The sequence below is a fragment of the Cyprinus carpio genome, chromosome B7, assembly GCF_018340385.1.
Source record: "Cyprinus carpio isolate SPL01 chromosome B7, ASM1834038v1, whole genome shotgun sequence".
NCBI lineage: Eukaryota > Metazoa > Chordata > Actinopteri > Cypriniformes > Cyprinidae > Cyprinus > Cyprinus carpio.
In genome coordinates, this window is record NC_056603.1 from 5,993,561 (window position 1) to 6,102,057 (window position 108,497).

Here is a 108,497-nt window from a genome sequence, read left to right on the forward strand (position 1 = left end):
TCAAAACATTTTCAGTGTCCAAGTTGATACTGAGAACTTTTTTAAAGGGATAGTTCACCCAGAAATGAAAGCTCTGTCATTAATTACTCACCCTCGTGTCGTTCCAAACACGTAAGACCTTACAAATTAAGATATTTTTGATGAAATCCAAGAGCTCTCTGACGCTCTCATAGACAGCTGGGGTGTATTCCAGAAAGCAGGGTTAACTTATCATCAGCTAAACCCTGAACTCTCGGTTGATTAACCCAAACCTTGCTAACTCGAGGTATGCATGGTCCAAAAGCACCTCCAGGAGTAAGTTCAGTTCAGAGTATGTTCCTGGTTAAGACTCAAGACATTCTCAATACGGAAACGGACGCTAAGAAAAAGCACGCCATGTTGCTTCTTTCTTCTTCTTCTGTTCAATCCTCATTTACATGCTTAGCGCATATCGCCACCTAATTGATGGTTGTGCAATCATTCGTCATATTTTTTTATCGTTTATTCTTTTAATCACTGAGAATAAGAACTGTATTGTTTGTTTGATGCTCATTATATAATAAGAAATATCACATATGCATTTTTATTATAGAAATATTTTATAGAAAATGCAGATCCATGACAATAAAATATAAGTACATTAGAATAAAATAAACATTACCTTGTTATAATAATGTTTCATAATTAATATATATTGATAACTGTTATATATGACAATAGAATAAATATGATAACATATTAGAATAAATATAATGTATATAGTAAATGTAATAGCGCTTATAATTAGCACATCATACAACTATATATATATATATATATAATATATATATATATATATATATATATATAATATATATATATATATATATATATATATATATATATATAATATACGACCTCACACTGTGTCAATCACGTTTACACACTGCCTCCAAAACTTTCATCCATCAAAAAAGAAATTCGGACCAGGTTTGATTTTCTGTGTATTTGCAACATTTTGATAGGAAAGGATGATGAATACGAAAAAACGCATACAAAAAAAGACCTTAACCCTGAAACATAACCTACTCCGGAGCAGGCTGTGCTCTGAGAATAAGTTGCTATGGTTACTTACATACACTGAATGTTACCTCTGTTTTTGGGAAGCTGAGTTTATGTATATTTCTGGAATACACCCCCCACATGTTCCCAGGTCCAGAAACATAGCAAGGAAGTCATTATACAGTATTTGTCTTAATTGCACACAAAGGGTATTCTCGTAGCTTTGTTAAAGTACGCTTGAACCACTGATGTCACATGGACTGTTTTACCGATGTCCTTACTATGTTTCTGGATCTGGGAACATTTCAGTTGTGTTGCTGTCTGTAGAGGGTCAGAGAGCTCTCAGATTTCATCAAACATATCTTAATTTGTGTTCCGAAGGTGTTATGGGTTTGGAACGACCCGAGGGTGAGTAATTAATGACAGAGTTTTCATGAACTATTCCTTTAAAGGTGCAGTACGCGACTTCTGAGAAACACTGTTGATATTTGAAATTACCAAAACAAACACGCCCCTATCTTGAGAGCTCCGCCCCCAAACTCATGAACATGCAACAAGCCCCTCCCCCATCAAGAGTGGACACCCCCCTTTCTGGTATTTGGCTGGAAGTGTGTTTTTTTGGTGTTTTTTCAGCGTTTTTTATAAGAAGCTTATTATTTGTTTTTTGTGTTTTGTGATGTGTGAGAGAGATATATTTTTTTTTTCTCTGTGTTTCTCTTCAGACTGTAAGTACAACTGTCATCGCAGGTGTATGACTCTTGTTCCTCCCGAGTGTAATGGTGAGAAAGCAAACGGAGAAGGTCAGTTTGATTGTGTATGCATGGGAGAAAAATCTTTCTAGCTCACATTTCACCCCAAATCAAAAGAGGAAAATCAAACTTTCCATAAAGATACTTCAGCCTACTTTTAAGACTTTTTGCATAGTGATTAAATTATTTGACATTTAAATAAAATGTTTTTGTTTTAGTTTATGTCCACCACTATAGAGACATATTTTAATGTAAATTGGCATAAATTAAAGGCAGTTAAACATTTTTTTTTTGCTTAATTGCTTATTTATTTCTTTATGTAATATTTATATTTATTATATTCATATTTAGATATTTTATTTCTTTAAAATGTATTTTCATTACTATTTTTATATACACAGAGTATTTACATTTTATTTTTTTTTGCCTATTTGCTTGTTAATTTGTTTGTTTATCATTTAATATTTATATTATATAAAATATTTATGTTTATATTATATATACAAAATTTTCACCATACTGATAAAATACTGGAATAATGTTTTTGTTTTGTTGATTTTTGATTACTTCCACAATGATTAAAAAGTTAATGATGTATTTAAGATCATTTTCAATTTAATTCTTTTATTCATCAAGGATGGATTAAATTGACCAAAAGTTATACATAAAACATTACGAATGTTTTACTATCAAAGAATCCTGACAAATATATTTGTATCATGGTTTTCCACAAAAATATTAATAAGCAAAATAATCAGAAATGTTTCTTGAGCAGCAAACCAGCATATTAGAATGATTTCTGAAGATCATGTGACACTGAAGACTGGAGTAATGATGCTGAAAATACAGCTTTGATCACAGGAATAAATTATATTTTATAATATATTCAAATAGAAAACAGCTTTTTTTAACAGTAATAATATTTCACAATTAATCACAATTCTGATCAAATAAATCCAGCCTTGGTGAGCAGAATATAGAAGTTCAGAATAGTTTGAAATGCATATATATATATATATGTGTGTGTGTAAATGTATTAAAAAAGAGGTAAACGGTTTTAAACAGTTTTAGTATGTTAAATGTCCAGAGTCATGTTGTGTACTTCTACAGTTACTGTAAAACGTTGATATTTAGTCATTTAGCAGATGCTTTTATCCAAAGCGACTTACAAATGAGGAAGCAATCAAGATCAATAAAAGAGCAATGGAATGCAAGTGCTATATATAAAACATTGTATGATGTCATTTTACATTATATAATGTTATTATTTTGAAGACACGGTTGTGTGTTGTGCTGTATTTTCAGAGCCTGAGGAGAACACGAAAGTGGTCACATTAAATGATCTTTATGAAGAGCTGCGATATAAAGACCCGCCGACCATAGATATAACGCCGCTGCAGCCGTCCGTCGCGTAAGGATCCACATCACACCTGATCCTGATCATTGCAGCGCTGCAGACTGTGCTCAGGTGTTCACCTCTCTGTGTGTGTGTGTGTGTGTGTGTCAGGCCGTGTTTCAGCAATAATATTCCTCTGATGCGAGTGGTGCAATCAGTCAAACACCGCAAGAGAAGAAACAGTGGAGTGCTGAAGAAAGGCTGGTTGATCCATCATACCAACACTGACACACATGTGAGTGACTCTTATTCATATGTAGGATTAATATTATGTATTTTTATTTACATATTATATCTATTTTATCATTTTTATTTATATAGACTACAGGTAAAATGTTTGGGGTTTGGTAAAAAAAAAATATTTTTAATGTTTTAGTGTCAATAAGATACTATAATAGTTTTTATTAATAGTTTTGATTTGTTTTTATTTTGACTGTTTTTTTATTTAAATTTTTAAGTTTTACATTTTTATTTATTATTATTATTATTTTAATATGTCTATATATTGTCTATATATTTGTTTTTATTTTTATTTTGACTGTTTTTTTATTTAAATTTTTGGCCAAGTTTTTTGTCATCTTTATTATTATATTATTATTATTATCATATTATATTATTATTATTTATATTATTTTAATGTTTGTATATTAGTGCTGTAAAACGATTAATTGCATCCAAAATCAAAGTTTTTGTTTACATAATATATCTGTGTGTTCTGTGTATATTTATTATGTATAATATATATATATATATATATAATATATAATAAAAGCACACACATATAGTATATATTCTGAAAAGTATTTACATGTATATATTTATATTCATATAACTTATACATAAAATATATTTAATATATAACATTACATGTTTTCTTAAATATATACATGCATGTGTTTGTATTTTTATATACATATATATATATATATATATATATTATATATATATTATATATATATATAATAAATATACACAGTACACATATAATGTGAAAAAAACTTTTATTTTGGATGCGATTAATCATTTGACAACACTACTAGATTTGTTTTAGTACTAATTTTTTTTTTTTTTCATTAATTCTAATAACCCTACTCACAGAGGCTTTATTCATTTGGTCTAAAGCACAGTCAAATCTTCTGATATATTATTATAATTTAAATTAACTGTTTACTGTTTGAATATACTGTAAAATGTAATTTATTTCTGTGATGTGCAGCTGAATTTTCAGCATCCTTACTCCAGTCTTCAGTGTCACATGATCTTCAGATCTTTCTTGTTTATTTTTTTTTTTTATTTTTTCAGGATTCTTTGAATTGAAAGTTCAGAAGTAAATCATCTGTTTAAAATAGAAATATTTTGTAAAATAAAAAAACATTTTTATATTTTGTATTATTTATATACATTTATATTATGATTTTTGTCTTTGCAGAGGAAACGTCACTACTGGGTATTAGATGGGAAAAGTATCACCCTGTACCCGAATGAAACCAGCAATAAGTACTTTAAGGTTTGCAAGTCTTTAGAATGCATTGTGTCACCTTTACCACTCCACAATGCAAAATACAGCAACATTTGACACATGATTCGTCTTTGGGCTTTCATGAAGATATTAATATAGTTGCGTGTGCTTCATTTCAGGAGATTTCTCTCTCAGAGGTGCTGCAGGTTCGAGGTCCGGCTCAGCTCACTGTTCCAGTGTTGCCAGGCAACAGCGCACACTCGTTCGAGCTGGTGACCGTGTCTCTGGTGTACTGTGTGTTTGCGGATCAGGACGGCGCGTCGTGGGAGTCGGCTCTCGATCAGGCCCTCAGACCGGTGCAGGGCACTGTATGCCCCACAACAAACAACACCGGTTAGTAAAATATAAAATATCCTCGAGTTCAACCAAAACTGAAAATGTACTCCAAGATGTACATGAGTTTGTTTATTAATGGGAACAGATAAGAAATGTAGCATTATGTCACTTGCTCACTAATAGATGCTCTGCAGTGAATGGGTGCCGTCAGAATGAGAATCCAAACAGCTGATAAAAGCATCACAATAATCCACAGCACTCCAGTCCATCAGTTAATGTCTTGTGAAGCCAAAAACTACATGTTTGTATGAAACAAATCCATCTTTAAGATGTTTTTAATTCGAACTGCTGCTAAAATATGAGTCCGTAATCCATAATAACACTACCTCCAGTGAAAAACTCATCTCGTCTGAATCAGGAGAGAAATCTGCACAAATCGAACACCGTTTTCAAGCCCAAACAATCAACAACAGGACACACGAGATGGACTTTTTCACTGAAAGAAGCATTATTATGGATTATGGACTCATTATTTTAACAGAAGCGATTATTCAAAGTTAAAACGTTGTAATGATTGATTTGTTTCTTATACAAACATGCAGCTTTTGTCTTCACAAGGCGTTAAATGATGGATTGGAGTTAATTGTGGATTATTGTGATGTTTTTATCAGCTGTTTGGACTCTCATTCTGACGGCACCCATTCACTGCAGAGCAAGTGACGTAATGCTACATTTCTCCAAAAGAAACAAACTTCCACATCTTCATGTTGTCTGTAATGTCAAATGAAATGACGCCCCCTCTCTCGCCAGGTGATGGAAAGAACGGTGACGAGACCCAGGTGAGACTCGATTTTTGATCATAAAAATATTTCTGAAATAACCACAGTGTTTCAAAGAGGGAACGAAGCGTCGGTGTGTGTTCGTGTGTGTCGCAGGACATCAGTGAGCTCTATCAGATCTTCTCTGATGAGGTGTTGGGTTCGGGTCAGTTCGGGGTGGTTTACGGAGGCACTCACAGACACACGGGACGTCCGGTCGCCATCAAAGTCATCAATAAAACAAGATTTCCCACTAAACAGGAGGAACAGACCAAAAACGAGGTCTCGATATTGCAGGTATGAGTTCAAGATGCCATTGTCCCCACAATTCAGACACTTGTGTTGTTATTATGTGCTCCATATGTGTGTGTTTCAGAGTCTGTCTCATCCAGGAGTCATTCATTTAGAAGGGATGTTTAAGACAGTGGAATATACTTACGTTGTGATGGAGAAGCTCCACAGCGACATGCTAGAGATGATTTTATCCCAGGAGAATGGACGTCTGACTGAACGCACCACTCGCTTTCTAGTCACTCAGGTAAAGAAGCTCCTTCGCTCTTAAAACACAGAACGCTCCTCTAATGTTAGTCCCATTTTTGGGAGGAACCAATAAAGCTCTCTCAGTTTTAATAATCATAGCTAATGTTCCAAGAAAGTTGCCATAAGGATCATGTTATGCTAAAATTAAAAATAGAGTAAAAACTGTGAAATGTTATTACAATTCCAAAAACTGTTTTCTATGTGAATATATTTTAAAATGTAAGTTATTTCTGTGATCGAAGCTGAATTTTCAGCATCATTACTCCAGTCTTCAGTGTCACATGATCTTCAGAAATCATTCTGATGTGATGATAACATGATGAAACATTTCTGATTATTATCAATGTTGAAAACGTGAATTGCGTATTAATCTATTTCATAAAATCATACACTCTGTGGTTTCATGAAGAACTCTTAAAAATAAAGATTTCAAAGGGGGTTTTGTAGCAGTGCCACTGAAGAGCCATGTTTGGTTCCTCAAAGAGTCCTTCAGTGACCTGTTCTTTAACAAACCATTGTTTTTTTTAGTGTGAAGAACATTTCAATAATTTAAAGAATCTTTTTCCACTATGAAGAACCTTTTGTGGAATGGAAAGATTCCAAGGCTTTTCGTGGATTTTTTATTTTTTTTTTAAAGAGTGTAAAAACTTTCCATTTCACAAAAGGTTCTTTAGATTATTGAAATGTTCTTCACACTAAGAACTGTTTTTCTAGGAACTGATCACTGAAATATTCAGAACATAAACAGTTCTTCTATGGCTTTTGTGATCTTTATATTTAAGAGTGTAAATCAGTTTGAGTCTGTTGCTGATCTGTGGTTGGTGTTGAAGTTTTGGAGGCTCTGCGGTACCTGCACATGAGGGACGTTGCACACTGTGACCTGAAACCAGAAAATGTGCTGCTGGCTTCACCTGAACCATTTCCTCAGGTCCGACACTCTCATATATGGCTCTTTACTCAAGATTTTAAATGATTTCAACACTTAAAGGGATAGTTCACCCAAAAATGAAAATTCTCTCATTAATTACTCACCCTTGTGTCATTCCAAACCCATAAGACCTTCGTTCATCTTCAGAACACAAGTGAAGATCATTTTTGATGAAATCCGAGAGCTTTCTGATCCTCAATAGACAGAAACACAACTGAAATGTTCCCAGGACATCGATAAACTTGCTAGGTTTCTGGACCTGGGAACATTTCAGTTGTGTTTCTGTGTATGCAGGGTCAGAGAGCTCTCGGATTTCATCAAAAATATCTTAATCTGTGTTCTGAAGATGAACGAAGGTCATACGGGTTTGTAACGACACGAGGGTGAGTAATTAATGAGAGAGTTTTCATTTTTGGGTGAACTATCTCTTTAAAGTCAGGTCTTGAATTGCATGTGTCCAATGGAGATAGTTAAACTCTTGAGCACGATACTAGAATCATGATACATACACAAAACTGAATGCATGAAAAATGTCTGCATCGAATGCAATGTCTGTGTTTCAGGTCAAACTGTGTGACTTTGGTTTCGCTCGCATCATCGGACAGAAGTCGTTCCGGCACACTCTCGTCGGGACGCCGGCGTATCTGGCACCGGAGGTCATCTGTAGCAAGCGTTACAATCGCTCTCTGGACATGTGGGCCGTGGGCGTGATTCTATACGTCAGTTTGAGTGGGACGTTCCCTTTCAACGAGGACGAGGACATTAATCAGCAGATCACCAATGCTTCGTTCATGTATCCTCGCCAGCCGTGGTCCCTCATCTCACTGGAGGGTAAGAGACTCGGTGTGTGTGTGTGTGATGCTTCGTTCATGTATCCTCGCCAAAACACACACATAGCATACATAAATGCATATATAAAATAGTGGCCTTTGACATTTTTTAGACCTTTTAGACTTAGAAAAGTTCATTTTGAATTTTTCACACTTATTTTTACTGAGCATGATTAGAAAAGGCTAAATGGTTTAAAAAGAAAAAATACATTTTATAAATCAGCCACAATGAGGTAGTCTTCAATGATGAAAAAACATAGCTAAATTCAAAATTTTAATACTGTATTATTTCAAAATAATATGAAATATTTTTTTCTAATATTTCAGTTTTTTATATAGAAATAAATGGTACATTATTTAGAGGTGAATATTATATAATGCCATAAATTCCCCTTTAAAATATGAAATATTAAAGAGTATATAATATTGAGATAAAATATAGTATATAAATCACTCTTTTTTCTGTATAGAACTCCTTTATAAAAGGTATTTGTGACTTCTTCTCAGATTTTTTTTTCCTGAATTGCAAGATGCAGAAGAGAGTTTGAGAAGTATTAGAGAGAAAGTGATTCTAAAAGCTGTAAATGTTTTGTTTTTTAATTCCATTGCCAGAAATGGGCAAAGCTTCCATAGTTTTGTACCCTAAGTGAGGAATCGCAGATGGTTTCCTAACTTTCTTTCTGTTAACTCGTTTCTCTCTGTCTGTCAGCGGTGAATCTGATCAATAACCTGCTGCAGGTGGTGGTGAGACGCAGGTTCAGTGTCGGCAAAGCCATGGGTCATCCTTGGTTTCAGGTCTGTTCACGTACTCCAAAAATCAAGCCAACCCAAAACACATGTAAAATGCACTGACTGGATGTACAGTGTGATATATGATTATCCCGTCTGTTTGTCCCGGTGCAGAACATGCAGATGTGGTGTGACCTGCGTGAGTTTGAGCAGCGGATGGGATACCGCTATCTCACGCATGAGGCGGATGACGAGCGCTGGAGAGCCTACGCTCTGGAGAAAGACCTCAGTTTCCCTGAACATTTAGCAGCAGCAGAAGAGCAGAAACAGCAGCCATCAGACACTTAGATTTTACACAAATAGAACTGTGAATACTGTATTATATCAGCAACTTTGTGAATCTGCTGTGTTGTAAATCTAATTATTTTAGTGTGCTTTAATATTTGACATATTTTTCAATAAAATAAGCAAAAGGCTAATTTTGAGTTTGTTTTTCTCAGAAACTGTAAGTAATGTCAAATTAATAGAATTATATTATATTATGTTATATTCTTTTTATATATATTATTTATTATTGTGTTTTTTTATATTATATTTTATTGTGTTTTATTAAATTATGTTAAATTACATTACATTACATTATATTATATTATATTATATTATATTATATTATATTATATTTTCTGGCTAACCATGTTTTTCAGCTAAAGTTGTTGCTGTCAGTTATAGAGTATATATTTGTTGACATTATATTTTATTACATTTAATGTTTAAATCAAACATAATCTAGTTATAATAAATGAACCCGTTTTCCGGGACTTTTATTTTGCTAATGTAATTTTCTAGGACTTTTATTTTATATTATTTTCTGAGCAGGGAACTTCCGCTTACGTAAGTATCAGCGTGTGATCGAGTGATGCACACAAACAGAACAGCCTAGGGTTGAATATGACTTTATTATAATGATTATTTTAAAAGTACGGCAATAAATACTAAATAACAATTTAAATAATGAGCTTTAATTACGTTTTATTTATTTATTTATATGAGAGTGTTAAAATGATTTGTTTAAGAAGGATACCAGTAGGTCAGCTTGTAAAAGCGTCATTCCCACAAGTCTTATTTAAGGTCGTATTATTGATTTTATCATAATGACCAGCAAAATCTCCAAAATGTGTAAACATTGATGACTTGCACAGTTATTTACCTCCTCAATTTTTACATGCTGTTTTAGTCTTGAAAAAAAAAAAAAAAAAAAAAAAAAAAAATATATATATATATATATATATATATATATATATATATATATATATATATATATATATATATATATATCTATCATTATAGTATTTAATGTCTGCATTTAGGAAGCTGGCATGAAATGATTATTATGCATGCAGTTTATTATGAGCTAATTAATACATATATACTTAATTAGAGAAACACAAGTGTGTGTGTGTGAGATAAGTATTTTAGGTTCTTTTCAGTGTTACATATTGTTATTATATAGTGTATTATAACATACATATATATTTAATTATTAGAGACTACATTCAATATAAGCAAAAAGGCATTTATCACACTGCAGATTTAAGTGAACTGCAAAAGGATGATTAAAATGGTATCTAATAAATACTTACATTGCTCCATGTCACTGGTGTGATGTCATGTGTTAATGCAGTAATGGGCGTCCTGGAGAAAGAACGGGCGAGTCAAGCACTGCTCTGAGCTCTTACTGCCTCCTGCTTGTTCATTTTGGGTGTTGATTCCAAAAAATAGTGTCTGTTTTGCTTGAGCATGTCAATTTCTCACAAAAAAATAACTGATTTGCTTTTGACAACCATTTGTGCGGTGAAGACGTTTTGTAAACACCAGAAAATCTACCACAGAGTGTCTTCCTCTGAGCCAGATTATAACTTCTTGTTCAATTCATAGCCCCATTTCTCAGGTATGGCATTATTCCACGCCTAACCGTGATTACAAGGTTAGAATTACGGCCAGTGACGGAAGAAAATGCAAACGTGAGCCAGATGTTTTTGTTTTACTGCTTTATCTGTGGGTGTTTTACTACATACCTGTACAGACAGAATTTGTGTTTTTTGACATTAAATGTAGTATTTGGACATATTTTCCTACTTCTTTGCAAACTGTAAGTTAAATGATTCATTTTGAATGTATCATTTAACACTGGCTTTAAGAAATCTATTGTTATTTAACTAGTAAATAGATGACACATTCTGACCTTGTGTAGTTTGCTGGGGTTTGAGATCAGTGTACAGTACAAAACCACTGATGGAGTGAAAACATATTTGTTTTATTTTTTAAGTAATTTACTCTGGTTGTATTAGCAATACATTAAATTATTTTCTATCATATACATTTCATTAATTAATTTATATTATTAAATAATTTGTATTTATTAATAACGAGTTCATTCTTCATTAATGTTTATAATTATATTTACATTACATTTATTTATTATTCAACAGAATTTTGTCATTTTTTTATTCCTTTTTTGCTTTATTTTGTTTGGGTACGTTTTAGGCTTTTTGACTAACCTTGACATTGAAAATAAAGTGTTGTGGGTGATTGAAGATGATTGGCGTGATGCTGTGTCTCGGTCGGGTCTCGGATCAAGGTGATGAAGCTGTGCTCGTCATTAGGAAGTCCAAATCCAGTCTCATTGCTCAGAGGAATAAACTGCTAGTAAGAGCAGTCGGGTGTGTGTCTATAAACCCTACAGTAGAGTGTTTGGATGTACAGTAATTATGTAAAGCCTCTGTTATTAAGTTAATTACACTTTGACTAAGCTCTCTGTCACTACATTCACAGTCACACCTCTCTTTTTAACTCTTGTAAGTTACATTCTGTATCATTGCAAATAATCATGCACAGATCTGAGCAGGGTTATTATTATTATTATTATTATTATGCAAGCTTGTTTCCTCCACTGAATTAAAAAAAAAAGGTAATTGCAACTCATCTCACAACTCTGACTTTTTGTCTTTGAAATGTGTGATATAAACTTATAAAGTCAAAATGACAAGATGGAATCTAGCAATTGTAAGAAAATAACAGAATTGTGAGCTGACTTGATTTTCTTTAAAAATTGACTTTATAACTCACAATCGGGAGTTTAGTTCTCGCAAGTCAGATTTGTGTGATGAAAAGTCACAATTATGTATTTTATTTTTTTAGGCCGTGGCAGAAATGGTCTTTCATATATTGTAGTTATATACAGCTATAACTAAACCATACAAAAACATTACTTTTCATACTTAAAATCTAAACATTTTTGACTTATTTTATTTAAGGTAGATGCACATTTATCATTTTCATTTAGTTTAACTTGAAGTACTAAAATAACTAATTACTGAGATAAAATTTATAAAAACTACATGGGTATTAAAAAATAGTAATATAAAAAAAATACAAAATATTTTAACATTTTAAACTAAAAATAAAGTGAAAACAGAAAATATTATATATATATATATATATATATATATAGTAAAGTCAAGTCTGCTTTATTGTCAATTCTTCCACATGTACAGTACATACATACAGAGAATCGAAATTGCGTTACTCTCAGACCCCCGGTGCATACAGATAACACTAACAGTAGAGCCTAAAAATCTAGATCAAATATAAAATACAAGATAAAACTATACAATAAGGGAATGTAAAAAAGACATAATAGAAAAAATAAAATAAAAATAAGGTTAAATAAAAGCAGCGCAAGGCACATGGCAGATAGAGTGCAAACCAGTGAACAGTGCAGATAAAAAGATTTTTAGTGCATAAAAATAGCTTATTCAGTCTGATTAAAGTGACAAAGGGCTCAAGAGCAGTTATTTTATTTAAACTGACTGATGAGGTGGTAGAATGAGGTCAGTTCCATGGTGAATGAGGTAGTGAGCAGACCAATGCTGCACAAAGTGACTGGTGCATGTCATCGTATGTTAGTGGGAGGGGGAGTGGAAGGACCTGGGGATGTGGGACCTGGGGGGGGGTTCATAGTTAAGTGGTGCCTGGGGCAGAAGAGGGATGGGGGGGGCAAGTTCGGGAGCGAGTTCAGCTTCCTGACAGCCTGATGGATGAAGCTGTCCTTCAGTCTGCTGGTCCTGGCCTGGAAACTCCGCAGTCTCCTCCCTGATGGCAGCAGACTGAAGAAGCTGTGTGACGGGTGTGTGGGATCACCTGCAATGCAGAGGGCTTTGCGAGTGAGACGGGTATATAGTGTATATATATATATATATATATATATATATATATATATATATACATACATATATATATATATATATATATATATATATATATATATATATATATATATATATATATATATATATATAGAAAAAAATAAAATGGATTAAAAATATTAACTAAAACTACAACAGTCATACTGAAACAACACTTGATCTGAGTTACATGCTGGATTTAATTCTTCACCAAAGCCAGTTTTAACGGTGATTCCGTCTCTGGTTGTGATATGCAATGTTATGACGTCACGTGTTTCCCGGCAGGTGTGGGATGTGATTGGTGGGTCTCTGGAGGTGGATTCTGGGGAGGATGATTTGGGGCGTGGGAATCACCGCTCCAAAATAACAGGAAACTCTGGAGAGAGGTGAAGGACATTCTTATCCAGACCACAACATTAGATAGATAGATAGGCTTCTTCTTGTAGAGTGTTTGTGTGTGTAATGCTGTTTGAAATCACTCAGTGCTCTTGGTATTTATTCTTACAGAAATCCCAGTCCGTCCAGAGCTGTCTCCCTGCTGTTTGATGTCCTTCAGTGGACCGTGTGTGTGTTTGCTTAATGTGCGCTGTCTCTCTCGCTGCTTTCTCAGGCTGGCCTGTGGAGCCATCACCCGCTCCGCCGGCTTGCTTCAAAACCCCAAACAGATCTGTGCCTGTGATGGTGTGACTCTGTGGGAGGAGAGACATCGACCCGTCGCTGGGAAAGGACGTAAAGTCCCTGACGCACAGACTGCTAATCTGTAATGGGGTGAGGATGAGACCTTCCCACGCGTCAGGGACCCCAGATGGACACGAATAAGAGACCCAAACCGTGCGTTTCGTGAATGTACGCTCAGGTTGTACTGAATGAGATTCTGAGCCACGTTTTTGATGTATCCACAGAAATCAAACCATGTGTAAATATGTAAATGGATGGTGTGAAATCTATCTCCAATTATCACAGTGATTCTGTCATACTTTAGTATGTCTGATTTTACATACTGCTGCTTTAAGGTCAAAATTGGATAAAAACTGATATGACTAAAAAAAAAAAAAAATGTTTCTTGAAAGGGTCGTTTTTAAATAGATAATATGAAAGAAAAGAAAAACAATAAATACGATATTATAAATTATTCACTAAGTGCTTATGCTATTACAAAAAATTATAATAATCAATAAAAAGTAGCACATTTCAACCTGCCATTAATCTGAATTTCCCATTCTTATAAACAAGCCCTTCAGCAGTAACCTAATGTGACTCAATTAAAGTGTCTTTTTTTGTAGCATTTGTAACGATTATTGTTGTACAAATATTTTATATAAAAAAAAAAAAAAAACTAAGTTAGCACCTGTTTATTTGCATTCCCACTAATAAAAAGTTGTTGTTTTTTGGACATCGAATAATGTCATGATGTGTTGTATTTCTATGGTGTACCATGTAAATCATATGATACCAGTGTTGCCAGATCCTACAAAAAAGTATCTATTTTGACCAAAATAAGCCCTAATTAATAATTTTTGTGCTATGTATAAAAAAACCTAGTAGTACTCTTAAAAAGGCTCTAAATAAACATATGCAACTGTCTATATGTGCCCCTGGAGCACAAGAGAAGTCATGAGTAGCTCAGGTATATTTGTAGCGATAGCCAAAAATACATTGTATGGGTCAAAATGATCCATGTTCCTTTTATGCCAAAAATACTAAGGATATTAAGTAAAGATCATGTTCCTTGAAGCAGGGCCGGAGCGGGGAGGTGGCTTCTGGGGCTCCAACCCCAAATGTTTTTTCAAAAGCCAGAATCTTTTGGGTTTGTTAATAGTTTTGTCAAAAATATTGTTTTTCAACACATATTATACAGTAATATTTTAAACGGTTCATTACTGCTTTCCCGATAAATCTATCTGTCTATCTATCAGAATAAAATATGCATTTTGCATTTTAAGTTTAGGAACAGAAATCTTTATACTTGTCTTTCTTCCTTTTTTATTCATTTATTTTGTATTTTCTTTCTGTTGATAGCATTCCCGGAGAAAAATGAGTGGAGCTAAGAGAATGAGAGATGGTATAAAAGAAATAGAGAGAAAAGAGAATATTGCTATCATATAAAGTTCTTTTGTAACATGCTGTATGCCAGTGTGTCATCTATTTATGCCACTCCCTTCAGAAATCTAAAATAATGACAGTAAATCCTGATGTATTCACTTCAAGATACTGAAGCCCATATTTAAATGGCAATGTTGGAGATCCTTGATTTACAGTTAGAGCACCCCATTATTGCATGATTCAACTGTAGCACATTTGTCAGCTTAACATTAAAGGGTTCACCCAAAATTAAAATTGTCATCACTACTCATGTTGTTCAAAACCTGTATGATTTTCTTAATTCTAATGATCTAAAAAGAAGATATTTTGAAGAAGGTTGGTAATCAGTATTTGACTTCCACAGTAGGAAAAGTCCAATGGAAGACAGCGGCTACTTTCACCCGTTCGGTTACCAACATTCTTCAAAATAAACTCACCCTCATGTCTGGAACAACATGACAAAATTTTCAATTTTGGGTAAATTCTATGAACTGTACTGCAGCATGGTATAACAAAATTGGATTTAATACAAGTAAAGTTGTTCATGCCAAATTTCTACCTTTTATGCATAGTTTTTCACCTTTTTGAAATTTGACATCTGTTCTTGAAATAGGTTAGTCCATAAACTGTCATATATATTTGGGGGGGCAACTACATTTGGACTAAGCCCCGAATGTTTATAATGTCTCTGGCTCTGCCCTTGCCATGAAGATATTTTGTTAATTTCCTACTGTAAATATATCAAAACTTAATTTTTGTTTATTAATATGCATTGCTAAGAACTTCATTTGGACAACTTTAAAGGCGTTTTTTTTTCAATATTTAGATTTTTTGCACCCTCAGATTCCAGATTTTCATATAGTTGTATCTCAGCCAAATATTGTCCGATCCCAACAAACCATACAGCAATGGAAAGATTATTTATTCAGCTTTCAGATGATGCATAAATCTCAAAAATGACCCTTAAGACTGGTTTTGTGGTCTACGGTCACATATTTATATCTTTATATCTTTATATATATATAAAGTTGCTTGCAATTGCATACATAGCAAATTTAAAATAAAATGAACTGAAATGAATTGAAGATCTGAGGCGCATTTTTAAGATTTTTTTTGTTTGTTTGTTTGTTTGTTTTTTTGCAAGGTCTCTCTTTGCTTTCAGTTAAGTTTTGTTAGATTCCAGTTTAACAAGAAAAAAACTAAATGATGCATTGTGTGCTAGCAATGCAGATGCACACACTGTGTGTGTGTGTGTGTGTGTGTTAGTGGATGCATCAGCACGCGTTCAGTCCCCACTGCTGAAGAATGAGAGCGATTCTAAAGAACGGAAGTGAACCGACCATTTTGAAACCCCGCACCGCTTAGGTAAGATGGAAGATTATTTTCCTCTCTGTATATGTTTATGTTTTAAGTAATTCCTTATTCATCATATAGGATCAGTAGTTAACGACGGCCGATGAAAAGCGGGATGATATAGACGAGCCCGCGGTGTGATTTATAGAGAAACGCAAAGGGTTTGGGGCGCGAGCTCGGGGACACCCAAAAAAATCCTAACAAAATGAGTCATCTAGAGATTTCGGCTGGAAAGAATGAATAGCAAATACGCACGTGTATATAATGAATATATAAAACTACATAGCGGACATTGGTTGTGTCGATGACGCAAGCGTTCCGGGGTGTTTTATGTAAACATCTGGTGTCAGAAATGTTACATTCAGTGAATCACTCGACACGCGCTACTCTTGTTGTTGAAGCCGAAGCGCTATAAAGAGAACTGCGAGTCAGCGTTTCTCACACATTTCGCCCGAGCGGTCGTTTAAATGGGGTTTACGCCGTTTTCAGGGTTGCAATTAAACACTAATCATCTAAAGAGACGTTTGTGTGTGTGTGTTCGTTCCGTGAGCTCTACATTGAGGAAGTGAACGTGTTTACTCTGCGTGCACTGCGTCACCAGATTGCTATGGCTTTGTAACTGCAGCTAATTCATGTATGTTTCCTTGATGTTTACGTAGTTTTTCGTCTGCTGTAATTTGCTTTTACCTTGTTAATGTGACAGGACTAAGTTTAATGAAGTGTGATATGCAGGTTTGAGATACAGTTATGAAAAAACATGGTGTCCTCAAGACTTTTGTTGGTCACACATAAAACAACTTCTAATTAAGACAATATTTAGTTTTTACTATAAGGACCAATTTTTTTAATTTTTAATAACTATATATATTTTTTAATAACTGTTATTACGTCTTCCTGCATGTGTAAATGTATTTCTCTTCCCAATTAATGAGAGGTAAAACTAACAAGGAAGTACAAAACAATGGTACTGTTGTTATTTTGGGCAGGCACATGTCTGTAAACCATGGTAATACCATGGTGCCATGTACCTTGGTAGTGCATGAATCACCGTAGTATGATAAATATCAGTATTCACTATGCATCAAAGTACTATAGTACAGTGATAGAATAATATTTAATATCTGATGCTATAACTGTACCATGGTACAGCCACATTTTTGTAAAAGAATTGTATAATGATAGCATTTCACAAAAACCTAGGGTTAAATTCCCTGTGGGGGGACATACATGGACAACGTTTCTGAATGAAAAACCCATATTACCTAAACAGAGTGCATGATGCACTATTAATTCAATAAAACACATAGTATGTCTTACCTTACTGCATAAGTCAAATCTAGTGAAGTCACTATTATTTATATAGCAATAATAGACAATAATAGCAACAAACTGCAACAGTGCACACTCCACTCCAGAGAAAATAATTAAGAATTACTTTTGCAATAATGCATACATTATATGATTTTTAAAAATCTGTCATTGTGATTTCTACGTTGTTAAAATAATAAGAGATAAAAGAATGACCAAAACACAGGTAAAAACTGCGCTAACAACAATCTTGAAGCAGGATCCAATCAGAGCCGTTATCCTAAAAGCAGTTCTTATCGTGACAGACCCCGCTACGATAATTAGGAACCTTGACCTGGCAATGTTCAGGTCTGTTCTCCTAAAAATATGTTGATTATTTTTTAATGAGCATAATCACAATACTTTGTCTGAACTCTTAATGCTAAGTGTATGACAACTGCTATATTCTCATAAAGTAAAATACTTGGAGAAGTCTGAATACTCTCAAAAAAAAAAAAAAAGAAAGATTGTTAGCTTGTCATTGAAAATGGTCAACATATGACTGAAACATTTACCTTGTTGCCTTGTTTTTTTTTTTTTTTCAGTAAATTGCTTAAACTGCTTTCATCTTGCTTGTGATTTTTTTGTTTTTTTTGAGAGTGTGCAGACATTTTTCAAGTATTTTACTTTTTGGGAAACTTTTTTGGCCTATGCACCTCGGTTTGATTGGTTTGGAGGCATGATGAATCTCTGGCTGATTAACTGCTTAATTCTGCCATATGCAAACATGACATACGCCCCTGGAGTTGTGTACCCTTCACTTTTCAAATTGTATGTACACATTTTATGTCCTTGTCTGATATGTCAGTTAATTAAAATAACATCTTTCACTCATTTCAGCACTATGGATAAGGGCCACACGGTTAAGCTCTTCGTAGGGAATCTGGCCCTGGACACCACGCAAGAAGAACTGTCAGCCATCTTTGAGGCGTATGGCCAGGTGGTTAGCTGCAGCGTCTTGAGACAATTTGCTTTTGTACACTTGCAAGGAGAGGGCGCTGCTGAGCGCGCCATCCGGGAGCTCAATGGCAGAGAGTTCAAAGGACGTAACCTTGTGGTCGAGGAGTCCCGAGGACGCCCGCTCCACTCGACAAAGGTGTTTGTGGGTAATCTGAGTAGTATGTGCACCACAGAAGATCTTCGGGAGCTCTTTCAGACCTTTGGCAAAGTTTTGGAGTGCGATAAGGTGAAAGGTAAGAGGGTATTAAGTTGCTGCCGAAACTTAACACGAAAGTAGCCAGCCCTGCTCCTGGAGGGCTACCATCCTGTAGTGTTTATGTTTAACTCTAATCAAACTAGGAGTTTTCTCAGAAACAGCTCGATCCGATACAAAAATTCTGAATATCTACAGATCCGACATGAGCTTAGTTTTTTGTTTTTAATCAATGTAGAATTTCTATACTTCTTTGTGTTGATCTGATCATCACTCTTTTGTGTGTTAAACACAATTTGCTAAATATACACAACTTCATTTTAATGAAAAATAACAAATGGAAAAATATATAATTACAATATATGACAAAAATACTATTATAAACTAGGTTAGTGGATAATTCAGATGCAAAAGATACTCTAGAAAAATCTTAAACATTTAGTGAAACAACATTATTGGGGAACAAACAAAAGTTAGTAAGTGTAGGACTGAATCTGGAAAAGTGTTACACATTGCTCTTTGTATTGTTGTAAAATGCATTCATGAAAAACAAGTAAATATATATATATATATATATAAACGTATACAATAAAAATTAAAAGACATTTCTTTTAAATGCATTGCACAGTAATGAAGGCAGCAACATATAATAGATAGGACAGAACAAGAAAGACTATTAATAATCTTTCATTGCGCAAAAGTATTATAATACGAAAGGCTCCAATACAGGGCGGCACAAATATATATACTGAGTATCGGATCGATGCATCCCTAAATCAAACATATCTGAACCAGCTATTTAAAGGTGTTCAGGGTTACTGGAAAACAACAAGCAGATGTGTTGGAACAAGTTAGCTCTCCAGGGCGAGGTTGGCCACTCTTTATTTAAACTGGGTGTTAGAGCTCATGCAGGGTACCACACGGTTCTGCACTATTCTAACATTTATTAGCGGGACCGCATAATAATAAAGTTGTGTTCTTGTGGGTTATGCCTTTGTACACATGGAGAACAAGGAGGATGCGCTGCAGGCAATTGAGGCTTTGCATGGGACCTCCTTCAAAGGACGACCACTCTCCGTGGAGCTGTCCAAAGTTCAGCCAAGTAAGCAGACTCCAACTGGGAAAATCCCATGTGTCAGCTGTGGAAAACAGGGCCATTATGCAGGTGAATGCCCAGCTGGTAAACCCACCCTAGAGCAGTACCAGAGCCAAGCAGCCGTGTTAGCCGCCGCCGCTGCTGCAGCTGCCGGCCTTCCACTGCAGGTTCAACAGAGTGTCCATAATTCCGTGTACAACACCTCAACGTTTGACCCCACGTATGCTGCTTTGACTGGACTTACAGCTGCTGGTGCGAGGGCAGAAGGAGGAACTGCGATGGCGCCAGCACTGTACGGTGCACTAGCTAGTCAATTGTACGGGACGGTTTCCAATCAGCTCTACAGTGGGACAGTTGCAAATCAAGCACTCAACTCTGGTGCCGCTGCAGCTGCTGCACAGATGTACGGCTCCGTTAATCCAGCTCTCTATGGGCAGGTGACAAACGGAGCAGTCGCAGCTGCCGCTGCTGCATACGGTCCACAAGTTTACACATCTGCTGTAGCGAATCCAGTGTTCCTAGCTGCAGCGCACAGCATGGAGGCTGCGGTCAACCCAGCTTATACAGTAGCACCAGCTCTCTACACCACTTCCCCAGTTTACGGGGGTTTTGGGGCAGCTGACCCCGCAGCTATCTTTGAGGCAGCAAGAGCGCACTACTTTGCACAAGGACAGCAAGTTCTAGCTGAACAGCAACAGGCTAGCTCAAAGTCTGGAGAGAGGGACCGGAGTCCGCTAAGAAGATCTGCTCCCCTGCTGCCAGACCCTGTTATGAAACCATTTATGTACCAGAGGGCCAAGCGCAGAGCCTTGTTGCCTACACCTGCGGGTCGAGAGGAAGCTGCTGCACAGGAGGATGACGCTGTAGCCAGGTGAGTTGATTGCAGTACAATACATGATTACAGCAGAAGTTTGTCAATATTCAAATGTTGGCTGTTTTAGTACCAATTTACAGTGGTGGTGATGTGTGTATGTGTGTTTGCGTGTAAATGTGTTTCTGTGTTTCTCTCCCTGTCCAATGGTGTGTGTGTGTGTGTGTGTATATATATATATATATATATATATATATATATATATATATATATATATATATATATATATATATATATATGCATGTCTGTGTGATTTCTGTCTCCCTTTACCTGTCTGCGTGGATGTGCATGTGTTTCTTCTCCTCCATTTCTCCCAGATACTACGCGGAATACTACCAGCAGTACCAGCAGCTGCAGCAGTATCCACAGTACCAGTACGCATATCCGCATACCAACCACCTCGCAGCGGTGTCTGCATTGCAGACTCTGCCTGGTGTGCCTACTCAGGCGACGCTCGACTCCCTCAGGCCAGTGCTGCCCGCCACCCCCGTGCCTGCCGCTGCTGCCATCGCCATGGCAACACCCCGCGTGTATGAGCCACCGCCGATTCCGCCGTCGCACAAGGATCCCCTCCTCCGCCGACCCGAACTCGCCCTACACACCCCTGAAACCCCCTTCCGATAGTGTGCTCCACGTCCTCTCTGCCTCTCCTTTCCTTGTGCTGTGTGTGTGTGCGTGTCAGAAAGAAGCCACAAGTGTATGTTTATGACATGTGTGTGCTTGGGTTTAAGACGGTGGCTGTGTCGTTTTAACTACAGACTGGAGCCTCTAACCTTGGTTCTGACCTCACACACACCCAGTGTAGTCAGGGCTGAAAAGGGAAACTGCATGCTCTCATTCCAGCACACGTAACCAATATAACACATTGTCTGTTTAAATAAACCTTCAATCTATGGCCAATTAGTTTTGAAGGGTAGATTAGGCACTAGCCACGATGCTTTTTAACTTTTATATTCCTAAGTGTTTGTAGTCTATGAATGAATACTGGACTTGATATTTTTAAATACTGATGATTATAGTTATATGAACTTAACCAGTTTACGTATTCATATAGTTATTAAGACATTAGATTTCGATTGCATTTCAAAAATTTTGAATGTATGTTTACTCCAAAGGTGTGTGAAGTATAGGACCAGGGTTGGACAGTATTTTACATGTCTTTGTGTGTGTGTTTCTTGTTTTTCTCTGGGACTGTGGTGTAGCGTGTATGCTTTCCATTGGTTGTCATGACAGGAACGCACACGTGTACACGTGCACAGGGAAGCGACCTCGATCCACATGCACATACATACGCATCCCTTACACCTCAGATGGGAGAAACGTTAGTGATTACCTTTAACCCCACCCTTCCATCCCTGTCCACCCATCCTGAAAGCTGAAAGACACTGTGACTTCTCTCCCCTCCAACTTTAATGTAGCTACTTCCATAGATATGGTGATGTATGGGAAACAACCAATCAGAGGAAGGTGTAGCTAGTCAGCTTTTGCTGGGATCTGTCTTACTGGAGCGTCTCTGAGCTCGCCAACTTAACTGCCAGGATGCATTGTAGAATCTGTTTTTGTAAAGTGTCTTTTATTAATGCTATCATGTTTTTATAAACAGTGACAAGGGACTCAATTATCCATTTAAAGAGACACACTTCTTTTAATTTTTTAATTTTGTTTACAGCTGCAAGAGAGTGAACATGTTCTTTCTTGTGGCTTTTTCGCAGTGATTGTTTATAGCCAAAATTCTCATTTTTTTCTAGAAAAACAGCCAAAATTATGAGTGGCCTACGATTCTTATGCCTAAGTAGTGAAATGTATTAAAGTTTTGCTATTTTTTTTTTTTTTTATCTGTAGTCTTATAAAGTGAAACTGGATTAAGGCTACACGAAAGTGCTGTATATTCTTGTGGTGCTGTGATTTGGGATTAAATGAATTGGGAGATTCCTATCAGTTTCTTTCAGTCTTCCTGCTCATTTCGCTGCTGCAACTCCATAGATGACCCTCACTGCATCTCTCTCCATCTCTCTTTGCATCTACCTCTCATTTAGTGACAATATTTCATTCATTTGCCCCTGTTCGCACCTATGTGCTGAGGATGCTAGTGTGTGAATGTGAATGTGATCTTAGAAAGCGTTTTGCATCGACATTCATGTTTGTAGTTTCTATCATGGTAACTATTCTTGCCACAAGTGTTCTCAGAAGAGAAGACTTTAAAGATCTGTACATGATCTTTACGACTATAACAAGCCTTCAAATAAAGAGCCTGCCTGAACATTTAAAGAGGGAACTCAAGAGCTTTTGCTTGGAGCTTTAGCTGTTCTTGCCTTTTGATGTTTCATGATTGTTTTTCCTTTGTGAAACGCCCAGACTCGTATGAATGGGAGCCATGAAAAGAAGCTAAAGGACTAGAGACTGATCCCAATCTCACCCCTCTCTATGGATGGGGTAAGTCTAGGGGCAACCCCACTCTATACCCCCCAGCTGCACACACCATACCAAACCCCTTCCCCTGGAGCAGCAAAATCTTCAACCCAGCTTTTGGTACTTTTTAACCACCCATAGTCCCCATGCAGCTTCTTTAACTGGGGTGTGCTACAATGATGACTATCCTTGACATGCTTTTCTGATGCAAGCATATTGTAAAACATGTTTATGTGTGAGTGTCAGGAGGCCCCCACACTGTAAAACCTTTTTTGCATTTCCTTTATTTGTACATGATTGGGCTGCAATTGTAAATTCAAGATCTCTCCCACAAGGCTTCGCTCACTTCTGCTTCCATTGTGCATGCTTCTTTTTTTTTTTTTTTTACCCCCAAAAACAAACGCCTTCTGATGTGACTGTTCCAACTGAACTAGGTCCCTATGGAACTGTGGACACCAAACGCAGAGCTGGTTTGGGGGAAAGAAAGTTAGCGTCGCGCAGTGTACGGGAAACTCTCTCACTCCATACAGGTAAACGCACTGTGCCTCGCCCCCTTTCTACCTGTCGTCCTCCCTGATAGCATTTGCGCCTGACCGTGTATCCGCTCTATTTCTCCTCACCACCACCCCACCCCTCTTGTAGATTCCTCACTTCTCGTCACCACTGCCATAGCCAATTGGTTCTCTAAACACCAGTGTTATGCTACTCTCTGTCACTGCCAAAAGGGGGGCGGCGGGGGTGACCGTTTACTGCTTCTGTGGTTAGTGTGTCTCAGTAATGGGTGGGTGCTTGGTGCTCTAATAACTGATGTGTTGGTTTAGCTTCAGAGAGAGTGTGGTGATAATGTGTCTGTAAGCAATTGAATGAGTGAGACTGCTGGTCAATGATTGAAAGACTGCATAAAATGATTGTTAAAACAAGTTCACAAGGGTGGCTGATAAAGGTGTGTGACAAAGGTGAGTGATTGTGAGTCAGCATCGTCGACCTCACCTGGCCCACCTTCCATGTGCCTTTTTTTTGTTGTTTATTTGATTTAACCCTTGCCCCCAGGCTTCCTCGAGTCTACTCGCCGTTAACGCCCAGCTCACCGCCGCCCTCGTCGCATCCCCAGTGCTAGTTGTTACGTTTGTTCAGTGTTAGCCACTGCTTGAACGCATCCCCAAAAGCTCTGTGACTGGACCTGAGACACTGGCCAAAATTTTATTCGCAAGACTCTCATTTGGGCTCAGTGACACTGGAAACCCTTATCGAGCAGTGCTTGACTGTGATACACTGCTCCGCCGTAAACCAACAAGGCATTCTTATCATAAATGTAGATTTTGGTTCCTAGATTGACAAAAATTCTTAAGAAGTTTAGTTATAGTCGTACCAAACAGTTACCAAATTTGTTTTTTGTTTGTCAGATGAAAAGACATTCTATTTTAGGAGTTAATCTAAAATCTACCTTGTGTTACCTGTTCAAATGAGAGTCTGTAATGTTTGTTTGAAATAGCTGAATTCATAATAAGTAGGTGGCACAGATTTAGATCGCCTACCTGGTTAAATTACATAGCCAATAAAGGAATGTCCTAGAAAACAAGAAGCTTCAGCTGGGGAAAAAAAGACTGCTGAACCTGAGCTGCCGGAGGTATACTTACAGGACCTTTCCTCCAGAGGGAGCATGGTAGTGAAGTGTGGCTTATTTCACTAGAAGGTTCTGTTGTTCTTGATTTAACTTGATGATGATGTAGCATCTTCTATACATTGTCACACACATCTGCATTGCTTCTTGTCCATAGTGTCTGTTTAACTTTGCCTGTAGGAATGAGGGGGAAAGGACAAGATGACCTCAGTTTTAGATCTTATTCTGGAGGAAAAGGAACTGTCTGTTACCTGAAATAAGATGTCTCTTATGCTAGAGACACAGTAGTAGCTGGTACTCCCAATGTTAGCGAAATTAAGATCTTTGGCTTGCAGATATTTGTGGATGACAGATTTCCATGATGTCCGTAGCATCCGTTAATGATGACAGGTGTCTGCGGCAGATAGTTATCACAGGTTTTTGAGAAGAACTTTCTATACAGAATTTTGGTTCTTAAACATGGTTCTTGGTTCGTAAGCAAATGACTTGCCTCCTTCTCAAACTTGCTCTTCCAGCTTAAGTCTCTTCTAAGAATCTAAATGATACGCTCCAAAATTTTCATTGGATAACAGAATGCTCTTTCTGTCCACTTCCTCTCTAGAAATTGTCAACCTTCTTGTTTAAACTGGACAATAACAATAACACAATTTCTCTTGTTTGTATCCTATTATATTTAGAAAACTCCTTGTTTTCATTTTTTTTTTTAATTTGATTCTTTATAAGGATATCCCCTACTGAGTGAAAAGCCTACTCCAGTACTTTTGAAAGTCAAAGTACATAATTTTTATAATTCATGTATGAAACGAGAATAATTTCTGTTGCAGGAGATAGGATGTGAGCTGGTCGTAATGTTTTTACCACCTTCTAATGAATATATGCATGCTTTGTTAATGTGTGTATATTGCAAAAACCTTGCGACTGGTAAAGTGTACTCTCCTACACCAGCTTCTGCATGAACACTGTTTGGCATCGCATGCTTACTGCAATAAACTAGAACTATGACAGCATACACTGTTGTGCTCATTTACTTGTCATCAATTTAAAGTAAGAATGATTTCATTTTCTTTTTTTATTATTAGTAAATGATTGCATACTTAATCTCTTAATGTTGTATTCTTAAATAATATTTTAAATTTTTCCATAAGACTTTTTTTTCTTGAAATGGGTCTTCTATCTTCCTTGTAACAGAGTTGTCTCTATTTGTTTTAAATATAAAAGAAGCACTATTGTGTGTAGTAAGAATTGCATGTATAGAGATAATACAGGCATTACTATTTATTAAAAGGGAGACAGTCTGGGATTTTAACAGGCCTGGGATCTGCTTGTACGCCTATTTTCAATCCATAGCAGTGAGCTGGTTGTCGTTTCAACAGGCCCCAGAACTGCTGCTTGGGTAAGTTGATATAGACTACTGCCAAGGACAACAGGTGTTAGCTAAGTGGAGGGCACCAGGAGGCGTGTATGAGATCATTCCCTGCCCTACACTAAAAGAGCCACCAATTATTGGCCCCAGTGCACAGTTAGACCCACCTCTCACACCTTTTAGGTAGCATAACCCAACACCCACACAACCAGATCTCTTATTTATTGGGGTGCAGTCACGTGTGCTACTTTTGACCAGGACAGGAGCACTGGGCAGCAGAAGTTCTGCTCGCACCTCCACACAGGCACCTCGGACGAGTGGAGTCTGGCCTCTTCCTCCACGGGTGTTCTCCTCTAAGACACGGACAGGATTTAGAGTTCACGATCTAGAGTGCAAGGCACGTAACTTCTAATATTAAGAGTTAGACGGATAAGTGTAAAAGATGACGACTGTTATTGAGACGCAGGTGCAGTATAACAACACCTATATGATGTCTGCTACGGAAAGCTACATGACTCAGGAGGACGACTGGGACAGGGACCTTCTGCTGGACCCTGCCTGGGAGAAACAGCAGAGAAAGGTATGTTCATATGACTATGATGAACATCACTGCTACACAAACAAGTCACTTTGAGGGGGCAAGAACTTTTTTTATTTATTTTTTTGTAGTATTTGTTATATTACTTGGCAACTACAGATTCCACCAAAATTCAATGGTTACCAGTTATTTTGATAACTAAAAATTTTTTTTTAAAGTTTCATATATATATATATATATATATATATATATATATATATATATATATATATATACACACACACACACACACACACACAACTCACACACACACACACACACACACACACACACACACAGTTTGTATTGCTGTATGAAAATAGTAGTTGTAAGTGCTGTAGTTCTGGAGTAAATGATGGATACCATGTTAAATGTTTTTAATTACACACAATTACATTTACTGTGGTAACCTTTAGCTGAACTTCTATAGTCACTATAGTATGTATTACAATATGGTCACAAAAAAACTAAACTAAAACTACTCAAACTGCTTTAAAAATATATATGTATATTTTCATTTACCATAGTAAGGATAGCGCTTTCACTATAGTAATACTGGCTGTAGCGACTGGTATTGCAACGAAATTTATGATTATCCTAGCAAATCTGAAGAAAGCAAATCGTACTGAACATGTTATACAACGCTTGGATACAATTTAAAAATATTTTTACTATCGTTTCGAGCTGTCCAGCGAGTTTACATGTTGTACAGCTGTTGGTTCCAGTCGCAGTTTTCCTCCGTGTTGTCTTACCACATCCCCGCCCTCATTAAGTGTGTGGCTAATTTTAATCAGTCTTTATGTGTTATATGAGTCTATAAAACCATATTACTAATCGCTTTACCGAACACGGATACTGTTTTAGACAAACGTTCCATTTCCAGAGTTTGAAATTACCTCAGAAAAGCGCGCGTAATTTTAATACGTTGTGAAAACACGTAGCCTACTCTTTAAACTTACCTGTGCTTTAAACGGACAAATAGTCGCTCTTAAGAGTCAAAACTCGGGCTTTTCTGTGTGAAGGCAGGGAGGTTAGGTTAACAAGACGTTTTTGAAGATCATCTGGTTGACAGAAATGACAGGTGACGTTTAATAGCCGTCAGTGGAGCTCGTGCCACGGTCTGAGGTGACGTCAGCCGAGAACAACTGATTGATCTCAGCAAACCACAGATTCGAGGTGTCAAGCTCAGATACGTTCGTCAAGACTGAAAAATACTCTTTGACTTCTTAAGTTGCCTTTATCAGATGCTAATATTTTAAGAAAATGGTCACATGGTCACTTCTGGTTTAGGAAGCTATATTATATGTTTGGACATGGTTTAATATCTATTGATATCGGTGCATATATATTTTAAGAAGAACATAACCATTATTTTTTTTTAAATGTCTTGAATGTTTTATTGGGAGAGAAATGTGTTTTTGCAAGACATGGCCTTAAGCATAATTTAGAAAAAGCATTGCAAGTGCATGGATTCTTCTTTAAGGTGTCTCGCAAACACTTGTGGGATGTTGGCTAGACCTGACAAAGCTGAAAGACTTCAACAGATGGTGTGAGAGCAAGAGAAGTGCAAGGAGGGCTCATTTCAGTCTGTGAATAAACATGCCCTAAAAATAGTCCTGGACCTTGCTGCCCCATCTCCTGTGCTGCTCCCTCGTTCCCTCCATTCTTAAGACCTTTTCTGAGCTCCTTTGCCTGTGCAGTTGCTCCCTCTGTATTTGATAGCTAGCAAAAAACAGCACCATGTCAATTGCCACTATTTTAATGGCGCACATTTTTAAGGTGCACACGGTGGTGTTCCATAGCCAGCACCCCCTCTGATGTAAACCAAAGACTTTACATGTCAATACCTCTTGCCTCTCAACTAAAAAAGAAAAGGTGAAGTTTAAGAGCCTTGTCAGTTTTTCCATTTGGTTAAGCATAAGGGTATGGAGCGATATTACTCATGTGGAAGTAATAACATGCCCACTAGCGCCACCTGGATGATATTTTTTACCCAATTTTTAAATTAAAGACAATTGAGCTCATGCCAACTGATTACATGAAGCTAAGCTAATGTAAGTTCTTAACTTGATCTTGTTGCAGTGATAAAAGGCTTCAAATCAGGCTGTTAGATGGGTTTCAGACTTGAGTGCATGGCAGAGGGTCTTTAAACATCCTAAGGCATGTAAGATCAGCATAAGGAGCTGATATCACAGCGTAAATATAGAAAGTGCATCATTTTGCAATGAAACGAATATGGGGGTTGCTTGGGGGTGGAGGTTCTGCACCTGTTCTAGCTCCACTGTGCTCATATACTGGTGTACCAGTAATAAAGTGATTGTCAACATGCTGTTTCATCTGATATCTGTCAAAAGGCAGCAGAAAATAGACAAATCGTTTCTGAGCATCGCTGTGCTGTTGACTAGTAAATTCTGAGTTTAAATTCTCTCACAATCTGGCTTAAAATAACTGATATCATGCTGCCCACTAGCCTAATGGCTGCTTTTAAACAGTATCTATGACAGAAAGAATAAATCAGTGCAAAGAGTCTTAGTGCTGCCTCCTAGAGGAGTATAGAGATATTGGAAATCTCAAATATCAAATTTTTTTTATTTTATTACAAATAGTGAAACATTTCAATGAAATCCTCTGCGTTTTAAGACATCAGTTTGCTGTTGTTGCTGCAGCTAAGCTATTGCTAATGTAGCTAAACTGTCAACTTCACTGTTAAGTTTTATACCCATTTTGCTATGTTTACCTCTTGAAAGATTGAAATTCTGACTTTAAGGATAAGAAGGTGCATCTGATGTTGTGGCAACTTGTGCATTTGCATTGTTTTTTGCTTTTTGCCTATAGGACAGGACAATATAGTAAAAGTTTATATTTGCGATTGTTTTGTTGGAAATATAGCAACATTTTGAGTGTCATGGCTTGAGTTTCATTTGTCAGGTTAAATTTATATGGAATGATTAGCAACTATAGATTTATTAACTTGAAGTCCTCCCTTGGCATTTTACATTTTAAGACACTTCCGTGCAACAAAAATGGCATTAATGTTGATAATGACTTTTTATTGATATTGGTACATAAATTAATGCCATTGTATGTTCTTGTTTTTATTTAGTGGAAAATACAAATTAGTTCCACTGAATGAAAAGAAACTTTGTAACAAATTTCAGAGCAAACATATGAAGTGATTGATTAATATCCTCAAAAAGTGTAAACGTGTGTCAATTTTAAGACTCTAAGAAAAATATTTTGCTGCTGTTTGGAGGGGAGACATTTCTATATATACACACACATTACTGTGACCTTGAAATGATCTTTGACATGCGTCAAGATGTAAACAATACCCACACATTCAACACAGCGAGACCAGATTCTAGTCACACTATAAAACAGAGAGATATAAATACCCTTTACACAAGTCTGCTCAAGATCCTTATTTGCTAACAAACGGTTATTCATGTGGGGAAAAGTCATCGCTGATCAAATTAAGTTGACGTCTGTTCTCTGTGGTGTGAAGTCGCCTCTTTCTGCCAGTCATTTTTTGTGAGGGCCGCTTCTACTTCTGTCGCTGAGTTGAGTTACAATGTTTCCGTTGCTTCTGAGTGTGAACTGATCTATTGGTCAGGGCTTAGATATCAAGAGGACATGGCAGTCGTTCTCAGTGCCAAAATTCATTGGCACACTTTGCGTTTAGATCAGATTTAGATTGTCGACATTTGCGTGGAAATCTGTTTGACTCGACTTTGCACAATTAGTCTCTTTCTTCATGACTCACTTTATGATTTACAGGACATTTAGCCAAACTTTTTATTTTTAAATAGGTTTTCAGGGAAATATGAGACAATTTGCATATCCCTATTTGTTGCTACTACATTTTAATGCATTTTATATCATTTATATCATTTTTAATCATTATTTTTAATGACTTTTGCCTAAATTGGATGTATGTTGAAATGAAAATATCATGCTTTCACTGTCTGCGCTTAAACAGATTTAGTGTGAAAACAATTTTCATCCAGAAAGCATAAGCTATACATAAGAAATTGTAATTTCTTTAAATAAAAGAAATGGCAAGTAATGCATTCAATTAAACATGAAATTTTGAAGTAGAAAGACTTAAATAGTGTTTTTTTTTTTCTTTTTTCTTTTATTTATCTATAACTTCATATATATGCACACCTCCTATGAATACTTAAATATCATTTCTAAAATATTGTATGCATTTTCTGAAAATGACCCCTATATTTAATATAATATTTTAGATTTTCAGTATTGTGAGATTTTGTGAAGTGGGGATGTGTTTTGTGCTGTGTTATGTAACGACCTCTCATATAACTGGATTTATTTACGGTATAAGAGTCAAACATATAAAACATATAAAAGGAACAATTTTACTAATACAATTACTTGTATTACTCTGACATTGTGTATGCTATTTTTTTAATCATTTTCATTGTTTCTTAAATTGTGTTTCAAAAAGTTGCAATCAATTTGCTTTACATTTACCTTATATAATATTTTAAAATGTCTATAAAAGTCTCATCTGTGTGTGGCTAGAAAATATAAATCACATATATCGGTTTTTAAAACTTTGATCTTAATTTGCATTTTTCAAAGGCTAAGCACTTATTTAATAATTTTTGAAAAGGAAACAGATTTAGACTCATTTTTGACAGTCATTTTTTATGAGTTTCGAGTCCTATTGTGTATTAGTCTCATTTCTTATTTTTGCATTATTCTCACAGAGAGAAAGTGTTTCAGAGGGCGATTGAACAAGCGGGAGAGATTGTGTGGTCAGATCAGATGGCAGTTGCTATTCCAGAAGCTGTGGCCATGTAGGGCAGCGACTATAAACTACCAGAGGGACACACAGGCCTCACGACGGCTTTATGTGTGTGTGTGTTCAAGTGTTCGGAAATTTGTGTGTTTAGGTTTATGTATATGCAGTTTTATATCAACATTTGCTTCACTTACGAAAATGGTAACACTATGGGTTTTTACAGACATGTTCATACATGCATTACCAGGGTGTTGTTTAAAATGCCTTTCATGACCTTGTAGATTCTGGGGAATATGAATAGGTTAATCATATGGTACCATAGTATAGCCATCTAATACCATTACGCACCATGATACCCCTACTGTGCTTTTTGTAAGGCTTGAGTGTGATGTTAAGGTGATATTTTAAGAATAAGCTGTAATGTGGTCTCTGGTCTTTACAGGGACTGTGTGTGTGTGTGTGTGTGTGTGTCCATCTGCCCAACTCATTACTGAGGAGTCAGTTTAAGTGTGATGCTCTTTCAGCTTTCTGTAATGCAGGAGATTTGTTATATTTATTATTCACGTTCTGCTATCATGTTAATTCCTTACAATTAGTATAAATTCATATATACCTGTATAACAAGTAAATGTACCCTTCAAAAATGACAGCTAAAAAAACAGAATTAATTGTTTATTCAGAAATGTAAATAAAAAGAAATAATAATTTACACACATGATTTGCCTGTTATGGGCGCATTCACTGTTATTGACATAATGCTTTTTCACTTGAAAAATCTGAGTTTTTTTTTTCTCTGAGCTGCAATCTTAACTATGAACAACATTCTCTGCTCTAATTACACCTTTAGAAGCAGGAGAAGGCAGATTTTTGACTGTAGATGAGGTTGCCATAGTAACTCACAAAGACAAACTTAGTTTTAAGGAAACTCATTCAGTAACACACACACACACACACACACACACACACACACACACACACACAGAGTCTTCCTCACGTTGAATCCTCAGCCGTCGTCAGTCACATTTCTGTGAACCCATTAATGAGTGCTGCCGCAGTCGATAAATGTCGAAATGTGAGATGTCAGGTCCTAGCATGCCTCAAGTGTGTGTGCTGGGTGACTGAATGTTGCTGCCTTGTCATTCCTTTTAGATGATTTCAGATTTTCCATTCCCATTAACATAATTTAGCATAGAGTCGCAAGAACACATTGACCATGAGACATCATAGACACTCGGTTAGTCGATGTTTTGAAGGGTTGCCAGATCTGAGTGACAAAACTAGGTATACTTTATTTATTATTTAATTATTATTATTATTATTAATTCCACTCCCATACCAAAAATGCATATTTTACAATCACCATTATGCATTAGACAAAATCATAACTTGAAAATCACTATATATGTTAATAATAATCATAAAAACAGTCCTACTAGTGTGTTCCCTCACAAAACCAATAGCACAGTTTTATCATTGGAAGAATATAAAATAAAAATATTGTATAAGCTTTAGTGCTTCATTTGCATGACTCTAGTTTATCATGAACGCTTCATGACTTTCATTGTGAGTAATAGTATATTCACATGAAGCGTTGGACACTTGACGGAGGGCATGTCTGAAGCTTGGTAGTGACACGATCGTCATATTGACCACAGCCAAACACATTACTTTTCTGGTGTTGCATGAACACGATTGGCTAGTATCTGTGCTAAGAAATTTGCATAAGGTGAGCTGATTGGCTGACGCCTGCGTTGGTGATTGAAAAGTTGACAATTTATCAAATTTTGCTCCGAGCAATGGCAGTGGCACGACACAACAGACCCACAATACTTTTTTGTGTCTAACAACATGAGATGCAGAGCTCAGGTATGGGTTTTAAAAATTCAAAGCACAGAATGCCTCCACTATGTTGCTGTAAAATAAAACCGTTGCCATGCCAGCTTGCTTACTATAAACAAAAGCTCACAACGCTTGCCCCGCCTCCGGGGTCTTCTGATTGGTCCACTGTTTTGGAACTGACATTGATCAGCGGCACTTCTTGTAAAACTTTAACGGTCATACACTTCTGTCTAGCGCATGTTTAATGCTGTGACATATGTGAGATGTGAAAGAAGAGAGATGCTAATCCAGCATTCAAACACTAGGTGTTTACAAGTCCGTAGTTTTCCTGCATAATTGGGCTGTTTTTATACTGCTGCTACACATTTATATTTATTTATTTTTTAAACTGTGGGTTGAAGCGAAGCCCCCGTTAATTTGGAGCAATTTTGATAGTCATTTAACCCAGAATGCAATTGGGTGGGTTTATTTTGTAGACCTGGCAACCCTGCTGCCTAGCGCACATTTAGTTAAAACAACAATGGAAAAGTAGTGCAGTAGAATACAAAAAAACACCTTAATTATGATGCCATTCACACATAACGTGTTTGCCCATTAGCTGCGCAAACCTACGCTGCATGAACTGCTTATGACAAAAAAACAAAAAGAGCAGCTGAAACCTATATTTAATTCTGTCTCCAAGTGTGAATAAAAATAAATGACTCTAATAACAGCTTAGTGTACTTATTTAAAGTATTATATAATATATACACTTGCACTGTTGTCTTAGCAACTGGCTAATGGCAAATTCATTTGCAATTGATTTAAAATCTGTGCAAAATGTAGAGGAAAGTCAGCTGAATTTTGCTGAGTGGGATTTAAATGAATTAAGAGCAGTTTTGTCATCAGCATTTGTGAGAACTAGTCCTTGAAGAACGTAGATTACCTTTTGTTTTTTATTTGCTCATCAGTTCAGTGTGTTTTCTGATGCAGTGGGTGAAATAAAATGTCAGAAATCAGTGGTTGTGTATGTGAAAGGTTAGCATCAGGGAACTGTTTCTTTGTCCCCTGTGGCCTCGTCATCACGATCTCGTCATTGTTTTCCCTCCTCTGACAATTACCTCCATCGAGCGAGTGAACGAGAGAAAGAACGAGCTGGAGAATGAATGGCAGCCGTCCAGACAAATGACAAGCTATTAATACAATCCTAGCTGCTTTATTTACTCACAATTACCAGGAGCTTTTTTCCAGCTCGCTGATCGGCTTTGATAAGGTGATAATTCCTCCCCACTAGAGGCATTAGATGAGCATATCTGCCTGTGTCTGTGTGTGTGTGTCTGTGTGTGTGTGTTTGGCCTGACCTGTCCACTACATTCATACAGACTTAATGAATGTGTTGCTCTGTATTTACACTGAGCACAGTGTGGCACATGAGCGCATTATAAGGATATTTAAAAGAACAGTTTGATCAAATGAACAGGTGAACCTCATTCATAACCTCACAGCTGAGCTCTAATAAACAAGTGCCCTTTAGATCTCTCTCGCATATATTTTATTGCTTTTTAATGTGTTACCAAACACCTCACTGGCGTACATGATTCTGATTGGTCAGTCAGATTCAAATATTCAAACATCTATAAAATCAGCATTTATTTATTTTTACACACATAATACATGTAAAACATGTCCATGTATTTGTTTATTTGGTTAGTAGCAATCTATTTTTTTTTTCCCTAAATTGTTGAAGTTTATTTTATGCTAATCAGGCTTAACATTATGCGGTTGCCATCTGATCATGCATTATGATTTTATATATATATATATATATATATATATATATATATATATATATATATATATATATATATATATATATACACACACATATGTACTTAAACAAGCCTTGATTTAATCTGACAACATATATATTCCAACATTATACTTCTACACCTCAAATAAGCAGTGATGCAATAGGACACAACAAATTACAATGTTCCTGTTATAATGTGTTTTCACATTAATTCTCAATGTGAATTGAAGATTTATGGTGATTTGTTGGTGATGGGACAGAACTGAACAGGGTTTTTCTTTAAACACAACCTAACTAAAATACCAGTACAGTTCTGACCCTAGAGGTCAGTCATAATTTGGTTTGAAAGGTCACCTATTAAAGGGCTTCCCCAGCCATCCGTTGGGGTTTGGAGAAGACAGACATCTCCTCTCATGCTGATAGCGCATTACCTCACGTTTAAAGATCGACCCCCCACACAAACACTCATGCTGGTAACAGGTGGACGCTGGGAAATGAATTTACTTAACAGAGTGGAAGTGGCAGCTGCGTGCACTCACTGAGGGCTGTTATTTAAAGGCTCAGGGTTACATTATTGGCTGCTTATTTGTGTTTCGGTTCATTTTAGGGATGGTTTTTATACATGTGTGGAGGTTATGGCTGTTTGTGAGGTGTGTATGTTGTATCAGAAAGCTCATGAGGGGATGACCGAGCCTGTTGGAGTTGAAGCTCTCTTACTTTGCTCCTCAGGAATCCCTCTCTCTCAGCTGTGTCTCGGGTGTCCTGTGACATCCACATTTAGACTTGTCACCCCTCCTCCATCAGTGCTTCCTTCCAGCCTTTCTGCTCTGCCTCTTTTCGACCTTTCCATTTCCCCGTCATGTCTCTGTCCATCCATCTCCTCTCCGTTTTGTCTTAATGTTCCTTAAAGGCTCCCGGCGGTTCCACTTAAAGCCAAAGAGGCTTTCGCAGCCTGAACTTTTTTCAGTTTTTAGTCTCTAGTTCAGGGATTCACAAATGTTTTTGTCAGCTGAACCCCTTTAAACTAAAATAATACCTTGAATTCCCCCTGGGATATCACGGAGACCCTACAGATAATATTTATTTAAATATACTGTACCTAATATAGTTCTCACCACAGAACTGGTTCATGCATTTGAAATATATATTGTATTAATTGAAAATGATAGTTTTTTTTGTTGTTATTAAGGATAAGCATTCACTTAATAATCTGTTTTTGTCTCTCAGACGTTCACGGCATGGTGTAACTCTCATCTGCGTAAAGCAGGAACTCAGATCGAGAACATTGAAGAGGATTTCAGGAATGGCCTCAAACTCATGCTGCTGCTGGAGGTCATCTCAGGTATCGACGGGAGGGACACAGATCTATTATACTGATATGTTAGGATGCACTGAGCTAGTGGAGCAAATGTAAGGACAGAGACTGATATTTTAACATTGTAATTTCTGTTATTTTATGCCACAAGTATGAAGTTGTGTTGCTGCAACTAATTCAGCTGTGGTCTTGTACAGTCATATTTAAAAGGAGTTTGTGACTAGAGACTGAAGCAGTGAATGGAGCTCATGACTCATGTAAAGCTTATTTTATCCTCAGAGGACAGACGGCGAGTCATGCTCTACATTTGTGGTTCGTTTTCAGTACATTAGTCAGAATCAGAACTAGAACTAAAAAAAAAATGTGCTGCTGTCTGAACGTAAAATCAGAATGCACTCTTTTTACTTTCTTAATGCACATTTTTGGTCTTTTTAGGAGTGATTCATCAGTGCATTTTATTCCAAAGCAAACAAAATATGAGGGGTTGTAAAAAATCGGTTGCATCATTGACTTAAAGGTGCTGTATGTAAGTTTTTGACTCTACTAAAGCATAAAAATACCATAATATGTTTGCAGATATTTAAGAAACATGATAAGTTAACATTCTTGTTTATCTGAAAAACAATGCTACAGTCAGTTATTCTCTTTTGATAATGTGCGTTCAGGGCCTGAATGTCGGTCTTTGTTTTGGTTTGTGAAACCCGCCCACTGCCAGTTTACTCAAACGTATTTCAGCACCCAGGGTTGCCATTTGGCGGAAAACACAGCGTATTTAATTTCGTTCATCATCAAGTGCGCTCATTCCTGTTTGTGTCATCAATCTGGCAACCTTCATGTGTGTCAAGTCTGAGGAGGAGGTGCCGGCTGAAAAAACCCTCTCCAATATTTTGAATTTGGACTGCAATACCTAGTTCAACCACTCGGTGTCAATCCTACATACAGCACCTTTAAGTTGACTTAAAAGATAAGGCGTGCAATGTTCGAAAATGTTAAAATGCTGTCTTCTAAATGTGTGAATCTATTTTTAAAAATATTAAGCTGTTTTTTTTGACATGTCAAATATACACCAAAAGGTGTGCGATGGGGTGTTTGGGAAACCTGTTTGGAAACAGTCATTATGTGTGCAATTCCACTAGAGTTGCACACTTCACCGTCAAAATAATGATCAGTTTACCTCAATAACTGACATTGTTTGGTCTGACTGATCGGCAGGTGAGAGACTGCCCAAGCCTGACAAAGGAAAGATGCGTTTCCACAAGATCGCCAATGTCAACAAGGCCCTGGATTATATCTCTAGCAAAGGAGTCAAACTGGTGTCCATCGGTGCTGAAGGTGAGAAACTTAAACTATTACTACATTATTGAGACGTTTATATACTAACTAGGGCTGACAGTTTTGCAGTTAATTTAGTGCAATCAATTATGTTCAGTGAAAGAGAAATAAAGCAAATAGTATATTAATAACGTAATCTCTTTTCTCTGCAAATACATGATCATTTCAAAGTTTAGGGTTGGTAAGACTTTTTTTGCTTGCCAAGGCTGCATTTATTTGATGAACAATGCAGTAAAAACTGTAATATTGTGAAATATTATTACAATTTAAAATACATGTTTTATATGTGAATATATTTTTAATATATTTGAATACATTTGAAATGGTTTATTCCTGTGATCGAAGCTTAATTGTCAGCATGATCCTTCTGAAATCATTCTAATATGCTGATTTGCTGCTCAAAAACATGTATTATCATCAATGTTGAAAACAGTTGTGCTCCTTTTTTCAGGATTCTTTGGTGAATAGAAAGTTCAAAAGAAATATACCATTGTTTTACTGACCTTAAACTTTTAAACAGTAGTGTATATGTGACTAATCTGTGATTAAGTTTTATTTTATACCATTTAATTAATTAGAATAAATTTCAATATTTCAAATCGACAGCCCACTATAAACTAAATATGTAAACTGTAACAATATTAACCAATTCGTCCAAACTTCTCTCTCCTGCTCTGCAGAGATTGTTGATGGCAATGTGAAGATGACTCTGGGAATGATCTGGACCATCATTCTCCGTTTCGCTATCCAGGACATTTCTGTGGAGGGTACAAACACACATCTTTGTTGTGTCAGAGATACTGATGGACGTGACTGGTCATGTTACTAATTAAACACTCATTATGGCTTCATATGGATGGTTTTCTGTTGTGTGACTCCACAGAGACGTCTGCTAAAGAGGGTCTGCTGCTGTGGTGTCAGAGGAAGACGGCCCCCTACAGGAACGTCAACGTACAGAACTTCCACATCAGGTCAGAGTCATGATAGGACGACTGTTCAAATAGAACGTTCAGGACAGCATTTATTTGAAATAGAATCTTTTGTAACATCATTAATGTATTTGCTTTCACTTTTGGAGAAGTGAATGCATCCTTAATTAGATTAGATGTAAATATTTAAAACCAACTTCCTAATTGTACTTATACATGTAAACATAAAAAAACTTTTTTTTTTTTTTTTTTTTAAATGATCAAAATTAATTTACTTACAACTAATTTTTCATTTTTGAACCGTTTTTAATTTGTTTAATTTAAATTAATAACAATTTTACAAAAATAATTTCAATTCAAAATTTTTATTCAAATCTTGCATTAGTTTACATGCAAAAAAAAAAAAAACTTGACTAGTTAAAAACATTGATTTATTAAATGATGATTTAATAAAATTATTAATTAGGATTAATTTGGTTGATTTGTATAATAGTGACACTTTTACAATAAGGTCCCATTAGTTAATGCATGATCTAAAATGAACATGATTAATACAAATACAACTGTTTACTGTCAGCTCAGGTGTATTAAGTAATATTAACAGAAACAACTTTTCATTTTAGTAATGCATTAGTAAATGTTGAAATTAACATTAACCATTTTTATTAAATGCTTTTTGAAGTATGTCCCATTGTTAGTTCTTTTTAACTAATGTTAACATTTTTTTATTGTTGATTTATTTTATTCTGATGGTCAGGTTTCCTAATATGTTGTGTGTGTTGTTGTCAGCTGGAAGGATGGCCTCGCTCTGTGTGCCCTCATCCATAGACACAGACCAGACCTCATCGACTACTCTAAACTCAGAAAGGTGCTGCTTCTGTCTTTTCTACCAATCGCTCGCTCTTTATCCGCCAGTTTCTCTTCAGATATTTTACATGTATTCCCTGTGTAGAGTTTTATGCAAACTCAACACACAATGTTTTTTTATTTAATCCTTCAAACTCAAAAGGTTTATCCTTGAGTCCAAAGCTCTTGTTTAATCCAATCAGGTTATGATTTGCAGGCTCAAATGATTGATTCAGAAATCTCAAATTAGTATAAAACTGATAGTTTCTAAACATCTAAGATTGTTCTACAGTCATGTAATGTTATTTATAACATTAAGAAAATTATTAAAGGGTAAATATCAGACACTGTGCACAAACAGAGTACAATATAAGGCCTGAATCTCTTAAAAATGACAGTATGTGCCTGTAATGCCTTTTTTTTGTAAAAGTCACAGAACAGCTAAATGTGCGGTATTTATGGGAAGTGCAATAGAGTGAATGATTCTGTCGGTTCTCTGAAGGACGACCCAATTGGAAACCTGAACACTGCGTTTGAGGTGGCAGAGAAGTACCTGGACATCCCGAAGATGCTGGACGCTGAAGGTGAGTCAAATCAATCCTGTTCATCAGGAGGAGATCCTGTAACACACAATATAGGAGATTAACGTCACCTTTCATCTTTCTGAGTTTAATGCACATGTGCAGTAGCTGGACTAGAGGTTTTATATAATCTGGAAGTAAAACTTGAGCTTGCCTTTGACCTGCTTAGTTGGGCTTTAAAAGACAATTAATTAGTGCAGCCAAACGATTAATCGTGATTAATCGCATCCAAAATAATAGTTTTTGTTTGCATAATTTATGTGTGTGTGCTGTGTATATTTATTATGTATAAATAAATACACACACATACAGTATATGTTATGTCTATATTTATATTCATACAATTTATATTATAAATAAATATATTTAATTTATAAACATAAAATTTTTCTTAAGTTTATACATGCATGTGTGAGTGCTTATACATAATAAATATACACAGCACACACACATATATTATGCAAACAAAAACTTTTATTTTGGATGCGATTAATCGCGATTAATTGTTTGACAGCATTACAATTAATATTCAGTAATATTATCATTTCAGCTGCACTGATAATATTGGATGAGAGCAAAATATGAACTGAATTGAGTTGGATAATGATGTTATTCAACTGAACTAAATTAACACTGAACCGAATTAAGTTGAATAACAATATGCTTGCGTTCTGTTGAGCTGCTTTGGAGTTTAAATTGAATTTGTTTGGAAATTGATAAACTTTGTAACATTGTTATTGAACTGAATTGAATCAACACTAAACTATATAGAGCTGAACAATGACAACATTATGTTCTGTAGAGCTGCTATACAGTTGAATTTGATTCACGATTGATTAACTTTGCGACACTGTTATTTTAATGAACTGAATCAACATTGAACTATACTGAGCTTAATATCAATACTATTTTAGAGCTGAAATTCAATTTGTTTAATAATTGATGAATTCTACAACATTAACACTGTTATTGAACTGAATTGAATCAATATTGAACTTAACTGAGTTGAATAACCCTGGTGTCTTCTTCAGAGTAATTTATTAAATTTGTTTCATAATTGATTAACTGAATCAGCATTGAACTACATTGAGCTGAATGTTGACACTATTATCTTCTGTAGAGCTGAAACTGAACTTGTTTCATACATGATAAATGATTTTACAACATTAACACTGTTATTTTCCTGTTTCTGACTGTGTGAAACTGCTTTGTCACATTCTGTACTGTATTATAAATATGGTCATGATGACCGCAGACCTGCTGGAAAGGGCCTCTGGTTGAACTCAACTCGATTCTGTGTTTCTTTTTGTCCTCAGACATCGTCAACACCCCTAAACCTGATGAGAAAGCCATCATGACCTACGTGTCCTGCTTTTACCATGCTTTCGCTGGTGCCGAGCAGGTAAAAGTCACCACTAATACAATCAGATTTGGATTTAATTTCATTATTACAGTGTAAGATGTATAAACTGGGACCAGTTTGTGTAAATGATTGAAGAAAATTGATTTGAGTAATGCACTGAGCTTCCAGATGCTCTCCAGTGTAACGCAGAGTAAATGAAGTGAGGAGACTTGGATACAGGCGCATTAACTCTAAAATGAATTTGTTATGGCACTTAGTGAGCTGCTTGTTTTCTCCGTATCTCCAGGCCGAGACCGCGGCTAACAGGATCTGTAAGGTTCTGGCTGTGAACCAGGAGAACGAACGGCTGATGGAGGAGTATGAGAAACTGGCCAGTGAGGTGAGAGTCTTTCAGACGTTAATAACAAAAGCCAGTGGGATTGATTGGGACCAACAGAAGTTTATGATTGTTAGATGCGTTGTTCATCATGATTAACTTTACAAATGAACAGAACTTGAATTTTGAAGCATAAATACAACTGGCAGAAGTAAAAAGCTAAACATTAAAAACATAGATAAAATACACATTACATGCAAATATTGGTTGAAATAGTCAATTTCTATTAATTGTATCTGTTTTATATTAATAATTTTCAATACTCTGTTAAGAAACAACTTGAACCAGCTTAACCAGTCAGCAAACTGTTTTCTACAGGTCAAAATGTTAAAAAAACAGCTCACCACTAGGATGGTTGTTTTCAGTCAGATACTGAGTAAAATATAGGTTCCTGGAGTTTTTCTGGTGGTTTAACCAGTGCTAGCATTGCTAAATGGCTGTAGACTGTTGAAATGAACAGCATGAATGCACTTTAATAATTAGTTAATAATAAAAATAATTAGTTAATAATAAAAAACTTTTTTTGCCAAATGCATAAATGTAAAATATATCTACAGTTCCCATACAAAAAAAACGAATATATTTAAAAAATATACAAAAATTGCCAAATGTTTGATAAAATCGTTAAAAATATATTCATGTAAATATTTTTTCTACATATATATTTTTTGCATTTTTAAAAATGTATTTAAATTTACAACGAATATTTTAAAGCAGTTAAAAATTAAATCTGCCCTATATTTTTCATCTAAATAAAAAATACATTCACATTTCACATTTGAAGAAAAACTTTATTTGTCGTCTAAAAAATTTTAACATACACATTAAAAAAACAATGCATTGAAAAATTAAACATTAATGTAGCATTTTGATCTCTAGCTATTCCATCCACATTTGCATTTAGACTAAGTGTGGGCTATAAGATTTGAAATGTATTTTCTTGCCACTGAAATACATTTTAAAGTATTTTTTGGTATATGAAGTTTGAAACTAAATACATTTTACATTTTTCAAAAATATATTTTATATTAACTTTTATTTCCCAGCTGTTTACCTTCACAGACATAACCGACTGTTTTTGTAACTCGTGCGTTTTTAACGCAAACTTGTGTGTAAATAAGAACTTAGTTTAGTAGCTTTACTCACATGCTGTGACAGCCGCTTTCTGTCCATGTGCTTTGGATGTGTGCGCTCAGAAAACCGAAGATTAAACTCAAATGGTTTAAAACGCATGATTTCAGCGTGATAAACATGATAATCAGAACCAAAACAGATGTTTTTTAGCAGGTCCGAGCTGTAATGGCGCAGCTTTATTCTGGAAAAGGGGGCAGGGAGCAGCAGCTCATTTGCATTTAAAGAGACAGGCCTGAAAAACTGTGTTTCTGCTTCCACTCAAAATTTTCTAAATGATATAATAAATTATCTGTGGGGTATTTTGATCTGAAACTTCACAGACACATTCTGGGGACACCTGAGACTTATATAACATATTGTAAAAAGGGGCATAATAATCATCCTGAATGAAAATGTCAGTGTTTTTGTGCTACTGATGCAGACAGTACTGCATAATCACAGTATAAGCCAGCAAAATTAATGCCATCTAGGTGTATTCTCACTAGAGTTTGGTAACAGCCCTAATTTTGTTCCCTCTAAGTCCTACATCATGCCCATCAGTCCATCTCTCCGTCTCTAACTCCTCCATCTCTATGTAGTTGTTGGAGTGGATCCGTCGCACCATCCCGTGGCTGGAGAACCGCGTGGCAGAGCAGACCATGCGTGCCATGCAGCAGAAGCTGGAGGATTTCCGTGACTACAGGCGCGTCCACAAGCCTCCACGTGTTCAGGAGAAGTGCCAGCTGGAGATCAACTTCAACACCCTGCAGACCAAACTCCGCCTGAGCAACCGCCCGGCCTTCATGCCCTCTGAGGGCAAGATGGTGTCGGTAAGTCGTGCAAAACATCTGAAAAGTTGGGTTTCCCCCTCCGGTTGGTTTTTGACCCTTTTGAAGCATCTTCTGCACTTTGGTCCTAAGCATAGTTCTCAAATTGCACAACTTGTAACTTGACTTTATGAACAGCCAACTGCACTCCTTAGAAATTCAGCCAATCAGATTAATTGATTGCGAATTGGTTGCATTGAAGCTGATACAGAAACTGTCTGTTTGTCTGTCTGCAGGATATTGCTAACGCATGGAAAGGTCTAGAGCAGGTAGAGAAGGGTTATGAGGAATGGCTCCTTACCGAGATCCGTCGTCTGGAGAGACTCGATCATCTGGCGGAGAAGTTCAAGCAGAAATGCGGCCTGCATGAGTCCTGGACCACAGGTAACCATACTTAGTTTACACAAGAGCTTAAACATAACACATTAGCATTCCCATTCCCAAAAAATACATGATCATATTACACTTTTAAGAGCTTTACAAAAAAGAACCAGTTGCTAGTAAAACATCTACCATTGAACAATAAAATATGTGTGATTTTATGTTGCATACACTGCTATTTTCATATGGCCATAAAAACTGACACCAATCTGCCTAAATATGCTGTCAGATGAACACAACGTTTATGAATTTTGAAGCCTAAATACAATTGCCAAAAGTAAAAAGTTATATACTATAAAGAAACCACACCAAGGACACGCAACTCTTTTTCTCACCACCACGAAGTATCCAGCAACTCTTTACTTAAAATTAAAAAAAGTTAAGTTTGAGTTAGAATAGAATATGTATAAACACAACAAGGCTGTAAACGTGGATTAGTGAGTAGACTAATTTTACTATTACTATTTCCCCAAACAGATTTCACTGCTTTAAACATAACCCATACCAAGGATGTCAACAAAACGAAAGCAATTTTTTTAGCATTCCCGTTGCCAAAAATAATTGTTCATTTCACACATTCAAAAGCTTTACAAAAATAATCAGTTGCTATTGAAACATCTACCAATGTACAGTAAAATAAAGTGTGATTTATATGTTGTGAAAACAGTTCTTTTTATATGGCCATCAAACTCTGAGCTCGACACTAATCTGCTTTAATATGTGGTGATGATTACTGTTGTTCTGCAAATTTTTGTGGAAATCCAAAGTTAGGCTGTCAACATCAACACTAAGCATCCATCAGCTCTTTAAATCTTTACTTGAAATCTATAATTTGGAAAATGTGAGTCAGAATAGACTGCAAGAGCCTGAGTATAAACACAATGAGGCTGAAAAAAGTGAATGATGCGTTTTACTGAAAATGTATAAAATTTTGCCACATTGACCAGCAGAAAGCAAACGTTTTGAAATGCGCAGCCATTGTTGGGTTTTCTGATTTGACATGTCTGTTTGCAGGAAAGGAGCACCTGCTGTCTCAGAAGGACTATGAGACGGCCTCTCTGATGGAGATCAGGGCTCTGATGAGGAAGCACGAGGCGTTTGAGAGTGACCTGGCTGCCCACCAGGACCGAGTGGAGCAGATCGCAGCCATCGCTCAAGAGCTGAAGTAAGTTTCACTGGGTGCACCTCACAAAACCTTCCAAAAACATGTCCGGGATAATATTTCACTGCAAAATGTTGTATTTTGTATAAAAACAAAAAAGCCTATTTATTTATTTATTCAATTTTGATTTGCATGATGTTTATGTTAATTAACTTTGTTAATAAATTAATTCTTAACATTGCTTTTTAGTATAAAAACCTAAAAACGCATCTCTTCCGTCTTTATTTGACCCTCTAACTCTAGTACTCTCTACTCTAAATCTATTTTATCTATTTGTTTTTTATTTGTTTTATATAAAAAAAAAACACCTGACCCTCTAACACTTGCACTCTCTATTCATTTTCTGCTTGATTTCTTTAACCAAAAATTTAGCCTATGTATGTATATGTATTTGTATGTTGTGTGATTTGAAATAGAGCAGTAGAAATCAGCACTGAGAGTAACTGTCATTACCCAAAAAAGAAACTCTAAAGTAAAATGTTGCATTGCGGTACAGTAGCTGAGAATTCATATATATATAAAATAATTTAAAATATATATATAATTAAGTATTCTAAGTACACTTGGCTTGTGTTTACGTACCAGTATAATAAAACAACTATTATAGGGCTAGATGTTTATAACTAGTAAACTAACAGTAAATGTTTAAGTTCCCTTGTAGTATAGTTCACGGAGCAGTTTCAACACTAAAGAAAAACTTAAACGTTAAAGTTCACTACTGGAACACTTTAAAGTATATTTTTAAAAAGTAGGCCAATTTAGCCTGAAGAAGTATAGAAATAGTGCACTTATAAGTTTGCTACTAGTACATTCATATTAGTATACTTACTACATACACTTCAGATACTAATATGCAACATTTAGGCTTAAACAAGGTACAAGGGGTACCTTTTGAAAGGGTACCAGCTCAGTGACAACTTTTGTACCTTTTTTTTGAGAGTTTATGGAATACTACTTTCATTTTGGAGTGAAAACCTGGACCTTTCCATGAGGTTCAACATTTGAAACAGCAGGACTTATGCAGGAACTCCATACGGCTTTCAGAGGTGCTCAGATGTGTTTGTCTCTCTGTCTAGCGAGTTAGACTATCATGATGCTGCTTCAGTGAACACCCGCTGCCAGGGCATCTGTGACCAGTGGGACAACCTGGGAACCTTGACCCAGAAGAGAAGAGATGCTCTAGAGGTGCACAAGCACTTTACACACTCCAAACAAACTCATGCTGCACTGTGAAGCCAAATATTAGCTCCACATAATAAACATGCAACTGGAACACCAGTCATATATGTGAAAAAGGAAATTATTTGTAACTGTTTTTTACATATGACTCAAGCTGATTATTTTCTTTCATCCTCCAGCGTGTAGAAAAACTCTGGGAGACGATTGATCAGCTGTACCTGGAGTTCGCCAAGAGGGCGGCGCCATTCAACAACTGGATGGATGGAGCCATGGAGGATCTGCAGGACATGTTCATTGTGCACAGTATCGAGGAGATCCAGGTCAGCTGCATGAAGATTTATGCAAAAATTATTTACTGACTCTAGCTTCAGTCCACTACTTGTGAAGCTCTCCTAAGTGTTTGAATCAGCTTTGCTTGACAGTATTCTCAAGCAAGTGGTCATCCCTGTTGCTTGTTCACCTTTTCCTACCCAATTTCTTCATTCTGGTCAACTTTGAATCTAATATGCTTTGATACAGCACTCTGTGAACAGCCACCCCTTTCAGTAATGACCTTCTGTGACTTACCCTATTGGGTGTCAATAATCTTCTTCTGGACCATTGCCAAGTCAGCAGTCTTCCCCATTATTGTGGTTTCAAAGAACAAGAAATACCTGGAATTTATACTGTAGAGATGGTCATTTAATTAAACTCAAATGTAAATATTCTAATATTTAGAGGTACTGGATTTTTGACTCTCATGAGCTGTAAGCGCTAATCATCAAAATTAAAACAAACAAACAAACAAACAAAAAAAAAACTTCTGAAATGTTTTACTTTACATGTAATGAATCTAGAATATATGAAAGTTTCACTTTTGATAAATAGGAAAATATTTTTTTCACGATATTCAGATTTTTTTTAAGAAGCACATGTATGTATGTATGTGTGTATATATATATATATATATATATTTATAATTACACTAATTATAGTGTGTGTATATTACACTAGAATTAAAAAAATACAATTATTATTAAAAAAATACAATTATTTTATATTGTGTGTGTGTGTGTGTGTGTGTGTGTATATATATATATAAACAAAAAAATAAACTTGATTGAGATACACTGAAGAAAAGTACAATTGAAAATTTCTAAATAGATTTGGCTTATAGTTGTGATTACTATTATAATAATATAATATAAAAGTATAACAAAGTACAATATAAATTAGTTTACTAGTAGTTTACTATTAGTTTAATTCAAAATGTACTCTCATAAGCTAATAAATAGTTTGAAAGTATATAATTAGTAAACTAACAGTAAATGTACAACTTTACTTGTAGTATAGTTCACAGTGTTTTTGTTACTAGTGATGGTTCACTTCGCTTAAAAGTATACTTTTATTAACTAAAAAGTGGCCCTGTTTAGTTCCATGTACTTAAATCGTGCACTTACAATTGTTCTTTTGGTTAATTCATATTAGTATACTTACTACATAAAGTATACTTGAGAAATATACTTTACCTTCAAGTTTACTAAAATTACATTGATTGATTTTAGAGTAAATTGTGACCTGAACAATTTCATGAGGTTCAAAAATGAAACTATGCATGCAACATAAATTAAGATTTTGTTCCCTAGTTTTAGTAAATTGTGGCCAGATTGTATTAATCATTTTCTTTTTTTTAATATTAAATCAAAACGAGGGAATGAAATGGTACAACATGACTACGATTAACTAAAATGATGGAACAAAATCTTCAATCATGGCCACAATTAATTAATATACTGTTCATAGCGAACACAAAACTGCATTAGAACTATTAAATTTCAAATATTAAAATAAAATATTTTTCTCCAGCCATAATTTCTTCAGCAGAAAAGAAATGTCATTTCAGAGGTGGAGAATGCTTTTACATTTGATGAAAAGGCTTATAAAAGCTTGTTTTGAATGGCGTGCACTGAAAAATTCAGAACATAGCAGCGTGTATTTATTTCAGTTCCCACATTTACAGACTGCATTATTCACACCAACTGCGTATGTAAGCTTCGCATTTGCAGGTGCGAGTAGAACTTTAGTGTCTATTTTTGTTGCATGTAACTGAAGCAGAAAAAACTATAATGCACTGCGAACCTATTTATCAACACAGGCTTGTGCAGCACAGGCTTTTATGAAGCAGCGTGACATTACTCACCCATTATTAGATAAGAGACCTGCACACAGCTCATGTACAGACGTTCTTTGTGGCAAAGTGTTTTACTGCTAAGTGAATCACGCCAGCAACTAAACAGTCAACTTCACACTGTTCCTGTTAGTAGCATGAAAACCATCTGTTATCTATATTTTCTATATATCTATAAATCTATATATCTATCTATAAATCTATCTATCTATATATATAAAGCAATCAAAGAACAGTGTGAGTCTATCAGTGATTTGATTTCTGCATTTTCCCCAAGACTTCTGTTATAATCGATGACACAGTTTGTAAACTGCTCAACGAGTCTCTTATATACATTGTGTTTTACCTGTGTTAGTTATGATGAATGTATTGGTCAGATTGCATTGCATTAAGGGAGATCATTAGCTATGTTTCCATCCATCTATTTTTATGCACATTTGAGGATATCACGTAAAAACACTAAATGTAAACGCAAAATGCGCATAATAAAGTTAGCGCTGAGCTGAGTCGAATAATTAGTTTTTCGATAAGAAAACATGCGTATAAGCTACAATGAAAATACATTTAACAAATAAATTCCTTGAAGTGCATCAAAAAAGTCATGGGACATATTGTTTTGGTCATTTTGAAGCCAAAATCTGTCATCAAAGTGGTTCGGTATAGTTATTTTTCATGACTATGTTCCCAAACAGCAGTCATCTGCCTCTAAAAGCAAGATAACATGACCGTGTTTATTGCATTCCATCTGCGCGCTCTGAGGAGCAAGTCATTTATTATATAGGCCTACAAAAATTATTCGCAAATGTTTTATATGATATTCCAATTTTGCATATAAATCACTTTAGATGGAAACAGCTTCTGTGATCATGGCATGCCCAGTAAACATGACAGTGTTTAGCTGCAACCTTTCAATGCGATGGAAGCAGTTCTAAATATATAACGATATAATCAGTACTTTTCACCATTAGTTCGGCTTGGCAGCTGTTAATGTAAAAATGCAATAAAAGTTTTAAAAGAGTTTTCCACATGTAATGCTCATTTCATATGCACAGATGTTAGCCAATCATAACAGTGGGCATTTTCATCAAGTCCCACAGCAGACACGCCTCCTCTAGCGGATCATTCAAATCAGAGGCTAAAATCGGGGTAGAAAATGACTATTTATACTTAAATTGTGACTGTTTTTGATAAAAATAAAAATGGTAAGATTCTAAATGCACCTCAGGAAACTTTCCAAAATCATTTAAAAAATGCATTTGGTGACCCCTGGGGTGTACTAGAATAGGTTTTCATGCTTAATTGTTACAAATATGCATTATTGGATCTCATATTTTACATAACTGAGTTACTGAGTTACTTGAAGTTCAAATAAAATTTGAAATTCAAACAATAAATACCGGGCTCTTTAATGTGACGTGATAGATCTCTGTAGCACCCCAGTTCAAGAGGCACATGAACCGAACATCTCTTCCTCTTTGCTAGTTATAGCATGAAATAAACATGAATGAACATCAGAAGGTATCTAACTGTGGAGAGACCTTTATACACGCTATTTTTCAAGTTCAAGTCCACGGATGTTAATCTACTTTCCTCTTTGGTTTGTTTGTCGGATAAAATGGTAGATTATGATGGGTTAGATCGCCTGTCAATCAAATTCAATGCAAAGGTTGAATTGCAGGACCACTTTTCCCAATCTGTCTCAAACACCCTGTATAGTTCCTGTTTAAATGAAGCCCCTCCTTCCGAAACACGAAATGCGCTCTGATTGGTTAGCTGGCCCAGTACGTTGTGATTGGAGAACCGCTTTGAGCGAGTTCCAGAAATGACACGCCCCTTACCATACCATGAGTCTTTGAGCTTTGCAGAATTTTTTTTTTTATGCTCGAACAGCAACACTACACACTAACTACTGTTGAAAAAGTAAAAAAGGATAACAGGACACCATTAACTACACCTTTAATCTCCATTTGTCTTTCAGAGTCTGATCACAGCTCACGATCAGTTCAAGGCCACCCTGCCAGAAGCCGATAAGGAGCGCATCGCCATCATGGGCATCCAGAACGAGATCACCAAGATCGCCCAGACCTACGGCATCAAGCTGGTCGGAGTCAATCCCTACACGGTCCTCAGCCCACAGGACATCACCAACAAATGGGAGGCAGTGAGTACAGACACACAAAGCTCACAGCTGGTCATTTACCTGACTTCCGATTGCATGAAGAGACTCAGATGTGTGTTTCTGATCTGTCGCCCCCTGCAGGTGAAGCAGCTGGTTCCCCTCAGAGATCAGATGCTGCAGGAGGAGGTTGCCAGGCAACAGGCCAATGAGAGGCTGAGGCGCTCCTTCGCTGCTCAGGCCAACATCATCGGACCCTGGATTCAGACCAAGATGGAGGTGAGCTTATTCAACCTGAAACCATGAGGTGTTGGGAGTAAACGACAAGATTTAATGAGGTTGTGAGGGTATCAGTGTTGGGAAGTTACTAAAAGCAATAATCAAACACTTTCTTTCTAAGTCCAAGTCAAATTTGCTTTATTAATGAACTGATTCATTCAGACAGCTCATATAACTGATGTGAATGAACACTTTTCGTTCATTTTTTCCCCCATTTAACTTTAACCTGTACAGCCATAATAGATTTAATTTAGATTTAATTTTAATTAATTTTCTTCCATTTTCATTGTAATTTTAGTTGGTAATTTTGCTCTGTGTTTTTGTCATTTTTATTCGTTTTGTTTTTTTTGCCCTTTATTTTGAATGATTTTGATATTTTTGGTTTCATTAAAATTTTACGTAAAAGTTTTGGTAATTTTGTGTTGTGTTTTTGTCATTTGTATTATTATTTATTTCACTTTAATCTTGACACCCATAATGGGTTTAGTTTCGTTGTTCTGGGGCATTTGCTCCTATATCTTGAATTTGGGGGCATTTTTGTTCATTTTAGTGGCATTTTTTTCTCAAGCCTCCAATTTCTGAAAACTTTAACTTTTAAAGGTATCAGTTTTGAGAAGTAACTAGAAGTAAAGCATCAATTTAAACTAAATTAAAATGCTTCCTTGTCAGGTAGCTTAAATAGAATAAGTTAATTTGTTGTTTTTTTGTTGTTGTTGTTGTTGTTTTTTTTTTACTTTTTTTTATTTTAGGTAACATTTATTTTAAGAACAAACTTTTTTTTTTAATGATTTAGTTACTTGCTTCTTTTAGTGTAATTCCTTTTTAAGTAGAGTAGCTTTTAGTTTTTAGCTTAAAGCTTCTTGACTTTGTTTGCTGATTACTTTTTTTATTTACAGACTTCTGTTCTAATGCACATTTGTTCACCATCTCTCTCTCTTTCTCTGTTGGTTTGCTGTTATTAGGAGATTGGTCACGTGTCGGTGGATATCGCCGGCTCTCTGGAGGAACAGATGAATAATCTGAAGCAGTACGAGCAGAACATCATTAACTACAAATCCAACATTGACAAGCTGGAGGGAGATCACCAGCTCATTCAGGAGGCACTCATCTTTGATAACAAACACACCAACTACACCATGGAGGTATTCTGTTACAAACACAGGCTTCATTTTCAGAACAATCACAATTATTTATTTTTTTTGTGTTATACAGGGGACTGTGACTAGTTTCATGCTACCTATGAATATTTCACAGGCTGGGTTTATTTATTTTTTTCAATCAGTTTTTTACACATACATAACTTAGTCTTCACAAAGCAGAGTTTTTACAAAGATCATTTAAAAGACATTGAATTTTAGTTAAAAGGCTTAAATGTTTACTAATCTAACGTTTTTTAGACTTTATTTTATTTTATTAAAAATGTTATGGTTTTAATTTTAGTTAACTATAGTAACCCTGATAATAGCACTTTTAGAGTTAATTTAAGACACACTGACCCTATATTTTATATAAAATATAAAAACGAAGGTAGAAAAGTAAAAACATATGTATTTAATTTTCTGTTTATTTTTTAAAATACAGTTTATCAAATTTTAAATAATGAATCACAAATTTTTTTTTTTAAATAAATCTGGAAACAGCAAACCAGCGAAAGATTGTTTTATTTTTTTATAATTCATTAATGATTAATCTGTTATCTCCTTTATATTTTAGTGATGTGTTCATAATAATATTTAGTTTAATAATAATCTAAAGTTTTTTTTTTGTATAATGCCTTACCCAAAAATAAACCCATTAAACAGAGCTTGCATAACAAATACACATTACACACAGAACAGTAAGCATAATGAGAGGAATGATGAATGTTCAAAAGCCAGCAACAATTCACGATGGCTCTGTTTCTGGCATCATCCGTCATTCCCTCCTCCAGCACATCCGTGTGGGCTGGGAGCAGCTGCTCACCACCATCGCTCGCACCATCAACGAGGTGGAGAACCAGATCCTGACCCGCGACGCCAAGGGCATCAGCCAGGAGCAGCTCAATGAGTTCAGAGCCTCCTTCAACCACTTCGACAGGGTCAGTGAGATGCACATCCACATTCACATCTGACCGTATGCAAGGAGATTCACTATTGTTTTTAACTTGCAGAAGAGAAACGGCATGATGGACCCCGACGATTTCCGTGCATGCCTGATCTCCATGGGTTACGATCTGGTGAGTGACAAGAAAACTCCTCCCACTCACATAAAACACCTTCTGTAACGATATTACTAATGCACTGTGACAAAACCATTTATCCTCACCAAATGACATGCACATACAATTCAAATGTTTGGAGTCGGTAGGATTGTTTCAGGTTTTTGAAAGAAGTCTCTTCTGCTCAACAAGGCTGCATTTTTTTAATAAAACAGTAAAATCTGTAAAATATTACAATATCAAATAACTGCTATCTATGTGAATATAATGTCAAATGTAATTATTCCTGTGATCAAAGCTGTATTTTCAGCATCATTACTCTAGTCTTCAGTGTCACGTGATCTTCAGAAATCATTCTAATATGCTGATTTACTGCTCAAGAAACATTTCTGATTATTATCAATGTTGAAAACAGTTGTGCTGCTTCACATATTTGTGGAAACTGTAGGTATTTTTTTAAGGATTTTTTGATGAATAGAAAGTTCACAAGAACAGCAGTTATTTAAATTTTAACATTAATGTCTTTTTTTTCTGTTACTGAATATAAGTATTCATTCCTTTTACAACACCCCAAACATTTGAGCAGTAGTTTCAAAATAAGGTTTTTTAAATAATCAAATATTTTGGCAACAGCATAAATACACTGTGTCATCTTTTTTTGGAACTATAATTAAATAAATGTAAATAAATAAACAAAACATAACTAAATCATTAATTACTGTATAAACAAATAATTAATGTCTAAAAATGTAGGTCTATCACACATTTGACAAATTATATATATATATTTTCATCATTTTAAATGCTTATTTCTTTAAGTTAAGCATGCCTTTGCAGAACACCTCTCTTTCATACTGAATCATTTATGTTTTGCTTAAGCCTTATCTCAACCAGGAATAATTTCAATCTCAGTAGGTGCTTTGCTGGACACCAATAAACACAAAAATAAATGTGATATCTTGAATCTCACTGGCTGGTTCTGTCAGGGTGAGGTGGAGTTTGCCCGCATCATGACCCTGGTGGACCCCAACAACACAGGCGTGGTGACCTTCCAGGCCTTTATCGACTTTATGACACGCGAGACCGCTGAAACCGACACTGCCGAACAGGTCATGGCCTCCTTCAAGATCCTGGCCTCCGACAAGGTGAGATCAACATCAATTGTGCCTGCTCTTTAATCCATTTGTGTCTGTTTGGCAAGCCAATTTAACATTTATTCCTTTAAATGTACTAGTATCTATTTTTTAAAAAAATTAGCTACTAGTATCTATTCCATTAGGTACTAGTACTTATTCTTAAGCTACTAGTTTTTATTCTTTAGTTTCTAGTAACTTAAAGATACTAGTTGCTATTTATTATTTTTTATATCTATTTTGAACGCATTGTTGTAACAGGTTACAGTGTAATTATAAATTATAAGTACTGAGTAGTATTAATCAACTACATGTACTTATTACATGGTTAGGGTTAAGATTAGGGTTTGGCTTAGGGTTATTTACATGTAATTATACATAGTTTATTGTTATTATAATAGTAGGTACATGTAATGTGTAAAAATGACACCTTAAAATAAAGTGTTACGAAAATAGATACTAGTATGTTTTAAGTATCAAATGTTAAAATGGCTTGCCATGTAAGTATTAGTATTTAATAAATAAGATCTAGTACCTAATGAGTGAGTATTAATAGATACTAGTAGGAATAGATACTAGTAGCTAAAAAATATAATAGATACAAGTATGTTTTAATTATTAAATGTTAAAACAACTTGCCATATTGTCTGGGTGAATTCAGAATTAATTACGCTCAATGTTTATTTGCACACATTTTAGTATCAGTTTTAGTACAAAAACACAGTGAGAGTTGGTGTTAAAGTGTCTCTTCTTGTCGTTCAGCCCTACATCACCATGGAGGAGCTCCGTCGTGAACTCCCACCCGAGCAGGCCGAGTACTGCATCAGCCGCATGACCAAGTACGTCGGCCCCGAGGCAGCCCCTGGAGCCCTGGATTACATCTCCTTCTCCAGCGCCCTCTATGGAGAGAGCGATTTATAAACGCTCTGAATGTCTGTCTTTTTCTCTCTTTCCTCTCATCTTTCTCTCTCCTCTCATATTCTCCAAGCCCCCAAATGTAGCTTTCGATCTATGAGGGAGTTGGTAATATCCCTCGTTTCCCCTCTGTTTTTCTGTCTGCTAGCTTTAACATCATATTTGTACTACATCCACCCTGTAAAGGACGTGTAATGGGGGGTTTTAATCTCACCGTCACTCAAATTGTGTCCAATTTGGATGCCAAACCCTCCTATATGCATCTTATATGATGAATCTAAAGTCAGCATGGAATTAAACCAACCCTATTTACGTTCCTAATTCGCATTTTTGTGAATAATTCTTCAGTGCAGTTTAGGATCTGTCATTGAAATATAACTTGCTCCGCCTCTTAAACGACTTTTGTTTTCAGATGATGTCATCTAGGCCGGAAACAATCAAAAAGCCGCAATCACAATATAAAAGTAAAATGGGTTATAAACACTGTTTCATGTTGACTTTTGCACGCTTAGCCAAATTGTCCCTCTCTGTGCCAAATAAAACCTTCCAACATGATAAAAGATATTTTAAAAAGTGTGTTTGTTGATGCTAAAGAGCGCTTGTGAAGATGCATGCTGCGTTTATTCTGCAGACATTATTATACGAGAGAGCCCCCCTCTTCGTTAAGTCTGTACTTTTATTTTAAGACCCCAAAAAGCACTACTGCTGTCCAGTGTCCTCTTAATATGATAATGTGACAAAAACTGAATAGTCTCTACACAGAACATGATGTCTCTGTATGTTGTGTTGTCATGTTAACCCCTTAATATCGTTTATGATGTACGTCTTCACTGTTCGGAGGCAAATTCTTTATTTGTTTTCCTTTTATTTGGAGAGTTTGTGCTAAAATTATCAACAAAAGCCAGTAAATGAACTTAAAGATGTAATGGCAGAGTGTAAGTGTTGTACTAACGGGAAAAGTTTCTGCTAGTCAAAGAGCTAAACGAAAACCAGGTTTGCCTTAAAACCGACTGAAAGCACCAGGTACGTACAAGACAGTATTTTAAGAGTTTTGTTATCCACACTCCTGTAATTTAAAGCGTAATAGTTCACTCAAAATAATAAAGTTCTGTTAATATTTACTCACCCTCGTGTCATTGCAAGCCTTTATGATATTCTGTAAGTCTAAATCAGCTGACCAGGGTCTGTCAAGAAGTGTATATGACTCCATATTCTGTTTTGAAGATATGTAAAAGCTTGCGGAAAAACAGACGCTAATAAGGCCCGTTAACAAAAACCACGACTATATTAGCGTCCACACCAACGGACAATAACGTTCAGTTTGTTATAAGCGCATGCTTCCTTTAAATCTTCGCGCGCTTTAACACTGGGTGGATTCTGATTGGCTGTCAGTGCTTTTTAACGTTCTAAAAAAAAAAGTTATGAAAAAGTTAACAAATTGTTCCTCTGTGTGTTATCCTTATAGTTGTGGTGGGTCCTGATTTTTCACAGAAGGCTTACATAAGACTTTATAGTTATCTGTGAATACAAGACGCGAGTGAATGATGACGGTTTTTATTTTAGGGGAACTATTCCTTTAAGAGCAGTGTCGTGAGGAGATCGAGGTAACGTTATCTGGTTCTTTTAAAGGGAAGTTTGAATGTTCTGGAAGTTTTGGAAGGAGGCAGAAGGTTCTGATACCTTCATCCTCAGGCAGGCCTTGACGTTTAGGATATGGTCTAGTATCTATTGGCGATATTTAAATAATTTCAATTACAGATGTTGTTTGTTGATTGCTGTACATCATGATGTGATTTCTGGGTAAAAGTATTTCACTGACCTTTCAGATCGCCTCATTTGTGATCACCTCTCTGTCTCCATTTCCTCGAACGCTTTTCAAACACAGAGTATTAAAAGTTAAACCGAAAAACCCAGAATAAAACGTCTCAATCGGCTCATCTCTGTATGTGTCGTTTGTTGTCTGTTGAGTGTGTTTTAATCTATGTTGCCTCCAGTAGGGGGAGCGTTAGGATGAATTTACAGTAGATGAAGGCCAGCTTCTCATCGGTCAGCTGTGGGTTTCAGGGATTTAAGCCTTGAATATTGTTCTCAAAGCTCTCAAATATATATACACACATACATATATAAACATACATATATAGACATACATATGCATATATACAAATATATATACACACATACATATATATACATATACATACATACATATATATATACATACATATATATACTTTTATTTTTACATACATAGATGCTTAATGAATTACTTTAACACATACATACACACACACACACACACACACACACACATATATATATATATATATATATATATATATACACACACATATACATATATACAGTACAGGTCAAAAGTTTGGAAACATTACTATTTTTAATGTTTTTGAAAGAAATCTCTTCTGCTCATCAAGCCTGCATTTATTTGATCAAAAAATACAGAAAAACAGTAATATTGTGAATATTATTACAACTTAAAATAATAGTTTTCTATTTGAATATACTTAAAAAAAAAAAATTTATTCCTGTGATGCATAGCTGAATTTTCAGCATCATTACTCCAGCCTTCAGTGTCGCATGTAACATCCAGTCTATCACATGATCATTTAGAAATCATTCTAATATTCTGATTTATTATGAGTGTTGGAAACAGTTCTGCTGTCTAATATATTTGATGAATAAAAGGTTAAAAAGAACTGCATTTATTCAAAATAAAAAAAAATTATAATAATATATTTTCTTTACTATCACTTTTTATCAATTTAACACATCCTTGCTGAATAAAAGTATTGATTTTATTTAAAAAAAGAAAGAAAAATTACTGACCCCAAATTACTGACCAGTAGTGTATATTATATACAGTAGTGTATATTATTTTAAAAACATAGTTTCTTTTCTTTTCTTTTTTTTTTTACTTTTTATTCATCAAAGTATCCTAAAAAAGTATCACATGTTCTGAAAAAATATTAAGCAGCAGAACTGTTTCCAACTTTGATAATGAACTCATCATATTAGAATGATTTCTAAAGGATCATGTGATAATGATCCTAAAAATTCAGCTTTGCATCACAGAAATAAATGATAATTTAAAGTATAATAAATTTAAAAACAATTATTTTAAATTGTAATAATATATCACAATATTAATTTTTTTTCTGTAGTTTTTGATCAAATAAATGCAGGCTTGATGAGCAGAAGAAACTTCTTTCAAAAACATTACAAAATAGTAATGTTTCCAAACTTTTTGACCTGTACTGTATGTATATGTATGTATATATATATATGTATATATATATATATAGATATTATATATATATATATATATATACACACACACACACACACACACACACATATATATACACACACACACACACACACACACACACACACATATATATATATACACACACATATACACACACGCACACACATACACACACACACACACAAAAGGATTTGGTATGGAAGGCTCAACACAATGGAACCATGTTAATTCCAGACTAAACATGTAACATTCCAAGAACCATAATAAAACATATAAAGAAAACATAATTACAATAGTTATGTAATACAAACAAACAGTTTTAATGCCTTTTGATTTTTCTAAAGGCATCTGAGAAGTATTTTAGATCATTAAATACAATATGATGATAAACAAAGAAGGAGATTTAAAATATCTACATGTATTAAGTATTTTGCTAATAATATAATATTATAAATCTAATTGTACAAAACAGAGCACTTTTTGATTACATCTTGTAAGGTGAGAGTGAAACCATCAGCAACCACACATCTCTCTGCCATCCAGTCTGGCAATGCTTTCTAAAAAGACTGAGACAAATTACATGTAAAACATGTATCTGTATCTTGAGTTTTCATAAATATTCACGGGTCCTGCCATTTCTTTGACGTCACAGGTGCGCATGCGCACTCCTACTTCAGATCTTTTTTTCCAGCCCAGGTGTTTTCTGTTAATTGTACCTGATAAAAGATGTGTACTATTTATTGCATTTAACCTATGAACACCTTGATCTGATTTATGCACATACCAGCATGCTCTGATTGTTGATAAGGTTATATACTAATGAGAGGCTGACACTGAATCTTGATGTGCTTTATTCGGTAGATTAACATCCATCAAAGTCCATCTCATTCAGTGGTCTAATTGAATCGGGAGGATCCTCGTAGAGAAAGGTCAATAAAAACAAGGTCGGAGTTAATTATACCTCGCAGAAAATAATTTCCTTATCGGCAGAGCAAAATCCCGACTCCAGCGATTTGTTTTCATGTCATGAACTGCTCCATTGTGTCAAAGAGCCCCCAATCCATTCATCGCAGCTTTATGGTACTTCAAGACCCATTGCTGAAATCAACCTGAGTTGAGAGGATTATTTCCAGAGATGTGTGTGCGGCCGATCTGAAGAGGATGATGTGTGGGGTGTTTTCATAGATAAGCTGGTTTGAATGGCCCCGGCTGGGTGCGAGTTGTGGCAGACACCAGACTGGCCTTCATTATGAAGATTGGCTGCTGGTCTTAATCTAGATTTCCTTTTTCATCTCCAATCCATCTCATTTGGGAGCGACGTAAAGGTTTTATTAATGCAATGGGAAGGCTAAGCTGCTCTGTATGTAAGCGAGTGTGTCTGGTACAGACTGTGCTGTGACAGTGAAGGCGGACTGATATTACGCTGCATAATACTGGTGTGTGGCTGCATTCGTAATAACTTACTATCACCCTACTCATACGTATTTTTGTATGCATTGAATACCCAGATGATCTAATGTTTTAGCTGAAATGTGCATTATGTAGCCAGTGCACAATGCATAAAATAAGGATATGTTTTTTTTTCATAAACAGATCGTTATGATCCCTCTGTCCTCAAATATCATCACTACATCATTTCCTTGAGGAAAGGAAATGAGATGCACTTTTGGAATACATTATTACTAGTCTTACTATTGCTGCCATGCATATTGTGTCCCACAATGCAATGCACTCAATATGACTCCAGGGTGAGGAATGAAGATGAAGAAATATGATAATCTCTTCTTTGACTTATTTGATTAGACTTAAAATGTATTTTCAGACAAAATTGGATCAAAAAAGGACCATTTTTATTTCTGTGATGACAAATAGATGAATAGAATTAAACACGTAATATGTGACGTCAGTGTTTGAAATATTTGTAATTGCATACTGTTGCACATACTATTTAAATGAAAGCAAGTTTTCTAAAATATTAAATATGCAAATACTGCATTATCTAATTGAATATGCACCAATTTGCATACATTTCCAGAAGATAGCTTTGAACATTGGAAAAAGCCACTTTCAAAAAAACAGTTTCACTTTAACATTTTAGATGTAGCTTTTTGCAGAAGGATTTTAAATTTCCCTTTTATCTGTCCATAAAGTCTAAAAAAAAATGAATCAATCACAATAAGATCTATAATATTCATTTGCAAATTGGTGATTTTTTTTATTTTTATGTCACGCCAACTTTTAAGCTCAACATACAGTGCAGCATCAACTCTGGATTAAAGCCTGAGACTGTATTATCCTCTCTTTTTTTCTCTCATTTCAATCCCCTAAAAATGCTATCATTAGACAAATCACAATCAAGTATTTTGGGAGCAGTGTAATATTGAATTATACCATTTTTCCCATGGTTTATTTGATCAATCCTGTGAGAAGCAGTGGCAGATGTGGCTGGGTGGAGTCTGAAATGGGACAGAGATACCGATTCATTGAAGTGACTCACACACCTGTCCAATCGCTTGTGAGAGCGGCATTTCAGGAGGTTCACAGAAATCTATCAGCAAAGTTCTGCTCATCTTTAACTACTTTTCAGTCTCACCATCCACATTCATTCTCACCCAGGACTCATACACAAGATCTTTTCTTCTGACACCACGCACTTAAACACACACACACAGAGTCCCAGCCAGCCCTCATTGTTGTTAACAGTGCTCTGTGTGTGCTGAGATACTTGATCCCACATGGACTAAGTCACTACACAGAAATAGAGGGAGAGAAAATGAGCAGTAGGGGGAGGATAAGAAATACAGCTGTAATCATAGGAGAGGTGAGGAGACATATTTGAGAATTTTTTTTTTTTTTTTTTTTTTTTTTTTGACTACAGTATTTGTGCAACAGATTAAGATCTGGTGGACAGTCAAATATATATATATATATATATATATATATATATATATATATATATATATATATATATATATATATATATATATATATATAGAAAAAAGGAAAAAGAAAGAAAGAAAATGAGCCAAAACACATAGACCAGAATATCCAAGAGGCAGAAAACACAAAACAGCAATGCTCTAAATCCACCTTAACAGCAATGCAACACAATGGCAATTACAAATCAATGTGCTAGAACCCACAATTTAGGCCCCGTTTACACTAGTGTGTTTTCCTTTTAAAACGCATAACTTTTGCTACGGTTACGCCTATCGTTTACACCACTCCGGCGTATACTTTTGAAAACGCTGCAGTCCCCTTTTAGTTTGAAAACTCCGGGTTGCGTTTCAGTGTAAACAGACCAAAACGGAGACTTTTAAGAACGCTGGCGTGGCTGCCTACATTCGCTCTGCGTATCCTTGATGACCGTGTAAACGATAACATCATGCGCATTGTTGTACACATAGATGTATAGGTAGATTCCCGTTCGAGCACGTAGACGCGTCCGCGATCTAAATAATAGGGCATTTATCTTTTCATATCTATGGCTGTACCTGCATGAATGGTCACGTGACATGCGTTTTATGTTGTGTAGTGTAGACGAGGATCGTTTTCATGCTAAGACGCCGTTTTAAAACGAAAACGCACTAGTGTAAACGGGGCCTTAGACACAGCACATACTGTAGCAACACTCAGTGCAGACACTAGAAACAATTTCGAAAATTTAGCAACCATTGAAGCAAATTTTATCATCATTTAGTATCTTAAGGTTTGAGAAAGCCAACCTTCTGATCTGCTATTTAGCTATTAGCTTTAAGATATTTAGCCTATATAGCTTTCAAGCTAGAACCACCAAACTCAGCCCAGGTTTTCAGACTGTTCTGACTTAGTGTGCTTTGTCTTTTCAGACTGATCCGACGTATAGTTTTCATAAAACGGAATTTTAAAAATCATAAAATTCCCATAGACTTACATTGAAAGAAGGTTCAGATGAGCCAAGATTATTCAAACTACTGTCAAAATTTAAATCTAAACTCCCAGAATCCCTTGAGGCTCAATCAAGCTTCCCTTCTATGTACTACTTCTTATCCATTCAAACTCATCTATCTAATATTTCTGATCTATCTACTAGCTACTTGCTAAATTGCTAATCATGCAAGCAACATGCTAATAATGCCAGAAACATGCTAATCATCTAATCTATAGGGTGAACAAACGAAATAACTTTTATAAAAATGCCTTAAGAACTTTACTGGTGTAGGCTACATCTTGACACACAACAATGGCACTGACATATTTTAAGTTGTTTCAGTACAAGATATTTTCAGTTAAGACATGCATTTTAGTCTGAAACTTGACTGTGAAACCGGGGGATAATGTTTATATAACGTCAGCTGTGCTCTCTTTTCACAGTTATGAGGGCCATACTTACACTTCCAAAGCAGCTCTTCCATTTCTTCTAACTGAGCGAGGTCAATTAGATATTAGCGCGCTGTGGATGAGGCTGTCTGTGTGCGTGACTTTTGGATGTGTGCGCGTCACTGCATGCTGAAAACTTCTCTCACAAGCGCGCGCGACAATTCCGTCACTTTTTACGCTCGCCCTCGTCCCGACATATGAGTTCGAACGCAATGCATAGACGGACATTGATGAAAATGTGGACAGTGTCAAAATAAGCTGCCTATTTATACCACAAGATATCGATATACGTGTGGCATCGATACATCTTATCATTAAACATTTAATCGATGTATTGATCCAGATCGATGGATCGGTACACCCCTAATATATTTGTAACAATAGCCAACAATACATTGTATGGGTCAAAAATTATTGATTTTTCTTTTATGCCAAAATCATTAGGATATTAATTAAAAATCATGTTCCACAAAGAAATTTTGTAAATTTCCTAACATAAATATATCAAAAGTTAATATTTTATTAGTAATATACATTCCTAAGGACTTCATTTAGACAACTTAAAGGTGCTTTTTGTTAATATTTTGATCTGTACCCTCAGTTGTATCTCCTAATATTGTGCTATCCTAACAAACCATACATCAATGGAAAACTTATATATTCAGCTTTCAAAAGATTCAAAATGAAAATGGACCCTTATGACTGGTTTGTGGTTCAGGGTCAAAAATATCCAGAAATACGCAAGGGAAAACGTCTAAATAGGCTAAATATTTTGTCACTGAAATAAATTGCGAGATATATCCATCTTCGTGACTGGTAAAATCGGATTTATTTTCTCAGTTCACCAGCCAAAAGTTAACTGCAGACCCCGGTCTGCTCTCCTCTTTTTTATTCGTGCGCGTGCGTAGTGAATACACGGGCGCGCGAGAGAGGCGGCGCGCGGGTGCAGCCAGCCAGTCGCGTGAAAACGCCGATGACAGACAGCGGCAACCGACGCGCCGGTATTTATCAATGCTGAGATGACCTACCGAGCACCGAAGCGTCTCGCGTCCGCGGTTTCTGAGCGCAAATAACCGCGGAGGAGCGAATCCAAAGCGGCTCGGATCTTTGTTTCACTGCGCGGGTCGAAAACTACATCCATCCATCAGCCCGCGGAGCGTGAGATGACAAAGGTGGGTGAGCACACAACCGGCTACCGTATTGCTTCATCACCGTCACTGGCCTGGATTGACAGCACACCTGTCTCCTAACACATCCTAATGTTAATACGCAGGCTGTTTAAGATGTATTTACATTGTTCGGTTCTCTGGTGCGTTTTGCAGCAGAAAGCATGATGACCAGCTGATTTATAGATATTGATTTCATTGATATGCATGCTATAAATAAGGTTTTAAGTGACATATTTACCTGTGAGGACGTGTTGGTTTCATTCAGGATCTACATCTGACATCAGCTAGTTGATTTGAATGAATATAATGATGTTTATTCATTTAAAATGTTAGTTTAGCATTGAAATATATTTCTAAAGCTTATTTGGTATAATGGTTTACAAGAGTTCAGTTGTGCTGAAAATGAAAAATGGAAAGCTGTTCCATCCTCGAATGCTTTTTATCAGTTTAACATTAGCACAAATCTCTTAAGTGTGAAACAGAGTTGTCACTTTGTGATTTGCCATTTCAAATGGCTTTGAATAGTCACGCCAGTCTTTAGCACATCAGGCTTGCGTGGCATGAGCTGATCTGATCTGCTTTCTGTTGTTTATCTTTTTCTGTTTGTCCTGCTGTTGCTTATTTCCCCCTTCAGAAAATTATGAATCAGTTTTAGCACAGCGGATAATCGCTTGATTTAGAGGCTCAACATCGTCTGGTGGAACAAATGCAAGAAATACAGAGAGGTAATAGTTATAAAATCTGAACTGAGAGGAACTGGAATTTGAATCTTAATTGTGGATACGATATTGATGAAACAACAAGGCTTTTTAAGAGTTTATAAAAAGAGTTTGAAAGAATCTTATCTAACCAGTGAAGAAAGAGTTTATATTTAACTTATGATTTGAATCTGGTAATCAATACACAGCGGACAGTGAGACGGCAGTAGACTAACCTGCTCTCCAGAGGTCTTGCTTAAGCTGGATCATAATCCAAGTGTCTTTCAGCAGACTTAGTTTACCAGCATGTTAGATGAACACCAGTTTGTTTTCAGCAGCAGAGAGTTTCTGATTATTAAAGAAACAGTTCACCCAAAAATGAAAATTTGCTGAAAATGTACTCGCCCTCAGGCCATCCAAGATGTAGATCTGATTTGGAGAAATGTAGCATTGCATCACTTGCTCACCAGTGGATGCTCCGCAGTGAATGGGTGCCGTCAGAATGAGAGTCCAAACAGCAGATAAAAACATCACCATAATCCACAAGTAATCCACACCACTCCAGTCCATCAGTTAATGTCTTGTGAATCTAGAAGCTGCGTGTTTTTAAAGAAACAAATGTGTAATTAAGAGGTTTTTAACCTAAAACCATTGCTTCTGGACAAAATACAAGTCTGTAATCCATAAAATTGTAAGAGGACAATGGGGATGGATTTAAAGGAAAATCAATTATGGACTCATATTTTAGCCAGATGCAACTGTTTAAAGTTAAAACACCTTAATGATGGATTTGTTTCTTAGAAACATACAGCTTTTCACTTCACAAGACATTAATTGATGGACTGGATTATTGTGATGTTTTTATCAGCTCTCATTCTGACGGCACCCATTCACTGCAGAGGATCCATTGGTGAGCAAGTGATGCAATGATACATTTCTCGAAATAATTCCCATGAATAAAATTCATCTATGTCTTGGATGGACAAAACTCTGGTTAATAAACACTCTTCGTTTTGGTTGGTGAATGAAATTGTGCAGCTTTCAGTTTGTTTTGACCAGTTGGAGCCACTTTATAAACAACTCTTCCCAAGTAGATTGAACAACGGCAACGTGTTACTTGCCATTCCTTTGTAATTGTGAATTTCACCAGCAACTTCTAAGTGAAAATTGTTTTTACACCAGGTTTTTTTTTTTTTTTCAATGCATTGGTTTATGAACATTTTAATTTACCAAATTGTTTGTTGCTGCTTGACTTGATTAGAACCAAACATAATTACAATCTTTGGTGCTTTAATATCGCATTTACTACAGTAATATATCTTGAAGCAGCTTTGTTTTGTGAGAGTCTGATCTGCCACTCTCCCTGAAAGTCAATAGGAGAATGTGTGTTCAGCCGGGATCAATTACATGATTCTCATACACTTATTAATAGACCCTTCAATTTAGGCTAATCTAGTCTGACGAGGCAACTCTAAAATGACATTTACAGGATAGATCTTTATCAGTTGTTAAACATTAGGCCAATAATAATTATCAATTGCAATGATGCCAATCAATGTAATATCAAGGATGTGTTGCTTCTGATTATTCATGCATGTATTCTGGGCACTTGAGAAGGTGAGGTGTGATGCTAGACGTTCTACGGTGCGTCTGGTTGCTCGTCTGCTCTCGTTCTTCTACTGTGCTGGAATGTGTTGGCTTTTAAAGTGGGAATCTGATTAGATCGCCTGTGATTAAATATTTACGGTGGCTTTCTCCGTTGCTTCACAGAAAAGTGAAAGCAGGAAAGTGTGTTATTTGCTTGCATGCATCTGTCTGCCTGCTTGTGTGTGTGTTTGTGGGATTAATTTACTGCACTCATTAAACTCGGCATGTTTTCTCTGCATCCCCTCTGGTTTCCCTGGTCGCAACCTTTTCTGTGACCCTTGCGTTAATTTTCCTCTGAGGATGCTCGCTGCTTTTCTTGTGTGTCTTTTCATCTGTGCCTCGCGCTCTTGTCCTCTTGACTTTAAATGTCCGTTTTGCTTTATCAGGGAGCTGCATGTATATTATTATGAATCATTGTCCCCTGGAGCGTAACTTGTATTCTCAGTGCAAATCAATCATGTGCATGTTGTTCAAAATGAAGGGGAAAAGATATGAATTATAAACCGGACAATAAATGTGCTGTTTTTTTCCAAGCCACAGTACGGGAAAGAAAAGACTTAAGACTTATGTGGCTTTACTATATAATTCACTATTGTATAGATGGACTGAATACAAAATAAAAAAAAAATCTATTATTCTGATTTCTAAGAATTCTGAGATTTCGTACTTTTATAAAACTTTTATTCAGCAAAGACCCCATTACATTGATTAAAAGTAATAGTAAAGACATTTTAAAATGTTCCAAATGATTTCTGAACTTTCTATTCATAGAATCCTGAATAAATGAACTACGGGTTTGCCACAAAAATATGAAGCAGCACAACTGTTTTGAACACTGATAATAAACAGAAATGTTTCCTGAGCAGCAGATCAGAATGATTTCTAAAGGATCATGTGACACAAGACTGGAATGGCTGATGGGAATTCAGTTTTGCATCACAGAAATAAATTACATTTTACTATATTTTCACATAGAAAAAAGTTATTTAAAATTGTAGTAATATATCATATTTGTACTGTATTCTTGATCAAATAAATGCAGCCTTTATCAGCACAAGACTTCTTTCAAAAACATGTTTTGAACAGTAGTGTAGTATATTTATCAGTTTGTCCACTACTAAATACATTACTCTGGAACATGCATGTCAGTGTGTCTAATTCTTATTGTTTGTTAGTCACTGTCAACATGCAGAGTAAATACACTGTCAGTCAGTCGGTAATAAGTGATTGATTTAAAACACCTCACATTAGCAGAAACTCACAATTGATTCCAGCACAGCTTGACATTTAGCTAATGATCACCCTGATACACATGATTTAGTAAACACCATTAATGAGTTAATTACGGAGAGTCAATAGCTTTCCCATGAACCTTTTCAACACTTTCTGGTTCTTTGGTGAAGGGCAGACAAACTTGTTTTGGATAGACCGATTAAAGAAAAAATGGCCGTCAGTCTTTAGAAGGTTTAATATTTTCCCTCTTTCTGCCATCGGCAAACTTCAGCTGTTGTATCAGACGGCTCCACTTTGACCTCAGTGTTACAGCGGACCGAAATTAGCCGCTGTTGTGGTCTCGGAGATATTGCGTTTCAAAGCAGCGTTTTTCATCCTGTCATCTCTGTGAATGGAGAAGGGAATCTGTACAGTCACTCCTTGTTTTCTCAGAAACTTCATATGTGCTCGTATGAAAACATCGGAGGCTGAGCTGTTGGTTTGACAGGAAAATTTCAGCCAGGGCTTTTTCCGGCTTTCATGCATAGGATTTCTTACATGACTTACTAAAAAAAAAAAAAAATCATATTTTGATATATATATATATATATATATATATATATATATATATATAATATATATATATATATATATATATATATATATATATATATAAAAATATCAAAATATTGATTTTTATTATATTTATTTAAATTCCTAAAATCAGAAAACATTATTGTTTTTATTATTATTATAATTATTTTATTATTATTATTAAATCCAATTATGTTTCCAGTCAGGGCTTTTTTTCGGTCATTCATAGGATTTCTTACATGACTTACTATGTTTGACGTTTAATTTATTGGGAGTCGGATTTATCTTAAAAAAATAATAATAATTATTTATTATTTATTTATATTGTTTTATTTTTAAAATATCAATATATGATTTTTAATATTTATTTAAATTGTTATTGTTTTTACCACTATTATTGTTTTTACCATCATCATTATTATTATTATTATTATTATTATTATTATTAAATCCAATTATGTGTAAAAAAAAAAAAATTTCGGTCATACATTGGATTTCTTACATGACTTACTATGTTTGATGTTAGAGTTAAGTTAGTCAGACTGATCTCAGAAATGAGAATTTTACTAATTTTATTTTATTATTATTTTATTTTTTCAAATCTTTAATTATATTTTTAAATATTTAAGTAATTATTGTTATTATTATTATTATTAGTAGTAGTAGTAGTAGTATTATACTTCAGGACTTCAGCCAGGGCTTTTTCGGTCATGCACTGGATTGGATGACTTTACTATGTTTGATGTTTATAGTGAGTCAGAATTATTATACCAGAAATTAGAATTTTCTTGATTATTTTTTTTATTTTTATTTATAAATTCTAAAATATATAATATTTAATTAAATATATTTGATTATATTATATTTATTATTGTTATATAAAAAATAAATTGTGTAAAAAAAGGCCTTATTATTGGTGGTCTGAGTACATAAGGAGTCAGATAAAATTTTCAAATCTGGTTTTAAAGTCATTTGTAACACTGAAAGGTTAAAAGGTTGAGCACTTTGCATTGTGGGATGTTCATTTGTATACTGCAGATTTTTTTTGCATATAAAACAGTTGAATGCTGTGCAGAACTAGTGTGTAGTACATCATTGCATAAACACTATTGTATTGTTGAATTTTATCCTCAGATTTTGCGGCGGATGGCTGGTTGCTCAGGGGCCACTGAAGGATTAATGAAATGCTCTTTAGGAAGGGTCTTGACTATCGGTCTGTTACAGATGCTCCATAACCGCACGGGTGCAGACACAAAGCGGTGCGCTGAACCCCCGCGGGTCTCTCGCTGCTCAGACAGCAGGAGTGTAAGTGGATATCAGTGACGGCGCAGCGACAGCTCGCGTTAAACCCCGCAGACGCTCTTTCATCACTGATGCTGCCACCAGTGCTGCTTTTTCCTCTTTTTGTCTTCTGTATGCTGTATACAGAAATTTGAACTGACTTTAATGTTAGTATTAGTGTAAACTAGGGGTTCCCAAACTATTTTGTCAGCCGAACCCCTTAGACATAAAATATTTACATGCAATCCTCTTAATATTTTATGTTAATATGTCAATAATTTTTTGGTAAGTGCTTTTATTTTGACTTAGTAGCTGGATTTTAAAGTCGACTCTATCCTCTTTTCAGTTGTGATAGGTTCTGGTGTTTTAGGAACCCAATCAAGTTGAATATTATTATTATTATTATTATTATTATTATTATTATAATTATTATTTATTACTACTAGGACTACTATTATTTAATTTGGTTGGGTTCCTAAAACACAAGTGTTAACAATAATAAAAACACAATAAATAAATAAACACAATACATTTATTATTATTATTATTATTATTATTATGTTTTGGGAACCCAAATTTAATAAATCAAATGTAATAATAATAGTAATCATGATGATTAATAATAATAATAGTAATTTTAACTCTAATTATAAAAAATGAAGACAGAAATGCATTACTGTTTAAGTTACAATTGTACTATAAAATAAAAAACAAAAAAATTTATAATCATTTTATGTTAAAATATATAATACTAATATTTATGTTTTAAATTCTTTACTTTTAAATGTTCTAACCCTTGAGCTTTTAGCATTTCAAACCTCATGCTTTTATTTTGGTGAGCTACTGGTGAAATGCTGAAAATGTCTGGAACAGAAATGTTGTAGATTATGCAAAGATGTAATAAAAATGACGTTGTGTTCAGTGAAAGACGGATCGTGAGCTGCTTGATCACATGTAAATGAACACAATGCTGCGCTTCACTCTGAAACGACAACAAGCTTTATCACAAATAGCTCTTCATCAGCTTACAAACCTCTGTTTATGAAACCCTTGAAGTGCACTTGAGCAGAACAGTACTACTTTCTATTTAGTTTCTTTTAACCTAAACAAGGCATGTTTGTGAAGGCAAACACTTACTGCACATGTGACATTTGAAGGAAGCTCTGTCTCCCTCTCAAGCCCTCAACTTTTCTGAAATAATGCATGACCGTGAGCTTATAATGCGTTGTCAAGCAGCACCGTCTGCACTCATGTGCATGTTTCTGGACGTAATGTTCCCATCTTTCACTCATTGTTCCTCACACACACACACACACACACACACACACACCTCCTGATCGCTTTCATTTATCTCCCCTCAGCATTACACCAGAGGTTGTGCCATCTGCTCGTGTCCATAAACACGACCGGCGCTAACGAGGGCCGAACAGATCTGCACTGATTGTTACATCTCGCACAATAATTCAATCTCGCGCTTGGCTCGTCTGGAGCTGGAGGAGCGGATCTGTCTGCCTCTCGGGATGTTTTGGTCTGCGGGGATTTAGTTAGACGAGAGCCAGGGGATTTGAACCCGTGACCCGTCGGGATGCTCTTGCCGCCTCGGTCGCTCTGCGCAGGATGCATCAAATCCTGTAGCGGACGCTGGAAATTAATTTGGAAAGGCGCACCTCTCTGAAATCTTTCTAAAGTTCAAGCGTGCAATCTGAAGGAGTACTTAATCACGCACTTCATGAATAATTATCCTCGTTCTCTATTCATTGTCACTGATGCAAGACAACAGACTGTTCCCTTATTAACCAGAGGAACATTTTTCACTGTTTTGTGCTGCATAATTAGAAGCGACCCGAGATATTTAGTAGCAAGTCAATGAAATGTCTTTGTGCAAACAATTAAAATCTGCTGTTTTCATAATTATATTCAGTTTCAGAGATGCACCTAAACATGAAGTAGGTCAGAATGAGGTGATTTCTGATTTTCATATATATATATATATATATAATATATATATATATACTATATATATATATATATATATATATATATATATATATATATATATATATATATATGTACAGTTACAAAGACACATTCTCATGTTTGCAGTTCTCTAATGTCAGGTAGTGGTTGCATGACATGAAGTAAATAGATAGAATATTTAATCTTTTTTATATAATCTTGCATAATGTTAAGAGTTTTATTTGGACTTTGTAGCTGGACTTTAAAGTAGACTATTTTTTTTATTATTTTACACTTTGATTGGGTTCTTAAAACATCAGTGTAAATGTATTAATAATGTTTTAATCGTAATCTAATTATATTAATCCAATTAGAAAAAATGAAGACAAATATATTACTGTTTTTAATTACAGTTGTATTTTGAAATAACAAATCATGATTATTATTAGCTACAAGTTACAATACTAATTTGTTTTGAAAAATGTAAATCCTCATGAACGCATAATAAATTATATTTATTGTTTTATTGTGTGATTGTATTATTGTTTTAAATCATTGTTAAAATGAAGACAGAATATATATTACCTTTGAAAATTTTATAATAACCATAAAATTAATTAATAATTAATAAAATAGGAAAAATAAAATATAATAAAATGAATTCATAATAAATTGCAACTAATAGGTATTATGTTTTAACTAAAAAATGTAGACAAATACATTACTGTTGAAAATTACAATAATAAATAATAAACAATGTTATGTAAACATTTTATGATCTAAAATGAATGAATTATTATTGTAAACATTTTGTTTTGCGGCACAAGTTACAGTACTAATATTTATTTTTAATTTCTTCACATTCAAACTTTCAAACCCTTGAGTGTTTACTATTTAAAATCTTCAAACGTTTATTTTGGTGGAATACTGGTGAAGTGCTGTAAACTCCTGTCCACAAAAGGTTGGAAATTATGTTAATGTGTAAATAAAGTGAACACAGTGAATTTTGCATTCACAAATCCGTGTTTAATCTGCAGAGATGGAGTTTGCTGCGTTGTCTAACTGTATATTTGCTGCATAAATTAGGTTTATGCTATAAAATATAGTATAGAACCACAAACACGCGATGTGAAGAGGACATGGACAGAGCTGCTGTAGATGCTCCTTAAACAAGTAAGGAGTTGTGTTCTTAAGGTCTGTGCTTCAGGTAACCTTTAAAGATGGGTTTAAGCAGCCAGTTGTGAGTGTAACAATAGTCTCCATCTCAGATGACACGCCTATATATATAATATATATATATATAGATATATATATATATATATATATATATATATATATATATATATATATATATATATATATATATGTATGTATATGTATATGTGTATATATACTGTATATATATATTTGCATAATACTATCAGGAGTCCAAACACTGATAAAAATAATTCTGTGGTGTAGTAAACAAAAATGTTATTTCAGACAATAAAAAAACAGCAAATTCTATATTCGTACTCAAGTTTGTGGAAGTTATAGCATAAATATAAACATTATAAAAGTAAGTAAAACCTACTCAACTTTTCTGATGCTGGTGACATGCACTTGGGCATAAATAATTAATAAGGTTGATACAATTTTTCTACTCAAAATGACACATTCATACTCAGAAATGACTCAGAATGTTACCTTCATTGTGTATTGTGTACCAAGTATTGCATTCTCTGTGTTTGAATGCATGCCGCATTACTAATTATGTAGATGCCTACATGATATCTATTGTATTATTTACTTTGATGTTTCTAAGTAACATACCAAGCCAAAAGTCAAAATATTGCAAAGTAAGCTTTGACTAAGTAAAAATTACTCAAACTTACTGGCCAAGCTAAAGCTCCTTATTTTCTTTGTTAAATGTACTTAACTTTGGTAAGTAGATTTTATTTTATATGTGAAGTTATATGTAATAATACAATATTTACTTAATTTCTTTATGAAAGTTAAGTTCAATAGTAAGTAGACTGTACAGATAAGTAGCAGTAAAGTGTACTTAAAATGTGTTAGTGCAAATAGTTATAAAGGTTTTTTTTTCTTTAAGTAAATCCTACAACTTATTTTTTTTTCAGTGTAGAATCTAAACATTTTAATCTTTCAAAATCTAATCAAATGGAAGTTTACTAATTTCATTTATTTTTTGGCAAGGTAAAACATGAATATGGAACATGGAAAAAAAAATGTAGTATACTGTACCTTCAAATTAGTGTTTTAAGAAATGTATTTTAATTATTGATTAATAAATTATTTAATTAATAATAATAATACTTTAAGTATTGTGCTGTAGTGAACTTTTATTTTGGCGGTTGCATCGAAGAACTTAGAGTTTCTATGTGTTTTAATTGTTTATTATTGTTGTTGTTGTTGTTATGTGTTTATATAATGTCCTTCAGAAATCACTCTTATATGCTGATTTGCTGCTCAAAAAAATTCTTATCAATGTTAAAAGCTGCTGTTGTGATTTTTATTTTATTTTTTTGTGAAAATTAATTCTTTGAAAGTTCAAAACAACTGCATGTATTTGAAATGGAATGGGAACATTATAAATGTCTTTACTGTGACTTGATCAATTGGCAGCAGTTCTTTTGTATTATTTACACATCAGTCAACAATTACCCTCACCCTGTAGGTGATCGATAGGTGCGTAGGATAAATGACCAAAAGCAAGCCAAGCATCTAAGCAAAAATGATAATATTTCCACATGATGGAGGGATATGGAGTGATGTGGGCTGTTGTGGTTTATAATGGCCAAGCATTATTGCAAATATTGATCATATCTGCTTCAACTGTGGCTCATACATTCAGAGTGGGAGCTGTTTTATAATATTATTAATTCTTTGAGGGTGGCTCTACTTTCAAAAAAAGAGAGAAATTCTATAACTTTTAGTTTGTGTGAGAGAGAGAGAGAGAGAGAGAGAGAGAGAGAGAGAGAGAGAGAGAGAGAGAGAGAGAGAGAGAGAGAGAGAGAGAGAGAGAGAGAGAGAGAGAGAGAGAGAGAGAGAGAGAAGAGAGAGAGACGAGGGGAGGGGAGATAGTGAGAGAGAGAGAGAGAGAGAGAGAGAGAGAGAGTGAATGAGAGAGAGAGAGAGAGAGGAGTAGAGACGCGGCGAAGAGTGAGAGCGTGAGAGGGAGGAGAGGGAGAGGAGAGAATGGGATGAGTTTGAGGGTGCCGTTGCTTATTTTCAAGCTTCATTTCCCAGATTGATTTTTATGGGATTTAGACAATAATGCCGCATCAGATGTGCAGAGGGAGAGAGAGGGGATGTTTCATGGTTTACTGAACTGTGATTACAATAAAGTACACTAGAAGTGCTTTGTGCTGTGATATAGGAAGAAAAACTCAAATGTAAACCTAATATCTGAGTTTAGAGCCGCATGGTTAGTTTAATTAGTGGCTTCTGTTTCTATTCTCACAGATGTTCTTCACAGTTATTTATTAAATTCTGTTCAATACTCAAAACAGCTTTCTTTTCCAGGGACACTTTTGGAGAGGTTTAACGTATTGTTAATGGTCCTTTAACAGATTTGGTCACACCTTTAAAAAACAAAAATAAACCTAAATGTAAACGAACCAAGCCTTTATTAATGTGTTTGTGGAATACATCTCAACAGGAGGGTGTATGTTGAAAGAGTGTTTTGGGTTTAATAAACTTTAAGCTCTATCGACCGCCAGGTTGAGCATCAATTGAATGGTCAAATGGCATTCAAACTCCATTTCAGGACCTTTAGATGATTTCAATAATCAATGACACCAGCCAAATTAGAGTGTGTTAAAGAGATAGTTCAGCAGAACTTAAAATATGTTAGTAACATTCTATGTTTTGCAGATTTAAACAAACATGCAAGGCTCACCTGGTTAGTGGCATTAATAGCTTGCATTTAAACTTATCTATGTCCAAGTCCAGGCACTACTGTTACTATTAGAGGTTTTATTTGCCAAATACCAGCAGTTAAATCAACATCATAAAGAATACTGCATGCTAATCACATGCCGCAGAAAATATCACATTTACATTCTCCACATGCTGCAAATTGCAGTCAGAACAAACAGATAGTAACAGTAGGCCCACCGAGACAGGTGAATGTAAACTGTTTAAGCAAGTGTAAAGACTCGTGACAGTAGCAGCTCTTGCTGTTTCCAGACCTTTTCAGCATGGTGCAATAAAAAGTGAGAAATACACTTGCTTTCTGTTCAACTCTACATTCCTGTTACTGTAAGCTTGTGAGAATGTTGTGTAGGGCGTCTCTCAGGACTTGACCCTATATTTGGGATTGAACTTTTAACCATTGTCCTAGAATCCCAGATTTTTAAAATGGAATATTCTGTGTTAAATACAAGCTCGATTTAAAAAGTATAAATATGTAAATATTATACAGTGTGTGTGTATATTTATATATATACACACATATATATACACATATATATGAATGAATGTGCAGGCCTAGCCTTAAACAAATTTAACAATGTTGAACATTTTGGCTAATTAATCTAAACAGTATAACACGCTGACAGACTTAATTAATTAAGAATTTTGGCATAAATATGTAAATTACATACAGTGAAATGACTGTCAATGAAAAATGACAGAATAATGACTAAAATTTAAATGAATAAATATGTTAATTCTGATCTTATTCATCAGGTCTCGCACACAATGCAGCATCACAGTCACTATTTAAACGAGCACTGACACAGTGTGGTGAAATCGGTATTGTTACGTTGGATTAAAACTACAAGTACCGTTGAGTTTGGAAAATTCATGTACACCGTAATCATCAGACTATCTCTTCGCCTGTCTCAAAAAATGCCTAGATTTTGAAATCATCCTGCAGATGTCCATTATGCTTAATTAAAAAAAAAATATTTTTTTTATTTTTTTTTGATGTTTTATTCATAATATTGTTTTTTTTTTGCTACAAGGGTTTTTTTTGTGTTGCTCTGTATGTTCATATCTATAAAAGGAAAGACTCCTCTATAGAAGAGTCCATCTTGACCCATGCTTAGAAAAGTGTCCATGCAGTCACTTTACAAAAGGCCTGGAAAACAATTTTGACCTGAATAATGACCTGGAGAGATGTTCATATCGTTTAAACTGAAAAAACTTCGCTATTCTTTGTAAGCTGCTTTTGGAAAAATATGTGTTGAGAAAATGCTATGAAAATCATTGAATGAGTAAGGGAATTATTATTTATATCCTTTGTACCTGCTAAATACAATAAACCTTTTTCAGGATTGATGTTGCATTGACTTTTACGCAGACAAAAATGAGGCCGTGAGAGTAGACTTACAGTCTTTACAAAGACATATATTGTATACAGGTTTCACAACTCACAACTTTCAAAACTGTTTATGGAGTCTTGAACGTTTTGTAAAAGCTTTTTGTCAGCTGAACAACTGACATGCTCAATCCATTGAACGCACTGTACTCCTCTATCCTCACAGCCTCGCTCCTGTCAGAATGATGTATGGTTATAGGTCTTTTCTGCCCACTTTGTTTTTGTGGTCAACCCTAAGAGCAAAACTGATTAAGCAGCAAAGATTCTGTGATTCCTCGAGTTCCTTCTGCCGTACAGACATCATCACATGAAGAAAAGCAAGTAGAAAGAGAAAAGTCAATTCAGTAGCCACATGCGTAAATGTCACTATTCCTACACTCTAAAACTAAATTCAGGGGACCTTTTACCATAGCTTAAATTACTGCATGGGTGCAAGTTAAAACTTCTAATATATTAATTTAATTGCACCTTTTAAGCTGTAAACATTATTTAGAACTTTTGGCATAATGTTACTTGGAATTGTGTGTAAATTTAATAAAAATGCTTGCATAAATTAAAAAAAAAGTTGCAGAACTTAATGAAATTGTTTTGATAACGCTGGTTACTGGAGTAACTGTTGTTCTATGAATGGTGGAAGAGCTCCAGAGATGGTCAGTACATGGTGGAAGACGAATACAGCCAAGTCACGAGGATATAAGCCGAAGCATCTTCTGTAAGTATTCCAGAACTGATCAAGGGAGAAGGGGCCATGTTGAGTCGATAGAACCTTATGAATGAGCAAGGTGATGCCCATGTAGCTGCCGTACATATCCCGTGAAAGAGGTACACCATGTAATGCTGCATAAGAAGTGGCCACTGCCCGAGTGGAATGACATTTAACAGTTGCAGGCAATACACAGCCTGTTGCATGACATGCTTCAACAATAGACTCCACCACCAGGTGAGCGAGCTTTTGTTTCAACAAAGGTGCACCTTACTTGCCTGGTCCAAAACAGACCAAAAGCTGGTCCATGACACGCCAAGAGGCAGTCCTCAATACACACAACCTGGGTGCTTACTAGATGTCTGTGACAGAACCGAAGGCAATATCCTTTCTCAAGAGTATCGAGAAGCCACTTGTTGTCTGTAATGCCCCTCCAAGAATGTAATTGAGAGGTCGAAAACTGTCCCGTCACAGACCCTGAACCCCTAACGACGCCAGGGAACATTTCCATTATCCTTGGAGGGGCGCCGGTGAGGAGGTTCAGGGTGAGTTGATGGCCTGAACCAAGAACGGGGCACCTCTCGTCTTAAAGATAATCCAAGTCGAGAATCCTGCTGCGGCGGCCTGTAAGACTGCCCTTGTCTATGCTGTTGCAAAGTTGAATGACGAGCAGGTAACCGTTGTGCAGCTAGTGCAGGGTAGCTCACGTTATGCCCAATAGGCTGGGAACGAGACTCAGCTGCCCTTACCCTGCACTCAAGGGCCTCCTGAGCAGCTGGACAGAAGATTTGACCAAATTTGAGAGTGTGCAGAAGTCTCCTCCAAGGCTATGTAACAGTCCTGTTCATCCGTAACTAGCAAATCTGAAGCCACCAAAGACAATGTGTCCAGGTCCTCCCTAGGACATTTGGCCATTGGTACAACCTTGGGCAATATGGGGTTAAATACTGATGCTCTCACATCCTCATTTGCGCTCTGAGAAGCAGACAGAAATGATCTAGCCAACAAAGCCTTCACAGCATTAGCTAATTCAACTACCTGGTGAGAAAGAGCTGCAGTCAGAGTCCGTTTCTTTTTTGGAGGACCCTCAGTTTTGCTAGCTGAGCGCTTGCTACCTGTCTTAGTCCTAATCTTGACTGGTGTTAAGAAATCTTCACTTCCCGGTTCAAATTTTGCCAATCTCTGTTGCCTAATTTCCAAAGGCATTAGACTACATTCTGGGCAAGGTTCAGTTATAACCTCATTAAGATGGTCGATGCCCAGACAGTCAGTGAGGTGGTTGTTTGTATTTGTAAGGTTAGTAGGGGGTGGTGATGTAGAACATGAGGCAGCCATAGTGCCTATCCCTTTAGGAAAAATAACTCTGGTCAACCAATGGGTTAATAACAGTACTGCAATAATAACGCATTACGTGGTTGCCACAGTAACCGCACGCAATAAAAGATTCCCTGGTTTACCAGTGAGTGCAACAGTAGTCTCAATGCACAGGTATGCACACACGGTGAACACAGAACCCTGGTAAAGCAATAAGTTCTAACAGTACTTACCACAGCGACTGGAAGACTGCTTGTAAAGACCCTGGATAACCAATGGTTATCTTGAGACATAGCTATAGCAGGGAGTGAACAACAACCCAAAAGCTGTGCACACTCAACGAGATCTCTCCACGAGAATGACAAAGAGACCGACCATGACATAGTCAGGAGCTGATAAAGAACGATAAAAAACGATTTGTATTGTGAAAAGCGCTATGCAAATAAACTCGAACTGAATTGAACTGATACAAGAATCTCGATGTGATGAGCGAGAGGCGACTTCTTCCACCATGTATTGACTGTCTCTGGCGGTCTGAAACAGTGAAATTGAACTGAAAATTGGCCAGCCAACCAACCAACAATGACCGCAAATGCTAGTGACAAGTAATATCATCATTAATTAAATTCATGTGAAGTTGCATTTAGTATGTGGTTCGGTAGCTATTAATTTAAAATGGAATTGCTCAAATTAATTGGTTCCAGAGCCACCACTCAATTACACTGAAATGTGTTACTTTTTTTTGAGTAATGAACTAATTTTTTATGCTACAAATTAAGTTCCTCTAAACCAGTGTAGTTTGTTGGTTGAACATGATTTCATTTAGAAGTCATCATAACTTCAAAACACTTGTTTTTAGAGTGTATATCTGACCCACCGTGTCCTCTTGACCACCATCTGTACCAGACATCTATAACGTTGCCTGCCTGGCTGGACGTTCCTCACGTCACTGCTGGATTGGTCACACAAGCTTGGCTATATTACAGTAACTCAACGCTTTCTCCTGAGAGCGTCTTTCCACAATTCCACAATAGCACCACTCAGCACCGTAGGATCACAGCTTGACTCTCGGTGTTTTCCCCCAAAAGCCACATTTTGATTCCAGAAAAACAGCACAGATCGGATTCTAATCTCCTTGCTTTCACCTCGACTCTGGCTTTGTGTGGCTTGAATGACAGGGAATTATGGAGAATCTGTTGCAGTATTGCTGGTCTTAATGTACCACTAAAGAGATTAGCTGTTACTTCCAAGGAAGATGACAATTTTAATATGTATTTCATGGATATAAGTGTCTTTTCCTTGCTTCTAATACAGCTTCCACTCTTTTGTTCCTACCCTAGTCTGGGGTCAATGCACATAACATGTTTTTAAAATTCATGATCAAATCTGAAACTACTGTAGTATCGAAAATACCAAGATACATACCGTATATCACAAATCGGCCAAAACATACAGATCGCCCAGCCCTAATGTCCACACTACAGAGTGTTAAAAGTAACACTGAAGTGGTGTTGAAGTAATTTAATGATTTAATCAGATAATTTGATGAATTTTAGAAACACTTTTCACACCAGACATTTCGAACATCTCTATAACTAAAATGCAAACATTCATCAAGAATCAGACTATGGATCTCAACAATGGTGACAATAAACAAAAAGCTTCATGCTGCGGTGCATTCTGGGTGCACCAATCAAAACTCATCCATGGCTCCCAGAATGCATTGCAACACAAATAAAATATGCATCTGAATTGTATTAGTATTTTCTCTTATTCCTACTATTTGCTTTAAATTTAGCAATTTTTTTTTTATTGTGACAATTTAGTAGCGTGTCTTGTAATGCTCATCTGAATATTTTGTTGATTGTCACAGTTCTTGAAATTCATGTGCAGATACTTCGTCTATGTGTGTCTTAAATAAAAACTACTTCTTGTGTACAAAGTCTTAATAACATTGTTCATATGGTCAAAAACACGATCTGTAGAAACAAAGGGCTACTGTAGTCAACAGTGTAAAATGTAACAATCAGTGAATCAAGCCACTACATGAATTTGTCAGCATCAAGCAGCCAACATCACCTGATCACGGTCTCTCTCTCTTTTTTTTTTTTTCTTTTCTATAATAATGTGTTTTGTAAGCACAGAAGCGGGGCTTGTTGATCCTGCTCTCGCTGAATTTCTGACCATAACTGCATGCCCCCATCCGCTCCCACGATTTTTGTGTCCGCTCCCGCAAACATTCTAATATTGTATAGAATTTTCGCGCATTAGGGCGCTACTATCAATATGTGAGGTATTTAAATCCTTTTGAATGAGCGCTCGCAGTTCACTTTGGGTTTCTTGTTCAGGCGCGCACTGTGTGAAGGGAGCACATCTTACGATAAAAGATATTTGTCAATTCTAACTGTAATAAAACTGTGCTAAATGTTTTGGACCACACTAGTAGTATGAGCTGTGTTTATGATAAATGTGCAAAACAGTGACTGTAAAATATGTATTTTAGGGATGGAAATTACATTTTTATATTTGGGACATGGTAATTGCACTACTTTGGGTGTTTTTTTTTTGTTTGTTTTTTTTTTTTACTGGCATTGAAGTGTTTCATAAAAAAGCTATGGTCTGCAGACAGTTATAAGAGTTGAAGAGACAAATACATCTTCAGAATATACTGTGTGAACTCATCCCTTTAGCTCAGAGAGTATTATTTTACATCCTTAATAAGTTTTGTCAGTTGTTTTGATTATTGGTCTAATTCTTGTTTCTTGGGTTGCATTGGTTAGTCTCTCAATTCCCGTGTGCTTCGTTCACCTCTTCTGAATTATGTTGTATTGATAAGGAGTTATCACAAAGTCTGTTTAGTTGTGCTATCATACAATCAATATAAAGTAAATGTAAGTTAAAGTGTCGCCGATGTAACCGGTTAAAACATGGAGTGGCAATGAGGTCTTAAAATGTATGGAAAAAGACTTAAAAAAGGTCTTAAAAGGTATTAAATTTAACTCTGTGATTCCTGTATATACCCTGTATAAAGTCAAGGGTGAAGAGCCCAAATAAAGCAAACACTGATCACAATTATGGCAACCTTTGAATTAAATTCAATAAAGTATGAAAATAAACCTCTCTTAATTCTCAATTAGAACTTTTGTATGACAGAAATAAAGTCAAACTGGTTAGTAATGAGTGAAGGTGGTAAAGCTGTTTCTGGAATTCATTTCCCACTGATTTATTGATGAGCATTACCAGCTTCCAGTGCTGTTTGCTTGTGTTCTCTCTTCCATGATCACTGCTCTGACTCAGAGGTAATAACATATTTAATTTCAGAACATTGCTTGGCCAGAACACACATTAGACGGCAATCGGAAGTTATTACAAACACTCGATGGTGGTTTAAAGTGAGTTTTGAGTAAAAGCGGAATATAAATTTTATTTATTGTCTTATGCTACAGTGTGCATGAATGGTCACGTAACACGTGCTTTCGGTCATGTAGTATGAACGGACATCTGCATGTGATCGGAACTCCATGCATCGCTACTCTCCATTGGAAATGAAGTCATTTGAAAAACCGTTTCTGGCTTATCTGAAGGACATCACTGGACCCTTACTGGACCCCCTGCAGTTTGCTTAATGAGCAAACAGGTCCATGGATGATGCAAAAAAACATGGGTTTGCACTTCATCCTGCAACATCTGGACAAAACAGGAACTTATGTAAGGATCCTGTTTGTGGACTTTAGTTCGGCTTTCAATACCATCATCCCAACAGCCCTCCAGACCAAACTGACCCATCTCTCTTCCTAGCTCTTTCTGTCAGTGGATCACCAACTTTCTGACAGATAGGCAACAGCTAGTGAGACTGGGGAAATTCATGTCAAACAGCCGCTCCACCAACACTGGTGCCCCTCAGGGATGTGTTCTCTCCCCACTGCTCTTCTCCCTGTACATCAATGACTGGACCTCTAAAGACCTCTCTGTCAAGCTTCTGAAGTTTGCAGACGACACTACAGTCATCGGCCTCATTCAGGACGGTGACGAGTCTGCTTACAGACAAGAGGTTGAGGTGCAGTCTTAACAACCTGGAGCTGTACACTCTTAAAACAGTGGAGATGATAGTGGACTTCAGGAGAAACCCCCCTGCACTACAGAGAATGGTTCGGATTGCCGAAAGGATTATTGGTGCTCCCCTGCCCACCCTTCAAGAACTATATACACCCAGAGTGAGGAAAAGGGCTCAGAAAATCACTCTGTATCCCTCACATCCAAGTTACCCCATCTTTGAACTTTTGCCATCTGGCCGGCGTTTCAGGGCCGCAAATACCAGGACAGTCAGGCACAAGAACAGTTTCTTTCAGTTTCTTACTGGAAGCTTATGTCACTAAAACAAATTCCTTGTATGCGCAAGCATACTTGGCAATAAAGCTCCTTCTGATTCTGATTCTGATTCTGAATGACTTCCGGTCTGTTGTTTGTCAGAGATAGTGGAAAGCTGGCTTGAAACGCAGCGGAAATGCCAGTGTGACAAGGATAATTTTCATCTCTGAGTGTAACCGGTGACATGGACTGACTGTGCAGACTGATCGGTGTATTACAGTGCCACGAGAGCTATAGAAGGCAGACTGCTCTGTACGCCTTCGAATCGCTCTCGCGGATGTCAAACACTTATTGATCTGCACTGCTTCGAGTCGAACACACCTAGTGCTGCAGGCTTATAGGCTCACTGACATTGATGAGATTAACTCCTTCTGTATCGAAATTTGTTACCAAACGACGAGAGGTTTCTCGATACTTGATGGTATCAAGACAATTCGGTCGGTGCCTAAAAAGTATCGAACTTGATGCCCAGCTCTACCTACCAGATGTTTCTGGATCATTAGAAACTAAATTAATGAATTTAATTTAATTAAATATTTATAATTTAATTTAATTAAACTAACAGTTTAATTAAAGAGCGGGAAATGAGCTGAATGTAACTGTGAGACTCACTAGCCAAAATAAGAGCTTTTTCAAAGCACTCAAGTAATTTGACACTTTAATAGCACATCTCTTCTCAAGCTGCATGGCTTGAAGTATCATTTGTTCCCCTAGCACCAAAACAGGTTTAAAGGATTGGTACAAATCCCTAATTTAAAGTATGAGGTATATTAATTATGCATTAAACCTCACTATTAATTACTTGATGTATCTTTAGAGCCTTTTCTTATGAGCTTTTTCATGTGCTGATACATGACACTGATTGGTCCAGTACCAGACCTTTAAGGGACCATGCACTCATGCTGTAGGTAATGGTTTATATTACAATTGGAAAAAGAAACCCAGACAGTCAGTCGGTGTTGAATTCTGACCTGCAGTATTCATTTGCATCTGCATTATAAACTTGAATTTGCCTTCAGGAAAACTAATTTCCTTATATTGGTTATAGAAAACAGTTACTGTAATGCATTCTCTTTTTTGCTCAGTGTACACTGCTTTACCATCCAAACTATGATTTTTGTGTAGCAACCATTTAAATGTCAGTTGCACTGCTGTAAAATCTGCAAACAGTCCAGACTGCTATAAAACAATAAAACCAGAAGCTGTTTTTCCATGATATTTGTCAGTGGTTTGTATTGCTAATCTTGCGCTTCTGCTTAAAATGGAAGTCATGTCATTTAATTGTCGTGGCTCTTTTTGAATGGCATCAGGAGCGAAATGGCTAACCCTTTTTGTAATGCTAATGCTAATTAAACTACAGTAGTATCAGGGCTTGATCAGGGGAAATAAAGGCAGGTTGTGTAGAAGTGGCATTCGATACGGTGAGAGAGAAAGGGAAAGCGAGATGAGATAACTGTAATTAGAAGCCGAGGGAAGAGGTGGCCCTGACTCGTATGGAAGATATCCAAGACTTTGTTAGCATTAGACAGGCAATACTGTCTGAATGCTAATACGTCACACCTGTCCTATCCTTGTTCTAGGTTTGCTTGTTGTCTTTGTCTCTGAACATGTGTTTGAATTACCCAACACTTTAAAAATGCACTTTGCAGTTTGAGATCCAGCTTGAAAGAAAACACTGTCAACCAAACCAATGGTTTGCATGATCAGTGCATTTTTGTGCTCATGAATTTGTTTATGTTGCTGCAGAGGTTATACTTGGTGTTCTGGATACATGGTAAATGTATGAGTAATGTACACCTTTGTAAAGTCCCATTCTTCTCTTTTGCAGTGAAAGAACCTGGAGATGTCTCAGAAGAAGATATTCCTAGTATTGATTGCAATCAGTACGGTCAGCTTGCTTCTGCACCATGGGGGTCACTTGAACTTGTAAGAGCCTTTGAAGAATGATCCCATCATTTATCCCTACCTTGTTCCTAGTGATGCACCGAAACCTTTTTTTTTTTACCAAAACATATTTCAGCCTAACAAATTTTACATATTGCAACTGTAGCTCATGTAGCTTATCTACTGTATATTGTGTGCATGAAGACACTGACATTGTCAAAGTGTCAATTAAACACATTGTTTTGGTCATGTTTTTGGACCCCCAAAACTAGATTGGCCAAATATTTGTGGTTGCCAAAATTTCAGAGCATCACTACTATTCCTCTTTTCTGCCACCATTTGTTTTTAGTCTATTCCATTTGATTCTTGCCTTACCTTGCCGAAAAGATGACCTTTAACCAGACTAATGTAATTTGTTGGTCATGGCTGGTTTAGTTGCTTGGCCAACTGGTCTCCCATCTTGACCAAATCCCCAAAATGCCTCTTAAACCAACGTACCAGGCCAGAAGTGGCCAGCTGAAGGTTATTACACACTGAGTCCGAAATGTTTGTATTCATCACACACAGAAACCTTGCACCCTGAGTGCGTTACGTTTTAATTAATCAATACAAAATAGAGTCTTAAAGCAGTGACAATGATTTTGTTGTCATTTCTCCTAAAAGAGAAAAAGAAAGAGGAAATATTGAGTCAATCCAAACCTGAGATTGTGTAGAGAGGAAGAAGAGTTCCACCTTTAAAAGTTTACTTCAGGATGTCATTGGCTCATTTTAATGCTTTGCTAGCGATACTGGAGCCACATATTAAGAAGAAGACCGCTAATTTCCGTGAACTCAGTGTGCAAGGACCTATACAGTGCTTTGTGCTACAAGACGAAGTGGATCAATATGTCAAGCGCCATTTTTGATTTTGCCGTACGGTGACTCTGAATTGTCAAAACGCCTCTCAAAATGTTTTCTATGGATGCAGAAAATCTGATCCAAGTTTTTTTATGACGGATGAAAGTTTCGGAGCCAGTGTGTAAATTTGATTGACACAACATGACACAACATATTTATTTTTTAATGTGCGAAAATGACCTTGATGAGTGCAAGGACCTTAAGGCTTGATAGTTTTATCAGTAGGGTATATTTGTTTTTGCATTACCATTTTTCTGATCTTTCAACATTTTCTGCATAAATTCTCCCCTTGCAGGACGCTGGAGGCATTCTGGTTGGGCTGTCCATCCTCCATGTCCTCCTCAACCCAGGGCAGCGGTGGACCTTCTGCTAAACACACCAGTGTAGCCTTTCTTAAGACGCACAAAACGGCCAGCTCCACTGTGCAGAACATCCTTTTCCGCTTTGCTGAACGCAACAACCTCACTGTGGCGTTGCCTATTACCACCTGTGACCACCAGTTCTGCTACCCTCGACCGTTCAGTGCCCACTTCATTCACCCACACACCACACCACCTGACATCATCACCAATCACTTACGATTCAGCCGGGCTGAACTACAACGCCTCATGCCCAACAACACAATCTACATCACGATATTGCGGGAACCGGGAGCGATGTTTGAGTCTCTGTTTACCTACTTCAATCAGTACTGTCTTAGCTTTAAACGTGTCCCAAATGGCTCTTTAGAGACTTTCCTGGACCACCCTTGGAGCTACTATCATCCAGAAGAGAAGGATTCAATGTATGCGAGAAATACACTGACCTTTGACCTAGGCGGTGATAAAGACCGGCCATCTTCGGAGGCTCCGGCATATGCCAAACGATTCGCTGCAGAAATGGAGCGAGTTTTCTCGTTAGTTATGATCTCAGAATACTTTGACGAATCCTTGGTGCTGCTCCGCCGCTTACTGTCTTGGGATCTCGACGATGTTCTGTATGTCAGTCTCAACATGCGCACACCTGACTCCAAGAGCAGCCTTTCCACTGAAAATACGGCCAAAATCAGAGCCTGGAATGCTATAGATTCGGTACTGTATGATCACTTCAATGCCTCATTGTGGCGACAGCTGAGAGCGATGGGACTAGCGTGCGTTGAGCGGGAAGTCCAGCTGTTGCGTCAGTCTCGTGACCGACTTGTCCGCAGCTGCTTTGGAGGGAATTTGCCACCGCTGCGCTCTGCTGCACAGATCACAAATAAGGAATTGCGGCCTTGGCAGCCCAGTGCCAAAGTGGAAATTGTTGGGTATGATTTACCAGTTAACATGACACAAAAAGGCCATGTTCCTCCACGAGACGAGTGTTTAAAGATGGTAATGCCAGAAGTGCAATACACACGGCTGTTGCTGCGCTCAGAGTCCCTACGTTATCGAAAGCGGTTTCCATTACGGAGCTCCCAGCAGACTTTACGAACCGTGGGACAAGTACGGGCACACAAAGAATCCCCAGCTCCGAGTTTGAATCCGCGACCCTCAGAGACTATGGCTCGGAGCACCAAAGGAGCGCTACGGCTTTCCCAATAAACTTCTTTTCTTTTATTCCCCGTTCCTTGCAGCTAAATGTCCATGAGACGTTGGAATTACTTGAAAGCTTGAGGTCATACCTCATTTGTATCGGATGTGAGCACAACCAAACGTACACTCACAACTCTTGTTCTAAAAGTTAGAAAAAATCTTTGTGTGTTTCTCAAATTAAAATGTAAAAAGGGTGAAGGAAAATATATTTTGAAGTCTAAATGCCTGACATCTGGAATGTTTCTCAATATCCCAAGGACTCTCTCTCCACATATATACCATCACTTACTGTTTGCATTTAAGCCATTATTACCCTGCTGGAAAATCCCAAATCAGTTTTAATTTGATACCTGGTTTTACATGGTTTCTATCTAGTTGAAGCTAATCCCTTACGGTCATTGCTGGTCCAAGATTGTCTAGAGGGTAAATGAGCTGTATTACCAGCTGGCAGGTCATCTTGGTCAAGCTTGGTTAGACTACAAGCTACAAACCAGCTTGGCGTGATCTTGTTTTTCCAGCAGGGTCTTAGAATATCTCTTTGCTGGTGTTTGAAGTTAAGACTAGAGGTCGAACGAATTGGGTTTTTCACTGGCCGATGCCGATATTTAGAAATCAGGGCCGATTTTTCTGGCCGATATGTTTGGCCGATTTTCTTTTTTTTTTTCATCTCATAAAAGTGAGTTTGAGCAAATTATTATTGCAGGGTACAAGATAGTAATAGCAGAAGTAGCCCAATTTAGAGTAATAATACATGGCTCAAAACTTAAGCACCTTCTCAAAACCATTCTGAAGCACACTTTTTGTTTATGTTTACTGACAGACACCAGTGTTTCCCACAGACTGCAAATTAATTCTCTGCCAGCAGGATGCGCTGTTGGAGTGGAGATGTAGCGGTTTCTCCGGTAACGGCTGTAATCAAATAAGCACTGCTCACAAACGCTACTTTATCAGGCATTACAGGAAAGACGAAATGAAAATGACATCAAAGCTTTTCTGAGGACAGTCAGTTCTTTTCAAAGTTATATTCATATAAAAACGCCTGTGCTGCATTTTAATTCTGAAACGTGAAGCGCTCATTTTATTCAACGAAGTATAAGATTTAAGAAAAATCTATTTGTGGCGGTTTTGATATAGTGATGAGCCGTCACAAATAATTAAATGTATAGGAAACACTGGTCACTGCTAAAAAGTCAAATGGCCATAGTGATAACAAAAATAAAAGATTTCACACATATTACACAGCCAGCTCTGCTCCTAACTGCTTAAGAGTGCGCTGGCCACGAGCGATGACATCTTGGAGGATATTGTCGGACCTACACACACATTTCATGAGGAAAGTTAACTTGCACGTTATAATCATCACAAAGGTTTCGTATAAATTGAACGTGTTTCTACTTTCACATGCAAATGACTTGTTGCACTTATGAATATGATAACTTTCCGGCATCAATTTAAGTAGGGTAAAACGTAATTCCGAAATGGGATATTTTGCCCTGCCATTAGCTGAAGTTGTGTGTAAACAAGCCGCTGCTGCAGAGTGTGAGCTGCTCCGTCTCTCACTCAGCGTCAGAGGGAGTTCCACAACAAAGCTTAGCTGCCCGCCAGTGCACCTGCCTATAAATCGGCCTAATTTGCAGCACAATCGACCAATGCAGATTAATTAAAAAAATGCCAAAAATTGGACAATCAATCGACCTCTAGTTAAGGCTTTTTCTGGTAATTGCATCTGGCCATTGTTAGGCTACCTTTTTACCAACAGCGCTCTGTTTGAGCGTGATCTTTTACACATGCTTATCAACATACTGACAGCTGCACCTGAGCCACAAATCACCATAATTGACTCTTCAGTTGTGGTCCAAAAACCCAGCATCATGTGTCGATGATAATGCATCCGTCTCGAAGGACATTTAAATATTTAATAATTTATTCTTTAGCCTCTCTTTGGGCGACGCTAGGGTTACACAGCCCTGCATTTTTATGAGGCTGCTACGTACCAGGCCAGAGAAGTTCAGCCTCAACTAGAAGCTGGGAATAGTGACAACTCGTCTACGTGGACCCAAACGAGGTCAGTAATGAAGAACCGCTATACGTTATAAACCAGGAGTAAGAAGTGTGTTAGTTTCATCTTTATGTTTTTTGGGGATAATGCTTATACTGCAGTGCACTTGCAAATATTTTAACTTATGTAATTAAATTATAGTAGGAAATACATCTCCACATTGTCCGTTTAAGACATACTCTACACACAAGTAAGCAAACGCAAAAACTTCTAGCTGTGTGAGATTGATTTTAACACCCGTGTTTGCATACTTGTGTAGAGTGTGCTTTTGGCCTAACGTCTCTTTACTGGAGCTTCACTTAACAAAGGCACTGTGATGTAGAGGTACTGGGTGGTGACCGAGCTAATGGTGGCCACCCACACAAAGACTCGTGCCAGTGGAATGTAAAAGCATAGTCTGTTGACTGTGTCTTTGTACTTAAAACGCAACACTCCCACCTTTTAAGCCAGTGCTTATCAACTGGTTTGCTTTTGCAACACAGGACTGACTTTGAAATAAATTTATACCAAATTACCATAGAGTATGACTGGACGCAGAAAATCAGACCTGGAACCAACTAGTTGAGAACCACTGGTTTAGTGCTGTATTTCCCAACTCTGTTCCTGGAGGCACCCCAACACTACACATTTTTCAACGCTTCCTAATCAAACACACCTGACTCAACTCTTCAGTAGAGACTTGAAATGAAATGGATGGGTCAGATAAGAGACGCATCCAAAATGTGTACTGCTGAAGTACCTCCATAAAAAAGGGTGGGGAAACACTGATTTAGGGTACCAAATAGAAACTGAATACCTCTGAAAGAACAGCCTCTTAAAGAACATCATTTCTAATATCCGTTTCTTTGCTGTTCAAAGCCACAAGGTTTGTTCGGTAGAGGAATATATTTTTGGATGCTAAATTTGCTACTCTCTCCCAAACTTTCTGGCAATAAGAATTCCCTTCCTTTTTTTCTAAATGAAAAGTCATCCTTCATTTGGTAACATCTCGTTATTGTATTTCTTCAGATGTACTGTATTGTAGAGAATAGTATCTGGAGCAATATAGCAATGGTATACATCATAATGGAATTACTAGTCAAATGAAGGTATGTAGATCAAAGCATCATGAGCGCCATGAAACAATTCACACATAAACCAACTCCTTTTTTCTAGGAGTGCTAGATGATACTTAAATAAATACTGTTAGTGTTTGTTGTGAACATACAGTCTGGATCTACGAATCCCAAAAGACAACATTCTCATTTTCTCATGTTTCAAAATTAGAAAAACCTCGGATAATAAATTAAAACTGTTGTTAGTGGAAGCATCTCTGTCCTTAAAGACTGTCAAGCCATTAGACATGTAGAAAGTGCTCTTTGATTGTATATAATGTACTTTATGTTGAACATAACACAATTTTGAGTTAAAATTTAAAGATGAAGTTTGAACACGTGACTCGTTCTGCATTCTTGTTTGGGTTAGAAAACCTCTCGATAGATAACACTCCTGACAATTCAAGGTTTTTTTTTTTTTTGTCTGATGTATTGTAAGAGAAATGAGAAGTAAAGCATGGAGTGATTTGCCACAATTTACTGTATACAAAGAATCTGCTGTTCAACTGGACAACTTTTTCATGAAGACTGTGAAGAGAGAGATTTTCATGCTTTTTGTGCTGAATGATTAGATGACAATAGATGTTTTCCCGTTAAATTCATCCTTTCATACTCTATTTATTTAACTGCTACATATTCAGTGACTTTTATGGGCTTTGAATAAGATGCTTCTGACAATCAGAGGTTGGCTTCTGAAGCTGTGTAATAAGACATGTGAAAACATTGACCATTAAAGCTGGAAAAACAACATCCTTCTGTCTCACGTGCTTCATTCCAATCATCAGGTTTTCTACTTTACCTTTTTGTCTGGTAATAGTTCAACATTTTTGATTAACAAAGGTTTCAGCATTGAGTAGAAAGGGTGGTGCCATGAAATTTCATCTGGCCCACCCTGATACACTTTCCAGTTTAAGTGTAAAATATAATATTGTTCGAACATGTTTTTGTGCTATTTAGAGTGATGCTTATGGAAACTTAAGTTAATAGCATGATGCATTAATGCATCTGTGTTTGTGTGTCAGTGCATATATGTATTAAGACTATTGAATGGCTGGTGTTAGCATTGTCCCTGCTAGAAAAACTTTTTTTCTATGTTTTTAAATAACTTAATTTTAATCCGGACACGTACACGGACAGCGTGGACGCGGATAACTTGTACTTATACTACCAAAAGCTGATGGACACTGATGGTCTGCTCCGCAACAAACATGTGAACAAACATGAATTATTACACATATGGCTGTCTTTATATTGTTTTATCGATGGATTGTACAGGTTCGAGTAGCAAACGTGCTTCTTCACACAGCCTGTGCAGTTGACGTACTTGTCCACGCAGTCACAAAAAATGGGGGGCGTGTGGATGTCCACGTACAGCCTCCTCACACACTCTCCGATGACGCAAAAAAATATAACACAGGCTTAAGCCTCGTTCAGACTGTCAGCCCAAATCTGATTTATGTGCAAATCTGACTGAAATCCAGTCATATTTAGATACTAATATTCAGAGGTGGTAACAAATTACATTTACTCGCGTTACTGTAATTGAGTAGCTTTTTTGTCATTTTAAATTTTAATTTTAAAATCTATAATTTTACTTTTACTTAAGTATACTTTCTTTGAAGTATTGTACTTCACTCCATTTCAAAACACATTACTTACGGAGTAAAAAAAATTAAAAAAAATAAAAATAAAATAAATTGCTCCCTGGAAACCGCTGCAGTAATGGGCAGAAGAGCAAGCTGGCACTAAAATCACAAGAAAGATGCAGACGGACAAGACAGGCATTATGGTGCAGACCCAGCTGAAAACGAAACCCTGACGTATTCTGTTGAAGTTGAACTTGAAGGAAATGAAGTGAACCCCTGGCCATATTTAAGCTCTATTATGCAGTGTAAGCTGTGTTTGCCTAGGCCCTAGGGAGACCAAACTAGCAGGTTATAAAATCTCAACATCAACCCTTCGCAAGCATGTAGGTAAATACTTGCATCATTGCATTGGTGGTTAAAATGAATCTTTGACAGTTTAGCTAAAGGATTTGCACAAATTAGCCAAAAAGACAGTGGTGCAGAGTGTGCGATGTACTATCTCGTCTGCGATAATAGCTATTTTTAACGATGTGCAATTTGACATTATCAGTATTTTGCCAAAACCCAAACAAAACACTCCTACAGAGTGCCGTGAAGTCTAGTAGATTAGTGCATGTGCATTTAGAGTGCCTTCTTTCACTGCATGATTCAGTCTGTTAAAATGCATTTAGAATGATTACAAAATTTAAGAAATAGGGGCAGAACATTTATAGCCTATATTTATATAATTTCATATAGTAAATCAATATCACACAAAGAGTGCCGTTTTTTCCTCCAAAATTCAGCGTGATTACATATACTTTTTTTTTTTTTTACACCAGTTCAATAAACAAGAAGTTAATTAAGAGACTTGCGATTTTAGACACCATTGTGACGAGTGGGGCGGGGCCAAGAGCCGTGGGAACGGAGCGAGGCCGGTGGAGTGATTGGGAAATGAGCGACACCTGCTCCACTCACCGGTCTCGAGTCCCACGGAGGAGATCGGGAGGATACAAAAGAGGAGCGACGACAGTGAAGGACGAGAGAGGACCAGGCCTGGGCTTTATTTTGTGTTTGGTATTGTTTTTTTTTGTTTTTTTTTTTATCTTTATTTTGTTATTAAAGTTTTATTTGAGTGTTCGCCGGTTCCAGCCTTCTTCCCGTGATTATGGAGTTTTTACTGTTCGTATCATCCGTCCCCGGCAACTCACTCCAGCCCACTGCCTCGAGCGTCCCCGGCGGCAGACTGCTACGCCCTGCTCGATGGCACCGCGGATTCACCCCAGCGGCAAGGGATCTTCGGCAGTGCGTCCCTCCTCCCGGGTTTCGGCACCAGTGTAACGATAAAAAACTCCATAATCATGGGAAGAAGGAGGCGGGAACTGGCGGACATTCAAATAAAACTTTAATAACAAAATAAACATAAAACAGCGTGACAGACCCTCACGGTCGACTGCCGCGCACAAACAAAAACCAAACACAAAATAAAGCCCAGGCCTGGTTCTCTCTCGTCCTTCACTGTTGTCGCTCCTCTTTTGTATCCTTCCGATCTCCTCCGTGGGACTCGAGACCGGTGAGTGGAGCAGGTGTCGCTCATTTCCCAATCACTCCCCCGGCCTCGCTCCGTTCCCACGGCTCTTGGCCCCGCCCCACTCGTCACAATGGTGTCTAAAATCGCAAGTCTCTTAATTAACTTCTTGTTTATTGAACTGGTGTAAAAAAAAAAAGTATATGTAATCACGCTGAATTTTGGAGGAAAAAACGGCTCTCTTTGTGTGATATTGATTTACTATATGAAATTATATAAATATAGGTCGCAGGTCTATCATGCCAACTCTCTTCATATGTTTGCATAATAATGCATTTAAAAGTTAATGACCAAACGTATCATTACAACAAGTTCACAATGTTGCTGCAGATGAAATATAACACACATAACATTAAATAAAAAAAATGTAATCAGATGAGACACTATTTATCACACAAACCCCATCAGGCTCACATTTCCACCATGTTTGTAGTTTTAAAACACTTTATATGCGTGTTTGTAGTTCTAATCGAATCCTCGTCCACCGCGCAATGTGTTGTGGGCAATATTAGCCGTTTAGAGTGTGCATCGATCTGCACTTCAAATTTTAATCTCAAGTAGCAGGTAACCTGAAATACTAAAACCATGAATTACACACTCCGGTACAGTAGGTGGCGGTATGCACCGGAAAAAATTGGATGCGACCCGCCATTAATACTAGAGAAGAAGAAGAAGAATCTCAAGTAGCAGACCATCCGGGAATCTTTGGCATACTCTCTTCAACATACTAGTATTTGGGACATACTAATTCAATTTTCAACTACTATTTAGTACGGCTAGTATGCGAATTGGCAGGGGCTCTAGTGAGAAAACTGATGTTTTTACTAGCGGACAACTACAGTGGATACTGTAACATTCGTTACAGTTGCTTACTTGACGATGTTGTGTCCACAAAATGCCTTGAAGACTTGAATGCAGCCAAGTTTGTGGTTCCAGATCAATGCGTGTGAAGAGCGGACTCCAATGCATGAGAGATGGGTCTGACTCCGGGCTACTTTTACACTGTTGCCGCGAGTTATTATTTAAGTTAGTGGTTCTAAATTCAAGTAATAAGCCCTAACAGCACATGCAATTGTGAAAAATATCTACAGCTAGCGACACATCTACAGAAAAATATACCGGATTAACCTGGCTGTTTTTGATCATTATTTATCATCATGGATCAGGAGACCTTGGCTGGTGTGACTGAGTGGAGGCGGGGCTAATTTGCGTATTCATAGATCGGCATATAGAAAATGAGACAAGGGTGTAGAGTTATATTCAAGCTATTTTTAGGCATGAGAACATTATTTTCACAAGAAAAAACATTTAGGCCTAAATATGGCATTTTGATGATCAAAGATGAGTTTTAAGGGACAACATTTTTGACTACAGGGGGACTTTAACAATTGAAAGCCAATCAGGCGCATCATATTTAGGGCCGACACGGAAACAGCATGCATTGTATAAGCAGTTGTTTCAGCATGTGAGTGCGTGAATTAGAATAAAGAAAAGACTGTTTCATTCTTACCTTTATAAGAAGTCCATTTAGCAAAACTTGATAGCAAGGGCAATATAAGGATGCGCAATGCTAGCCGTTATGTAAACAGGTCACGTTGTGCATTAGTCCAATTAGTGACACGGACACCGCAAATAATAATTTTAACCCGAGGCTTAGGAATGTACAGTGTGAAATGTCAGTTTATAAATGCACAAGACTACATACTAACCCTGGGTAATTATGAACAGCTTAAAACCTGAAGCAAGATAACCCAGTATTTAGTTTACCTGGGGTTAAAGTGTGAAAAGCCTTTAAGAACACCCTGGCAACAACATTGCAACACACTAAAACACTCTCAGGACTTTTGCATGGGAAACACGACTCTAACTACAGAGAAATGTTATCCTTTTAGCTTCTAGTCTCATGGTAAGTGTGTTTTCTGTGGATGCAAGTAACCTGCAGATGTAGGTCTATAATAAGCAAGTAGAAACATGGTCAAATCAGATGTGCACAGGCAGATACACACAAACTCTTCTGCGTGTTGCTCTGCTCCTGTAGCTTTGTGATGCATCAGCGCTGTGTGTGTGTGTGTGTGTGTGTGTGTGTGTGTGTGTGTGTGTGTGTTCACTGCCATTCTGTAGGCGGTTGCCCTGCGGCATTAAAGAGTGAAGAGTGTGTGTGTGTCCTGTCTCTTACCAAGCAGATCAGTTCATACAAGAGCAAAAGGAGAAGCACACAGGACAGAAATGACACGGATGGCAACAGCAGGAGGTTCATTCTGCAGAACAGGTGCCACCTGTGTCCCTCATGTATATATATATGAAAAACGTGCTTTAACAATGAAAAGCTGATGTCAGTTTTTACCGTGTGTATGTATATATACACTGTATATCAACAGCCAAAAGTTATAATTACATTTTTTATGGTTTTTAAAGAAGTCTCTTCCGCTCACCATGGCTGTATTTATTTGATCACAATATACAGTAAAAAAAATTGTAATATATTGTAAAATGTAATTTAGTCCTGTGATGCAAAGCTAAATTTCAGCATCATTACTTATCATCTTTGGCTGACTCACGGTATTTAAGCATGTCATCAATATGGTTATATTTTATTATTTTTGTCATCAGTACAGTTAGGGAGTTTTGTGTTGCATTTTATTATTTAGTTAATGTTTATTGGATTGTTTTAGTGTTATGTGTGTTACCCTGTCCATTAAGGAAAAAGACAGATACTGGTTGTCAAAGTAGATATATTAACATCGGTTTCATATTACAAGTTCTAAAATATACAGGCACTAATATATCATACTGAAAACACTGTCACTCTTTTTTTTTTTTTTTTTATAGTAAATTACAGATGTGTAATTTTGGTGTCATCAGGGTATTAAATTTTCTATTAATATTAATGTGTAAATTTATAGTTTTTAATTTAGTTAAAGTTTTAATAATGTGTGTGTTTGTAATAACAATAAACTTTATTATTATTATTTTTATTATAAATATGTCAATATAGTTTTTATTCATTTTTATTGCAGTTTTCTGTATTTTAGCACAAACTTAAACTGAATGAAAATAAGAAATGTTGCCTTGGCAGCTATAGCTGAAATAAAATAACTTCATATTTTAATATTTTATTTCAGTTAAAGTTTATTTTGTTTCTAGTACTAAAAACCTTCCTTTTTACAGCAAATAACATCACTTATTAATTAATCAATTATTATTTATTTATTTTACAGTGGTTGCTTTCTGATTGCATATTTATTTAAAGTATATTAAACATGATTAATTTAGTATAAAATTACACAATTATTAACCCTTAAAGACATTATTTATCTGATGGAATATTCAAGTCTTACAGAAATAAAATTTAACTAGCTGTAAAATGCACAAGTTGAACATTGAGAGAGAAAAAAGTGAGGTGAAGGAGAGATAAAGAGAGGAAATCTCCAGCAAACAGACCCGGAGAGCAGAATAATGTGTGTGTGGGAGAGGAAGAGAGTGAGAGCAAGCGAGTGGGCACAGACGACCCTTCAGAGGAAAAAACAGATGAGTAGATGAAAAACAGCAGATATGAGAGGCAGAGGAAGGATGATGGGAGATTTTAACACTAAGCAGTAAAGATTTAAAGCCCTTCAATGCCCCAAACACACACACACACACACACACACACACACCCTGGCAGTTTAGTCTGTGAGCAAGTGGCCACTCCACGCAGCTGATCTTTCAGCAGCAGACTAAATATTTATGATGCTCGGAGGTGAATTATTCAGGACTCTTACAGACCCTGCAGCCAATAGAGACTTTCAGAGATCAACTCCATCACTAGAGAATAAACAAGCCTAACTGCCCTGAGGAATGTACTGGATGTGTGTGTGTGTGTGTCCTTCAGTAAATGCTTCCTACAAGGAAATGACTTAAATATCCTTAATATGAAAATGCAGAAACGTTACTGTGAAGTTCAAGTTCTAGGTTAGAAACTATCTTTATTTCTATCATTATTACAACTATCATTGTTTAAAAACAATAGAGGTCGATGGAAAGTCCTCAGTGTGATAGAATAATAAGTGTGTGTGTGTGTGTGTGTGTGTCTGTGTCTGTGTCTGTGTGCACAGACTGCAGGCCGCTCGGGGCAAAAACACAACAGCTTGTGAGCCGCTGCTCTGTCACAGCCATCTTAAGACTTCTTTAGACTGCTGAGATATCATGGATTGTGCCACATACACTACAACACCGCCAATCAAATGCTTGGGGTCAGTAAGATTTTTTTTGTTTTATTTTTTACATATTAATACTTATATTCATTAAGGATGCCTTAAATTGACCAAAAGTGACAGTAAAGAGATATAATGTTACAAAAGATCTATATTTTTAAGTAAATGCTGTTCTTTTCAACTTATAAAAATATAAAGCAGCACAACTGTTTTCAACATTGATAATAATCAGAAATGTTTCTTGAGCAGCAAATCAGTATATAAGAATGATTTCTGAAGGATGCTGTGACACTGAAGACTGGAGTAATGATGCTGAAAATTCAGGTTAGATCAAAGGAATTAATTGCATTTTAGAGCTATTACATTAGAGAACTGTAACGAATAAATTCTTCCATGCACACAAAAAAGAATATCTAGTCATTTTCTTGCATGCAATGAAAGTGAATGGGGAAGGATGCTGTCAAGCTCCTATAAAGACAAAAAGTGGCATAAAAGTATCCTAAAAGTCATTCATACGACTTGTGCTGTATTACAAGTCTTCTGAAGTCTTGGGAAGACTGCCCTCACATAAAGTATCATACAGTGCGTTATTCGAGGGCAGAGTTGCCAAGTCTGTGGTTTTCCGCGGAAACAGGCTACTTTAACACTGTTGTATTTCATGTCCACAGGTTGAAGTGACCCCAAAAACGTGATACTTGGGCCCTGGAAAGCGAATTGTACCAGGGGAAACCCCACCAAAATACATGTATTTTACCCCCGAAGCAATTGGGCAGGGTTTGTTGCGAAAACATGGTAACCCTGTGTGAGGGAAAGGCTGTATGCATTCAAAACCTGGCTTTGAAATCTAGCTTGATCTCCATGATCAATATATATCTCAGGAAGGCCCGACAGATATCAACAGACACCCTACACCCACTAAACTCAGAGTTTGAATTGCTTCCATCTGGCCGTAGATTCAGGGTCCCAAGGGCGAGCCGGAACATCTATAAGAGATCTTTCTATTCCCCATGCCATACAGGAACTTAATTTAAACTGAAATAGTTTTTTAAAAATGTGTTTTTTTGTAGACCGAAACCTATCTTATCTTAATCAGCTGCGCTGCTTTCCATTTTCTGTTGTTGTATGTTGATGGTGGTAGTGTTGTACTCTTAACTGTGTGTATTTTAATGTAAGTTTAAATGTGGTGTCATTGATGTATTTCTGTTCGGAGAAGTCGAAGACAAATTTCCACTAAGGTGGACAATAAAGTCTAATGTAATGTAATGTAATTTACTTTTTATTGTATGGAAAAGAGCAGCTATAAACCCTTAAATTAAAAAGTTTTGACTGGCTATTGATATTCCAGTTAATTTGTCACAATGGAATGAAAGGTCTATTTATTTGTTAGTTTGCTTTAAAAAAAAAAATCGGCATTCACTTTTTAATTTATGAAAATGAGCAGCTAAAACATCTTTCAATTAAAAAATATATATTTATTTTGGACTGGCAAATATTTATGTATGTATTAATTAATGAATTTATTTTCTATTTCATTTATGTGTTAAAATGTTCGGCATTCACCTTTAATTTTAAGTTAAAAATGCAAGTGAATGAATGAATACCCATATGTTGATATTCCAGTTAATTCATCACAGTGGAAGTGGAATTAATCAAGTTGAGAGCATTGCATAATGGGATAGTATCTGGTGTACTGCACATTTTGGTGAAAGTTGTAGGTCAACTTGCATGCATGTATTTACATATAATGTGCACCATACACACACTGCATGTTGATTAGTCTGCCATTCTGAACATGTCTGTGTGAAATCTCCACCTTCAGTGTTTATTTATCCTTCACCAGATCTGATATTGGTGAAGACCAACGATAAAATCTCCACTTCATTTGGTTTATCGGGATGTAATGCACAATGACTGACATCCCGCCTGGAGATTAATACCATCGACAAGCCATAGAGAGACTCGCGTGCCAAGATGAACAAGATTTTACTCTTTACTAAAGAGCCATGGCTCGATATTAGCAGACGGGTCGAGAGTGCCTCCGATTACACCGAGCGAGTGAAAGCAGATGTGCCATCATTAAACATCAATGCTGCATCGCCTATATGGGGCCCTCGGGATGCCATTTCCAATCCATACCCCTCGCTCTTTTTCCCGTCTGTGTTTCTGAAAGCCCCTGTAACTCAAGAACTAAATAAAAGCGCATGGACATTAGGTAATCCGAGTTGTTTTTCACTAGTCGCTATGCCGTGGATCTGGGATTTGAGGACCGGGGGCAGCTAGTGTTTTTGTGCATGTGCAAATGTGCAATATGACCCCCCTTCAGGCTCCAGTTTTTAAAGAACTGCAATCGAGTCTGAAATCAAGCCCGGCCGTTCTGTGCGGGGCCTCTGAGGGACTCTTAGAATTGGATTACGGTGTGTGAATGGGGTCTTTTCCCCTTGGATGGGTTCTCCGCAGAACCCCCTACTGTCATGCCGCTGCTCGTTACAGTTAATCTATGCATGCCAGAGCCCGCTTTTCCCACGCAGAACCGCCTGGGTGTTTTACAAATGAATGTAAAGTCTCTTTTCAAGCCTGGTCTTGTGATGCTTTCGTGGCCAGGTTTAATTCTCCAGTGGACCAGGATTAAGCGGTAACTGACAGACGTCATCTAATTTGGAATTGTCTTGCACAAGTGGCAAAAGGTGCAATTGTTGGCGAATGGAAAGATGGATTATGACCGTAATCTCTCAGTAAATGTCTCAGCGTGATTGTTTTGTGTGTGAGAGAGAGAGAGAGAGAGAGAGAGAGAGAGAGAGAGAGCGGTCAGCCTGTTCTGCTGTGATTAATTTGGCTGGCGGACAGATGTGTCTGTCTTGTTTTGGGACACATTTGCCATGTGTTTGTGTGGATGTGTAAACGCTCATCAGCGCTAAACCCTTCCTCCAATTACCCATCAATCCCGCTTACTCTTCTTTCCATTTGTGGTTAGATAATGACCCTTGTTCTTACGGTTAGTTTAGTCACTCTTTCGTTCTTTCTTTCTTTCTTTCTTTCTTGCTGTCTGTTAATTTATTCGTTTTCTGTCATTCTGTGTCTGTTGTTCATTCTGTCTGTATCTATCCTCTTGTGCCCTCTATTTTTCCATATCCTGTTACCGTCTGTCTTGAAGGCAGTCTGTCTTTCTGATTTTCTTTCTGTCTGTCCTTTTTCTGTCTGTCTGTTGTCCTTTTCTGTGTCTGTTGTTCTTTCTGTCTGTTGATCTTTTTATATATATCTGGCGTCTTTTTTGTCTCCTCTCATTCCTCATATTTTTCTATATCCCTTTACCTTCTCTTTCTTTGTTTTTCCTTCTTTTTCATTGCCTGTTGTTATTTTGTTATTCATTCTGTTGTCTGTTGTTCTTTCTGTCTGTGTCATTCTATCTTTTTCTAATTTCTGTCTGTCATTCATTTCTGTCCATCTGTCTGTTTTTCAATTTGTCATTCATTCTTTTGTCTCTCTCCATCATAACCCTTTACCATCCCTCTTTCTGTCAGTTTTTCTTTCTTTCTGTCATTTTTTTATTCAATCATTCTGTTGTTCTTTAAGTCTGATGCTCATTCTTTTATGTGTTTTATTCTGTCTGTCATTATTCTTTTTCAGTTTGTCATTCATTCCTTTTTCTGTTTTTTTTTTCCATCTGTCGATATTTCTTTCTGTTTACTTTTTTTCCCACTTCTTACTTTCCTTTAGTTTAGGTCGAGGTGTCCAGTCCTGCTCCTGGAGATCCCTGTCCTGCATAGTTCAGCACTAAGCAAACACACCTGGGCCAGCTACAGTAATCAAGCTCTTCAGGATCCCGGCAGCTGTGTTGAGGCTCAGTCTTTGGCCATCCAGGAGCAGGAATGGACAGCTCTGGTTTAGATTAATGTTCACCCAAACCTGTTAATCCCATAATTCACTAGCTAGGACCACACCACAAACAAGCTATGAAACTGTTAGTTGAACAGAGTGTTGGGGAAGAATAGAAAGAGGACGAAGGGGTAGAGGAAATGGGATGATGGTCAGGTTGATCAGGGCATCTAGAATTGATGGCTCAGAGAGACTCAGGGTGGGGGTACCATCATATATTTAAGCCAGACAATTAGGTCCCCCAATACAACCGGAAAGAAAGAGAATGTGGGATAAGTTTGGCTGAATGGATGAGAAAGGGAGGGAAGGGAGGGTTCGAGAAAGAAACGAATGAAGTTTCCACAGAATGAGGGTTACTGTCTAACCAAATGACACCCCCACCCCCCATTCCCTCATTCTAGTTACCCATAATGCCCCTAAAAGCCACATCTCTCTGGTTCCTTGTATTTCCCTATATTTATTTACTTTCTTTTTCTATTTGTCTGTCTTTGTTGTTTTGTTTTTCTTATTTTCTGAAATTCTTTATTTCTGTTGTTTTTTTTATTTTTCTTTCTGTTTTTTTTTTCTTGTTTTTGTTTTTTTTTTTTTATTATTTTTTTATGTTTTTCTTTTTCCTTCTTTCTGTCTGGTTCTTTTCTCTTTGCCCTTTCTTTCTGTCAGTTGTTTTTCTTTCTGTCTGTCATTCTTTTCCTGTATTTCTATCTGTTGTTCTTTTCATTCTGTCCTTTTTTCTGTTGTTCTTTTTGTCTTTCTTTTGTTCTCTCGTTTTCCTCATATCTCTTTACTGTCTCTTTCTTTGTCATTCTTTTTCTGTTATTCTGTCTTTCTGCCACTCTTTTTGTCTTAATTTCTTTGAGTCATCCTCTTTCTTTCTTTCTGTTGTTCTCTGTTTGTCATCCTTTTCTTTCTATCATTCTTTTTGTCATCCTTTTCTTTTTCTGTTGCTCTTTTTTGTCATCATTTTGTCTCATTTTTCTGTTCTTTCTTTCTCTCTCACTCTCACTCTCTCTCTCTCTGCCTCTCGTCTGGTTGCGGTGTGTTTGTGAAGCTGGCAGAGGGCTGCTTATGTAACACTGCGGCGTGTTTTTGCTGACACATATATGTGAAAGAGGATTGGCATGAAGCCCTGGACAGAGAATCTGATGTTTGGGGATTATTTCATATTGATGCGTGTTTCTTTCAGCGCTCGGTCACTGCAGGCGACTCAGATGTGACCTGTGTTGTCACAGGGCAGCGTGAAAACTGAATGTGGAGAACGTGGCCTGCAGCTGTTAAGTAGATCGAGGCTGAGCTGAACAGCACCCACTCACACGCTCCGTTCCTTGCCTGCTTGTCTCCCGCCATCTCACTGTTTCTCACACACCGTCCTGCTGCAGACGCCTAATTCCTGATGTTCTCCCTCCATGTACAGTTTCACACTCATTGACTAACACGAAGGCACATATGCACAAACACACATACACAGAAAGTCAGATAGATTTGATCACAAATGAACCCTTAATATCTTTGCTGTTTAAGACTGCAGTGAGGTTAAACGGAGGTCAAATGGAGACTTTAACTTAAGTCCACTTGTCAGATGTTTCTTCAGTACAGATTTGCAGAGATAACACAAATCAATCAAAATATCTCAATATGAGCTCAAACATTTTGAATTAATTTATTTGTAGATCATTGCTGTTACTTTATGACAATTATTGACTCGTGTCTCTTTTACTTCTAATGAAGAGTAAAAGATGATGGCAAAAAAGATGACACAGAAAAGTAGAAATATTAGTCATTGCTGAGAGCTTATTTTCATGTGCATCTGACAAAAAAGACATACGAGTAGTTCTTAAGTCATATGATGTGAACTATCATATGAACTACTATTCTGAGTTTGACTTATTTTTGTCCTTTCAGAGAGTGAAAAATGTATGAAGCATCCTTGTGCAGAAAAGACGAAGATTCTTCAAATATTCTCTTTTTGTGTTGCATAAAAAAAATTCGATAAATTCAGTAAAAAGCTATGAAAGCAACATAATAACCAATAAAAAGTATTCTCTAGGTGTGCTTAATCTAACTAAGATTGATTGTTAAAAATAGTTAGCTTAATCAATTACTTTAAACCATTATCTTTGATGATCTGTTTCTGAGAACAGTTACAGTCTCTCTCTGGCATCGGGATGGTAATGTGCTTATTTTCTGTAATTGTCTAGAACCGCCATCATACAGCAAAGGTTTTTTTTTTAATGTGTGGGTTGTTTATTATTGGATGCTAAAAGTTTGTTGAAGTTAAATTACTGCATTTACTTCTCCATGTCTTCTGTCTCCATCACACAGGCTGTAACCTCTTCTTGTTCTTCTTCAGCAGGTCACAGGGTCACCGCCAAGTCAGCACTGACAAAATGTCACTTCTTGCAGGTGTCTTGAGACTTTGAATCACGGTCGCTGTGATTTTGGCAAGTAAGACAAAGTTCCTGGATCAACATTTCATGATCCTGGATCAACATTATTGTCCAAAAATATTGATTTAACCCAATACCTACCCCTAAACCTAACCCTACCCATAATTTATTCCTAAAATCAGTGGATGTTGATCCAGGAACATGTTGTACTTGGTGAAATCATGCTCCCCCTGAATCACATAGCCATTGCTTTGTTGATGAAGCCATAAACAGCTTGCATCCTGACTATTGTGGGTCCCTCGGGAGGGATTTCCATGTGTAAATCTGGAGCATATGATGGGAAGAGAGGCCAGCGGTTTAATCCTCATCCAAATCGGAACATTTGGTGAGATAGGTGTATGATGAGTGATGTACGGGTGGAAGGGTTCTGTGGGTGCAATCAAGTGAATTTAGTCAATGTGGATGGTGAGACGATCTCCATGATGACCAACTAGTCAGCCTATACTGCCACGGAAAGGAAAAATGCAGCAACTACACAAAGTGTTGCAGGGATGACATATTTCTGTAGGTTCACATCATCCTGGTTTCCTTGACAAAAAGCTAACAGGATTTTTCCATTGGAGAAAAATCCATTATTGCAGAAAATAATCTCTGTGACCTACAAAAGTTCATGGTATTTGCATGTTTCGTTAATCAAGATAATCTACACAAAAGAACACAACTTTTATGAATTTTGAAACCTTAATACAATATAATCACAAGAAGTAAAAAGCCAAATGCAGGCTATAAATAAACTTCCAACAACCCTTTCAGTGGTTATTTAAAATCTAATATAAAAATGAAAAAGTATGAGTTGTAATAGTTTGGAAGAGTGCAATTATACAGACAAGGCTGTGAAGGTGGGTTTTACTGGTTGGCGTGATGTTTAATGTCCCCGACAACATCTGTAGTCCCATTTATACACTTGATATCTAAACAACTGCCTTATAGAATAAACCATGAATATACTTATGTTCGGCACAGACCTTATTTCAGGCATTTCACCAAAAACCCACAACAAAATCCACTGATTTTGGGATGATGGAACAGGAAGTAAATGCAATTGATAATTTTTTAGCCCTTTTTTGCCTCAGTGTGTTGCTGAAGTTATTCCCATCAAAATTTCACCAATTACATAATTGTACCATAATATAAGTGGGTCATTATACTATGATGGGGGCCTGGGGTCATTTTTAAAGGGCTGTTCACACTGCAGTTTGCATTGAAAACATCAGTTTACATTTACTGTAGTAGACATCGCTTTATGTGAGTGTATGCAAAAGTTAGACGTACTAGATATCCAACTTAAAATATATTGCTGTGCGATGATATAGATTACATTTTGGAAATTTATAAACAATCCAGCAGTTGAGATTTGCTATATAGTATTATATCAGTTTACATGAGCATACTACCAACCTTTTTCTTCAACACAGAAGTAAGCCTATGGGCAAGACTTCCGGTTCATTAGCCGCTATGGGGAAATAACAAGAACAATAACAACGTGCTGTAAAACGGTAAAACTGTTTGCACTAAATGCTAGTTTATTCATATTTAAGATAATACATTAAAATAATATGGTAAGACACACCAATTTTCAATATCAAGCAGCAAACAAACTGTTTTGTACAGCTAAAAACAGCTGGATGCGGATGAGACCGGAAGCCAGACCCATAGAATTTACAAATGGTTGCGCCCATTTTTAAGGAAGAAAAAGGTGAATATGTTTGTGGGTAAAGTTGGATATACTTACAATGCTGTAGTTAGAGTTATCAATTTGTTATGTGGCAGTATTGAGGATACTGTAAGGTTTAGGTTTCTAACAATGTAGCATAATGACAAGCCTAATTACTGTAATTACTGAGTTTAACTTCATGTAAATGAGCACTGATTCAATCTGATCCAATACAACATTTTGACCAAAGTGACAGAGCAGCATATTTTGTTCCTGGGTCATGCATGATTGCTTTGTGAGGGCACGTCTCCAGAGTTTGCTGGTAGACTATAATTGGACAACACATTTTTTTTTCCCTAGCTTAGCCTGTTCTGGGTTGACCCTGTCCTTATATGCCTTAATAAACTGACCCGTGGTTGTTATTAGAGAGATGTATCTCTTTCTGTCGCTGCGGTGTGGTCCTCTGCTCTGCGCCGAAGGGGAAACGTCCACCTTATTCAGGCTTGGAGATTGCCAGAGGCATAGCAGTCAGCTCTCGGCACTAATTACGGCTGAGGATAAGGGTACTGGAGCGCGTGGAGATTGTGGCGTGTTGCTTTTTTTAACCTCTTGCTGCTGAAAAAGAGATTTCTTTGGCTGCATTTACACTTGCCATTAACATCCAATCAAGTAGATCGGATCATCAGTCAATCAGAACACGGCGCGTTTACACTTGGCAACATCAGCTGACGTCTCTATTTTGATAACCGATCGAATCTGTCTTTCCCGAGCAATATTTAAATAAGTCTGCGGACCTGAAGTGTTGGGTTTTCTGTTGAAAAGCATTTTCAGTCACAGGACATTTCAAATCAAAGACAAGTGTAGGAGTCTAACTAGCGCTCCAAACGGGTGTTCTCCATCTCTCTTTGGACAGTTCGCGAGAGAGGGGGTGGGGTTTTGCGTGACGTCCACCTGTGAATGCAGACACGATGGCTGGATTGCATTTACATTACACTGAGATCCAATCACAATGCGTCCTCAACTACCTCTGGACCTGGACACACTGATCGGATAACATTCCGATCAGAAGCGCATTTACACTTGTCTTTTCAATGTGTATGTGGACAAAATCCGGATACAGGTCGCATGTTAATGCCAAGTGTAAACGCAGCCTTTGAAAAGGGAGAGGAGAGATCTGACACTTAAGATGTAGAAAGGTTTAATGGTTGAATAGTTTGTTCCCAGTATTACTGATTGTGTGTGAACCGTAGGCCTATATGTTTGCTAAGCATGTGAGGATGACACTTCTTACCTTTAAACAAGGAACAGTTATGTAATCTCTCTTCCTCTTATGCATTATTTGACTGTATTCATTTATTTAGTTTTTATTTTTTCCAAACTGCTCTTTTCCATACAACAAAAGTGATGAACTTGGGTTATCAAGCTTAGAAAAGGATCAAATCTATTCCTTGAATAGGGTTTTTTTTTGGGGGGGGGGGGGGACCCAGCGACCCCCAGGGGGCCACAAGGGACTGCTAGGTGGTCTATGGAAAAGTTTAAAAACTGTCAAAATAAATAAATATGAAAGTGAAATAATAAAAAAAAAATTTTAAATTAATAAAAAATATATTCAAATAAATACATAATAAAAAAACTTAAATATGTAATATAATTTGATTCAAATAAATTATGAAAAATTATTAAAATAAATTAATAAATAAAAATAACAATTAAATTGATCAAAAATATAATAAATATTAGAATAATAACTATTATTATTTGTTAAGTTTTCAGTTTTTTATTTACATTCATTGACTGTATTTTTTTTTTTTTTCTAAAATAATCAAATAATAAATAATTATTAGCTTAAATTAATAAATAATGTAAATAACAGTATAGTGTTGTAGTGAGTATGGGGGGTGGGGGGACAACGACAATGTAACTTCATAGAGACTAAACATTTTACCAATAATATTATTTAAGTTTGCCATTTTTTTATTATTTACAATTTTCTCATTTATTAAATTATTTTTATTAAAACAATTAAATAATAATAAATATTAGATTAATAAATAGGCTAAATAAATAATGCACACAACATAGTACTGTAGTGAGTATAAGAAAACAATGTAACTTCATAGAAACTAAACATACAAATAATATTTTGCACATTTATAATACGCATTTTTACAAATTAGATCATTACACATGAAAATCTAAAGCTGGAACAAATACTGTCTGCATTAAAAGCACAAAACCACACCTAACCCACC

The 108,497-nt window shown here is 36.4% G+C and overlaps 4 protein-coding genes across 7 annotated transcripts in view; all 4 read left to right on the forward strand.

Annotated features, from left to right (window-relative positions):
- LOC109064471 (serine/threonine-protein kinase D3-like) overlaps positions 1 to 9,284 on the forward strand; it is a 22,298-nt gene extending 13,014 nt beyond the window's left edge. Inside the window, exons 7-18 of the mRNA XM_042726743.1 lie at positions 1,743 to 1,820; positions 3,075 to 3,180; positions 3,277 to 3,400; positions 4,595 to 4,672; positions 4,804 to 5,017; positions 5,771 to 5,799; positions 5,896 to 6,075; positions 6,155 to 6,316; positions 7,148 to 7,246; positions 7,810 to 8,077; positions 8,786 to 8,871; positions 8,980 to 9,284. Of these exons, the coding sequence (XP_042582677.1) occupies positions 1,743 to 1,820; positions 3,075 to 3,180; positions 3,277 to 3,400; positions 4,595 to 4,672; positions 4,804 to 5,017; positions 5,771 to 5,799; positions 5,896 to 6,075; positions 6,155 to 6,316; positions 7,148 to 7,246; positions 7,810 to 8,077; positions 8,786 to 8,871; positions 8,980 to 9,153 (1,598 nt within the window). The 3' untranslated portion in view covers positions 9,154 to 9,284. The remainder of the gene's footprint in view (positions 1 to 1,742; positions 1,821 to 3,074; positions 3,181 to 3,276; positions 3,401 to 4,594; positions 4,673 to 4,803; positions 5,018 to 5,770; positions 5,800 to 5,895; positions 6,076 to 6,154; positions 6,317 to 7,147; positions 7,247 to 7,809; positions 8,078 to 8,785; positions 8,872 to 8,979) is intronic.
- Positions 9,285 to 16,338: 7,054 nt separating this feature from the next.
- On the forward strand, positions 16,339 to 25,990 carry LOC109064511 (RNA-binding protein 14-like). 3 transcript variants are annotated; one of them, XR_006155066.1, is made up of 6 exons: positions 16,339 to 16,496; positions 18,672 to 19,024; positions 19,970 to 20,951; positions 21,269 to 21,481; positions 23,307 to 23,384; positions 23,795 to 25,990. XR_006155066.1 is itself a non-coding variant. In XM_042726766.1 (5 exons), exons 2-5 carry the CDS (start codon positions 18,676 to 18,678, stop codon positions 23,314 to 23,316), a joined length of 1,554 nt encoding a protein of 517 aa, XP_042582700.1. In that variant the 5' UTR covers positions 16,339 to 16,496; positions 18,672 to 18,675; the 3' UTR covers positions 23,317 to 25,990. The 3 variants fall into 3 exon arrangements, 2 of the variants coding, with proteins under 2 accessions (XP_042582700.1, XP_042582699.1); XM_042726766.1 differs by having other exon boundaries at positions 23,307 to 25,990; XM_042726765.1 differs by having other exon boundaries at positions 21,269 to 25,990.
- A 504-nt stretch (positions 25,991 to 26,494) lies between these two features.
- LOC109064509 (alpha-actinin-3-like) lies at positions 26,495 to 57,462 on the forward strand. Its single transcript, XM_042726740.1, has 21 exons — positions 26,495 to 26,924; positions 36,545 to 36,659; positions 37,845 to 37,964; positions 38,645 to 38,731; positions 38,848 to 38,935; positions 39,683 to 39,761; positions 40,242 to 40,323; positions 41,637 to 41,722; positions 41,970 to 42,062; positions 43,772 to 44,002; positions 44,236 to 44,383; positions 45,395 to 45,545; positions 46,619 to 46,727; positions 46,901 to 47,041; positions 50,867 to 51,049; positions 51,149 to 51,283; positions 52,246 to 52,425; positions 53,214 to 53,360; positions 53,433 to 53,498; positions 54,467 to 54,625; positions 55,376 to 57,462. The coding sequence occupies exons 1-21, from the start codon at positions 26,787 to 26,789 to the stop codon at positions 55,532 to 55,534; spliced, it is 2,697 nt and encodes an 898-aa protein (XP_042582674.1). The 5' UTR covers positions 26,495 to 26,786; the 3' UTR covers positions 55,535 to 57,462.
- A 6,653-nt stretch (positions 57,463 to 64,115) lies between these two features.
- Positions 64,116 to 91,696, forward strand: LOC122137798 (galactose-3-O-sulfotransferase 3-like). Of its 2 annotated transcripts, none has more exons than XM_042726770.1 (3): positions 64,116 to 64,345; positions 85,270 to 85,367; positions 86,518 to 91,696. In XM_042726770.1, the coding sequence occupies exons 2-3, from the start codon at positions 85,285 to 85,287 to the stop codon at positions 87,782 to 87,784; spliced, it is 1,350 nt and encodes a 449-aa protein (XP_042582704.1). In that variant the 5' UTR covers positions 64,116 to 64,345; positions 85,270 to 85,284; the 3' UTR covers positions 87,785 to 91,696. The 2 variants fall into 2 exon arrangements, with proteins under 2 accessions (XP_042582704.1, XP_042582707.1); XM_042726773.1 differs by lacking the exon at positions 64,116 to 64,345 and adding an exon at positions 64,761 to 65,067.
- The last annotated feature ends 16,801 nt before the right edge of the window (positions 91,697 to 108,497 follow it).

Excerpts from the sequence above, each read along its gene's own strand:
- LOC109064509 (XM_042726740.1), top strand. The coding sequence starts at position 26,787 with ATGACGACTGTTATTGAGACGCAGGTGCAGTATAACAACACCTATATG. Across the intron at positions 38,732-38,847 it reads CCAGGACATTTCTGTGGAGG|AGACGTCTGCTAAAGAGGGT; the intron begins GTACAAACACAC and ends GTGACTCCACAG. Across the intron at positions 51,284-52,245 it reads GGATTCAGACCAAGATGGAG|GAGATTGGTCACGTGTCGGT; the intron begins GTGAGCTTATTC and ends TGCTGTTATTAG.
- LOC122137798 (XM_042726770.1), top strand. The coding sequence starts at position 85,285 with ATGTCTCAGAAGAAGATATTCCTAGTATTGATTGCAATCAGTACGGTC. Across the intron at positions 85,368-86,517 it reads CATGGGGGTCACTTGAACTT|GACGCTGGAGGCATTCTGGT; the intron begins GTAAGAGCCTTT and ends CTCCCCTTGCAG.
- LOC109064511 (XM_042726765.1), top strand. The coding sequence starts at position 18,676 with ATGGATAAGGGCCACACGGTTAAGCTCTTCGTAGGGAATCTGGCCCTG. Across the intron at positions 19,025-19,969 it reads GGAGTGCGATAAGGTGAAAG|GTTATGCCTTTGTACACATG; the intron begins GTAAGAGGGTAT and ends GTGTTCTTGTGG. Across the intron at positions 20,952-21,268 it reads GAGGATGACGCTGTAGCCAG|ATACTACGCGGAATACTACC; the intron begins GTGAGTTGATTG and ends CATTTCTCCCAG.